The following is a 121,896-nucleotide window of genomic DNA, read 5'->3' as shown; positions in this document are numbered from 1 at the left end:
TGCTATTGCTATTAGTTTTGCATGGAAGTTACTCAGGCCCCAATCCACAAAGGTACTTGGCACCTAACCCTCAGATTTAGGCACTGTGATCCACAAAACTCTCACTGAACTCTGGAAGCACTTAAGTTTCTGCCTCCGAGCTTGTGCACAGCATTTTGTTGTAGTGATTTAGATGAGCCAAAGGCGTTAGCATAAGCCAATCATCATCCAACATTAAACAGTTTTAAACAAGGTTCAGGGTTTAGTATAAAGTGACCTCAGCCTGGCAAACATACCATTAAAAATCCTTTAAACCTTTTATTAAAGATACAGAAAGGAAGGAAAAACAGTCAAGCATTTGAAATGCAAGGTATTAAGTAAGACTTCCTTTTTAACAGCATCCCTTCTGCCCTTTCCCTTTAGCTGGAGAGAGTTTTTAGAAGGAAAAAAACCCCTTTTTGACTGTCTTTTAGATGGTATCAAAGACGTTAATAACCATTCTTTTGGGGAAAAGAGAAATTTGTTGATCTGGGCTGGAGTTGTTGTTACTGCTGTTGTTGTTAAAGTGCTATCCCATTTCCTAAGAAGACAAAGCAAGACACACACAAGAGGGGAGAGGAAAGAACAGCAAGGAGAGAAAATGAAACTTCTGTCTCTAGTGTTGATTCTCAAATGTAGCCTCACTGCTGTCTGGAGAAACACAGGCCCAGCACACAGTCTGATCAGCTACTCCAAGACCTAGTAAACTCATATAAATATGGGCTGTTTAGGGTATTGCATTTAGTTGCCTCTTTCTGGTCACAGGCTTTCAGCAGTGTTACAAAATATGCTAAGCCAGACTCTTATTAGGCAAGTGAAGAAATATGGTAGTAATAAGAAAAAGGACACATGAGAGAGAAAGGGAGACAGACAGTCTCACATCCCAAGTGGTATTCAGGATTTAGCTGGTAGAGGTGGCAATGTCATCTGGCTCCCTCTCTCTGGCCCGGTCCCGTCAGGACATCTCTCAAGATTAGAATGAAGAAGGTCCAGGATCCCAGGAAATGGTAGGAGTGGCAGCCATGACAGTGAAACTTGCCCCAGTAGCCAATCCCCCCCGAAAGTCTCTCTCTTTAAGGACCAAAAAGGGAGTGGTGGGTGAAACAGCCCATCTCCTCTTTATTTTGTCCTTCAATTAGGTCTAATATCTGGGACACCAATTTTGGTTCGTTAATTTCCAGTCCACATTTTCTTGTTTACAAAGCATGATCTTAACACAGTTCTTGAGTTATGTCAGTAAGCCCCTTTGTTTGTACTAATTCAAAGAAGCCTATTGATTCCCTTTCATGCCTTTTCCCATCAACATTTGTTGTTATAGGTGATTGTGACATTTTATGAACATTCACATACTTTTTACAGCTGAGCTCACAATTAGGGTAAATTTGTAAGCCCAATTATTACAACACACCTCACTGTGGGTGTCTGGACACCTATCGCCTTAAGTCCCAGATTCACAAACCAGGGGAAGATGGGCATTCAATTTATCCACCCAAGTCACATGCAAGGCCTGATCTGGTAGGTGGCCTCAGAGGTCACCTACAAAATCAAATCCTAGTCCAAATCCAAGGAGAGCAGTTTTTAGCCTGATGATTAGAATACTTGCCTAGCATGTGGGAGACCCAGGTTCAATCCCTCCTCCCCGCCCCCTCACCTCTTTGCTAGAAGCAAAGAAAGGATTTGAACAGGGGACTCTAACCACTGAGATGTGGGATATTCTGATGTAGGGCTTCCTCAGTCTCTCCTGTTGAAATTGTTTCACTGTGGATAAATGAAAAAGTGATTGTAATAGAGGGACTGGACCCTGGGTTTCCCACCTCCCACATGGATGCCTTAACCAGTGGACTACATTTAAGTGTTTGTTCACAGTAGAATAGTGATCAGGCCAAAAAGACACAGTGAATGAGAATGACTCTGTACTCCAGTGGTTAGGGCACCCCAAATAGTTGGGAGAGACAGGGTCCTCAATCACTCTCTCACTATTTATCCACAGTGGAACAGCTTCAACAGGGGAGATTGAGAGAGCCCTATGTAGGTGCATACACGCAATATGGTGTCATATTGTTCAGCTACAATTAATTTAAATATACATTTATCATTAGGATTGAATTTGTATTTGAGCACAAGACAAGAGATTCTTAATTGTTACAGATTAGGGGATCTGGGGTTCCATTCCTTGGTTTCTTTATTTTTGCTGAATATTACAGAGGTAATTGGTAACTATCCTTATATTTATACTTTCCATTATAAAGGATTATTGGAACTTTTTCTGCTAAGACTTCTAACATGTCCATTGTTTACAGCAGATCTTTGAAATTCAGCAGTGAGGATGGCCTCAAGCTAGAGAAATACCTAGTCTCAGTCCCATGAAATTCAGTTCAGATTTAACTACATTAGAGCATTAAAAGATCATTGCCTTTCTGTTGCTTTCAAACCAGCATCAGCTCTGCACTGGGAACAATTGGGAGCTGCTAGAGCAGTGAGGGAAGAGCCAGACTATCTCACACCAGATCTTGCACATAAACCCACTGTCCTGTCCTATCCCAACCGCTCTGGGGGCAGGGCAGGGATGGGACTCCCAACTCTGGTGGGGGGAAATGAAACCCTAATTTTGCCCCCTTATGTGTATCCATTAGGATACACAGTCTTTAATTACATCATTACATGCTATTTTTACCATAGGAGTCCTCACTCATCCAGTACACAGATGGGACAAACAAGGGGACTGAATAAAAGGTTGCATAGGCAACCATAAATCTGGTCTCTACTTTAGAGAGTTTGACTTTGAAACCTAAATACATTCAAGAAGAAATGTAATGTTATATATTTGGTAATTGTTTATTAATGGCACTCTGGTTTGTCTAACACAGCAGTTCTCACACTGTGGGTCGGGACTCCAAAGTGGGTCGTAACCCCATTTTAATGGGGTCACCAGGACAGGCTTAGACTTACTGGGGACTGTGGCCGAATCATGAGCCCCACTGCCCAGGGCCAAAGCGGAAGCCCAAGGGCTTCAGCCCTGGTCAACAGGGCTCAGTTTACAGGCCCCCTGTCTTGGGCTGAAGCCCTTTGGCCTCCCTACACGCAGGCTTTGGCCCGCCCCACCCGGGACTACGGGGCTCAGGCAGGCTCAGGTTTCAGTCCCCGTCCATCCCCCGCGGGGTCATGTAGTAATTTTTGTTGTCAGAAGCGAGTCGTGGTGCAATGAATTTTGAGAACCCCTGGTCTAACATACAGACAAACCTCTAGTGTACAAAAATACCATAAAACTTTTTTATAATAGCTCTCATGTACCCATCTCAGAGTTGGGGGGGGGGTGGATATCAGTATATAATCTGTAAAACAGGTGAAACGTTGTGAAATATTTCAGCACAAGAGAGGCAATATTATTTGCACTCTGATAGCACTGAGGGACCCTAGTCATGGCTTAGAGCCCCATTGTGCTAGGCACTATACAAATAAATAAATAACAAAAAATTATCTCCGTCTTGAAGAGTTTATACAAGTTAAGAGCCAATGTAAGTTATAATTCAATAAAGCAAAAAATATTCTCTAGCTAGTGACATTGAGGCAGTCACCAGAGTTCTAGAAATAGCAGCAACATCAAATAATAATGGTCAGTTTGGGCTGACTTTGTTTCACTTCTGCATCCAGCTGACCACATGCAGATTCCACAGACATCACTTTCTCCAGACATGTGCATGCAAAATGTCTTTCATGCTACTCAGTCCAAAGGCAGAATTATACTATGGTCCCAACATAATACCTGTCAAAGTCAGCAGAAATAGCCTGATCCAATGCCCATCAAACTCAACAGCAATCTCTAATTAACGCTGTGACAAGCTGTTATATTCCCTACCACCTACCAGTAAGCACCCAAAAAGCTGCAACCTTCTATAAACTTCCAAAGAAATAATTTCTTACATGATCTTTAGGACAAAAGGTCAACTGGGATAGAAAGAAGGGCAAATACAGCACCAGTAGGAAATGTTATTTAAATCAGTATCTGTTCTACATATGGTTTTATAACATTGGTGCAGGTCTCTCTCAGCATTCACAGCACCCTGGTTTCTGCAGGAGACTGGAAATTTTGTGAGACTGAAAAACTAACCTCTTTCTAATTGCATCAAGATGACACTTTAAATCCAAATAAGTATTTTAGCTACCAAAGGATTAAAATAATTTAAATCAATTTGAGTTCTAGTATTTCAAATATGTTTGGGCCTGGTTTTGGCTTTTTCCCCTTCCAGAAACAGCTTAGCTTTAACAAGGAAAAAATTTAAAGTCAGTCTTTGAAGTGAACTAAGGCCTTGTCTACACTACTGGGAAAAGTTGATCTAAACTACGCAATTTGAGTTACGTGAATAGTGTAACTCAAGTCAACATAGCTTAGATCTACTACTGCAGGGTCCACACTATGCGATGTTGACAGGAGATGCTCTCCTGTCAACCCCCATTATTCTTCTCGATCCAGTGGAGTACAGGAGTCGATGGGAGAACGATCTGCAGTCAATTTAGTGGGTCTTCACTAGATGCATCGAGCACCACGTGTCAATCACCCGGTAAGTGTAGACAAGCCCAAACTTTTCTGGTTTGGTTTGGTAGAGTGCATGATCCTCTAGTCATGTTACTTTACACCGAATGTAACTCCTTTGAGTTACAGTACACCTCTTTGTGTTGTCTTGTGGATTCATAAGGAGGCCGCACAGGCTGGACTCTTAGAAGTAAGACTTTATTAGAATTAAAATAGAGTTACCTAAAACAGGGAGAGCCATGCGCTCTTAGCTGTATATCTGGTGAAGCTGATGCTGGACTGCTTCCAGCTAGTTCTCTTTAGCCCCAGTCCAGCTCCCTCTAATGTGTCCTCTGCTCTTAGGGTATGTCTACACTACGGAATAAGGTCAAATTTATAGAAGTCGTTTTTTTAGAAATCGGTTTTATATATTCGAGTGTGTGTGTCCCCACAGAAAATGCTCTAAGTGCATTAAGTGCATTAACTCGGCGGAGCGCTTCCACAGTACCGAGGCTAGAGTCGACTTCCGGAGCGTTGCACTGTGGGTAGCTATCCCACAGTTCCCGCAGTCTCCGCTGCCCATTGGAATTCTGGGTTGAGATCCCAATGCCTGATGGGGCTAAAACATTGTCGCAGGTGGTTCTGGGTACATATCGTCAGGCCCCCGTTCCCTCCCTCCCTCCGTGAAAGCAAGGGCAGACAATCATTTCGCGCCTTTTTTCCTGAGTTACCTGTGCAGACGCCATACCACTGCAAGCATGGAGCCCGCTCAGGTAACCGTCACCCTATGTCTCCTGGGTGCTGGCAGACGTGGTATGGCATTGCTACACAGTAGCAGCAACCCCTTGCCTTGTGGCAGCAGACGGTACAGTACGACTGGTAGCCGTCATCGTCGTGTCCGAGGTGCTCCTGGCCACGTCGGCTGGGAGCACCTGGGCAGACATGGGCGCAGGGACTAAATTTGGAGTGACTTGACCAGGTCATTCTCTTTAGTCCTGCAGTCAGTCCTATTGAACCGTCTTATGGTGAGCGGGCAGGCGATACGGACTGCTAGCAGTCGTACTGTACCATCTTCTGCCAGGCAGGCAAGAGATGAGGATGGCTAGCAGTCGTACTGTACCATCTTCTGCCGAGCAGCCATGAGATGTAGATGGCATGCAGTCCTTCTGCACCGTCTGCTGCCAGCCAAAGATGTAAAAGATAGATGGAGTGGGTCAAAACAAGAAATAGACCAGATTTGTTTTGGACTAATTTGCCTCCTCCCCTGTCTAGGGGACTCATTCCTCTAGGTCACACTGCAGTCACTCACAGAGAAGGTGCAGCGAGGTAAATCTAGACATGTATCAATCAGAGGCCAGGCTAACCTACTTGTTCCAATAAGAACGATAACTTAGGTGCACCATTTCTTATTGGAACCCTCCGTGAAGTCCTGCCTGAAATACTCCTTGATGTACAGGCACCCCCTTTGTTGATTTTAGCTCCCTGAAGCCAACCCTGTAAGCCGTGTCATCAGTCGCCTCTCCCTCCGTCAGAGCAACGGCAGACAATCGTTCCGTGCCTTTTTTCTGTGCGGACGCCACACCAAGGCAAGCATGGAGGCCGCTCAGCTCACTTTGGCAATTAGGAGCACATTAAACACCACACGCATTATCCAGCAGTATATGCAGCACCAGAACATGGCAATGCGATACCGGGCGAGGAGGCGACGTCAGCGCAGTCACGTGAGTGATCAGGACATGGACACAGATTTCTCTGAAAGCATGGGCCCTGCCAATGCATGCATCATGGTGCTAATGGGGCAGGTTCATGCTGTGGAACGCCGATTCTGGGCTCGGGAAACAAGCACAGACTGGTGGGACCGCATAGTGTTGCAGGTCTGGGATGATTCCCAGTGGCTGCGAAACTTTCGCATGCGTAAGGGCACTTTCATGGAACTTTGTGACTTGTTTTCCCCTGCCCTGAGGCGCATGAATACCAAGATGAGAGCAGCCCTCACAGTTGAGAAGCGAGTGGCGATAGCCCTGTGGAAGCTTGCAACGCCAGACAGCTACCGGTCAGTTGGGAATCAATTTGGAGTGGGCAAATCTACTGTTGGGGCTGCTGTGATGCAAGTAGCCCACGCAATCAAAGATCTGCTAATAGTGGATGGCTTTGCTGCAATGGGATTCCCTAACTGTGGTGGGGCTATAGACGGAACCCATATCCCTATCTTGGCACCAGAGCACCAAGCCACCGAGTACATAAACCGCAAGGGGTACTTTTCGATAGTGCTGCAAGCTCTGGTGGATCACAAGGGACGTTTCACCAACATCAACATGGGATGGCCGGGAAAGGTGCATGATGCTCACATCTTCAGGAACTCTGGTCTGTTTCAAAAGCTGCAGGAAGGGACTTTATTCCCAGACCAGAAAATAACTGTTGGGGATGTTGAAATGCCTATATGTATCCTTGGGGACCCAGCCTACCCCTTAATGCCATGGCTCATGAAGCTGTACACAGGCAGCCTGGACAGTAGTCAGGAGCTGTTCAACTACAGGCTGAGCAAGTGCAGAATGGTGGTAGAATGTGCATTTGGACGTTTAAAGGCGCGCTGGCGCAGTTTACTGACTTGCTTAGACCTCAGCGAAACCAATATTCCCACTGTTATTACTGCTTGCTGTGTGCTCCACAATATCTGTGAGAGTAAGGGGGAGACGTTTATGGCGGGGTGGGAGGTTGAGGGAAATCGCCTGGCTGCTGGTTACGCGCAGCCAGACACCAGGGCGGTTAGAAGAGCACAGGACGGCGCGGTACACATCAGAGAAGCTTTGAAAACCAGTTTCATGACTGGCCAGGCTACGGTGTGAAAGTTCTGTTTGTTTCTCCTTGATGAAACCCCCCGCCCCTTGGTTCACTCTACTTCCCTGTAAGCTAACCACCCGCCCCTCCTCCCTTCGATCATCGCTTGCAGAGGCAATAAAGTCATTGTTGCTTCACATTCATGCATTCTTTATTCATTCATCACACAAATAGGGGGATGACTACCAAGGTAGCCCAGGAGGGGTGGTGGAGGAGGGAAGGAAAATGCCACACAGCACTTTAAGCACAGCACTTTAAAAGTTTACAACTTTAAAATTTATAGAATGACAGCCTTCTTTTTTTTGGGCAATCCTCTGTGGTGGAGTGGCTGGTTGGCCGGAGGCCCCCCCACCGCGTTCTTGGGCGTCTGGGTGTGGAGGCTATGGAACTTGGGGAGGAGGGCGGTTGGTTACAGAGGGGCAGCAGTGGCAGTCTGTGCTCCAGCTGCCTTTGCTGCAGCTCAACCATACACTGGAGCATACTGGTTTGGTCCTGCAGCAGCCTCAGCATTGAATCCTGCCTCCTCTCATCACGCTGCCGCCACATTTGAGCTTCAGCCCTGTCTTCAGCCCGCCACTTACTCTCTTCAGCCCGCCACCTCTCCTCCCGGTCATTTTGTGCTTTCCTGCACTCTGACATTATTTGCCTCCACGCATTCGTCTGTGCTCTGTCAGTGTGGGAGGACAGCATGAGCTCGGAGAACATTTCATCGCGAGTGCGTTTTTTTTTCTTTCTAAGCTTCACTAGCCTCTGGGAAGGAGAAGATCCTGTGATCATTGAAACACATGCAGCTGGTGGAGAAAAAAAAAAGGGACAGCGGTATTTAAAAAGACACATTTTATAAAACAGTCGCTACACTCTTTCAAGGTAAACCTTGCTGTTAACATTACATACATAGCACATGTGCTTTCGTTACAAGGTCGCATTTTGCCTCCTCCCACCGCGTGACTACCCCCTCAACCTTCCCCCCTCCCTGTGGCTAACAGCGGGGAACATTTCTGTTTAGCCACAGGCAAACAGCCCAGCAGGAATGGGCTCCTCTGAGTGTCCCCTGAAGAAAAGCACTCTATTTCAACCAGGTGACCATGAATTATATCTCACTCTCCTGAGGATAACACAGAGAGATAAAGAACGGATGTTGTTTGAATGCCAGCAAACATACACTGCAATGCTTTGTTCTACAATGATTCCCGAGTACGTGTTACTGGCCTGGAGTGGTAAAGTGTCCTACCATGAAGGATGCAATAAGGCTGCCCTCCCCAGAAACCTTTTGCAAAGGCTTTAGGACTACATCTAGGAGAACCGCAAATGCCAGGGCAAAGTAATCCTTTCACATGCTTGCTTTTAAACCATGTATAGTATTTTAAAAGATACACTCACCAGAGGTCCCTTCTCCGCCTGCTGGGTCCAGGAGGCAGCCTTGGGTGGGTTCAGGGGGTACTGGCTCCAGGTCTAGGGTGAGAAACAGTTCCTGGCTGTCGGGAAAACCGGTTTCTCCGCTTGCTTGCTGTGAGCTATCTACAACCTCCTCCTCATCATCATCTTCTTCGTCCCCAAAACCTGCTTCCGTATTGCCTCCATCTCCATTGAAGGAGTCAAACAACACGGCTGGGGTAGTGGTGGCTGAACCCCCTAAAATGGCATGCAGCTCATCATAGAAGCGGCATGTTTGGGGCTCTGACCCAGAGCGGCTGTTCGCCTCTCTGGTTTTCTGGTAGGCTTGCCTCAGCTCCTTCAGTTTCATGCGGCACTGCTTCGGGTCCCTGTTATGGCCTCTGTCCTTCATGCCCTGGGAGATTTTGACAAAGGTTTTGGCATTTCGAAAACTGGAACGGAGTTCTGATAGCACGGATTCTTCTCCCCAAACAGCGATCAGATCCCGTACCTCCTGTTCGGTCCATGCTGGAGCTCTTTTGCAATTCTGGGACTCCATCATGGTCACCTCTGCTGATGAGCTCTGCATGGTCACCTGCAGCTTGCCATGCTGGCCAAACAGGAAATGAGATTCAAAAGTTTGCAGTTCTTTTCCTGTCTACCTGGCCAGTGCATCTGAGTTGAGAGTGCTGTCCAGAGCGGTCATAATGGAGCACTCTGGGATAGCTCCCGGAGGCCAATACCATCGAATTGTGTCCACAGTACCCCAAATTCGAGCCGGCAACGTCGATTTAAGCGCTAATCCACTTGTCAGGGGTGGAGTAAGGAAATCGATTTTAAGAGCCCTTTAAGTCGAAATAAAGGGCTTCATTGTGTGGACGGGTGCAGGTTTACATCGATTTAACGCTGCTAAATTCGACCTAAAGTCCTAGTGTAGACCAGGGCTTAAAGGCATAGTACATACGCCTAATTCTCTTATGTTGATGTAAGAGAGTAGGGAATCGAGCCAAATATATTAGAAAGTGAACTTTGAGCAGTTGAGCCTATCCATTAGCCAATTCTATTATATCCATTACAAAACTACTTTCATCTCTTGTGTGATCAATCTTAATTCATATGAGGCTCAATTTCCACTACTTTTATTCATATGAGTAATCTTTCTTCAAGCAAGAACAATGTGAATCTTTATTTCATCAGTGTTGCAGGATTGCACCCCTATTAATGCTTTCAAAAACATACAGCTTGAGTTCTCAGAGAAGAACAAAAAACTAATCTGATTTCTGACCCCCAGATTTTGGCACACTGTTTTGTACGGGTTAGCAGTGATTTGTACAGTTTTATTGAGTATGGATTCTTTCCCTGTTAATGATTGTTATGCTTGCCCTTTGTACACAGCATAGGCCCTGTGTGCAGAATTTCAGTTTTATTTAAGAATTAAAATTTTTAGTCTTCATAGTTGTGAAAGTGAAACAATAAAATTAAAAATAATTTTTAAGTGAAAAATATTAAATTGACATGAATGGAACTGTGATGGCTAAGACATTAACATTTTCTATTCCAAGACTGACATTGGCAGAAACACATTGGGTGGGATCTACAAAGGGACTTAGGCATTGCAACACCAAATGTCACAATGCCTAACTTTTAGGCACCTACAAAATCACATGAACAACACTGCAATCCACAAAGCCTGAGTTAGGCTCCCTATACAATAAATGGGGAAAGACTGAGGCACCTAACAACAGAAACTACAAAAGCCAACATGCTAGGAGGGAAGCCACCTAAACTAGCCAATGCGCTAAGCCCCTCCCCGCTCTCTGAAATAGGTGCCTATGTCCCAGCTGCAGGGAGGTGCCTATGTCATCTTAGTGAGCCATGAACAGGAACCTGTTGCCTGGAGTAAGGCAAGTTAGGCACCTAAACATCTTTGTGAGGGAATGAGTTAGGTGCCTGCCTCACTCCACACAAAACAGCCAGAGAAGGAAGTGCCACTGCCAGCATCCACTTCATACCTTTTAGGCCAGAGTTTAGAGCACTTGCCTGGGATGTGGGAGACCCAGCTTCAATTCCCCCTTCTCTTTCAGAAGGGGAGTACGGATCTGAATAGACAGTCTCTCACCAGCCTGCTCTTACCACTGAGCTATTCTGGCATAGGGCTGTCTCAGTCTCTCCTGGTAAAGCTGGTCTACTGTGGATAAATACTGAAAGGGTTATTGGAGCAGGGGGCCTAGACCCAGGGTCTTCTACTTCCCAGTTGTGTGTCCGAACCACTGAGCTACAGAGTTGTTCTCACACTCACTCTCTAGCCCAATGAGGGGTCTACAGAGGATAAATACTTCCTATTCCGACTGCTGATTTAGGTGCCCAAATCTGTATGTATAGGGTATAAAATTGGACATGTAAGCCCAGATCCACAGAGTTATTGAGGCACTTAACTCCTATTGAAATTAATGGAAGTTAGAAGCCTGAACCCCAGTGTGGCAAGGTACCCCTTCTATCTCACCAGACTTAGTGCTCCCTCCTCTGGCAAGGACTGGGCCTGGGGTAAATCAACCCCTCCACTCTGGAACATGTCTGTACTCCCTCTTTGGGGTTTGTTTCTCAGAGTTTTTCTGGTTGGCCTCAGGGCAGGCCTGAGAAGTGCTCCTCTGCCAAACAAAGGGAATAAGTCTATAACACACCAAAACAAAAGGAAAATACCTTTCCTTAGCCCCCTCACTGGGACAGGTGTGGTCCTGTCACTGGCCCCAGGGTGTCAGTCCTTCCCCAGAACAGGTACTGGGCTTTGGGTGTCTTCCCTATGGGAAGGGGCACAACATCTCACACTAGAAACCAGTCTCCCTGCTACCTCCAGCCTTGCAGGAGAGAGATTTTAACAGGTTTAGGCAGCCCTTAATTGGACTCAGATGTCCCTAATTGACCTGAAGTAAGCCCTTCCCAGCTTGCAGGAAAAAGGGCCTTTAGCATTCTAGGACTAACATATCTGTTTTCCTGCAGCCATCCGGCCTAACTTTGTCACACCCAGTTTTTAAAATGAGGTCTAATTGCCTGATTTTCAGAAGCGCTGAGCATCCATGAAGTTAATGGGAGCAACAAATACTCAGCACCACTGAAAGTCAGGACAGATGTTTGTTAAAACCTGCTAGATTTCCATTTTCTTTTCTGCTTGGAATTTGTCTTTTGAATTTACAAACATTCTTGTTGAGAGGAACAACAACATCGGTGGAGGTGAGACTATTTTGTTAAAAAAAAAGGCAAATGTAACTATTTCTGAGGAAAATCTATTTAAGGAAAAGAAATCATCAAACATGTATTGATGACTAGTTTGTACGTACTAATACCCTCTATTGACTAGAATAAATTTTACTAGGCAGCTTCTGACACAGGACATGAAGAACTGGATTAAATACTGAAGTGTTCTGATTTGTCAGCCCCAAGCATTCCAAAATAATAAATCAAACAAATATTGGCTTAAAAGTTATGAGGGTATTTTGTTTGCTTTTGTCTTTTTAATTGTTTTTTTGTGGGCATTTAGGCTTCATGTTTTCAGGCTTTTCTCTGCAACCATGAAGGCTAGAATCTTATTTTGGGTTTGTTGTTTGTGTGTGTTTTGTGTTTTATGAAAGCTGAAATTCTCTGATAATTCCATGGTTCCAGAAGCTGCATATTTTTTTTAAAGAACACAGCAAACATCACAAGAGTTGGCACCACTGACACTGTTTGGGGTCCAGTTTGTTATTTATACATTTGTACTACAGTAGCATTTAGAAGCCAACTGAGATTGGAACCCCTTTGGGCTAGGCACTAAACAAACTCAAAGTGAGAGACTCACAATACCTGCCCTGAACATCTTACAATATGACTAGACAAGGCAGAGGGAAACAGAGGCACAGAAAGGTGAAGGGACTTGCCCACGGTCACACAGCATGTTAGTGGCAGTTGTGGGCTCAGAATGGAGTTTCCCCTCACTCTCAGTCCAGTGCCTTGTACATTAGACCACACTATCTTCTCAATTAACATGATTTTCCTTGACTGATCAGCAGTTTTTAGACCAGACCCTGTAACCTGTTCTGCATGGGAAGAAGGCATCAGCTTGTGTGGAACATCTTGCAAGACCAGGGCCTTATTTTGATTTCTTCCTTTGTGTCCTTGTGTTCCACAGATGTGCAATCCTGAATGATATCCAGAGGCAAAAGTAAGCTGGTACGGGCCGACATTAAACACCGTACCGGCAGGGTTGCTGATGGGGGGCGAGGCAGAAGGGGTAGATGCCTCGGGGCCTGGCGATTTAAAAGGGCCCGGGGCTCCTGGCAGCAGCCGGAGCCCTGGGCCCTTTAAATCACTGCCGGAGCCTCAGGAGGCGTGAGCCGGACAGCGCTGAAGGGCTGGCTGGGGGAGTCTGGCCCCAGCCATGCCCCTTCTGCCCAAGGCCCTGCTGACCTTGCCCAGGACCCTGGCTGCCCTGCATGCCGGCAAGGCCTTTAAGTTACTTTCACCCCTGACTATATCTTATAGAGTAGTATATTGGGAAAGAGTGTTTTATAGAAGTCTTCCTTTCCTTTATGAAGATTTTGAGCTAATACAGTTCATTTGGCTTGTTCTAAAGCTTAATGTGCCAGGTCTCCTCATTTTAAACTCTTCTTGAAAATTGTTCATGAGCACAGAAATGGCTGTAGTGATTGTGTGGAGGGTTTTCTTCACTCCTTAATGGCCACTATCTCCTGTTACTTCCAACTGTTTTGAAGCAAAAGCTGCCTCATGTATGTGAAGTTGGGTAGGACAGGCAATTGGGGTAGGGGTAAACCAAGAGAGTGAGGAGGCAACAGACAGTGGAGGCTGAGCTGAGAGAAAAATGGGATTGGGAAGAAAAGAAAAACAGATCCTCTACCTTACAGGTTAGAGGAGAATAGAATGAATTACCCCTAGCAGCCTGGACAGGGATCTGTACTTCTGTGGGTCATTCTTAAAAGACAGTAGAGAGACAAGGTGGGTGAGGTAATATATATTTTATTGGACCAACTTCTGCCGGTGAGAGAGACAAGTTTTCAAGACACACAGAGCTCTTCTTCCTTTAGGGATGTCCCTTATCTATTAAGTCCACTTATTGTCAGGGCTGATCTTTAAAATACATGGAGAAGCATTGTCACCAACGTGGGAAGTGAGCTCATACGTGCATATGCTTATACAGTTGATTCCATAGTAGCAGCGGCAAAGTCGTGTCCCACAGAATTATTCCGAACCACAAACTTTGTGATATTCCAGAATGCCTCCACCTAGCATCTGAAATCAACTGCTCTGAGGAATTGTCTCCCTTCTTCATTACATCACCTGTACATGGGATGGTCTGCGCAGACACCAGGAGCAAGCTGAGTGTGTAATCAATAACACAGCATGATCCTGCCAAAGGTTTGGAACAGCATGAAGTCCTGGAAATTCTAACTGAAATAGAAGCCACTAACTACTACTGGCATCTCTGATCCAGCCCTTTTGTGACTAATGAATAAGAAAACAAGAGCTTTTGGAATCTCTATTAAAGGCGATAGGCAGACAACATCAGCTCTGCATTTTGTTAACAAAAAAGCTGACATTACGGTCTCCTAGATACCCCAGTGCCTGGGTGCTGTCAGCACCTGGCTGAAGAATAGTTGGCTGAAAATGAACCAGGACAAATGGAGGCAATGCTGTTGGAAGAGGGATGTGCTTCAAATAACTGGCCATGCCCATAACATCACCTCCATCGAGAGACTCAGCCCTACAATCGTTAAGACAGTCTACAGCCTTGGAGTCTTCCTCGACTCCTCACTAACTCACAATATCCATGGGTGTTAAAAACATCCTCTAGCACCTACTACTGACTGGAATACTGGTTCTGCTCTATCGTATCCCACTTTAATGTAGGAACATAGGACTGGAAGGGACCTCCTGGGCCACTGACTCCAGTCCCCTGCTGTCACAGGCAATCCCGTCACCTAATCCCATTCATAAATTTAACAAGATCTATCTTAAAACTCATTAGGATGTTTGCCCCCATTTTGGCCATAATGATCCATGACTTCTAGGATATTGCAGGTCATTACACCTAGGAGTCTGGGATGGATCTAATCAGAGCATCATAGCCAGCAAATGCCAATTCAGCCACCAGCCCCAAATGTAAACAAAGTGGTTCAGTAGAACAATGCAATTGTCAGGCACAAAGGCGAATGCTTGTGAGCACAATGGACAGTGCGTGCTCACTGGCTGTCCCACAACTCTGGAACTCACTCCCAGAAAATATCAGAAAGACCATGAATTTCTCCCCCTTCAGAACAAAACTCAATTATTTAACTTCGGTTTCTGTAAACAAACAAATATATGGAGAGGGAGGGAAACTTTATATTAATTTTTTTTTAAGTGTAAGGAACAGCCAGATGACAAGTACAATATAAAATCTTTAGGTAGGTTTGGATGGGGGATTAAATCTCTTCTTGTGTAGGTTACTGTGTGCTTTAAGGCTAGTTCTGCTTGCTGTTTTTTTTTGGACACCACAGACTTGTTCCATGGATCAAACATTATTTTACAAATGCTATTTCCTACTGGTGCTGATGGCTTTGTTCCTCGCTTATCCTGATCAGTGGAACATTCAGATGAAAGAACGAATGTTTCAGTGCTTTCAAAGATAGGGAAGAATTTCATGCTTTTTGAAGCAGCACTCAGCTGCATGTAAAAAATTTTGTAGCTTGTGGAAGTGCCAGTTATAACCACACTGAACTGCCTTTGCATTAATGTTCAGTATAACTCTTTGTTTCCGTAAAACAGATTTTGTTTCCATGCCTGTGCCTAATTTGGAAGCTCACTGGTTTACAGACACACATTCATTCACACACAACAGTGAACATGGGATATACTCTTAACGAATCTTTTCAACAGGATTCAGCTGTACAGCCTCCTGAGCATTCATTTGGATAGCAGTCGGGGAAATTCCATATTAATCCAAGTATTAAAATCAAATAAAGACATGATCATTCTTAGCACTTAGGTAGTGCTTCGCATCTATAGGTTTCAAAGCAATTCATCAAAGTGGATAAGCGTCATCTACCTTTTATAAGTGAGAAAAAAATAACGGTACAGAGAGGTTAAGGAACTTGCCCAAGGCAGAGAGTAGGGAACAGAACCCAGTTCTATTCAATCTCAGCCCTGGCCTTAGACCACTAGGATAATGCATGGAATGTTTATTCTTTTAAGCAAATAGAGAAATCTAAACCTATTTTAATGTGTAGAAATATTTCTGGTTCTTTAGACGAAACACGAGATGAATCTCAATGACTGAATCTTCATAAAGTTTTGAAAAGCAGAGTTTATTTAGTAGGCACATCATTGCTTTAGTAGCACTGGATTGTAAAGTTCACAACTTCACCATTTGTGAATGTTTTGTTTGGTTACATTGCATTTTTCAGTGTCTGTTAGGATTCAAGTAAAAAAAGTGATTGCTTTATTTCTCTACAGGTTGTCAAGATGGAAGCATGACTCCGATAAAACAAACTAGCATATGGTAGCAGAACTGCCATTCAACAGAAGTGAAGACAAACTATAATCTGAATTCTGTATGTGACATACAGTTAAAACTGCAACACAACCATACTCAAGCTAGTTCAGATAGGATTTTGCATCACATGGGATGATGCAGGTTGTTCACCAAAAAAACAAAGAACTGGGTTTCACACAGTAGGAAACAAAGAATCTATTCAAAATAGACATGACTGAGAGTTTCAAAATAATACAATTTACATGAATTAGCTTCCTTACTATTTCCTGATTGTGAAAGTTGTGCTCTCTCAGCTGCAAAGTAAAAGGCTTAAAAGGAAAAGTACTGCTTGTTGATTTATTACAAGATATTAAGATAATTATTATTATGAGTTTGCAAGATTATGCTTCTGATGTTACAGCTCTGTGTTAATAGAAAACCACCTTTAAAAGATATAAAAATACAGTTTGGGATTATTTTAGTGGTTAAGTATTTTACTTGATGGGTATTTTTCTTCTCTGAAAAGTTGCATTTTTTATTTTCTTAAACTCCACCAGTAGAAGCATACAAAACCATAAAATCTGTAAAGTAATATTTTTATATGAAAGAAAAAAGTATGACTTCTAACATGTAGCTCTATGAACATAGTAAAAGCATCATATATGGGATGAAGAATGTTTGAAAATGGCAAAATATTTTGTTAGTCTGAATAGTTTTTATTTTCACAAGCTTTAATTTTTTTTTTATCTGAATAGGTCTCAAATTTAATATATTTTTTTAAAATTAGTGATTTACCTTTTCTTTAAAATACATTTTAATAATATATAGGCCAGATAAACTAATACCATCAATGCAGATACCTACTAGTGCTGCACACTGAAATATATGCTAGTTATTTGCATTTCTAATATTTGACACTGAATGTACCTACTATATTTGTAAAAATAATTTTTTAATCATTTTGTCAAAGCTTTCAAGAAGCAAACTGGGAAATCAGGGTAGTTGTTTTTTCCAGCACATACAATGAATACCACCAATTCCTGAATTACAGGTCACTTTCTCCATACAATGCTGATGAAAATGAGGTATAATCCAGAGCTCCAGGAACGGCACCTGGACCAGAGTAGGTAGGCATTCTTCTGATACAATACTGAGCTTGTTCAGAAGGCAGTTCTCGCCGCAGCTCGTCTGCGAGAATATAAGGCTGAAAAAAAAAGTTATTTTTAAAAAACCCAGATACAGAACAGATTATTTAACTAATATTAATAAACTAGGACTTCCTGCCTGTTTTTGCAAGATCAAGAATATTTCTCCTCCTGAGTCGTAACTTCAACCATGAGCTGGTAGGAATAATCCTCTCAGCAAATAGACAGGGTCAAAGTCTAGCCTTAGTTATATACCGTTGACTTCAATATTATAATAAGTTTTTAGATAAACATTTTTATTACAATAATTACTGCTTTCAATTTAGAATGACCTAGGAATGCCACTCTGGATACCTGTGACATTATTTAAAATAACAGCAAAACGTTCAAATCTCACTTTCTTGGGAACTCAGTGTGATCTTCAGCACAAACTCCTATTTGAAATGTGTTTGGAATTCAAAGTCTAGTCCTTCTTAGTCGAGATCACAAAATCAATATCAGGGGCCAGACTGAGTCTGCCTGGTGGCATTGCAGTCCTGTTCTAGTCTGAGCACAGAACAGCTTGCTGGCAGCACTCTCTGGGACACAGTCACAGACTACTCCAAAAGGGGAGTGAGTTATGAAACCACTGTTCGTCTCTATTGCATGTTCCTCAACTCCTACTCCTGCATTGCCTTGGCCAGCAGAGCTGGCTGTGGAGAGGAGAACATGCTCTGCTTTCCTTGGGAGATGTGCAGCAGTTTCATTCCCTGTGTGTGCCCAGCATCTGGAGGAAGGATAATGCTTCCCAAAGCTCTCCTGGGACAGGCAGCTCCATACCACCCCATGGTATTTTGCTCAGCCAAAATTCTCATCTCAGCCACACCCAGGCAAAGCCACAGAAGTCAGAAAAGAGATTATAAAGAGGATTTTACCCCCTTAAACAATACTGTTCCATGGACATGCATGAAAGCAGAGCATGACCACTGTATATGCAGCTGTGTCACTGAGCAAAAACTATTCAGTGCATCTTATCTTATCAGAGAACCATAGAAGTGTAGGACTAGAAGGGACCTCAGTGGGTCATCTAGTCCAGTCCCCTGCACACAAGGCAGGACTACATAATAACTAGACCATCCCTGACAGGTGTTTGTCTAACCTGTTCTTAAAAATCTCCAATGATGGAGATTCTACAATCTCCCCAGGCAATTTGTTCCAGTGCTTAACCACCCTGACAATTAGGAAGTTTTTCCTAATATCCAACCTAAACCTCCTGGCTTCAATTTATGACCATTGCTTCTTGTTCTATCCTCGGAGGTTAATGAAAACAATTTTTATCCCTCCTCCTTGTAACAACCTTTTATGTACTTAAACTGTTATCATGTCCCCTCTCTGTCTTCTCTTTTCCAGACTAAACAAACCCAATTTTTTCAATCTTTCCTCATAGGTCATGTTTTCTAGACTTCTAATCATTTTTGTTGCTCTTCTCTGGACTTTCTCCAATTTGTCCACATCTTTCCTGAAATGTGGCGCCCAGAACTGGACACAGTGCTCCAGCTGAGGCCTTATCAGTGTGAGGTAGAGCAGAAGAATTACTTCTTGTGTCTTCCTTACAATGCTCCTGCTAAGTAATACATCCCTGAATGACGTTCACTTTACTGCAATAGTATTACACTGTTGACTCCTATTTAGCTTTGTGATCTACTATGACCCCCAGATCTCTTTCCATGGTGCTCCTTCCAAGGCAGTCACTAACACGGCTGCTACTCTGAAACCTTCCTAAGTGGAGTACTTTGCATTTGTTCTTATTGAATTTCATCCTATTTCCTTCAGACCATTTCTCCAGTTTGTCCAGATCATTTTGAATTTTAATCCTATTCTCCAAAGCACTTACAACCCCCTTCCAGCTTGGTGGTATCCACAAACTTTATAAGTGTACTCTCTGCGCCATTATCTACATGTTATGTTAGTTCTTTGTGATGTGAAGGAATAAGGACCCAGCTTTGAATTCCACTTGCATTCCTGTTAGATGCTTGGGTCGAAGTACAAACCAGTACCACAAGAATGAACGGTGAGCACTTTAGTCTTCTTAATGAAAACCAGACCCTAGATATACTAGACAGTTTGTTCAAGACTTTCATCAAAGGAAGGTTAAACAACACTGCTGTTGAAATACAGGGAATTCCTTACAGCTAGGAGCAAAAGGACTGACCTTATCTGAAGCTAGGATTCTGAAAGAAGCGATGACTTGCTCAGCCGTGTCTGTGTCTGCAGTCTCTCTGGTCATGAAGTCAATGAAGGACTGGAAAGAGACGGTTCCCTGCCCATTGGGATCAACCAGGGACATAATTCGGGCAAACTCTGCCTCACCCTTTGACGAAATTCAGAAAGAAAAAGATAGTAACTGTAAAACCAAATTTCAACATAATGTATCTTTATGACATACTACTAGAGGCTCTGGGTAAAAATTATAAAAATACTTAAGTGACTCAGAAGCCTAAGTCTCATTGTCAAAAATGACTTAGGAGCCTAAATGTGACTGAAAGTCAATAGGACTTAGGAGCAAAAGTGCCTACATCACTCTTGAAAATGGGATTTAGGCACTTTTGAAAATGTCCTAAAAGCATTGTATGTGCCCTTCAATTAACTTTCTGCTTCCTGAAATATTTTCTACACTAAATCTAAATCATTTATAATGGATCATTAATTTCCATCTTTTTTTAAAATAGTGGCATGATAGAGTTTTGACTTAATCCTTTATTAAAAAATATATTCTCTCTGTTTTTAGCACTCTATCAAGTTTCTCTGCTACCACAGGCTCGGTCCTGAAAAGAGCTGAGCACTCTCGCTTCAGTCCAGCAAAGCACTTAATCAGCATGTGCTGAACTTAAGATGCACTGAGTCCTTGGCCTTGACCAGGGTAAGTGAAGCTGCATGGGTATATGGTACATATTCATACACCAGCGTCTCCCTTGTTACAAATGGAGTGACAAGTTTGTTTATCTTTTCCGTTTCTCTTCCTTTGTACAGTATAACTAGTCTCCAGAGGTTTCACTTGCTCTTTATAATTAGTATCACTTTCTGCACTACCACAACAAAGCTGTTATGTTGTATTTGGGACAACATTGAAGAGGACTGGTTAAACATATTCAAAAGTAATGAAAACATTTTGATTCTTATGAAGCTTGGAAAGTGCCCCCCTCACACATTTTTTTCCAAACAGAATCTAAATTTGGGGCCTAAATTGAGCTGTTACTTTAATGCAAAGCATTCAATGCATGTTCAGTTCTGCTCAATGTCATACTGGTTTCTCTATTCTATTCAAAGATATGTTAAATTCACATGTTCAAAGAATAACTTGATACCATCATCTCTTCTAAATCTGTTCTTGCTCCCATTGAAGTATATGAATAAAAATTAACTCTGCACAGATGGACCCTTGCATCAGTGTGGTACCACAATGACATTAAAGAGGGTTGACCCACACAGAGCAGCTTGCAGGACTGAGGCTTTTCTTAGCAATTAACATACACTTTGTTATTATGGTATCTACATTTGGCAGAAACAATTATTAAAATCTCCCTAATACATGGCAACAATTACATTTATTCCTAAGATTTTTTTTCAGTTACAAGAGAATGAAAAATGTAGAGATTTTAAATAAATAAATCTCAACCCTACAGTTTCCTTTCAAGAATTAGGAGTATTAAAGCCTCAAAATAATTCTTTTTTATGCAGACAAAAAGCTAATTTATAGATCTATAAACTGAAAGAACTTAATTGTATATTTATTTGATACAATGTACATTTCATGGAATATATTTCATAAATCAAAGCTAAATGCAACAAACCATAAAATAGGTGTCTTCAGGGGGTATATTTTTACTTTTAATGTTTTTTTTACATTTTTAAAGTATAGAAAAAAATTGGAATTGATAGCCAAAGTGTAAATATTATTGTTAGTAATATGTTCAAACTATGGTAACCTTTAATGCTGACGTGGTTAGCATGATTACCGATATGCAAAACAAATTTCATTGTATCTTAAAATTCATACCAAATCATAACCCATTGAAATTAAGCAAGCTCTGAAATCATCATGGTCCATCAGCCCATTCTTCTTCTATTGATCCAAGTAGCATAAGGAATATATGAGGAAAGGTTTGAGATATCAAAGACAGGCAGGAGATCATCACCATTTTCGTACAGATGACAAATGTGCATCACCAGAAGATTGGATCCATGGAACAAGAGGATGTTCATTGGAGGTATTGCCAAAGCAGGTCATGAGGAACACCATCAATTTAAAGGAGGAAGAAGTAGCTAACACATAATGCACATGAAACAGACACACCACAGAGAACGATACCAGAAAAGGGGTGGGTTGAGTACAACATATGAACATACAGAGCACAACCAGAAAGGAGAGAGAGTCAAGGAGAAAAGTTTGTCACTGAACTAGCCAAAGTCAGGAAAGGCAGGCTGTTTCATTGTGAGACACCATACTTTTTCGGTTTCAATGTTGGAAGGTTTATTAGAAATTGCAATACTTTTTAGTGACTAGCAGTCTAGAAATCTTTGCTTTTTGAAAATACTGTACTCCAGAGCCAACTGCCTGTGTGCTGCCACATGGGAAGTGAATTCAAGAATTCTCTCTCCTCTGATCTCTAGCTAATGGGACTCTGAGTACAATAGAGATATGAGCCAGTGGGGTTGATGGAGGAAAAGTGTATTGTTTTGTATCCAACAGAAGTTGGTCAATGGCAGATCTCTTATTAAAGGAAGGCGCCTGTTTTTTCAGCAGCAGGGTGAGTGGAACATTCATGGCTAATTGCACAGAGTGGACATTAAAATGGGGTCTTGGTAGAAGAGGTCGGCAAAGGTCTATGTGTACTAAGAACACCCAAATAGCCAGTGCAGAATCCTGGTGTCATGGGTCCTCCTTGAGGGAGAGGGAGGGCTCCTGCTCTTGGAAGTATGAGCAGGGGACAAAGGGCAACATGAGTGTGTGATGGGAAAGGCAGCAGTGACCCACTGCAGCTCATTAGAATCCAAGTAGACTACCTTGGATCACACAAAAGCAGCAAAATGCAAACATTTTTAAAATCAGCTACATTTGAGTTTAAACCCAGGTTTCTTTAGGCTGGTATTATACAAGTCTATTTGAAAATAATAATACGTCAGTTTTCTCTACCTGCAGGTCATTTCCAACCTGTCCTAGACTGATGAGGCAGGCTTTAAATGCATCAGGCTGCAGATCGCCAGATTCATCCTAGTAGCACATCATGGATCATGCATGCAGAACGTGCAAGGAGGAGGGAAAAGTCATAAAGTGGGTTAGTTGGTTATTAAAGAACACTGCAAAGTCATATCAATAATGAGTTGTTAAGATGGAATCTGACTAATATAAATAAGGAGGATCCATTTTCATGTTTACTTTTTTCAGAAGATCTTAGCTGTTGATATTATGTGACTTGATCCATAGCTTATTGAAGTCAATTGAAAGACTCCCATTTGACTTTAATGAACTTTGGATCAGATCCACTGTGTGCTTGTTTATTGGTATATTATTGGTTTCATGAGTTTTGGGATAATTTTTTTGTTTACTCCAACTACAGTGTTGAACTGTTGCTTTTATACAAATACCATTTTTCTTTTTTCTGCATTTTCTCTGAAGAGGGATTTTTGTTCTGTACTCTACCATTTTCATCCTTCATTTTCTGTCGCCATACAATTTGTGAGAGATAGTCAATGGATAACTTGACCTAGACAAAACTATTTTTCCCACTGGATTAGGATTGCTACTTCTCCCTTGATCTGATAATATTCTTAAAAATTTGAGTAAGAATAGCTTGGATAAAAGAGAAAATATTTATATACTCATTAATTCCTGGCCTAGATCAAAAAGAAAACCCTGACCAATGACATAACTTGTTTTAACCATTTGTCTTCTTATGACCCATTAAGATGAGGATCTGCTCTGAAAATTTATTATAAAAGTAGAACCATGGGATCCCACATTTATTGTCTCCCAGTGACGCCAGATCAAATTTGCTCATTTTTTCCCAAGTATGTTTTGTTTCTTTAATTACCAACCCCGCAAACTCACCCAGCATTCTCAAAACCAGACTGTTTTCTTCCCTTCCTGTTCAGACCACACTCATAACCCTGACCCAGTTGAGGCATATTATAGATTTAATTCAGGTGCATGCAATTAAGGTCTGTCCCTAAAATCTGGAAATTTTTTCCCCTACTGGTCTAACAAAGCCAGAGTTTGTACAACTTTAGGTCACAGATCAAGATCCAACTTTTTTCTGTGACTTCTACACGAGAGAGAGGATCTTGGTCAGCTGATGAGTAATTTAAAAGGCAGGAGGCAAGCCTTTTCTTTTTCTGACTCTTGTATAGTTATGTATTTTGTTAATCGTACATGCTATTAAGAGATGTACTGGGTGCATTTTATAAATTAAATAAATAATTTGGTGCCATAATCAGTTCCTGACCACCAACATTTTAAAGGAGATAAATAGGCAATTATGTTGGCTCTCTCTGCTGTCAACCTCCCACAGCTCCACTGTGAGAAGGAGCAGTACAATGCCAATAACCAGAGATAAAGCAGGATGAAAATTTCAAGTGGGGTTTGTTGAAACTAGTAATTACCAGCAAATGCTTCCCTTAATTTCAGTCAGATTTTATGGGCTAGTATTTGCTGGACAGAATCATATTTCAAACAATTTAACAGAGCATTTCTCTTAGCACATCAATCAGTGCTGGCTCATAACTCTCCAGACTCACCCCAGGTCAGCTCCAGGGCCAAGTTATACCAGGGGAGCTGAGCTCATTTATTTATAAGGCCACAAATCACCCTGTTCCTTAAAACAATATGAAAAATAGGAACAAACGGCCAACTCCTGTCCCTCTCTCTGCAAGCATAAAGAATCTGGACAGTGGCGGAACAGGGCCATTCAACCACACGTGGTTTGGTGGGGGACGAAATTTGTGCATGCATTCCTGCATGGTGTACAATCCAGCTGTTGCTGTGCAGCAGCTGTTTGGGGGCAGACTTAGGGAGGGGAAGTGTGAGGCTAGTGGATCCACTGCTACATGTATCTATCAATCATTCCTTCTGCAGAGGACAGGGAGAAGGTTGTATAGGAGCTAGTATCCACTTCATCAACTGAGTGGGATTCCCCAGTGTACGGCCCAGTTGCTTGTGCCATGTATTGGGGCAGGATCTGAGGCTTAGTGAATTTTGTAATATGCATCAGTCCTGGTTCGGGAAAGACATCTCTGCCTCTGCCATACACCAAAGCCCCATAACTGCATGGGATATGAAGATACTTTACAATTAAGTCACAGATTTCTTTATATTGCCTTTTTGTTTTAAAATAAAGTGCAAGGGGTTAGTCACAGAGAAATAGTTCTTTGTATTATTTATACTTTTGTTATGGGACAACATTAAACATTTAATTATGTTTTTAAAAGGATATAAAATAACCTTACTTGTTCATCCTTTTTGGCCAAACCAGAAAAAAACACTGACATTTCCCATCTAGTTTCACTACTAGCCCCCTGAAACTTGTCCTTTTCCCTCTGTAATTTATACACAGCTTTACACAAATACAAACTTCCAAGCCACAGTAATGCATTCTCAAATGTGTGCTTCAGTATCCTGAATAAAGAAAAGGAGGACTTGTGGCACCTTAGAGACTAACCAATTTATTTGAGCATGAGCTTTCGTGAGCTACAGCTCACTTCATCGGATGCATGCCGTGGAAACTGTAGCAGACTTTATATAAATCCGATGAAGTGAGCTGTAGCTCACGAAAGCTCATGCTCAAATAAATTGGTTAGTCTCTAAGGTGCCACAAGTACTCCTTTTCTTTTTGCGAATACAGACTAACACGGCTGTTACTCTGAAAAGTATCCTGAATGTTAGTTTATCTACATAAGCTTGTTGATGCAAATCCTTTTATAGGGAGCTGTTGTTTTTACTGTTAGATAAACATATACAATCATACCTTGCTACTGTTTTCCATGCAGAGCTCCCATTTGAAATCAATGGTTTCGCAAAAATCAAAAGTAGAATATGGCCCACATTTACTGACATTAACGTGGAAAATCAGCCAATTCAATATTTATGATATTGCAGGTGTAGCTGCAGTAGATATTTTATCATATGCTTTGCAATTAGGGTTTATTAAAACATATTGAATCTGAAAAAAGACTGTTCTTAGCATTACATGTGGAAACCATAAAGGGATTGAGAAGCACTGATTGCCAACATACACATGTCACCTGTGTATGATAAATCAATTAGACACCATTTGGAGCATCCCAAAAAATCTTGTTATATTTCAAATAAATTGTACCCCATATCTCCTTTATGCCTTTCTATTGCAGTACAAGGAATATAACAGTTTGGCAGCAGATTCCTATTTATACTTGGAGCTTGATTGTGCCTTTAGTCACAGCCGTGAGCAAGGAGTGGTGCACCTTCTCAGGAGCCCCAGGAGGTACCATGCCACAACAACACCTGTCTGAGACATAATTCCCTCCCTGCTTCCCCCTTGCTACAGGGGAGGTCATAATTTACTCTTGGCCTATAGCTAAGGGAATTTACGACATCAGCTGTTTGGTTCAGCTGTGCTGGTTGATGCACTGGGGAGAGACGGAAACTCTCTCTGCCCCTTTGCTTCAGGTGCATGCAGCACACCTTACTCCAGCACACCCAGACCCAAAGCTCAACTATTCCATGCAGAGGTCTAAAGGGGTAACTCACTCCTCCTAACTCCCCTGTGTGGGCCCGTAGTCCAAGCCAAAATCTCATCCTTTCCATTTTAAATAGTATGGAGTTTTATCTTTCCAACAGTCAAGACATACAGAGGCCGCTTAAAATAACATGAGCCTCATCCTCATGCCCTTCCTCAAACAGATCAAGATTGGAGACTCAGGTTCTGTAACAGTAACGGAGTTTGAATGGTAAGATCATTATGATTTTGAATATTTGCCCTTTTTTTTTTTCTCCTGGAGAAAAAAAGGAGTTCCCCTCTCATATTTATATCTCATTGAAGCCATTCTTGGCAGTTGTCTATAAACTGTTTAGTTTCATGCAGATCAAAATGAACTATTAAAAATGGAGCTTTTAGTGACTCTGCACATTAATACTCTGTAATATTCACACACACATGCAAAGTTCTAAACATTAAGATCTTATTTAAACTGGAAAAGTACCAGGAAACCCAGAACTTAGGCATCCATAACTGACCCTGTTTAAATAGTTAAAGTCTACTGGTCAGGAATGGTTTTCAGTTTTTGGATTCTTGCTGATTGTTCATCACTGAATTGCACTCTTCAATTCTATTTATTTTTCTAAATACCTTATCCATTCAGTACCACGATTAGCAACAATAGTCGATTAGCTATAAAGCTAACAATTCTATACTATATAATCTTCCTTAACGGGAAGGAAAATACTGGCAGTACCTGTTTCAGATATGCATGTGTTTTAAAGATTTAGAAGCTAAAGAAAATATGTCAGCAAACCTCAGAACATAATGTTTATATTGAAAATCTCTACACCCATTTCTGCTCTCTGCTTCATAAGGGAAATGTGATGCCTTTCATGTTACAGAACTACATTTGGATGATCCAATTTCATTCACCCCAATTCCAGATTTCATAGCCGAGTCCACATCTGCCTTACCTCTGTAAACAGCCAGTTTAGAGGACTGATAATTGTGTGTACTTGAAGAAACTCTGAAGCAGAGTTGATACATTTTATCCTTTGACATTGAATGTGTAAGTTTGGGAGGATGAACGGAAAGTGTAAAATTGAAAAAGAAGCTTCAGTCTTTCAAATGTGTTTGTTTAATGAAAAAGATTTGCCTTCTTCTAGTCTGTGTAGATTGAATCACATTTGCCCACTATATTATACCTTAATTAGGACTGGTCTACACTAACATTTAATTCACACCAAGCTGAGGTGTGAATGTAGCCTGAATTAGCCTACTGCACCCTAACTATCTGTGTGGACCCTGCTACTGTGCATTAACAATTCTTTAGGGCATGGCTACACTGGAAACTTCAAAGTGCTGTTGTGGGAGCCCTCCCGCGGCAGCGCTTTGAAGTGTGAGTGTGGTCGTGCGTGAGAGCTCTCTCCCAGCGCTCCTGGTAATTCACCTCCACGAGGGGATTAGCTCCCAGTGCTCGAAGCCTGTTTACACTAGCACGTTAAAGTGCTCTGACTTGCTGCGCTCAGGGGGGTGATTTTTCACTATAAGAGCGCTATAAAATGGAAGTGTAGCCAAGCCCTCAGTGTGCTTTGAAACAGCTTCCCTTTTAGCACTATTTGTTGCACACAGGAAGCCTGGCTTAGTAGCTGTGTTTTCAAATTTTGCCTCCTTTTCTTATATTTGTACACTGCAGAATGTTAACTACTCTCCAGGCCTTCGGCCTTACCCTCTTTCTTAGGGTCATATGCTCTCCACCCTGCCTAAAATTGTGTGGAAGCACCACCTCTCTCCTACACCCTGTTATATAGGCTTTTCTATGCTGCAGCTCTGCTGCACTGTTTCCTCTGGGACCTGGAGGTGTCTCTGCCAGTTCATGGAAAGGCTGCAGGTCCATCAGAACATGGCCAGTTGCCATAGATCTTAACTTGTGCATATCTAGGCCTTCTGCAGCACCAGAAGCTTGACAGTCCATTCTGCTGGGCTGCCACCACCTAGCAACAATACCCCCTCCATGGAAAGTTAAAGGCACAGAGCGGACATTCCTGCTCTGAAGGATTCAATAAAAGTTATGGAAGTGTTGGAAATGGCTACACAGTGTGAGTTGTACTATGGCACAGCCACCTTTATCCCTTACATACCATACCTCTTCCAAACCTTCTCCACGCGGTGTGAGGGAAGCATATGCTCTTTAGGGAGCTCCCAAATCTTTACACAGAGTTCCTGCTTCCCCACAATGGATTCTTCTAAACTGTAAGTTGTAATTTATCTGGGCCTGATGCTCCGTCTGCTTTTAATAGCTCTAATTGCTCAATTATCTGCTCCAGTGCATTGGGAAAGCCTTTCAGCATGTTACTTTTTTCTCACCCTGGGAAATGTATCTCTGTCTCTGTGATATTGTCTTCTCCGTCCTTAGTGAATACAAAGAGGAATTATACACCACTACAATTACACTTAGGGTCTCCATAAAATGAAGTACATCTGTCACTGACTCCTGTGGATCTACCCTCTCCTTGCTTCTATTGTAGATATTTGAAAATTCTACTTTTTGTCTGAAGTGCCAGATACCAAATGTTGACTATCAGGATCCAATACACATCAGCTACAAATCTAGATACATGTAGCCACTTCGGAGCTGGGGAGCTAAGAAATGGAATATCAGGATGGAGATGAAAGGGAGGAGCTAGCATTGGCCATGGGGTGGACAGAGTCAGGCTGCGAGTGGGTGAAGCTCTCTGGAACCAAGGATAGTTTTCAGGGAATCCAGGTGGTAAGAGGGAGAAAGTGAGGAATTCTGTACAGCCTCATGACAGAAAGAAGCCAGAGGAGAAGGAGGAAGGGAGCAGGCTGGTGCTATATTACAGCAGTCATTTTCAGTGTTTGAGATTTGCATTGGATTTTGAAGACAGATTTGTATGAGCATCTACACAGCAAAATTGTGTGTGAATATAGTTTTCCAACTGGGAATGTCACTCACATCCCTATTCTTATGTATGAAAATAACTGTTTGCATTAAATAGTTTTGCTTTGTTACTGCATCCATACCTATCTCTTTATTTACCTCTTACATGTGCATTTTGATTACTTCTTTCATTTCTTTGATTGCACTGAGAATCACCAGTACAGTGTGTTACATTCATCCACAAGGGTATTTTCTTTCCTACTTTATTAATTTCTAACTAAGGAACTGAAACACACAATCCCTGTGCATAAAAGGATTTTCTTTGAAAACAATCGCTGCCCCTGCTGAGTTGCTTCCTTGAACAGAATATTTCTAGGGGGAAAAGTTATTTATTTTTTCCTTTTTTTCTTTTTGTTATAATGCAGGCGAAATCAAGCCTTAATATGTGACAGCAACTACAGGTGAGAGCATGTAACAGGCCCCTGCTTTAAGGTAAGGGACCACATCACTTTGTAGCATATACAAAAATATCCAGTCAGTCCCCTGCATTATTTTAACAGGTTGTTACAAACACTCAATTAGCTGTCAATCTCTCTGAATTTTAATTCCACAGCAAAATTGAAGAGCAGAAATTAATCTTTAAATCATCTGCATAATAAATGCTATAGTTTAAGAGAATATGCCTCCTCTTTTTATTTTGACAGGTTTCAGAGTAGCAGCCGTGTTAGTCTGTATTCGCAAAAAGAAAAGGAGTACTTGTGGTTAGTCTCTAAGGTGCCACAAGTACTCCTTTTCTTTTTCTTTTAGCATTTTTACTTCAGAAAAATTATCCATTTTTTAGTGCATCTTATTTTGTTTTAAAGAGAGACTGATATTTGGAATGCAAGGAAACAATGTTATACTGACTTGCTGTTGGAGAACTGTTAGATGAGAAAGAAGTTGGAGTACTGTACCCTATCAAAGTGATTGAACGATGCTCTGAATTCATTCATTTGTTCTTGGGTGATACCCTTGGCATCTCTTGTAAGGATCTGTGTCTCAATCTCATTGATAGTTCGGGCAATGGTGGTCAGTAAGAGTTCCCATCCAACGCGGACATGCTAAGGAGAGAAAACATGGATTCTTTAGGCTGGTAATGAAAACCTAGCATGATAAAAAAGACAGTGAGAGAGAAACCAACAACACAATCTGAAATTATTTATATAGATTGTTGTTTGGTGCCACTTCCTGCGTGCTACGATTATGGGTACACTAGAAATATAACCGCATGGGCAGTGGGTATTGTAGGCAGGGGAGGCTGTGCCTCCCCAAACTGCCTGGCTTGGCCCCACCCATGCTATGCCTCCAGGTCCCCTTCTGCCTGCTGTTCCCTTCTGTGGCCAAGAGGCTGCAGCAGGCAGGCTGAGGGCCGTGGTGTGCACAAGACTCCCGGACTGGGGCAACGCTGGGGCTGGGGGTGCTCCGGTCACGCCACCTGCACGCCCAGTGCCGGGGCTGGGGGGCACTCTGACCACTCTGCCTGCCTGCACAGAGCTGGAGCTGGGGGTGCTCCAACCGCACCGCCTGCCCGCCCGCCCAGCGCTGGGGTTGGATGCGATATGGCTGTGCCGCCCACCCAGTGTTGGGGCAGAATGCGATACAGCCATGCCGCCTGCCCAGCACTGGGGCTAAGGGCAGGCGGGGGGCCAGTGGCCATGGGGGGAGATGTGCTCCGGGCTCCGGCGGGGGAGGGAGGCAGAAGGGGCTGGGCCTCGGGCAGAGCAGGAGGGGCTGGGGGTTAGCCTCTCCCAAGGGCATGCTCACCCGCTGCCCATGTATAACAGACATGCAAAAAATATTAAATTAGTTCCTAAACTGATACTTGTTCATACCCTCTATTGGTTCTTGATCATAGTGTTCATGTTAGCCATGAAGTCTGATGTTGGCTTAGATGGCAACACTTGGATTCAAGAGCTGTTGTATTTTTGAGCATCAGTTTAATTCTGGACAGTATTTGGCTGACCCAACATGGTTCCCAAGCTTTCCAGTTATAGTCACTTTCCCACCTTGGGCTCCAACTCTTTGAACACTTAAAATCATGAGTTACTTTATACATGTGAGCAGTCTCATTTAGTTCAGTGGGACTACTCCTGTGTGTAAAGTGACTTATATATATGTGTCAACAGGACCAGGGTCTTGGCTGGTAATCTGTCATGGCAAACATGTGGGAAAAGACATGGCTTTATCATGACAAAAATGCTACAACAGACATAAAAAAAGGAAAAATTGTGACAAACTATATTTTAAAGCATACAGTTTTTTGTCATGGGAAATTAAGAGGAAAGTCAAATAAATCTTTTATGTTCCAATTAAAACAATAATATTTAACAGTTCATACCCATATAACAATCCATGTTCCACCCTCCACGAACATATAGAAAGTCCACAATGTAAAATGTATAAAGGAGTCTTATGCTCTGATCTTGCAATCAGCTCCATCCAGGACCGGGGTCTTTCTCAGGAGCAGCTGATCAGGTGACAAAGACCATAGGCTTCATAAAAAAGACCAAAAGTCATGGTTTTGTCACAGGAATTTATGGCCGAGACAAATGGAGCCTTAGTAATGTATATCTTCTGCTGCAAATAAACTAGGAACTCCCTCAGACTAGGGGAAGTGGATACATGAACCTAAGAGCACAGAACTGAATTCATAACTACCTCCATAGTATAACTGGTGTGCTTGTTATCAAACACCAGGGCTTCTTGTATAAGCTGATGGTCTCCTTCCAATTTGTCAATATTGGTTTTGTAGTTGATGATATTGTGTTCATGCTGCTTCAGTTGATTCATCTGGTCCTCCAAGGTCCCTGTCAACTCAATAGAGCTGCGGGCAATTTCCTGTCACACAAAAAGAAACAAAAAATCTAAACTCCAGGTTTGTTAGTTTGCCACACATTTACGTGGAAAATGTAACCTTTTTACACTAAGAATCAGTGGCAATCAAAACTCCCTCCAAACTAGAGAACGTCCTCTGTTGCACACTCATATCTCAGGACAACATTCAGACAATGGTATTTACATAGAAAGAACACAGCCAAACTAATAATCATAATCTAGGAGAGGACTTCGAAGGTCCAGCTCCCATGGACTGTTAATGTGGTTGGGTGCCTATCTGTTCTGTGTGCCTTTGAAAATCACCTCTCTAATGTCCCCATTCACTTCTCAAAAAACTATTCCAAAATGATTTCATCTTCTTAGACCGGTTTTTATTTGCTTTGATAAGCTCTGACTATTTTAGAACCCTTCTTTAAAAGACTTGGTTACATGAATGTTTGAGCGCTGGTGCAGGGCACTGAAAGCCACTGATGTTCTGTGTGTGTGTACAGCAGGGAGTATTCTGAGAAAAATGATGTGTGTTCTATTCAGCAGCGTCCTCTTGATGCCTCAGTGATACTCGCCTCCATCTTGGTCTGGATCCATGGCCCAACGACATTGGCCTGAGCAGCAAATTGGCGGCGCAGACGTTCATTAGCATGCTGATGGGCTAGCTCCTCCTGCAAACATTGATCCCTCCCGGGCACAAGTTGTTTCACCTGCCCATGCACAAAAGAAATGGGGGGTGATGTGAATAGATAAGATTAGATCATACGTGTAAAAATAATGTAGCACATAGATTGATGCTTTCCTCACCTCAGGTTTCCCCCTTCCTCGGTCACCCCCTACAGCTATTTAGCGAGCAGGTTTATTTCATTACCTGAAATGCTTGTTTGCTTTCAATCATGAGCAAACTTTGTGAAGTTTTTGACTGTTTCAGCTAATGTTTACATGTGGCCTATTGTGTATTTCTTACTTGAATTTGTGTACGGTTCTTTAGGTACTAGAACTATTGAAAGGAAGAGATGTGCTGTACAAGGAAACAACAGGTACTGACTTCTCTTTTTTAGTGAATATTAAGCATTATTGACCAATGAGGTAAATACTGACTGAGGTGGACCCATGTGAGGAAACAGAAAATTCACTGCAGTGAAATTAATTTTTTATTTTATTCCTGGACGGAACAGGATGAATCAATAAAGCATGACAGGGAGTTGTCAATTATGGTTTAATAAAGATCTGTGTTGGTGGTTGTTAGCTGTTAACCGGCAAGGCATATCATTAGACCACAACAAACACCCTGGAAGAACTCATTGTAGTTATAAAATATTACAGCACGGTCCTGCAGCCACTTTCTACTGAGCTTAGTGTTTACTCCCTCGAGATGGAAATGAAACTACTGAAGGTAGTAAGCGCTCTGGCCCTAATTCAGGAAAGCATTTAAACATGTGCCTAAGTTGCATCCCTGTTTACAAGAGCATGTAGGCTCATGTGTAAGTGCTGTCCTGAACAGATATGCTCTGTTTAATTGGGGTCTTCGTGGAAGATGGAAAACGAGAAAGAAGAACAAAAACAGTCAGTTTGAGAATGGTTTTTTTTTAAATTATTATTAAGTTTACGAGAAAAACAGACCCAAGTTATTCTAAAGTTTTAATGACAAAACATTAACTTATTTTTCAGATAAACTTTTATAAAACAGAAAAATTACTCATTCTTTCAAGTGGACCTTTGTACCGCTATCAGTAATTTTTTTTAAAATTCAAGGCATTTTATTATATACTTTAATTCAATGACTAAATATAATGCTGAATTTAAAACATTTAATCAAATAATTATTGATTTTTCAAGTTAAATATTTGGCTGGCTCTTGTGATTAATTTAAACCATCTCCCCGGGCAATTTATTCCAATGCTTAACCACTCTGACAGTTAGGAGGTTTTTCCTAATGTCCAACCTAAACCACCCTTGTTTCAATATAAGACCATTGCTTCTTGTCCTATCCTCAGAGATTAAGGAGAATAATTTTTCCCCCTCTCCTTGTAACAACCTTTTGTGTACTTGGAAACTTATCATGTCCCCTCTCACGCTTCTCTTCTCCACACTAAACCCAATTTTTTCAATCTTTCCTCATAGGTCACGTTTTCTAGACCTTTAATCATTTTTGTTTTTCTCCTCTGGACGTTTTCCAATTTATCCCCATCTTTCCTGAAATGTGGCACCCAGAATTGGACACAATACTCTAGTTGAGGCCTTTTCAGTGTAGAGTAGAGAGGAAGAATTACTTCTTGTGTTTTGCTTACAACACTCCTCCAGATACCTCCCAGAATGATTGCTTTTTTTTGCAAGTGTTACACTGCTGACTCACATTTAGCTTGTGATCCACTATAACCCCAAGATCCCTTTCCACGGTGCTCCTTCCTAGGCAGTCATTTCCCATTTTGCATGTGTGCAATTGGTTGTTCCTTCCAAAGTGGAGTACTTTGCATTTGTCCTTATTGAATTTCATCCTATTTCCTTCAGGCTATTTCTCCGGTTTGTCTGGATCATTTTGAATTTTAATCCTATCCTCCAAAGTACTTGCAACCCCTCCCAGTTTGGCATCATCCACAAACTTGATAAGTGTACTCCCTCTGCCATTATCTAAATAATTGACAAAGATATTTAACAGAACTGGACCCAAAACTGATCCCCGTGGGACCCCACTCGATATGCCCTTCCAGCTTGACTGTGAATCACTGATAACTATTCTCTGGGAATGGTTTTCCAACCAGGTATGCACCCACCTTATAGTAGCTCCATCTAGGTTGTATTTTCCTAGTTTATTTATGAGATGGTCATGCAAGACAGTAGCAAAAGTGTAAAGTCAAGATATACCACATCTACTGCTTCCCCTCTTCCACAAGGCTTTTTGCCCTGTTAAAAGCAAGCTATGAGGTTGGTTTGATTGCTCTCTCTAAATATATCAGAGGGATAAAAACTAGGGAGGGAGAGGAATTATTTAAGCTCAGCACCAATGTGGACACAAGAACAAATGGATATAAACTGGTCATTGGGAAGTTTTAGACTTGAAATTAGATGAGGGTTTCTAACCATCCGAGGAGTGACGTTTTGGAATAGCCTTCCAAGGGAAGCCGTGGGGGCAAAAGACCTATCTGGCTTTAAGATTAAACTCAATAAGTTTATGGAGGAGATGGTATGATGGGATAACATAATTTTAGCAATTAATTGATCTTCAACTATTCATGGTAAATAGGCCCAATGGCCTGTGATGGAATGCTAGATGGGGTGGGATCTGAGTTACTACAGAGAATTCTTTCCTGAGTATCTGGCTGGTGAATCTTGCCCATATGCTCAGGGTTCAGCTGATCGCCATATTTGGGGTTGGGAAGGAATTTTCCTCCAGGGCAGATTGGAAGAGGCCCTGGAAGTTTTTCACTTCTTCTGGAAGCATGGAGCACGGGTCACTTGCTGGAGGATTCTCTGCTCCTTGAAGTCTTTAAACCATGATATGAGGACTTCAATAGCTCAGACATAGGCAAGAGGTTTTTCGCAGGAGTGGGTGGGTGAGATTCTGTGGCCTGCATTGTGCAGGAGGTCAGACTAGATGGTCCCTTCTGACCTTAATATCTATGAATCTATGAACTTATGATTTGTTCTTGCTAACTGATTGCTTAATTATTTGCTCCAATATCTTTCTGGGCATTTTGAAACCAGTCAGGCTGGAAGTGTGACCAGAAAGACTGACTTCTAAGGAAAAGAAAATCTAATTTCTGGCTAGATTTAAGTTTAAGACTTTTTAACCCTGGTCTAGTTACTACCCTGTTTTTCCTGTTGGAAAAAAACAGGCTATTTTAAGCATATTCACTTCCCCATTCGTCTCACTTAGCTTTAAACAGTAATTGACACACAACATTACATTCAAGCAAAGCCATGAAGGTAGACTCTTGATACTTGCACTTGATACTTTGCCTACCCTACAAGGTTGTTATGGTGAAACTGTGAGTTTGGTTCTTGTTACTTGTTGGGATCACATTCTTGTGGTTTGCACTATATGTTTGTGTATTTGGTGGTGTGCATTGGTCCTCTGTGTGAATGGGTGTGTTTTTAAAAAGAGAGTTCCACAATGCAGATCTGGATTCTGATCCAACTCCTACTTAACTTCAATGGGAGCAGAACTGGTTCCCTGGCCTGTGTACTTCAGTCATTAATGATATAGTCACGTGACTGGGGAACCCAGTTGCAATTCAGGGAACTGTAATGCTATTGTATAATTAAAATTAATATAATCCCATGTAAAACATTTAAAACGTTTTAAATATATTTTATATAATAAAAACTAATTTTCCTTGCAGTTCTACATCAGTTACCCCACTGACCTACTAAATATTGAGTTGAAACCTGTTTAAAATGTTAAATATGGCTGTAACTCATATTTTTTTTCAATATCCGTCCGTACTACGTTTCTCCATAATACATAGGTAGGCTTCTTTTCTTCAGCAGCCATAATGACAACCAAGCTTCTTCTAGCCAATAGCCTAATTTTATGTTGACATACTTTCTGCTGTCCAAACTAGCCAAGATTTTTAAGGAAGAGCTTTCATTATGGGGCTGTTCCTGTTTTTACCCATTGATTGCAGAGAGAGTTTTGCCTGAGTGAATGCTGTTGGATCAGCCCAGATATTAGACTTTTTTTTTCTTTTTGGTAATTCATGACAACTTCTTGAGAGTTAGTGTAGGTCTCTGTTCTTATTATTCTTACAACCAAAAAAACATTATTCCTGCAATGTCATTTTCACCTTTACCATACAATACCTTATCCCACTTGGCACGGATTTCATCCATAGTGACAGTGCTGTAAGGATTGCTTGCACTTATTCTGATGTTGTAACTCTGAATAACCTTCTCAACTTCATTCTGGATCGACAGGATAGCCTGTCTCTCACCATCTGCCTCTGGCAGAGTGGCTTTAAACTGTTCATGGGCAGTGATTAAACTCTGGAATCAGAAACAAAGGGGGAAAGTATGAGGATTTTTGTTGTAATGTCAGTTCTATGATCTTGAGGGCCTGATATAAATAATTGTATTTCTTCCCCAAATACATTGTACACATGGGATGAAACCCTGACCCTATGGAAGTCAATGGCAAAATTCCAGTGGAGACAAAATTTCACCTATAGGATCACCTCAAAAAAGACAGAACTTGCAATAAGGTGGTCTTTGGGGTAGCAGACCATATTTTGCTGTTTTTTAAGTATTTAAGAGACACTGTGAAGATGAAAATGATGCATTTCTGAAAAATGTTTCTTTACCTGTGTTTCTAAAAACATATGATATTTAGAATGCAAATGAAAAAAACTAATTTCACTGTCATACTTTGTTGCACTTCACGCACTCTGAATAGTAAAGCCAGACAGATAAGTTTCACTTCATTTTTCATGCTACCTTTGATGTTTTGCAATACTGTGCTATTTGGGTTTCCAATACTGCAAGTGACTATTATCCCCTTTCCTTTTCCCCACCAAGTTTAAAAAAACATAACAAGTTTTCTACTCACCCTAACCTTGCCCTGTTTAAAAGAAAAAATTAATTAGAGCCCTGACACTTCTTTGGAATCCTCTCACTTGAAGCCCTGTGTCCATATGGAGTCTCAATGAAATAGTGTGACTCCGCATAGGCAAAGCGGTCTTCCCTAGCAGATCGTGATGCAGCATCTGGGCCTAAATACTTGAGACCATACCTTTAAATACAGCTGCACAAATGTACCACTAATGTTGAGTGCAACTGAATAAATGACAAATTAATGCCTTTAATTACTTTCACAACAAGCCAACTATGCACAATGAACAGCCCAATTCTCATTTATACTAAGAAACTTGTATACTTATCTGGTAATATAAAGTGGTCTTAAAGTGGGTGGAAAGGTAAATTATGCCTTTCCTTTAATGAGACACAGAAGTAAAGCGTTAGGTTCCACAACGTTGCCTTTATTATTAGGTTAACATTAGTGCAGTCAGATATGACTGTTCTGGGCCAAATCCCATATACTGTCCCACATAGCTAGTGTCTTAGAGCCCCAAACAACTGCCAAGGGCCATATAATGAGAAATGCAAAGAGACACCGTGTTCCCAAGTTCTGCTCTCCACATGGTTTGCCTGCCTTCTTATCTCTGGCTAAGGACTCCTTCCAAGGGGAGAAGTACTGCAGCCAGTTGCCTTAAAAGGCCATGTCTGCTTATAGGTTATCACTTTATGCTCACAGATGAGTGGGAAAGGACATTCTCTGTCAGAAAGATAGCTTAAAGGCAGGATATGTTTTCACCTACACATGTTGACAATGTCCATTCAGTGAGAGGGAAAGCTTCCCTTTCTTGACTTCCTGAGGATTGCAAACCAAAAACATACTACCAATTTACCTGGATTTCCTCTATGCTATGAACAATAAACATGTCCTGTAGGTCTTCCATAGCACCTTCCATCCAGTTGTTGAATGGAGCAGCTCTCTTGGCAAACTCCAGGTGAAGCTGATCAATTGTTTCCAGCAATTTCTCTGTCCTCTGTTAAGTCCAATAAATGCACACAAACAAATTCATTGTTACCAAGGTGAAAGCTAATTTTATGTACATACAAGTAGTGTCCAAGTTACCTTGGGCATACATTTTCAAAAGTGACTGATGATTTTGGATGCCTCATTTCCTGGTTCCCCAACCTGAGATATCTTAAAAGATGCCACTGAAGTCAGTGAGACTACTGACATTAAAATTATTTTCATGTTAAACTTATGTAAACTTAAGTATGTGCATAAGACTTTGTAGGATCAGGGCCTAAATGATTTTATTGCCATTTATTGCATTTTAAATATTTTCTGATAATCTGATCTATAAAATGAACAAATTAAATTGCATCAGTTGGAAATGAATGGCCTGCTTTAGTCATTTCTTTCGTGTCTGAAATGGAGCAGTAACATATACATGTCACATTTGAACCCAGAGATGTACGTAGGTGGCTTCCACTGATCTCATGGGAAGCCATGAAGGCTTAGGGCTTTTAGTAAATTGGATCTCACTGTTTTGGAACCTCCATCACCAGAGAGCCTGGACACTGGCCTACTGCTCAAATGGAGTTTTGCTGTAGGGAATATGACAAGAGAGCTGCCTAATTATATCACTGCTATGCATCAAATCCCCAAAGGGTGAAATTACAAGTCACCTGTTGGTGACCAAATTCATTCTGCTGCTGCTTTATAACTTCTAACTGCACCATAAACTTCTAAGAAACAAAGCACCATCAAGTCTATTACTGAGCAATTCAACCTCTATTGCAAATGAACTCATAGCAAACTGAAATGGAGAGCTGAGGAAAGGGTTATTGCAGTCTGGATTCCAGGAATTAACACGCAACAACGTCTTTATAAATCCCGAAGGATTCATTTTTTTAAATGGAGTTGCTTATTGATATCAATTTTACCTCCAGAGCCTCTCTCCTTTTCTGCGTAAGTGTTCCCAGTTTGTCCCATTGGTCACATATCTTCTGGCATCGGTCATTGACACTTGCAGCATCGTAAAAATCCAGTTCGCTAGGAAAGAGTGAAGAGAAAGAGCTATAGCTTTCTAAACAAATAGACAGGAAAACACTGTACATTCTGCACCTGTGAACATGTTGCACTGGCTCTCAGTAACTATGCCTCCTCTTCTTTTTCCTCCTCTTGCTAAAAAAGTCAGCTTGCAATCAGTTAGGCAGTGTAGTGTTATTATGTGTGGGATCTAGGCACTAAGGGCGGGATCCACAGAGGTACCTAGGTGCTTAAACCCCAGATTTAGGTGCCTACATTCCCATTTTGGTTCCACTGTGATCTACAAAACTCCCGCCGAACCTCGTAGTCCTCTAAATTCACTCGGCACATAAGTTTCCAATGTAAAGGTTCCCTCAGCACCTATGTTTCCACTTCTTGGCATGAGCGCTGCAGCCTCCCTCTATGCATCTGTATAGCTATCTCCCAACTAAGACCCAGAGTGATTCATGAACCTCAAGGAAAGACATGTTCAGCTACCTAAGCCACATGTGGGCTTGATCGATAGGCATGCTCAGAGGCTGCCTACTGGATTGGGTCCCATTCAAAATCCGGCCTGAGGTGGTGGTGCTCACCTTGTAAATTTTAGCCCAATGGTTAGAGCACTCGTCTAAGATGTGGGGGGGGGGCGGCAAAAGGATTTGAACAGGAGACTCCCATGTCTCAGGAGAATGTTCTAACCACTGAGTTATGGGATATTCAGATGTGGGGCATCCTCAATCTCTCCTGTTGAAGCTGTTGCACTGTGGATAAATAATGAAAGAGTGACTGGTGTAAGGGGATTGGACCCAGGGTCTCCAACCTACCAGGTAGGTGCCCTAATGACTGGGTCATTTTCACTCTCTCTGTGGCCCAATGACTGTTCCACTGTGGATAAATACTTATAGTCATTGAGACACAGAGAGTGTATGTGTGTAAGAGAATGACTCTTCAGTGGCTCTGCAGCAAGAACCAATGAACTGTTGGAAACTAAGAGCTTTTTTGATAAAAGTTCCCTGATCAGCAAAAGGTTAGAGAGAAACCATATGACATCTAAACACATTATTTATAAAAAGGAGCAAGGCATTCTCCATGAGGGCCCTTTGATTCTGGAACTGCTCCGCACTCTGCTCTAGACCATTCCAGATTTGTTGACCTTCAGAGTATGCAGTAAAAGCTATCTAATTAATAACACTTTTGGGGAGGTCTGAGGGTATGGGGCTGTGGGTGGAGTGAGATGGGACATAATTTTGCTGTTTTGATGTACTGGCTGCAAGTTAATTATTTTTTATGTTATACTCCTACTGATAGATGATGTTCATACATGGATTGTGAGTTTAGTAAATTGTCAGGGCACCAAGAGCTTCTGTATCAGTATCTTTTTGCACCATAAGTCTAAATAAATAAAAAGTGTTTTTGAAGATTTTCAAAGTGGCACCTCTGAGACTATTGCAAATTTTATTTTTAGCCCAATGGATCATTGATCTCCAGTTGTCTCATTTTTTTAGGATAAGGGCACATGTCACTTTTGTGAAAGTGAGGGACTAATTGTCCTGGCTACCCGTCAGTGCTGGGAGATACTGTACTAACTTCGCCAAACAGCTCTGCCAACATACCTCAGTCATGACCTGCAATATCCCTGCTATCCTATTTTATTAAGCATAGATAGTTTGTGTTGCATGTTTGGATGTGGATAAATAGGGAAGAGAATGAGATTATCAATGCTAATTTTAAAAGGGTACCTACAGTTTAAAAATAATAGGCCGGATCCTCAGCTGGTATAACTCAGTGTGACTCCAATGACTTCAGTGGAGCTATGCCAATCTACCTCACATGAGGAGCTGGCACCATAAACTTCTAAGAAACAAATTTCCTTTAAAAAAAAGTCACATTTTACAGGCATTATTAAAAAGGAAAGAAATGTAAATACCTAGTTTACTTTTGCACTACTTGCGCTGTTTACTTTTTGTGATTCTCTCACCATTATAAGTAAAAATAGAGTAGCTTTCACTTTTCTTTTCTTTTTTTTAAAGTGAGTTTCTAGTCAATTTAACTTTTAGCTTTTCATGCACACACAATGCTGCAGCACATGGTTGAGAATTCCACCAGTGAAATGGTTTGGTTTTTTTTAAATCCCATGATCTTTAGAATTTAAAACAGTCATAAAGGTATTTCTTTTTTTCTTAATCCTAATCTGGTTTTAGATTTCATGAAATCTTACTTTCATCGATTTTGGCTCATAGATGGGCCAAATTTGACCTGACAGTAGCTTTGATCCAGCAAAGCATTTAAGCATGTGCTTAACTTTAAGCACGAGTAGTTCCACAGAAGCCAAGTTAAGCATGTACTTAAGTAATTCCTGGATCAGGGCTGGCGTCTTTGTAACTGTGCCCATAAACACAATTTGAACCCAGGTATGCAGAAGCAAAAGGCTTTCTAGTCCATCTATGCTGGAGATTAATATAACTGTTTGCCTGGCTGAATATAAGTTTTTACACAAGGTAAGATAAATATTTTAAAAAATACATTCGGAAATTTTGATCCTGATTAGTGAAAATCTTGGAATTAGTGCATAGGACCATAAATGAGTATACACCTTAGAGCACAATTTTGTCTAATTCTTTTTAGCATTTACAGTGTATTAAATGGGAAATCCCTGATTTTTTTCCCCAGGTTTAAATAGTGCCCCATCCAAGATTTACAATGTCTCACAATCTGGCACACAGTGACAGCATAACAGCTTCCAAACTAGAATGATCCTGCTCACACACACACAAATCCTTTATCCAGACACCATCAATCAACAAGCTTTTAACAACTTTAACCTTTATGCTCTTAGTGGGCTCAGCTGCTGTAGCAGAAAATATCATCGCTGACACTGAACTGTAACCAGTGCAGCTCAAGGTCACACAGCAATTGTTCTCCTTCAAAATAGCAACTGCAGGCAGCCAAGAGATGGCTACCAAAAATATAGGGCATGCTGACCTGAAGCACAGTCAATGATGGTCTTTTTAAGGGCCTGATCTAATGGCCAAAGAAGTCAAGAGAAAGATCCTTATTTATTTCAATGAGCTTTAGTTCAGGCTCCAATTGCACCTTTCTTAGCATGAAAATTTTTACACAATCCTAAAAAATATCACTGTCAAGAGGAACTAGGACTTTTCACCTCTAATTTCTAAAATTTTGTGAGGAACTGTTGGTAAAATTATTGAAATCAATATACAAAGGAAGCTGCCCATTTGCTTGCAGCTACTAATACTTGGCATGTATATATAGCACCCTTCATTCAATGTCCTCCAAGGGTTTTAAGACTAATTGAGCCTCACAACCCCCCTAAGCAACTGGGCAGAGATTTCTCCATTTTACAGGTAAGCACATGGAGGTTAATGCAGAGCACCTCTGAAGTCAGTAGGGTGTTCAAAAATTGTTCTCCTTAGCCTCTCAAGGTCCCTTCCAATCCTACAGTTCTATGATTCATCACCTCTGAAAATCAAGCCACAAGTAGCTTGTCCAACATGACACAGCAAGTCAGTGGCAGAGTTCTCTCTCCCATCCAGCCCCATTCTAACCACCTGGCTATGTTCCCTTCAAGCTGGCAAAACACAGACTTAGAGGATGTAGCACCAACCCTGCCCGCATTAAGAATGTTATTTCAAAAATCTCACTTTCTTGCTAACACCAGTCCAACTTCATTGATGTTAAGTGTTTGGAGCCCTAGTGTAGATGGCCAACCAGCCTTTTAAGCATTGCGTTCATTAGCCTGATCTGAGCAGAGATCAATGACACGTCTAAAACAATGGTGGCAATTGCCAGGCTGTCCGCACTCTGCTCTCAATGCTGCTAATACTGGTGGAGCTGAACCAGTGTTAGACATTTTCAGAAATTATCTCTAGAGAGAGCCATTGAGAGCTTCTCTACAAACAATTACACAATAGAAAGTCATTATTACCATACAGGTTCGGATGAAAAGAAAGGCAAGTGTTTTATCAACTGAAGAATTCACTGATATGTGCATCCTTTTAAGTTTCATGCTTTTTGGCACTAACTAATTACTTCGTCTTTTTTTCCTCCAAATATATACATTCTCTTTTAAATAAACTGGAAAAAAAATAGACCTTTTTCTCTAATCTCTTCCAGTTAAAGTAATCTTAGGTGTCACTGCTAACAATAGTAGGCAAAACATTTTCAGAAGGTGCAATTTCTAACTTGATGATGGATTTGTTTGGATTTGTTTCTAAACAGGGGAGACTTCCACTGGATGAGGTGATAGAACTGGTGCCTGTGCTAGCCACACTCTACCCCCGCACAAGAATGGAAGGCTCATGGCAAAGCTGTAAGGTCCCTCCTCCAGAGACATACGTTAGGGTAGACTCCCAGATGCTCTAGACTGAGGCCAGGCAGTACAGGATCACAGAGACACAACTGGAGCTAGTGGAGAATTAAGACCCAGGTGTTTCTGAGTTGTAGTCCTTTTCAAAAAAGTTTGCACAATATTCTTTTGCAGTAGGTATTTAACCCATCAAAGAAATGAAGAAACTAAAACATGGAAAGGTAATAAAGGGTATGTCTATACAGCAACTAGACACCCAGAGCTGGCCCGTGCCAGCTGACTCAGGCTTTCGGGGCTCAGGCTGGAGCCCAGGCTCTAGGACCCTGCGAGATGGGGGAGTTCTAAAGCCCAGGCTGAAGCCCAAGCCCAGAAGTCTACACAGCAATGAAACAGCCCAGCAAGCATGAGTTGGCTGGCATGGGCCAGTGGTAGGAGTCTGTGGAGACAGAGATTTGCCACAGGTGACACAGAGTCAGAGACAGGGTTGGGAACCGTGCTTTAATGCCCCGACTCCCAGACATACATCTGTTTTAACCACTAGTCCACACTGTCTTCTGTTAGCGTCATAAATTTATACTGCAATTCAGCAATGCACACGCTATTAAGCATGGGAGTAGTACCACTGATTTCCAGTATAACAACATTAAATTCAATGGGACTATCCACACACTCAAAATTAAGGATGTGTTTATGTGTATTGCTGAACTGGACCCTTAAACTAATTTGTATTCTCTCTCTGAGTGTGTGCACACATGCATGTGTGTCTGTGTGTGTGTGCTGGTCCAGTGGTTATGGCATTGATCTTGGTCGACTTGGTTTCAAGTCCCTACCCTGCCACAGATTTCCCGTGTGACCTTGGGCAAGTCTCTGTGTGCCTCAGTTCCCACTCTGTAAAATGAGGCTAACAACACTTCCTCACCTCACAGGGCGGCTTGTGGGGATAAATACATTAAAGATTGTGAGGTCCTCACACACTATGGTAATGGGGGCCTGACAAGCACCTTAGACAAACCGAGACACACATGCTATACAGAGAAGGAATAGGAATTAGTTTTTAAAGTATATAAAGTACTGTGGGATGGGAGACGCGATGCAAATATAAGACATTATTTTAATATCAGCTTGCAATATTTGATCTATATTATACACACGTGGGTAAAATGAAATAAATAATTTTTATGAGAATGGTTTTACATCTCGCTTCTTGTAGCAGAACACATGAACTGGTAAACTAATTCCACATACACCCCCACCACATACACAATTTACCCACCAGCAGATCTACAGAAACAAAAGCTTACTGTTAAGTCAATTTTGAAATGTTTGCCCTCAAACAACTGTATTCAGTTGCATGTCTATATTTAGTTCAATTAAAAAAAAAGGAAAGGAAAGGTGTCAATGACCAGCTCAGATAATATCCTTACGAAGCTATCTGTGGAATTCTTACATTGTACCTATGACACTATTGAATTCATTGGAAAGAGTTTATCAGCTAAATGTCAGCAGCTGCATGCCTCTAAATGGAACATACTTCAGCTCCTGGGCAATGGCTGCGATCTGTTCTACTCTGTCCTGGTGGGCAGCCAAGTCACTCTCAAAAGCTTCATGTTTCCTCAACATAGCGCGGACTTCGGTCAGAGAAGCAGATTCATAATCCTTCTGGAGTAAGATCTGCTCTTTGCCTGAAAATAAAAACAAAAATATCAATAATTCATTACTAATTCATTAATTACCCTCAAGTCAGTCATTTAAATTGGGGCCCAGTTTTGTGGTGCTTTGATCAGTATCATACACCCAGTGTGAAATCTGGCCCCACTGAAATCAATGACAAAACTCCCATTAATTTACTTCAATAGGGCTAAGATTTCACCCCTTGTGTAAAGCCTTTATTAACAACTCACTGGAAAAGTCATATGAAATTTAATAGGGTGAAATAATAAATATTACATATAAATCATTTTATAAACCTGTAAAACATATTAAGATATTTTCTGTAGGTTGCTGAAACAATCCTATAGAATTCTATAACTGGGATGTGATTCTCTATTATGTTCCACGGAATCATTCATGAGCCTGTCTAAAGATTACTTTCTGTTCATTTCTAAAGGATTTTTCCACATGGGAATCAGCCTGTTTCACACAGACACATTGTTGTATAACATGGAATAAGTAGCAAGGTAATTCAGGCTCATTCCAGAATAGGACCAGATTGTCAACTCCCTACCTGCACTGGTGAAGAGTTACTTAACTGAGTAGTTATTAACTTCTGTGGGACTACTTGGGTGAGTGACTCCTTCCCAATCTGTGTAAAAGGATTCTCAAACCTGGCCCTTCGTTAACATGTAATTTATAAACCCAAAGATGTAATAAAGCAGAAACATCCAGGTTGCTGGTACGATTCTTGGCTCAGTGAACCACTATTTGTGATGGTTTAAGACAGGCCTGGTAACTCTGTTTTTTGGTTCTGTATCTTTCAGTTACTGACAAGCACTTCAATGGCCTTTTTCACAGCTAGCACTGAACTGCAATTTATTCTCACTGTCTGTGGAGGTGTATGAATTTTGAAACTTTTGGTCTTGTTGCTGTTGAAAGAGAAGGAGAGTAGAAGGGGGAAAAAAAAGAGTGTAAGGAAAGGACACCAAAGAAGAAAGGAATGGGGGCAAAACACAACCATTCCCCTAAAAAGGCCAATAATTTTGCTTAATTTCTTTTTTAAAAACCACCAAGGGAAAAAAGGGTGGAAATAAAAACTATGAGTATGCCCTCACAAACCTCACACAATTCTGACCCACACTCAGAACTTTTGCCAATATAGCAATGTTGGCTAGGGGTATAATTTTTTGAGCCCTACTATAGATAAGGTATACCAACATAAAAGTCCTTTTGCTGGCATATCTTATTTTGCTCAGGGAAGTGGTATAAATTATATTGCAAAAAGCAATTTTATGCCAGCACTGGGTGGGGTGGCTGGCATAGCTATATTGGCAAACCTTTTCCAGTGAAGACCTGGCTTATGTAGCCAGCAATCAGATCACTATGTTCAGTGTAAGTTATGTTAAAGATATATTATCTTCTTTGAAATTCTGCCTTCAATCCATTATTCACTTTGGCCTCACGCCCAAAACCTCCATAAAGGCTGAGATATGTGGCCGTCTTTTCAAACACTCTTTGTTTTTAAACAGAAAATGCCAAATCCTTATGACCCTTTCCAAATTACAAAAGCAAGCAAATAAAATCGGAAACTGAAAGATTATCTCTCACTCATCAGCAACTCTTATCGTTAGGAGAGACAACTGAATTCAAAGACAGCCACTTCAGCTTCAGTTCACCACATACTATTTCCTAGATTTTAAGGCCACAGGGGACCATTATTTCTCTTGCTATATATTCTCCTGTATCTGTCATGTGTAATTTCCCCATGTCAGAGCTACGACACATGGTCAGAGTAGCACATGCTCAGTAAAGAGGCTTTCAGAATGATCACAGCTTCACTTCTGGCATTCACTTGGCAGCCATTTACTGATTTGGGTGCTTCGAACAAGCTCACTATGGGCTGGACTCTGGTTTGAAATGGCCAGCACAGGGGCTGTGGTGGGAGTGTGAGGGGCATGGTGGGGTAGAGCTGCATTACATAGATTCTCTACTGTGGTAAGGTCCTGAAAGAGACCTTATCGCAGTGCTGTGTGCGAGAGGAGCCCCTCAGCTAGCTGTTCTAACTTATGATGGGGTTGGACTAGCAATAGCACCCCCTCCCCTGTGCTAAAGTTTAATAAAAGCTGTAGCCTGCCACTTAATTCCATGCAAGTGTCTGTCCTCATTTCGCTGCTGTGTCCACATCAAAGAAAGCCAGGTTTTTCATTCCCATCTTCTCCCTGAAATTCTGGGGAGGTAAGCTAAACTGTAGGACGTTGCTTGTTGACCTTGGCTAAAGAAAGCCACCATTTAATATAACTTTAGTTTTGGGACTTGGCTGGAACAAATCCTGGTTGTATTTATGTGTCACCCTTAAAGTGGAAGGATGCTTTTGTCTTTGCTGCTGTTCAGTAAATCACACTCTGCTGATATCTGCCTTTTCCCTAGATTCTTTCCTGGATTTAATGGAGCTCTGACTGGTTGGTCACAAGACCTGGCTATGCAGATAAAACCATGATGCGATCTTCGCAAAAATGCTGGATAGATTTACCTGAAACACTCTAAGCAAGGTCTGCTTACCATATGCCCAGGTTTCATGAGTAGAAGCCTTCTGTCTAAATTTCTCAGCCAGGTGTTCAAGTCGTTCCAGTCTTCGTATTTCATTCAGCAACCACTCTTCATAGCCCTTCTCAGCTTGTTCAAGTCTCTGCCAAGCGCCAGCAATATCCTGTGAGAAATTTGGGGATGAGTAAGGGAATGAGATTTTAATCATTACTCTGTATCTCCTCTGACTTTGCCCAAATTTGTGAACTCTGCAAGAATTTACAATCTTGCTCCAAAAATGGAAATTTAGGTCCAAATTTTTCAGGAATAGTCACCTAAACTACACCAGACAAAATGTGTGTAGGTGAATGCAAAATGGAAACAATGTGTACAAAATGTGATTGTCCATGCAAAGCAGTTATCTATCCACTGCCTCCGTGCATATTTTATATCTTGTAATTTCAGTGAAGGTGATTTATAATATCCTTAAAGGTTTCAGAGTAGCAGCCATGTTAGTCTGTATTCGCAAAAAGAAAAGGAGGACTTGTGGCACCTTAGAGACTAACCCATTTATTTGAGCATAAGCTTTCATGAGCTACAGCCACAGTATGCATCCGATGAAGTGAGCTGTAGCTCACGAAAGCTCATGCTCAAATAAATGGGTTAGTCTCTAAGGTGCCACAAGTCCTCCTTTTCTTTTTGCGAATATCCTTAAAGTGTACTGTTTTGTGCATCCACTATCAAAATAAAAATGTTTTGGTCTTTAGAAGCTGACCATGATGGAACAGCTAATAGCAAAAGCAATCCAATGTGCACTTTCGCTGGTACACAAAGTCACTAAGCTTTCTGGCCTATGTAGAAGGCTGAGAAATAAAAAAAGCTTGATTCCTGTTGTGTGGTCTTTGCAGAATATTTCGAGCTTTTGCAGATGCGCAAATGCACCATTTATAGCCAGGGCTGCCAGTCTCTATGATATTTTGTGAGCCAGATAGATTTTTCAGCTAACAGTACTGCCTGTTTATAAAACCTGAATAGCTTAAACACAAGATTACAGCACAGTAGAGACATTTGTTGGCTATATTCAACACCTAAAACACTCAAAGCTCTCAACTCCAAAACTCTTATCAAGAGCTGAGAGTTAATTTGGAGGAACTATTGTTTGTCTTCACAGATTATAAGGCTCCATTCAATTAAAGCAATCTATTGCAAACTGAGGCTGAAAAGGGTACTGAAACTGTGCCAGGGCCAATCCTGGGCCAAATTCTGAGGTCCTGCATTGAAGAAAACTCCAAATGAAATCAATGGTAGCTTTGCTTCAGACAGAATCACACAATTTAGCTCCTTCAACAAAGCAGTACTGATCATGTTCCAAAAGGGGGATTTGTCTCCCACTCTCATGGCGGGAGAAGAATGACTGAAGTGGAGGCAGCCTTAAAAAGAGACAGGGCCCCCGGTAGGGAGAAATGGTCCTAGAATGAAGTACTGAATAAAATAAGTCTTGTTGATTTAGCACTGCTGGTACTTGAGAACTAGATGTTGCAAGTTGAAATGAGTGAAGATGTTTTGGAATAGTAATTGGATCCCATCTATTCACATATTACTGAGCATTTCAGGTGAAAGGAGAAAAGAGACTGGACCCGTATTTTACTCACTGAAACCATTTTCCCTTCTGATGGCATGAAAGCTGGCCTATTGCTGATCCTCAGTTTTGTCTGCAAGGTATTGAAATTGATCTCCAGTTGACATTTTTCCTGGACTTTGGGAGGCTTGTGCTTGCGGCGGTAGTCTCGGAAGTCCTCTAGCTTCTTCTGCATGGCCTGCATTGTTTTCTCGGGAGTTTTGTCTTCCAGCCAAGGGATTGTGCGACGAATCCATTCTAAAAGCTATCACATACAGACACAAACAATTAAAACTCAAAGCAATGGAAAATGGAACCAAAAAAAAAAGAAACGATAATCCTGAATGTACAGACTCCAGTGTCTTTTCTTTAACAAGAGAGTCATTGCCAAAGTCAATGACTTAGTGACAACTAAGCACAAGATTTTCAAAAATGACTAGTAATTTTGGTTACCTCAATTTATGCCTAATTTGAGACATCCTAAAGGGCCCTGATTTTCTGAAGGTGTTGAGCACTTGGCTTTTTGAAAATCAGGTCCCTTCAAGGTATCTCAAGATGAGTACCCAAAACCTGAGTTATCCCAAATCCCCAGCTACTTTTAAAAATCCAGGCCAATGGGGGCTGCAGGAAGCAGCGTGGGCTGAGGGACGTGCTGGCCGCCCTTTCTGCAGCCCCCATTGGCTTGGAGCAACAAACCACAGCCAGTGGGAGCCGCGATCGGCCGAACCTGCAGACGCGGCAAGTAAACAAACCGGTCCGGCACGCCAGGGGCTTTCCCTGAACAAGCGGCAGACCAGCTTTGAGAACTACTGGTTTATATGATAAAAGTTCATGTTCCAAATTCAGGGCACAGTTTTAATCTGTTTCTCTTTCTAGGTAGGTAATTTCACTGCAGATTCTGAGAGCCTCACAATATTATTGAATTTATCCAGCAAAGGATCATTATCCCCCTTTTCCAAATGGGGAACTGAGGGACTTGTCTCAGATCACACACAAAGCATGTGGCAGAGTTGAAAACACTGTTCTCCTGAGTCTCAGCCCTTCCACAGATGCAGGGATGCATTATGATACACCTTGAAAAATACCTTTTTCTGGCCTACCTGTGAAATATCTCATACCTTATACCCTCATATTTCAATTTGAAATAAAATCCTTATGGACCACTTTATACTTAAACATCTTATTTTTATCACTTAAAGGTATGTTTGTATTTATCTATCATGTTACAATTTTTGGCTGAGGGGAAAGAAGCTTTTTTTAAACTAGAATTATGGAAAACAGTAAGTGAATTTAAGATTCCTTATTTGTGCAAGCAGTTATAACATATAAACCCTCAAAGATCTCTCTCTCCGTTACTTAAATGGCCTCCATTACTGCAATATCTGAGTGCCTCACAATTCCTACTATGTCTATCCTCACAACACCCCTGTGCTATTATCCTCAATTTCCAGATGAGGAACTGAGGCTGAGAGAGTCTATGTGACTTGTTCGTTGTCACTCAGGAAGCCTGTAATGGAGCAGGGAATTGAGCCTGGCTCCTCCAAGTTCTAAGCGAATGCTCCAAACACTGAACCATCCTTCCCCTCTGACAAAGATGACTGTCAGCTGTATGTGACTTTAATTTTGCTCTGTTTTCATTGTAAATAATGCACTGAATTTATCATCATCACTTGCTAGCCTTTACCTCACTTGCTAGCCTTTCATAGTCTTCCATCAACTTTTCATTTTCTTGATTCACAGCAAGCACTTTACATATCCTGTTAGCTGCAGTCTCAGCCTGTAAAATACAGAAAACAAACAGGACATAGCTGTCATCATGTTCACAAGCAGATACAAACTTTAAGTAAGCTGAATGTGACTGCTGAAAATAAAAATTGCTCTTATCACTGTTGGTTAGTGCTCATGACTCATATGTAAGTTCGCCCTTCTCAGAGTTATTGGGACAAATTCTGCAGTGAGTCTCCCTGTAAAACTCTACTAACTTCAGTGTGCTGCATAGCATATAAATCAACATAGAATTCATTCTGTTAAATGTTAAAGCCTTATTATATAGGAGGTAGTTTCACACTAATGTCAGGGTCATTTAATAAATCTTTACTTTGAAAGTGACTTAGACTATTGTTCAGGTTATGGTATTAGGTTAAAAAAATCATACTAGAAATCTATTAGGTTTGTTAGGAACATGCAAAAGAAGACCCAAGCAAATTAAGAGCCCAGTTCACACAGTTTGTACAAGTCATTTGCATTTATAACTGCTAGAATGTGCACAACTGGTCAAAGTCTGCTCTTCTATACAAGTGTAAATCTGGGGTAATTCTAATCGGGTCAATTGAATGTTGCATATTTTTTCTGATTGTGCACCTGAGAGCTGCTCCTGCAAGGAAAGTTGTGCATCAACACAGCCTGAGGTCCATATGCAAAACAAGGTCTCTTTAAACTTACTTTTCCTGAAAATAGCCTTTTATAACCACTAAGGACCCTCAAAATCAGTGGTAATACCTTTTGGAACCAAAAAAAAAAATCCAATTTGCTACAGGGCTTTTAACTGAATCAGGATTAGAAGTTAGTTAAAAAAAGCATTCACATTCAAATAATACCTGGGAACGTTGATTAAAACCTCAAAGATCTATATTCAGGTGAAAAAATCTCATGGAAATGTGAAACAACCAACCAAAAAGCACAGCAACTCAAAGGGACCATTGATTAATACCTGCTCTGCTCCAGCAAAAGCATGGTAGAAGCAGGAAACATAAGTCATGATAGCTCTTTCATCAGGTTTGGGAGTGTTCACAATATCTACAGAAGGAAGCCGGGGAAGGAAAGGAAAGAACAAAAAAACAAAAAAAAAATAGAGGAGTAGAAAACAGGCTGAACAAAGAGAAGCACAAAATGGTTGTTACCCTGCCTTGATTTCTGTATGCTAAGCAGGTGCTGGCCCACAGCTCTGTACTCTGGAGACAAAGCTGGAATAAACTGTGTGTGAGATTTATTGGTGCTGACAGAAAAAAAAAATCAATATGCTGAAACTCAGACTGAGGTCTTGCAGGACAATGAAGTGAAATTATTTTTCTTTGCAGAAGGCTGGATCTTGCACCCTTATTCATGCACTGTAACTCACAGGAGTAAACCCATTAACTTCAGTGAGACCACCTGCATGCATAAGGATTACTCACAACAGTAAAGGCTGCAGGATTGGGCTCAAATTTAACAATTTAAAATCTGTCATCTAGTATAGACGCGATAAATCGACCGCTGAGCGCTCTCCTGTCGACTCTGGTACTCCACCAGAACAGGGAGTGCAAGCGGAGTCGATGGGAGAGCGTCAGCTGTCGACTTACCATAGTGAAGACACTGCAGTAAGTAGATTTAAGTACGTCGACTTCAGCTATGCTATTCAGGTAGCTGAAGTTGCGTATCTTAAATCGACCCCCACGCAGTAGTGTAGACAAGCCCTTAGATATGTAAAAGACAGGCTACATAACTCACGGAATTTTAGCTGTTTTAACCTGGAAAGGACCTCTCTACAGAAGAGTAGCTCAAGCTTGCAAAAGTATCTGTTAGCTATTTAATACTATATATCAGTATCCCTAGAGTGAGCATTTTCCTATTAGTGACACTTGAACTGTGTCCAATTCTGAGTTTCTCTTTACAGTAGAACCTCAGGGTTACGAACACCTTGGGAATGGAGGATGTTCGTAACTCTGAAATAGTCATAACTCTGAACAAATCATTATGGTGGTTCTTTCAAAAGTTTACAACTGAACAGTGACTTAATACAGCTTTGAAACTTTACTATGCAGAAGAAAAATTCTGCTTTTAACCATCTTAATTGGAATGAAACAAACACAGAAATAGTTTCCTTACCTCGTCAAATCTTTTTTTTTTAAATTTCCCTTTATTTTTTAGTAGTTTACATTTAACACAGTACTGTACAGTATTTGATTTTTGATTTTTTTGTTTCTGCTGTCTGATTGCATACTTCCAGTTGCAAATGAGGTGTGTGATTGACCAGTCAGTTTGTAACTCTGGTGTTTGTAACTCAACTGTTTGAAGTGGGCCACCTTGTTCACATTGGCCTCATTTGCACTACAAAACTGATTCCACCCCTTCTTGTCAACTGTTGAGAATAGCCCACTTCCACTTTAATTGAATTAGCTCATTAGCACTGACCCCCCACTTGGTAAGGCAACTCCCATCTTTTCATATGCTGTGTATTTATACCTCCCTAGTGTATGTTCCACTCCATGCATCTGATGAAGTGGATTTTAGGCCATGAAAGCTTATGCCCAAATAAATGTGTTAGTCTCTAAGGTGCCACAAGGCCTCCTCATTGTTTTTGCTGATACAGACTAACACGTCTACTCTGAAATCTGAGATTCTACAGTAATTATTTTTTGCTTATATTTGCTGAGATACAATTCCAGATTTCTACCTAGATGTCTGTATATGATATTTGTGTCTGCATCACATATAATAAATGTCTTATGCTGCTATGCATTTGTACATACATTAAAATGCTAACACTTAAAAAAATCCTGAAAACAAAACTGGTGTATATTTTCTGAGATTGTGCTATATTTTTTACATTTACAGCATGAATAATATCCAGGGTCTCTGGCATGGTGGTGGAGATAATATGACTGCTGTTGGGATCTCTTTTTTCCATGTGAGTTTGTTATTTTCATCTTGCTCTTTAAATGTTGATTCAAGTCAATGCACAGAGGTTTCAAATAGAGGGAAGTATGTCTGCTATCCAGGTCAGTAACCAACTGTTGAGATCTACTTGATATTACTAGTAAAGATACAGAATAGTGAGACAGAAAAATATGTTTCTGGAGAACAAACAAATGGCTAAACTTCTATTGACTATACAGAGACAGGAGTGCAGAGAGAAAATTAGGAAATGAGGTCTTGCCCAGCTCTAGGATGCTCCTCTAGTAACTAGTGGGGGGAAAGATCAGAAGAGAAAAACTGCTAAAAAAAACCCCACAGAAGGTGAAGGGTGAGATCTGATCCATCTTTTACAACCTCACCTTCTGAGCACCCGCAAATGCATGGTAGTAACAGGAAACATAAGTCATAATGGCTCTTTCATCAGGGCTGGCAGTGTTTACTACATCTGTGTAGAAAGAAGAAGGTTAACTGCTCAGATAGTCTAATGGCAATATACTTCCATCTGATGATGATTCCACCTCACATGCTGCAAGGATTTAAAAAAAAAAAACAAAAAAAAAAACCCAAGGTCATTCCTCTTGCTTTCATCCACTCATATCAATGCTGATCAGACTTTAGGAATCAATAAATGAAGGAATTATCAATTGCTCAATTGAAATGTTAAAAATATCCGAATATCTAGGATGTACAGAAATAGCATTGCCACATTGCACTGTTTTGTACAAGACCCAATTTTCAAGAGCTATTGGGGAAGGCTGGCAGATGCAGACCTCCTGGGATCAATTCTGCTTTCATTTACACTTACATAAATCCAGAGTAACTTCATTTAAGTCACTAGACTTACTCCAGAGTTAACTATGTGTGAATGTAAGTAGAGTTTGGCCTAGTAACTTAGTTATGGATGTAGACGTGCATGTGAAGCACGTTAAAACAGTGTCTCTATATTCTGCCTGCCCTGCTCTACGTTCTCACATATCAGAGTATTGATCTGTATCCAAAACCTGCAAAACAGGTATACATGTGCTACTGTGATCCAGAATAAATCTAGCACTCAGAAAAGCTTTGATTTTTAACAGTTTTGCAGCCTTTGAGCCAGATTCTATTTTCAGTTAACCTCAACATAAATCATAACAGAGTTCAGCCCCTTATTTTGGAAGGCTGATGGGTTTTGCATCATTATGGGAGGAAATAACTAAAATGACAGGATATGACTGAAGTTTGGGCACATTGACAGTGATGGTCCCTTTAACACTCTGCAACAGATAAAGACAGAAAGTGACCAAGCACTTCATACTGATTATCAGTGAAGAGGCTTTTTGAATGGCATTAGCACCAATGCAAAAATGCCCATTTCACACGCAGCCGGAGTAGGGTTGGGGAGATGACCAGGGAAAGCAGATAAAATTTCTAAAGTTAGCTGTGGGATTTTATACCATAAGAACCAATATATTTCATAATTCAGCATCAGTTTCTTTTATTTTACAGGGGTTAAGAACGAACTTTTGAAAAGGATACATTAAAAGAATCTGAAAATTGAAATAAAAGCTGACAGCACATATTTGGATGATTTCACATATTAATGATGACTCTAATAAAGCGTCTTTTTTCTTTTAAGGTGTAAAACGCCAGGATATGGAATACAATATTTAAGGAAGCTGACGAAAAAGAAAAATGGTAATGGACGTTCATATCTATGAATAAGGAGATAGTAGATGTGTTAAATAATTACCTTGCATCTTAGTTTACAGTAAGAAGGACAAGGTGTTGCTTAAAACAGGACTCAGATTTCCAGGAACAAAGAGAGAATGAATTCTGAAGCATGAAATCAATGCTAGAAACCACTGAGTTATTTGGGTGGGGTTTTCAAAAGCACCCAGTACTAACTCTACTGCCATTTATTTCAATGGGAGCAGGCAGGCTAAGACTGAGTGCTTGGGAACATTCTACCCTTTGAGACCAGTCAACTGGCAAGAGACCAGATCAGAATTAATATATTTAAAGTAGCAAATGTTCATATTTTGTCTCCATGCATGCCCAAACTACAGAACATTAGTTAGTAAAGAGGTACTTTAACATCATATTATTTATAGAAAGACTCTGAAGTCTTTTTCAAGGGTTCAAATATGGGACTACTCATTAAAACTGATCATTTGGAAAAAATACAAATACAGGTTTTTTTGTTGTTGTTTTTTTAAACAGTAATTCCTCAACTTCAGCTTCCAGCATGGGTGGCACATGTTACTAGCTGTATATTTGGGAAGGACTATATTAGCTATAGGTCTCTTTTTAAAGTCTTGATTTCAGCAGTATACAATGTTCATGTGTTTTTAAACTGTTAACATCTGTGCACCATCTTGTGTTACAGGTAGATTTTAAGCTCTTTGGGGCAAAGACTGTCTTTTTGTTCTGTTTATATAGCTCCTACCACAATGGGGTCCTGATCTATGATTGGGACCCTGTGCTACTGCAATACAAATAATAAATAATATTTAACTAAACAAAAAAGTGTGAAATTATCCAGCACACAAGAAATAAAAAAGGAGGAATAATTTGAAAAGGAACCATAATAAAGAGGCATCATTGTGGTGATTCACGTATAAGCATTCTTAAAAAAAATGTATGTACAAGGTGACAGATTTTACTGCGTACTTCTTATTCAAGGCACATAATAAAATTTTAGCTCCCACCTTCTGCATCCAGCATTTTTGGAATATCCAGATGTTTTTCTGCAATTTCCATTGCCAGATTAATATTTCTTAGAGGATCATCCTGCATGAAAGCAAAAATGAGAACCAGTTAAACACCAGACATTTTTCTCATAGCAAGAAGAAATATACACAGTATGTATATTGAAGGTTATTCCGCCTGATCCAAGACATAGATTTTCCTCACTGGAAATGAGTCATAATTAGTGTTTTCCAAAAAGCTGAGCTCATAGATATAGAGCAGCAGTTCTCAAACTGTAGGTCGGGACCCCAAAGTGGGTCAGGACCCCCTTTTAATGGGGATGCCAGGGCTGGCTTACACTTGCTGGGGACTGGGGCTAAAGCCCGAATCCCACTGCCCAGGGCCAAAGTGTTGGGACTCAGGTTACAGGCCCCCTGCCTTGGGCTGAAGCCCTGCGTCTATGGCTTTCCCACCCCCAATCCCCCGCCCAGGGCGGTGGGACTCGGGCTTTGCCATCACCCACCAGGGGTGGTGGGACACAAGCAGGTTCAGGCTTTGGTCCCTCCTCTTAGGGTCATATAGTAATTTTTCTTGTCAGAAGGGGGTCACAACGCAATGAAGTTTGAGAACCCCTGATACAGAGTGAGTGAGTGAGTCTGTGCGTGTGTACACACGCACGTGTATATATATATAATGCGTTTCTATCTTTTCAAGAGAAAACATTAATAAGCTATGAGATATGATTAGGTATCCATTGTTAATTTGTTCTGTGGGGACACAAACATTATGTATTTAATATACCCATATACTATGATGAAAATCCAACATATATATATGCAGAATAGTACAGAGATGTGAATTCTAGCAAGCTCATAAGCTGACTACTGGTCAAGCTCACATATAATGATGAACAAGCACAGAAAAACAAGAACAACTAGTCTCAGAAATGCACAGAGAAGCCGCTTCAGGCATAGGAACCTACTGAAATCTAAGCTACTGTTCAGAATGAGTAACACCTTTAGATCTTGGTTTGGATGTGACTTGTTTTTATTGTGCATGTACATATAACATGGCTTTCAGAGGTGCTGAGAACCTATAGCTCCTATGGATCAAGCCAATGGTTTCCTTTTTGTTTTTTGAAGAAAAAGGAAGGGGAACAATAAGTGAACCCCAAATCAGAAGTATACGTTCAATGTCTCAAATTATAGAGGATGATTACTGTTGGGCTTAGTGTCTCAAAATTAGGCAAGGGAATATGCTCCTTAGGCTGCCCTGATATCTCATATTGGAGTCTTAGGGTATGCCTACACTGCAAAGAAAAACTGGTGGCACCAAGCCTCAGAACCTGGCTCGGGTTAATGGGGCTCGGACTGCGGGGCTAAAAATAGCAGTCTAGATGTTCCCACATGGGCTGGAGCATGGGCTCTGAGACCCTCCCCCTCACCAGGTTTCAGCCCAAGCAAGAATGTCTATTTTTAGCCCTGCTGCCCAAGCCCTGTGAGACCAAGTCAATTGACCCAGCCTCTGTGACTCAGTGCTGCAGGTTTTACTTTGGAGACATACCCTCAGTGTTTCACATTAGGGTGAAAACACTCTTTGTGAGAGGTCTTGGTTTCTGAAAATGCCACTACTGGTGGAAGACCTTGTCTTTAGAAGAGACACAGGTTCTCCCAGTAGATAGATCTGTTCCTTGCAGGCAGCATCCGGGTCTTGCGCTGGCATAAAAGTGCTATCCTAGAGAGGGGTCCTGATGTCTCAAGTGGGCTTTTTTTTTTTTTTTTGGTTACATCAGTGAAAATAGTGAGATTTAACTCACAGTGATTATTCCAAGTTTCATAGAAGTCTGTACTTCACACATCTTCTGAGTATGAAGTATTTAATTTTCTGCATATTATGCATGTGTTTCCAAAACGTAAGTAATGTTCCCAGTGGTACCTCGAAATATATATCATACTCATCACTCAATTTGAAAAATTATATGTTATGAAGGCTTTTGCCTGGCCTAAAGATTTTGGCTCATTTGTATATTATACACAATAGCTGCATTTTCTAACTTTACTATCAAGTGTATTTCATATAGTAGGTTATATCAGCTGCATCATTTCAATTAAAAGGCATTTAAAATTTGGCCAATATTTAAAATCTATGGAACTTTATTTGTGGATATATATATTTATGTACATGCAACACCATGTATATACAACATGGGTTAATGGCATGTACAAAAACTATGTTACAGATATGAAATATGTATAAAAACTAGACTAAATCTAAGTGAAACCTATTGACTAATTTGAGATACTTTTCTTATAGATGAGTGATAGACACCCCCCACTGGTATGTTCGTTGTATAATCAATGATTGATCAAAGCTCTGAAGATTTGGGAGAAGATTTGTTTAAAATTATAGTGAAGCCTGAGATGCTGGGAGATATCCATCACCCATACCATAAAATAAAGCTACAAACCACAGTAATTAAAAATCTCTGTTGCGGCTACAGAAATACCTCATCTAACTTGTCATAGTCAAGAAGATCAGGCCTGTGTCTATGGATAAGGGCACTGAGAGCAAGGCCATCCTTCCAGCTACGATAAGTCCACACAAGATGCATAGATGAGAAAAGAAAAGAAGGCATGCAGGAGAAACAGATATCATACCAAAAGAAAAAACACCAAGACAGTTGTTAAGACACCCAACAAGTAGCCAGTCAAACACAGCCAGGACAGGAAAAAAGCCCAATGTTACGATCATTCTGCACATGATTGACACGGCAGTCTCATCAAGGCACATTTGTTTGAGTTCTGTTCTATCTTCCCACCGCACACACAAAAATAAAATGGTTTTACTATGGAAGTTTTGTACACTGTGGTCAAGGTTTCAGCAGGCCTTCCAGAAAGTTAGCATCTGTTATGCATAAGTACCTTTAAATGCACAAACAGGTTGTCTGTTTACCTAGTAGGTATGTTTGTGCAGAAAATGGTGTGTGCGTAAAACTGGAGACCATGCTGGTGCTAGCTGACAATTTTGACATTTTGGTTTAGATTTGTAATTGGGATAGAATTGTTTTAGGAGCAGTGTAAAGAACAAATGGGGGGCAAACTGCTGTTGAAAATCATTAACCAAAAGTAAGATGAAATGCTAAATCCTCTTACTCACCTTAAGTAAGAAGAGTAGGACTGAGCTCAAAATTAATACTTTCCAAATGCCTTAGTGTTCAGATTAATACTTTATGAGTTTAAGTTAGCATTATAAATCGATTGACTATTTATTATTATGTGCCTCGCAGGCCCCAGCATAACTTTTTAATACTTATAAAACAGAACCAGCTTTATAAATCATTTCATTTTAGTTCTTTTTTTCTTCAAAGCTTTCCCATAACAGCCAATTCCTTTGTAGAATCTATTTACTATGGGGAGCAGGGAATGAAGAATCCGATCTATGACTTAACAATCTCTTTCACAAATGAGAAGTGTTTGGTAGCATCTAGCAAGTTAAGACAATGATGGGGTATGTTTACACTCCAATAAAGAACCCACTACACCAAGTCTCAGAGCCTGGATGAATTGACTTGGGCTCTCAGGGCTCAGGTTGCGGGGCTAACACTGCAATTTTTAGCCCTGCAGTCCAACCCAGCTGATCCAGGCCAGCCGCAAACATGTCATGGATCTTTTGGAGCACTGCACACATGCCCATGAAGTCTTCTCCCTGGCTGGCACTGAAGGAGACTTTTAGCTGTATTCTCATTTTAGAGCACAGGAAATTAACTGTAAATCCCCAAAACTGGGAGGAAACAACTCTATTCCTCTTTCTTTTCTAGCATTGTTCATCTGTTACAATCTGGCAAATCTGAGGTATGTGCTTGCCCCTCATCCTCACACCCCCTAAAATAGTTATTCATGACCCCGATAGATGAGATTTTTAATGTTTTTTCTTTTGAAGACTTTCTAAACTAGTAAAGCCACCAATTTCAACAGCAACACAGTCAGACCCCATTTGCGCCCTCTGTTCTGCTACGATCAGACCCATTGTGAGAATAACGTACTCCCCTTGTCTGTAACCTAGTGACGTTAGGGCACCATTAGGTTTATGCTTGTAGGGGACATTGGTGGAATTCTGTTAAAAACAAAGTAACAAGAAATTAATATTTTCTTTGTGAACTTTAATTTGTAAGTCTTGTTATTTCCTGCTAGAGGTAATTTATTACCCAGACCCAAGGGCAGAGCAAATTAGCTTTGCAGGACCCCCTGTGGCATGGGGCCCCTGGCAATTGCCCTGCTTGCTACCCCCCTAACGCTGGCCCTGGCTTTTATATGCAGGAAAACAGGTGTTGTGGCACAGGTGGGCCGTGGAATTTTTCTAGCATGTTGGAGGGAGGCTCAGAAAGAAAAAGGTTGAGAACCCCTGCGCTACTGCTTTGCGCTTACATTTACACCTATGCAAAGTGGGTGTAAACACCGCCACCAGCATGAGGGGGGAATTCGGTTCTATTAGGATTTCACACCCACTTTGCACTGGTATAAATGAGTTCCCAAGATGCAAAGCAGTGGAGAATCAGGCCAAGCGTATGTAATGTTAGCTGCTGAAGTGGGGCAGGGGGAGGTGGAAGGGGGGAGGAAAAGGAGGGAGTGTCCTTCTTCCTCAGAATCAGTTTTGTCAGGAGCCTGGCAAACCAGTCAGAGTTAGTAAGCACTTCTCAGCTCATCCTTAAGGAAACATGCTAAGCAAATAGGAAGTGAACCAGATCACTGCAGATCAGCATGCTGTGGCACCCAGACTGATGACCTTATTTAGCTTGGAGTAGTCAATAAGATCAGGTCGGTGTCTGTGGATAAGTGCACAGAGTGCAAGGCCGTCTTTCCAGCTTTACAACAAACAATAGAAAATAAAATGGAAAAATAAGTTAATACAATCATTACATTGGACAGTTTGACCCTCACTTAATGTTTTGCTATATGCATGAAGGCCCATGTTGCATCCAGATAATTAAATCTCATGGGTCCACCCTCACTGTGTGGTTCTGTTAGTAGACTGTGTACTCACTCTTCTATAATCCATATATTCCTGATCGCCCTACAGGGGTCTTTACACAGTGTATGTTATGTAAAATGCGTCCTGAGTAGAAACTGGTTAGCTTCTGTGATGCTCCAGGACACAAAAGGATACAGGTTCTGCTTTCAATGCATGTGCATAACCCTCCAAATATATTTATGGTCACACGCATATCAAGGGCCAAATGAACCCCTGAAGATTCGGCTAACAGAACATGCTTGTCCAAGAGTCTTTTTCAATGTCACTTATATCATGCAATTATAACACCACAACTGGGCTTTTCTCAACGGAACATACAGTGGCAGCAGAAAAAAAAGCTTAATTTATTTAAACACTTTCTATGTATTATGGGTCTCATTCTGAATGTTGCTGAGCACCTGCACTTCCCCCTGTCTTCAGTGGAAGTTTCAGATGCTCAGTACTTCTCAGGATCAGACCTTATAACAATGATCCTGGAGACAATAATGGAGCCATCACTTACATCCATTTAGGGATCATGTCAAAACTAATTTACAGACATAGGCCCTGATCCTGCAAGATACTCCATTCTGATGGACCAATTGGACTCTGCATGGGCACAAGGATCAACTTGTGTACAGCAATTTGTAGGATTGGATACTACACAAGACATTTGTAATACTAAAAGCTTTTAGAGGTTCTGTTAACCTGACTTCAAAATGTACAAGCAAAGACAATTCCCAGATAAAGATTCAATACAAGTGTTACACATTAAAAACTTCTGTCATCCAAAAGGTAAAATTCAAACAATATAAGCATCTATTATTTTAAGAAAACATTTTCCCTAACCAAAGATACATGCAATAATAAAATAGTCTGGAACATACTCCGTAAACCAAGAACTGAAGATAGCATAATCTATACTTTGAATATAAACTTGAACTTATGCCAGGGTTCTGCCGGTAAAAACTTTTTTTCCCATACATTGAATGAGCCAGTATATACCAGTTTAAACATTAAGGGCCAAATAATGCTCTTAGTTACATGTACACAACTGGGAGCAGAATCTGATGCAAAACACTTGTATTTTATCCCTTGAAATAATGTGATCTTACCTAAGATGGAAGTTCTGAATGTTCACATTTCTGTAAGGAGCAGTTTTCCTTTGACACCACAGCAGCAGACCTTCTTTGGCTGAAGTCTCTGTAAAGGACATCAGAGAGAAAAAGAAAGAATGAAAAGGAGCTCAGGTAGACTACTCCCTATTATTTTAAATAACATTCACAAGCTGGAACTTGTTACTATCTGCTGGGGGGGGAGGGGGACTGTGCAATAGATGTTGATGGTCTCAGTTCGTTTCCCCGGGGTTAGCTGTCAATGTCACAAAATTGCCACCACCACCACCACAACTGGCCCCCTTGTTGGCAGTCTCAACACATAAATCAAGGACTAAATAGACCCTAGAGACTGATCTTCATCTCAACACTAGAGGTGGTTCCTCCAGGTCTATCATGACACTCCTGGCAGGGCAGTGTGGGAAGCTTGCACTACCACTGCTTATACATTACATCCTTCCTGTGGAAACTAGAGATTAGTTTCTAGAATTGTCAGTGACACTTTTCACAATTTAAAACTGATTTAAGTAGAGAGGCATTTGACCAACAATACAGTACAGCCAACACGTGAAAATGTCCTTCATACAAACTGCAAGACACCTTCCAGAGTTGAATACAATTACTTAGGGACAGTAAAACAAAACAAAAAAACACTAAAGCAGTAGAAGAAATTAAGAGGTACAGAGAAAGAAAAAAACATATGTACTCAGATCAGATTTGCAAAGAGGTGGAGAAGTGGACAGATACAGGATGCTTGCTCCAGAAAGCAGGAAGTTCAGAGAGCTGGCGAAAGTGTACAGTGAAGAGGCAAAGATTAAGCTATGGCTTGATGTGTGGAAACAGCAGAATTCGATCTAACACTGTAGTGTAGACCAGGCCTGGATTGCATATGGAAGCTAGCAGATCAGCAAGCTCAGGCAGACAATCTTGTAAATCGGATGTTGTACCACTACACAGTGATCCAGTAATCTGACAAAAATAGATTTTTTACTTAATTTTAACGTCAACTCAAATTGACGTGCTTTGCCCTAACTATTTTAAGATAGCCAGGGGTATATTCTTACCTTCTACTGAAATGTCCTGAATAGCAAAGCGAAGGATGATGGTCCATATCATACCCAGGGTCATTTTCACATTGCCATCAACAATTTCTAGGGTAAAAAAGGGAAACCAGAATTCACAAAGTACAGTTTGCAATGTGTCCTCTTACTTTCATCCTGCACATCTGTTATACTGCAAGTTTCGTAATTCTTAACCTATACAGAATTTCTTCTAGTTGGATTTTCAACAAGCTCATGGTTCTGCTCAGGCTAATTAAGCTTGAAAATTACTTACAGCTAAGGTCACCACTTCCATACTAAAGTGCTTTATTCAATTGATTCTGATTTTCTCAAATTTTCACCATTCAGACTGACTTTTCTCTGTTTAGTCGCTACCTAAGGAAAAAATATTTCTCTGAAGGCTTGTCTACACTTAACAATTAATCTGGAATAAATTAGTGTGTGAATTTAAAGAGGATTAACTGTTCCCGAGTAACTCCATGTGTTCACACTCTTAGGCCATGTGTCTACACTTACTCATAGATCGGCGCTGCTGCAAGGGTGTCAATTTAGCGGGTCTAGTGAAGACCCGCTAAATTGATGGCAGAGAGCTCTGTAGTCAACTCCAGTACTCCACCAGAAAGAGTAAGGTAAGTTGACGGGAGAGCGTCTTCCATCAACGCAGCACGGTGCAGACACTGCAGTAAGTTGACCTAAGCTACATCGACTCCAGTTACGTTATTCACGTAACTGGAGTAGCATAACTTGGGTCAACTTACTGCAGTAGTGTAGACAAGGCCTTATTCTGCACTCTTACTCCAGAATAAGAGCATCCACACATGGAGTTAATCAGGAATAGCTATTGCAGAATAGCTATCGAGGTAGATAAGCACTAAAGTTTGAGCAAAATCAGTCTTGCTGTTTTCAAATACAAAGCAAGTGAACAAACAATTTTTTGCAAATTTTTAACAGCTCTCATGCATTAGTGGTGTACAAACTTGAAATCTGATTTAGAGAGGGGGGTAAATTTCTTTAAGTGCCTAAATGACTTAGGAGCCGAAGTTCCATTTTCAAACATGACTTTGGCATTTTGGAGCCTAAGTTCCATAGATGTTTCAATAAGACTTAGGCACCCTAGTGCCTAAGTCCCTTCTGGAAATGGGACTTCAATTCCTAAGCTTTAGACAGGTTTGAAAATTTTACCCATTGTCCTTAGGTAGGGTCAGATTTTCAAAACTGGTCAACAGCCAGCAGCACCCACTGAGGACAATGAAAGCTGTTTGTTGCTGAGCACTTGGCCATAGGTTACATGTGCACCTTTTGGTTGTCTGATGAAAATTCAATTTGATTTGGCCAAGTTACAAGGAATTTTTTTAAAAGTACTTTGTGTATGTACACTGATGTGTTACTAATGATAAACGTTCAGCTATCTTTTAAGTCATATTCTTCTAAATATATACTGACAATGCCCGCATGCACATAAGTAATTTGAATGGCATTTTTTATCCCTGTGGTTTGAAAGTGATTCAAGACACCAATTCTATTTGCAACCCAATCAGGATTTTCTCCCCCTTTCCATGGAGTTTGTGGAAGTAACTCCCAAGGTACTGGAAACCCCAGCACAGTGACATGGTAACAGGAGCAGCAGAAGGTCCTCAATAGTGGGGGGATCACCAGCGCCCGAACCAAGGCCCCAGCCTTGTGCCGTCCCTTCTCCTGGAGGCCCCACCCTCCACTCACTCCTCTCCGACCCCTCCCCCGCATCCCTCGCCCTTGCGGCCAGTAAAAAGTGAAAGAGCACCGCCCTCCCACTTTTAAAAGAGGGGAGGCCGTGGGCCCCTAGATTCCCCTGTTCTGGTGCCCCTTCATTGTAACATTTATTTTTATAGTGCAATAATCAGTGTTAAAAAGATAACTGTTTTTTTATTTTTCCTCTTCACTCTTAGGGGGTTCCAACTAATTTTTCCAAGATTTACATCCCTCTTCTCAGGACTCCATGTGCCACTGCTACCACCGTTGTATAGGCCCTGGAGGATCACGGCCCTCCTGAAGTTTACCATGAATTATACCAAAACTGAACTTTCTTAATCAATCAGAGGCGATTGAATCGTAACTGGTGCATATCTCAGTTGTTTTTTCCTCACATACGCATTTCCTTGCACTTTGATTGGTTGTGGATGTTGATGTACGAATCACTATACAGTCATTTCTCAAACTGTACAATAGCTGGATTGCAATACTCATGGAGCATGCTGACTGTCAGCCAATTAGTGTATTTGCATAATCGCTGCGTCCCAGATCTGCAAAAGTATTTAGGCTCCTAACTTCCATTGAAACCAATGGAAGTCAGGAGCCTATAAACAATTTTGTGGATCTGGGCCTGTGTGATTATTTCATAACAGCTACACGGCAAATATACAAATCTTTCTATTCTGACTGGCTACTACAATCCCGCTGTTCCCAGGGCTCCAGACAGAACTTTCAAATTATTTGTCAGCAATAAAGTAGATGTGTCAGTTCCTCAGTCTCCTTAGCCAAAACATTGTATGAAAGAGCCAAAACATATCTGACATACATAGAAAAAATACCAAAAAGCAAGGAGAACAAAACTGCTAAACTGCTGAAAGTAATTAAAGCATACTTTGATTCATTCCTTTCTCCCTCCTCTACAGGCCATCAGGGATATTATCCCCAGAATAACTCTCATATCTGTAACAAGGAGTCCGGTGGCACCTTAAAGACTAACAGATTTATTTGAGCATAAGCTTTCGTAGGTAAAAACCTCACTTCTTCAGATGCATATCTGTGTTTTCATTGCCTGTTTGCTTTGAGAGAACTGCAGCCCCTACCTTTCAATTCACTCAAAACCCATCATAAGCTAAACTACATCCACAATTATTCTGGGGAGAAGAAGATGGAGAAGGGATAAAAATTTGGGGGGCGGGAGGAGGTTGACTGAAGGCCCAAAATGTTTTTTTGTTGTTTTCCTATTTTACTTAGTTGTTTGTCTTTCAGCAGATTCAGCAGCCCACTTTGTTTTTTGAAATTTTTTTCTTCTCATCTAACAAACAACTCCTTGGAGGTCCTTCCTATTCATGATCTTCTGTACTACCAGTCTCCTCAATTTCTCAGTTTATTCAACCCAGGATACAAAAAAAAGCACCTTCAATTTATTTGATTTTTTTTTTCTTTAAACCCACTGTGACGCATGGCTAGAAAGCGTTAAAACATCCTGCAAAATAAATAACCCTCATAAGACGTGGGGAGAACATGATTGTGTTTTTGTGTATTTACATATGTATGAGTAGGGTGGACCATGCAGTCCCTGTCTATGCTGTATTCTGATAATTCAGAGGTGAAAAGAATATTCTATCACCGCTAAATCCAGGGTTGTGAGTTCAATCCTTGAGGGGGCCATTTAGAGATCTGGGACAAAAAAAAAAAAAAAGAAAGAAAGAAAGAAAGAAATTGGGGACTGGTCCTGCTTTAAGCAGGGGGTTGGACTAGATGACCTCCTGAGGTCCCTTCCAACCCTGATATTCTATGATTCTATGATATCTCGGTATTCATCTCACTTTGAAATATACTGTGAATGGTGGAGGAACAAGCAAATGGCCTTATGTTAATTCGTATAGCGAAGTACCGGTGATGGACCTCTTTCAAAGTCATGCTAATTACCTTTTGAACTCCCAACTTGTCAAAAGACATGAAAATGTATAAAAGATCCTTGGGTCCTGATTCTGTCATCTCGATCTGTGTATGCTTCATCAGGGGACGTTTGAGTTGCAAGACTGAGGTCCCAGTTATGCTGGTATGCCCTGAATATGACATTTGGACATTGGACTATAACCTATGAACTATTTCTGAAAGAACTCTTTGCAGCTACAAAGCTCACCATCTATGCTATGAATCTGCACCTCAGTGAATTGAACTCATGTCTGTATGTATATTGATCTTTTAACCACACTCTCTCTCTCTTTTGTTTTTTAACAAAGTTTAGTTTAGTTTAATAAAAATTGGCTATAGTGTGTATTTGGGTAAGGTCTGAAACTTTCATTAACCTGGGAGGTAATGTGGTAACCTGGGAGGTAAACCTTTGGGATTGGTAGAACCTTTTCTTTTATATGATGAAATAAGATTTACAGAAATTTTCATCATATTTGACATGGGTACCTAGATGGAGGCCTGAGGCTGGATCACTTTAAGGGAACTGTATTGTTTGGACTTCTGAGTAACCAGTAAGGTAATAAAGAAGCTGTTTTATGCTGGCTTGGTAAATCTAAGTATTGGAATATTCACCAGCTTTTTGGGGTTTGGCTGCCCCATTCTTTTCAGGTCACCCTAATTGAGTGACCAGAGCTGGCTCCCCACAAGGACCCTGGTCACACCCACCCAAAAAACAAACAAACAAAAAAAACTAACAAAAACCAGTGATTGGCCATTTCCTGGGCTATGAACACCACACATTTACTGAATAGAGACAACTCATAAATACATTAAATAGAATTTTGCACTAGAGCTGCACAGGACTAGTGGTTTAATCTTTATTCTGGGCCTCTGGTTTAAATCACAGTTGGTGGCACTAGGTTCACTACAGACTCTTCATTGCTCAGTGTCAGAAAATTACACATGATCCTCAACAGATGTAGAGACAATGACTTCACATTTTGGAAATTAAAACATATCCCAAAAATGTTTATGAAAGATTAGGTGATTTACAGCCACCAGTAGCCACAGCTGAAACACCATTTGGCCTGTTTTAATTTATATGTTCCTCTTTGTGTCAAAATAAATATTATTATATTATTATTATTATAATAAATAATAATGATAATGATAATACTTGGCTTTTCTTTTGTACCTTCCACCCAATAATCTAAAAAGCTTCCAAACATTAATGAATCAAGCTTTGTAACTATTATCTCCAATTTTACAGATGAGGAATGTGAAGCACAAAAGTTAAGCGACTTGCCCAACGTTACACAAGAAGTCTGCGACAAAGCTGGGAACGAAACCTAGAACTCTTGACTCCTCAGCCCGGACCTGCTTCTCATTTACATTAAGGCCCAATTAACCTTTCTGTGCTTCAGTTTTCCCATCTGTAAAACAGGGCTGATACTTTACCTCACAGTGGTCTTGTAAGGATAAATTCATTCATTCATTCATTCATGTTTGAGATCTTCATGTGGAAAACAGTATATACAGGGGCCAATATCTTTAAAAATGGGTACTTAGGAGCCTAGCGTTAAGTCCACACTTAGAGACCTCAATAAGTGACCTGATTTTCAGAAGTGTTGTGCACCCAGCAGCTCCCACAAATCAATGAGAGATCCCTGGGGGCTTCTTTAAGTGCCTAATTATGGATTTAGGAGCCTAACATTAAGCACCTAGAAAATCTTGGTCAGTATGTATAAAATATTATCAGGTAGAGTAAGCAACCGTCAGCAGAGCTCTTCACCTCAGCCAGTGAATTTAAGATTCCCATGTGACAGTGAAAAGCACTACTCACCAGACCATTTGTTTAATCCATTTTAATTCTAATTTTGGCCAGTTGGTTCAGTATTTCTATACCAGCTCTGCAAACAGTCTGCCTTACACTTGATTTCTATTTCCACATGTAAATTGGCTCTTCAATGCCCTCTGCTGTCCATAGAATACAATATTGCTCTCAGAATAGCACAAGTATAAAGTATACCGGAGGGGGGAAGGGGGAGCACTTTTTTTTTCTATTTCTGCTACATAGTTTGTCCGCCTTGCTCTCCTTGTTCTATTCAGTAGCTGAAGAACAGCAAAACATTAATTAAAGCAGCACTTTGATATTAGCTTTGATTTTGGGAGAGACTGCGCAAACCACAAATACCCAAAGACGAACAATTAAAATCAATATTTTAAAGACAGCTACACACACACGTAAGCAACCAGGCAGTTCAGTCTAATCTAAGTCAGAGTAGAGTCCACCAAAAACTCAGCTTTGACACATCTGTTCTCTGGTGATGCTGGAAATCTGAACCTAGATCTGGATCTGAATTTGGCAAATGATACCTGTTTATAACGGACTAAATGAACACCCGCAGCTCTGAAACACCAACCCAAACCTTAACTATACCTGTGAACAGTGGCACCAATTCAGATATTTCTTTGGTGGGGGAGGAATTCCAGTGTCCCACACACACATACACACACACACTGGCAGGGACCGCTTTCCAGTCCCTGCTTATCTCCCTTCCCCCCCGACAGGGACCCCAGGTGTCCTTGTCTCTGACCCACATAGTGTATGAGCCAGTGCCACCATGAGTCAAGTTCTTGATGGACTCTCCGGGGCTCTGTCGTACAGGAACAGTTTCCCTATATACCCAGTTGCAATACCATTTGGCCCAGCTGCTCCTCCATATAAATGGAGGGGCGGCTGGACCAAATCTGAATAATGCTCCAGCAGCAGCCATACTGATTTAGTATAGGACCATGGCTTAAAAGTGGTCAGGCCATAGCTCACCCCCCACCAGCTACATGGCCCTATGGAACTTTGAGCAAGTGCAAAAACCTTAGGGGAAACATTTGCCCCCCACGAACTTCACCTAAGTGGCACTATTGCCTCTGAAGCCATGAAGGTTGTTCTCCCACTCACTCCTACCTAAATATCCTTCCTCCCTCTAATCCAGTTACCCTCCCCCTCTCACTCAGCCCCCTGAGGTTAAGGGTTGGAGGCTGGAGTAAGGATAAAAACATGGGGATGGGGCAATTAGATCAAGGGTGGGAACCATGAAACAATCTAATTTAGATAGCACAAATCACTGTAATGTCTAGATGCTGAATGGGAAGCTCCATGGGAAGCTGCATTTGGCAAATCCCATCTGCTGTGAGATCCTGCATATTTCAACCATCAAATTATGTTTCTCAAAATCCAACCAGCCAATCACGTATTTTAATGTAACTACAGTGACTATTTGGAGCAGAACAACAAAATAATCATGTCACATCTAGTTCCACTTCATTTTGGGTTCAGTATCCAACCAGCTCCAGCCACCACTTTTTCCATTGTCCACTCTTTTAACTGCATCTAGAATGTTGAACCTTGGTCTTAAAAATGTAGTAACCGTGTACAGTCACCGTAGTAACAATTGGGAATAGGTCTCAACTCCCAAGCAATTTTATCAAAAGAAGTCCGCTATACATTATACTCACTAAAGAGATAAACAAAGACCCAGGGCTGTATGAGGTACATTCTAGACTCCTATCTGATTTCTAAAGTTACTGGTTTTTAATAGCATGTTGGAATAAAAGAAGGCACTGAAAGAACCAAATGTTGTCCTAATCTTTAAGAAAAGGAATGGGCAAATGCCAAGAAATTATAGACCATTAAACCTAACTATGTAGAGAAGCAAATTCTAGAATCATCAAGCCCTTCCACAACCCACATCTCCCCACACCCAAAATCTTTCCAATTCTTGTCTTCCCACCTCTGCAGAGAAGCCATCAAGATGCATCAGGGGCCTTGGCCTTCCATGGCCAAGGAGGCACCAGGACAAATTTGGCCCCTGATCTCTGCTGTCTAGCTTCTTTGGGATATGTATGCCTATAGACCAAGGCCTATTGTCAAGTGTTTCCACATACCTTCTGCACCAATTGACACAAGTTTCACTCCTTTGCTGGCAATATAATCCAGGGCTTTGTTGACATTAGCAATTTTATGGAAGCGCATTTTTCCTCTGTCTGGTTTTGGTAGTCTTTCCCCTGTAGTACAACAAGTTGAATGCAATTATTCTTACAGGCACCTGGCAACAGACACACCAGTGACTAGAAAACTCAGATAGAATGTATGCAGTACATTTTCTAAAAGCTAACAGTTATTCTGGAGGTATTTTTCTGAAAGAATGTCAAGTGCCTTTGAACAAACCCACAAAAAAGCAAAGAAGTTTCTTACCTTGATCTTCCGGTACAGCAGTGAAACCTGAATAAAATTTGATGTTTGCCCAAACATAAGAGGTATATAAATGGATACACTTTTCATATTTTATTGTGCTGTTAGTGTCTGCTTTATAGTTGAAAGAAAGTAAAAAGGAAGTGAACAGGCCCTTCCTCATAGCTCATCATCCTTTCCTTCCTGATTACAAGGGAAGGAAATCATATAAATCAGACAGCCATGTCATCCCTTTCTGTGTAAAATCTCCCCAAACCCATGGCATTTGAAGAGCTGCTGTCGGACAGTAGGATTGGCAGAGATGCACAAGAGGGAAGAGGAGTATCCTGGAAAAAATGCAGAATCTGAGAATCGGTGTGGTTAAATGGGAACAAATCCCAGACGTCAGGACCCTGTGGGCATCCCTGCCACCTCTGGACTTATCCCAACCTCATCCATCACTGTCAGAGCCATGCTGCCACCGTCTGGTACCAAGGGCTGCATGACTATGTCTTCTCAAATGGTCAAGAGAGTAACTATATGTGAATAAATCCCCCCTACACAAATTCAAAGCGTTCCACAAAAAAACATGACTTAGAAATGCTCCTTCCCTTGATCCTTTCCCTTTATCATCCAATATGCCCCTCATAACCATCCCTCTTCACAGGGGCATCGTCAGGTAATCACAGTCTGCTGGTGACTGCTCCCCACCTTTGAATGGCAGAGGAAATAGATGATTTAGCTGGTTTGCATAAATAAGTCAATAGGAGCTGTTCAGTGCTCAGAAGTTTTGAAGATCAGACCACTAATTATTTAAGGCAGGGGTAGGCAACCTATGGCACGTGTGCCAAAGGTGGCCCACCAGCTGATTTTCAGTGGCACTCACACTGCCTGGGTCCTGGCCACCAGTCCGGCGGGCTCTGCATTTTAATTTAATTTTAAATGAAACTTCTTAAATATTTTAAAAACCTTATTTACTTTACATAGAACAATAGTTTAGTTATATATTATAGACTTATAGAAAGAGACCTTCTAAAAACATTACAATGTATTACTGGCATGCGAAACATGAAATTAGAGTGAATAAAATGAAGACTCGGCACACCACTTCTGAAAGGTTGCCGACCCCTGATTTAAGGTCTCTAAATATGGATTTCTGAGCCTGATTTTAGGCACCAACTTTTGAAAAGCTTGCTTAATAATTAAAAAAAGAAAAGAAAAAGTTTGGAGTACTCATACTAAGGGGTTAAAAACTGAATAAAATGGTTAAAAAATAAATTTGTGACCTCCACATGCAGAGGAAAAGTAAACTCTTAGTTGCAGGGCCTAAGGACCCTGCAGGTTTTATGTCTCTCCAACAGCAGTTTGTGATATCACCCAAAGCCAAATGGTTCAGACAGCTGCAGTCATAGTATGGCTTTGGGACATCATCAGCTCAGAAGCACAGAACCTTTATTTTAAAATGTATTCATCTGTAACTCTTTAAGCTCACTCATGCACTGCCGATCTTTAACAGTTTTCATTCTTTTAAGAGAGTATTTCACTCATTTTTTTCCTACTGATGACACCCTGAGGCAGGCTAAGAAAAAAACTTTTTTTTTTTAATTGCCCAGTCCAAGGATAACCAGGATCTCAGATCTGGTTGTTCAACAAGAAGCTGTGGTTATTTCAAAGGTTTTTATTTATTCATTTTCTGGTTTTGTTCTGTGGGAACTAGGCAGGTACACAATTTCCAGTAGGAATATGCAGGAGGGGGACACAAATGTGCACACAATTCCCAATTGTGTGCAGTGGGATTCAGAACTAGAGGAATGGAGGCAGAAAAGGAATTTAGCAAAGCAGTAAGTGCTTGGTGGACAAATCATCCATTTCCTTTACTATTCAAAAATATTTACAAAGAAACTGAGGTGAGAGACCACTTTTTATTTTCAGCCTCAGATCAGATGCAATGGTCCATCAATTTGCTCAGGATTCTTAAATACAGGTCAGCAGCTCCTCCAATGGACAGTGAACAGATCACTTGTTGGACTGGAGTTTTGCTGTCCCATGCAACTGGAAAACAAGATTGCTCCTAACCCTCCTCAAGGTCGAGGATTAACTTCTGTTATAGTTTTGCACTACAAAATCTCTACGAGGTTCTAAAGTCAGGGGTGGTGTTTACTAAATGCATTAGACATTTTGTTTCTAACAAACCTGAAATGACTTCCAAGAGGAGCATCAGTTTAAGGCCATTCCTGAAGTCATCTTCGATGTTCTCAATCTGTGTGCCTGCTTTCCTGAGGTGGGAATTGCACCAAGCTGTAAAGGTCTATAACAGCAGAAGGAAAACAAAATACTTGTCACCATGGCATCTTTCAAAGCAACTGCTGAACCATCTGAGTGAGCAAACAATGCAGATGAGATTGTCAAGGCTGCCTGGGACTTCTAGTAATATTGATAATCCTGGGGCTTATTAGTAATATTGATAAGAAACAAAATGCCTTTTTAAACACAGACTTTTTGAAAAAGAAATACAGCCCAGTCTCTTGGAAGCTTTACAATGAGCCATGCACAGTCATTACAGAATCTGCACAACGTCTGTATTTCAATATGACCTGATCCTTCATGGATTTTTTTTTAATTTGGTTTCCTCCTTGTATGAACTTCCAGATTGTGACCACAACTTGGTGAAACACCCAAGTGCAGAGATGGAAGTTTTCATGGTTAAATTTATCATGAAAGACAACATACAACAAGAGTATCTTTCTTTTTCTCTTTCTCTCTGTAAAACCACTGAGCCTGATTATTTTGTCCAGTTCTCATTGCTAAGGCAGCGCCAGCCTAGACCAGACCTTACTAACCCCCAGTTTTGAGAAATGCTGTTGAGCCTACCTTCAGCATGGTCTCAGCAGGGGTTTCAGTCCTTGGACAGCTACCAGGGTGGGTTGGGCCAGTGGCTGAAACAATGTTCCTTTCTTTTCCAACATTTCAGCAAGCACCCTCCCTTCCCTCAGCCCCTCCCTCCTGCTCCTCCCTCCTGCTCCAGTCAGAAAGGACTTGAGAGGAAGGAGCACTCTTGGCGGGGGGGGGGAGAAAGGAGGAGGCAGGGACTCAGCCACTGGTGAAGCCATGGCAGCTGCTGAAAAGAAAAGACTCTGAGGTACTTGTGGCATGGCAGGACAGGGTGAGTGAGAGCTGATGAGCGGGTGGAGACAAACCGGTGGCTTCCCTGGGGGAAACAAGTAGGGCCCTACTATATTTACAGTCCATTTTGGTCCATTTCACAGTCATAGGATTTTAAAAATTGTAAATTTTCATGATTTCAGCTATTTAAATTTGAATGAGGTTGTAACTATAGGGGTCCTGACCCAAAAGGAGGTTGTGGGGGGGTGACCAGGTTATTGTAGGGGGGGTTGCGGTACTGCCACCCTTACTTCTGCGCTGCTGCTGGCAGCGGTGCTTCCTTCACAGCTGGGTGGCCGGAGAGCGGTGGCCTCTGGCCAAGCACCCAGCTCTGAAGGCAGAGCCGCTGCCAGCAGCAGCGCAGAAGTAAGGGTGGCATGGTATGGTATTGCCACCCTTACTTCTGCGCTGCTCCCTTCAGAGCTGGGCCCTTGGTCAGCAGCTGCCACTCTCTGGCCATCCAGCTCTGAAGGGAGCAGTGCAGAAGTAAGGATAGCAATACTGAGACCCCCCCTACAATTACTTTCTGACCCCCTTTTTGGCTGGGACCTCCAGTTTGAGAGCCACTGGTCTCCTCCGCGAAATCGGTATAGCACAGGGTAGAAGTACACAAAAGACTAGATTTCACAGTCCATGACGCAATTTTCACGGCCGCAAATTTGGTAGGGCCCTAGAAATGAGGGAGTGTATGGAAACAGATGTGTCCGGAGTTAAAGTAAGGGGGAGAGGAGAACATGTGGGAGCGCAGCTCTCTGCCTCCTGTGGTAAAAGCAGACCGGAGCGCTCCTCCTCCCCCGGCTTGAGGAAGCAGTGATTCTCTGAAGCTCCTACTCCATGGCTAATTAAATGGGCACTCTGCTCCCCTTCTGTGTCCAGCTACTGAAATCACTGGCGATGGCTATGGGGCAGAGGTGATGGATTTGGGGGATCTGTGCAATCAAATGCCCACTTTAGAAATATGTAAATTTTATGTAAATTATGCACAAACAAAAATACCTCTTCAGACTTTTCATTCAGCCCATGGAGGCAGATCTAGCCTTTTGCATTTTGGGCCTGTGGGCGCAGAATTGACTCATAATTAATGTTTGTTCTTGTATTTTCAGGGGACTCTCTGTGAGACCAAAAAAAAGCCTATTTGAATGTTTAAAATTGTTTAATAAAATCTGAGTTGCGGTTCTATTTTTACATCCTAGAATGCTACTGTGGCCCTTGAGGTGTCAGGATGAGTGGGGTGACTGGGATGAGCCAAGAGCAGCCAAGAATTGCCTCTGCTGCTTTCAGCCCTGCATGCAGCCAACAGGTAAGTGGCTTGTGAGGTGACAAAACCAGGGCTGTGGGCTGTGTGCAGTTCTGGTCTCCCATGTTTAGGAAGGATGAATTCAAACTGGAACAGGTACAGAGAAGGGCTACTAGGATGATCTGAGGAATGGAAAACCTGTCTTCTGAAAGGAGGCTCAAAGAGCTTGGCTTGTGTAGCCTAACCAAAAGAAGGCTGAGGGGAGATAGGATTGCTCTCTGTAAATATATCAGAGGGATAATACCAGCGAGGGAGAGGAATTATTTAAGTTCAGTACCAATGTGGACACAAGGACAAATGGATATAAACTGGCCACCAGGAAGTTTAGACTTGAAATTAGACGAAGGTTTCTAACCATCAGAGGAGTGAAGTTCTGGAACAGCCTTCCAAGGGGAGCAGTGGGGGCAAAAGACCTGTCTGGCTTCAAGACTGAGCTTGATAAGTTTATGGAGGGGATGGTATGATGGGATAGCCTAATTTTGGCAATTAATTGGTCTTTGACTATTAGCAGTAAATATTCCCAATGGCCTGTGATGGGATGTTAGATGGAGTGGGATCTGAGTTACTACAGAGAATTCTTTCCTGGCTGTCTGGCTGGTGAGTCTTGCCCACATGCTCAGGGTTTAGCTGATTGCCATATTTGGGGTCGGGAAGGAATTTTCCTCCAGGGCAGATTGGCAGAGGCCCTGGAGGTTTTTCGCCTTTCTCTGCAGCATGGGGCACGGGTCACTTGCTGGAGGATTCTCTGCACCTTGAAGTCTTTAAACTGTGATTTGAGGACTTCAATAGCTCAGACATAGGTTAGGGTTTGTTACAGGAGTGGGTGGGTGAGATTCTGTGACCTGCCTTGTGCAGGAGGTCAGACTATATGATCATAATGGTCCCTTCTGACCTTGAAGTCTATGACTCTATCTATGAATTGCACTGCAGGGACTAACTTTACCATTGCAGCTGCAGCATTTGCAGTTCCTACACACAGTGGCACGGCAGCAGTGCAGAAAAACATGACTGTGGATGCAACTGTGCCTAGACTGGCACTGAGCAAGTGCAGACGGGACTGTGGTGTGCGTGCCTGTGCATTGTTGGAAAAATGTGTCGGGTTGGGGGGGGAACATTGTAGCAACTTGTATGGACTTGGAGGAAGGAGCCCAGGTTGCAGAGAAGAGTCTGGAGAAAGCACCAGGAAGTCAGTCTATATGCATATGGCTAGAATGTTAGCTGTAGCATCTATGCACATAGTTCTCTTAATAAAGAGCCAGTTGAATTTTACAAGCATGGAATCTTGGGTGTTATTACCCAGCATATGAAAGAGACACAAGGTGTTTTACAGGCCTGGTAGGGTGCTGCAACACCCAAATGCTAGTGTTGACAAGCCTTAAGAGCTATATTATGGCTTTCAGGCAGAGCTCTGCACTGGGAGCAGTGTACTACACTACACAAACGAGGGCTGTCAAAGGCTGTCCTATCAGATTCAGACACAGTGCCCCCCGCCCCACCCCACCCCCGATCGCCACTGCTTCACCTTCCACAAAAGTGCTGTGTGCTCTCCATGTTATGTGAAGCCCTATATGCTGCTTGTGAGGGAGCAAGGCCACGGTCCCATACCCACCTGGGCCCTCTCACTTTGGCTTGCTTTGCTTTTTGGTACTAGCCTCACCGAGTCCTTGAGCCCACAGGAGTGCAAGGACCAGATTGTACCAGGCCCCAACCCCAGGATAAAAAGCACCCTCTCTGCACATGTGAACCTGCACAGGGTTGCACACAATGAAGCCCTATGATGGTACCTGGCATAATCAAATACTGCCAGAATCTAGCTTGTTACAGCTTTTGTCTGCCTCTAGCATCTCTGAGCATGTGTAATCAGTATTCGTGGGTCAGTAGCGCACATTTGCAAATACCAGAAATTATAGTACTCCTCCTATGACAGAGAGATATTAGAGTAATGTAGAAGACACAGCTTAAAGCACCCAAAGATAAAATGCACAAAAACTTGTTACATGGAAACCCGGCACACCCATTAGAAAAGCTAACCAATAAATGTCTGAGCCTTTCACACTCACCAAAATGATGGCTATCCATTTACTTTCAGATGCTATTGTATTTTGCAGAACTGTTTTGGGGACACAGGACTAGGCTAGGTCTGAACAGCCAAGCAGATGGTAAAAATAGATCCATCAAAACTGGGAACAGACAGGTCACAGTGCTATTTTCGTGATCTCACCCATCTCAACACAGGACTGTATTGAGGGTTATGTTGATTTCTTTTTTGCTGTTGAGCAAAGATTAATCTGATACTTGGGTTCATCAACCAAGCAAATTAAAATATTTCCCACCTCTAATTTCTCTGTTGGCCTCTCTACTTTGTACTTACATAGTGTTTAAATACCACAATGATCAGCACAGTATAAGAACCTCAACAGAATATTCTAAAATATGGTTGCATCGGAGGGTCCCAAAGAGGTTTGAAAACTAACTTATTCAAACATCCCTTAGAGATAAAAGGAAAGGAGTACTTGCGGCACCTTAGAGACTAACCAATTTATTTGACCATAAACTTTTGTGAGCTACAGCTCACTTCATCAGATGCGTTCAGTGGAAAATACAGTGAGGAGATTTATATACACACAGAACATGAAAAAATGGGTGTTTTTTTCATGTTCTGTGTGTATATAAATCTCCTCACTGTATTTTCCACTGAATGCATCTGATTAAGTGAGCTGTAGTTCATGAAAGCTTATGCTCAAATAAATTGGTTAGTCTCTAAGGTGCCACAAGTACTCCTTTCCTTTTTGCGAATACAGACTAACACGGCTGCTACTCTGAAACCTGCCCTTAGAGATAGGTACTTTTTATTATACTAAGTTTACAGATGGATAAACTGAGCTATAGAGCTGTTATATGACTTGCTCACAGTAACTCGGTGGCAAAGCTAGACATAGAAGCTAGATGTTCTAGCACGCAGCCCTGTGATCTAACCACTAGATCACACTTCCTCTTCATTCCCTCTCATCTCTTCTGCTCTACCTACCTTCTCTTTTTGCTGATGTTATTGTTCATTTTATAAAGATTTTGAAGATACTGAGCAGCTGATGTTGCTACTCCATAAAGAAATCAAAGATGCTACTTTGGCCCAATCAAACTGTTTTAGATGAGCAGACTGACAAGGGATCAGTTCATCTTCACTTTTATAGACTGTCCCACAAAGCCTTTTCTGTGCTGATTTTTGCTGTCCTTTTTATTACATTTTTACATGTCTGAACATTAAATCAAAATTGATCCACAAACTGAAAATTACCAACATAAGACATGGACTCACACCTGTAGTCTCTCAAAAATGGTAAACTTAAAAAAATGATCTGATTACAACCCACAAAACCTACACAGTGGGCTAAACGAAGTTCTGTTGAAGCACGATTCCTTTTTATGGTATGACACCCGCTTACACCAGGTCTCAGTTTGTTCTGATTGGTCAAATGCAGCAAGAGACAACTGCAGCTTCTCATCGCAGCGTTTTTTTCCAGTGCGAGTCCTTTGTTCATGAAATGCCGTTATCTGTATTTCGGTTGCCTTGTGCCTCCTTGAAAGCACAGCTCATGTACATTCCAGCAGACTATCTGCATGTGACTGTATAATCCAGTGGCTGCAAAAACCTGTCTTGTTTGCCTAGAACTAAACACAGCTATATAGACATCATTTAATGTCAAAAGAGAGACTATTACTGACTTCAGTAATGCCACAGATAAGAAGTTGCCGAACAAAACTCACTACACACCTAGCCTTGCGACGCCTTCCACAGTTCACATCTTGTTTAATCCTCATTCTTTCACTCTCTCATTGTGATCCCATTTGTTGAGAGCATAAATTGGCATTACTCCGGCTCTGACAAATAGCTCTATAAAAAGTCAGTAAGCAGCAATTCAAAAAAGCTCAGGTCCTGGAGATCAAAACACAACCAGCATATAACACTATATTCCGCAAATCTTAAATCCTCTGGGATTGAAAGGAAGAATTAGGAAAAGCAAATTATTTTCACTGCTGACCTGTTGGGAGCATATAAGAGTAGCAGACTGCCATGATGAGCAGGGTGGAACTGACATCACAGAGCAATAGTATATGCTAAAATAGGTGCAATTAAATGCCTGGAGCATTGGCCTTTGAGGTTTGAATTTATTTGCAAAAAGCAAACTCTAAATTTTTTTTTTAAATGCCCATCACAAAAGCTACCAGTAGAAGAAAACCTGTGTTATCACTCTAAGCAGAGAGAGCCATGAACGAAAGGGCAAGGAATTTGGACTACTCTCTGACCCCTGTAGGAAACTTTCCCAAAACACACCACCAATCGTGTCAATCCTGATTTGGAAAGCCTATGTTGAGGGATGACAGAGTAATTCAGGTTTTATGCAGGCAGTGCTTGGCCTCTCTGCAATCACCACCAAAAGGATTGTCTGTGTCATTTGTGATGTAAAAATATGTTCACTGAAAACTGGACTGAGAAGACCAAATTGATTTCACGTAGGCAACTGAATCACCGTGAACATGTGAATTTGCAGTCACTGGGGTAACTCCAACTTGCAGTCCTAGTGCAAGTAACTCCCCAAAACTATGTGTACCTTTGTAAGGATGCAAATTGAAGGACATAGTATTTCTGATTGAATAAACAACATGTATGAAGGCAGAAAGGGTCCTACAGTAATAGGAAAGCCCACATATGTTGCATATGTTAGAGTACTGATAAAAATTTAACTTTCTTTTGATGCTGCCCCAGAATTATAAAAGGAGAACACTACTGTAATTATGAGCCTTTGATCCTGATGTAACGTTTGAGATATTTAATTGAGAAATTCCAATGGTTTCCCACTAGCTAGTACTCACATTTCACAAAAAGGCTAATGCTCTCTTTGACTGATTCAATGGAACCAAAGAAAGATGGGTCGCAATAACTTTTTTATGTTTCCTATACTAATTACACCACCTATTTAAAATTCAAACTGATTTTAAAAGAGTTCTTGTTTTCTCTCTCAAAACAGCTACTGGCCTTCCTGAATCATTTCTTTTTGTTTCTAACCCTACCCATGATTATTCCATAAGATAAAAATATACAGTGCTCAATGGCAATCGAGCAATGATAGATCAAAATACACATACATATACACAGTGCAACACGAGTAAAAAACTTAATACTTTAGATTTCTGTTTTGTGACGCAGCACAACTGCCTTGTGGACCTTGCAGTGTACTGAACTGGGGACAGGGGAGCAAGCTCAGATAAAGTGATCTTTATAACTAGATCTTCAGGTCTTCAGAGAAGTGGAAAATATAAGCTGGCAGTGTTTCCTAAAAGGATGTGCATTTATGTGTTAATACACACACTTGGGTGACTCCTGCTATTTACTTCAAAGGGACAACTGCTTAAAACTGACAATTATTTTGCTTCACAGCACTGATCCTGATATATCCCCGCTCTCTCAAATGGTGGCAATTGGGATTGTTCATTACTTCAAGCCTAAATGGGATGCAATGACTCGCTCTGTAGCTATATGTGGTATTTTACTGTGCTCTGAGTACATGGCAAGAGTGCTGCAGAGAGAAAGCCAGAACATTCCTACTAGAGGAGACTGAAGTCTCTCTTTGAAGCACAGCCAGCTTCTGCCTATTATCCATATTTCAAAATGTAAGCCCTGATCCTGCAATGCGACCTGCTAGCATGGACTCCTGTGTCCATGGGACTTCAGCATCAGGGCCTTTCTCTCCGCTTGGAACACAATCTGCATGCTAGCTGTATGCATGTAACAAAGAAACTTTACCATTATTTTTAGTTTAAAAGAGAGAGAGAGACAGAGCAAGAGTGAGAGAACAGTTTCCCCATTGGCACAACTTACACTTGTTGCATAGATGTGATACAACACACCCATTGGGCCAAATTCAGAGGTATTGTAGGCAGGTCAATGAAGCTGCACTATTATCCCAGGGATGAATCTAGCCCATTACTGTTATCATATCTGAGTAAGAATGTAGAAATCAGAGATAGAAAACACAAACAATTAGGTCACTTGATTCATCCACCTGCCAGTGCAGAAAGACTCCCTACACAGTATCTGCTAAACCCATTCTAGCTGTGACAAAAGATGGTGTTCCTGTCACTCTCCCTGGAGGACAATTGAACAGTCTAAGAAATCTCACTTTTAGGAAATTCCTCCTTCCCCCCTAATATTTAACTTAAATTCTCATTTTCTCTCTCTGGTCCTGTTACTCCTAGTTATAAGCCTCTTACATGGCTCTAAACAAAACCTCATTACTAAAGTATAAATTCAAAAAAACATACACGTACACTCAGCAAACTACGTGATCTGGTCTTCCTTTAACAAATGTATATGGGAATTAATAGGATTCTTATCAATTAGGATGGAATAAGAAATTAAAGTGTTGATTCATTTCAGTTTACAGTCAGACATACCGTACTGTGGAGTCTGTTTTTTTTAATGTAGTGGTGATTGCTTGCCACAATAATTTGTAATAATAATTTTATTTATCAATGAAGTCTTGACCCCCACCAAGGGGCACAAGATGATGGAAAAAACACAAATGGGGTAGAATGGTCTTATGGCTTAGAGTGAGGAGATCATTAAGAGCTCAGAAACAACTCTCAGCAATTTTTGCAGCACTGTATAATATTTTGCAAATTCTAAGCTGTCTTTTAAAAAAAAATCAAAAGTAAGTGTTTTTCACTGCTAAGATTTATCCCTCGTAACAGAGCAGTTACCCTGTTAAACTGTCTTGCAGAAAATTGTCTCAAGCCAGACAATAGCCCAGGCCAAGTGTATATGTGGGATGAGGAGGAAGGAAAAATGGGTTAAAAAGGAACACACTGTGGAGGAAATCCTGTTCCCACTCAAGTCAATGGCAAAACTACCATTGAATTTAATGAGGTCAGGTTTTCACTGTTTTTTATCAGGTTATTCCATAATTTTCCACCCTGGGGTTTCTTCCATCTTGCTCTGAAGCATCTGGTATTCACCCTTGTCAGAGACAGTATACTGGATTGGAATGATCATTGATATACTCTGCTATCGCAATTCACTCTTATGTATAGCAAGATTAACTCAGCCACATGGCATATATATTACTATTTTCTATTTTGTTTTCCCAGGTAAGTATGCAGTAATATTATTTAATAGCTTACTATTTATGTTGTAAAATGAATACCATGCAAACATATAGGAGATGAAACACAGACAAGTTGATATCATTGAACGCTGACGTCTGCATTTTTCGCCTTTTTGATTTTAACTGTGGAAGTGTAAAACAGTAGGAAAAATGCTGAAAAGCCAAAGTGACAATATTTAAACTAGCAAGAGAGTTCCACAGTGTAGGGGCCACTGGAACAAACGCTTTGTCACCCACTGACTTAAAGTGTGATAGTGGAACTGTAGAAGGGCGACTGATTTCCAGAGGTGCTGAACACCTATGCTACTTCCAGCTGAAGCCAGTGGGAGCTGCAAGCCCTCAGAATGCAAATACCCACCAGAACAAGACTTAAGGAGCAGGTCTCAATATATCCAGGCTCCTCTCCATTAAGAGCCCAAAAAGCCAAAAAGACCAGCCTCTTTATAGGCAGTCATTGCTAAGTTGGAATAATATGATCATATTACTCCTCCCTGTGAACAGGCACTCTACTGACTTCTGTACAAGTCGCAAACAGCAAAGAGACCCAGCTGGAAGCCCTGCACAGAGGAAGCTACAATAACTGAGGAATTTATTGCCATAAATTGACACAATTTTCTCCATTGTGGGAAGGAAACCTTTCAAATTGGAACTTCCTTTACTGTGACTTCTCATTTTCCTCTTGGCAGTTGCTGAAGTGACCTATCTACACTGTTTTTACCATTTGATACGAAGTACAGCTTGTACCATCATTGGACATAATATCTTGCTTCTGCTGCTCTGTCGTTTGCTGCTGGGTAAAACAACAGCAGCTATTACTGTTGGCTGCTTGTACTACAGTAGCACCTAGAGGCCCTAGTGTGCCAGGCACCGTACAAACACATAGTGAGAGAAGGTCCTTGCCTCAGAAAAAGAGTTTGCAGGCTACCTGAACAAGACACACGAAGGGTGAAAGGGACAACAGAGGTGAAGATATTTGCCCGAAGACACACAGCAGGTCAGTGGCAGAGCCAGGAATAAATGACAGAAAATAAACCAACCCTTTTCAACCATGTGGTAATATGCTGCAAGTGCAGTGGAACTGCCTGGCACCATTTTATTTAAGTTTCAGTTTTAAATGTACCCTTATGGCTATTAATTGACGTGTGGGGGAGTTTCTACAAATGTGTAGAAATGGCTGCACCATTAACTGAGTTGGTATGAACTAGAAATAATAAATAAAGGATTCGATTTTTTTTTTCAGTTGTTTGAACTCGAGTTTGGATTTTACCCCTTTTCCTTTTTTCCACCCCAAAACAAAAGCCAAAATGCACCTGGTACAATTTCATAAAATAACTAGGGTGACCTACAGTTCTGGAGCCTTAAATGCTACCTCTTCTGGAAGTGTCATTTTTACAGGAACGTAATGTTATTCAATCACTGAGTGACAGGAAGTCTTCTACTGGCCAAGTGAAATGTTAATGTTTAGCACAGCAACTTGCTAACTGAATTTGGTTATGTAAAGGATGTAAATATTTGAAGTGGGTGAACTATCTGGGATGGTTCAAGGGATTATGTACCATACGTAGGAGTCATTCAAAGAAATCAAGAAAAGGAAAATCTAGGCTAAATATCACGGAAAAATTCCTGACAGTGAGGTCATTTAAACTGCAGAACCAGAAAAACTAGAAAAGGCACTAGAAAATAAAGAATCACAAGGTCTTAGAATTCAGAGATGGAAAAGCCCTACTAAGCTCTTCTGTCTGAAAGTGCAGTAGTGATCATATCAGAGATTAAATTGATACCACACTGGATCATAGTAGTAAACAGGTTTCAGAGTAACAGCCATGTTAGTCTGTATTCGCAAAAAGAAAAGGAGTACTTGTGGCACCTTAGAGACTAACCGATTTATTTCAGCATAAGCTTTTGTGAGCTACAGCTCACTTCATCGGATATGAAGTGAGCTGTAGCTCACAAAAGCTTATGCTCAAATATGAAGTGAGCTGTAGCTCACAAAAGCTCATGCTCAAATAAATCGGTTAGTCTCTAAGGTGCCACAAGTACTCCTTTTCTAGTAGTGAACAGTCCACCCTACTAGGAGATCAACTCCATAAACTGAAAGGTCTTTTTCATCACTGATTCCCACAACCCTATTATTCATGAGGTGTATAATTAAAGAGGCACATTCCCCACTCAGTAAACATAATGTAAGCTCCAATAGCATTAATGGGAATTCTACGCACACAGAACAGCCAGGGAAGGCTTTAGCTCTTACAAAGCAGGTGGTCTAATCCTATGTGAGGATAAGGTTTCCTGGAAAATACGCAACTCCCATCACTGTGTGACTACATGTCCATTTCACAGGCCTGATTATTGCCAAAAAAAAAAGCTGAAGATTCTAAAGCATTTAAATATCACTTTAAGAATAACTTTAGGAGATCACCACCAAGGCTGGACACTGGCAAATGTCAAGAAGATCATCAAGCATTTTGTTACAGTTCCATTAGTGATTTCTTTTAGTGGAGTCAACAGAAAAAGGGTTGCATTGTAAAAACCCATCAGGCAGAGACGTTCCAGGGGAAATTGCATGTGGATCACTGCATACACTGTTCCCAACTCATTGTCATCTTGTGAGGGAAGGGTCTCAGGACTATTACAGGAATGGGTGGGTGAGGTTCTGTGGCGTGCAATGTGCAGGAAGTCAGACTAGATGATCATGATAGTCCCTTCTGACCTTAAAGTCTATGAGACTGTAGAAGGGATAAGACTACCATTAAAATGTGGATATTCCAATAGATCCACGGGGAAATCCTGCAAAGAGCCTGCACGATTCATTCTGAACTCTGGAAGCCGCACTGATACTGGCTCCCCTCCTAGATCTCCAAACTATCCCTACTCCAAGCCCTGATCCAAAGCCAATTGAAAGCAATAGGTGTTTTTCCATTGACTTAATGGGCTTTGGATCAGGCCTCAGATTTGGAAGAAGGCAGGAGCAAGAGTTAATACTGCAACTGTCAGCATTAACTCCTAATATAAACTCCACTGCGATGACAAGGGCGATACCATCCAGTTAGAGCACTATTAAACATTTTAAATAATATAGATACTACAACTTGAAATATAAAATAATGAAAAACAAGGAAGCCATATGGTCAGCCTGGTTACCTGTAGCAAGACGAGACGATTGGTGCTGCAGCCAGAGACAAAGGATGCTGCAGCTAGAGACACAAGGGAACAAACCCAGAAATGACACAGCTGCCTAAATTCCTACTGTAACGTGCAGTCTCGTGTTTGTGTACAGTATTACCCTCTACTGGATGGAACTGCTTAGTGGCATTTCATAGGTCCTACTATTGTAAAAATCAACAACCTAAACGTGTGAATTTGCACGTAAGGCCACAGAATACAGTTCAACATACTGTCAACGTAGCTTGAAAAAGATGACCAGTGTACAGAATTTCATTCCTTTCACCAATTTCTACAGGGGCTTTTGCTGTGAGAGCCAAAGCAATGTGCCAACTCCATTATAGTTCATTAGCTCTCGCTCTCTCACACCAACAAGCCCTGTTCTAGCAAACAAAAATAATAGATTTACATGGTCTCAGAGTTAGTAAATAAAGCTGCAGCAGCGCAGGACTGCTTGTCACCTCAGGATGGACAGCAGCAGTTTAGACATGGTCATCTGGAAATCCTGGCTCCATCAACCATACCTGGTGCTCAGAGATGGTCCATTGGCTGCTCACATTCCTATGGCACTGCATCCTTCACAAGTTAATCTGACTCTCTGATTACACCATAGAGACCTACAACTTCAGATGAACAGCAGGTATAATATTCCAAGTGCCCTCTCTCATGCAGAAAGTTTCATTACCACTGATGGCACAGGCCTTGTTACAAGACAAGTTTGATTGCAGCAGGCAACGAGGCAACCCATCACAACCAGTGGAGTTCTCAACTTTTATGCAATATCAAAAAAATCTGCCTGGGGCAGAGCAGGGGCGGGGTGGGGTGGGGGCGGGGCTGGGGGCCATGGGAAAGAGGCGAAGCAGGGGCTGGAGCAGCAGGCAGGCAGCAGGCGGCTGCGTAGGGCACCAGGAAACTGTGTTCTAAAACTGAAAGGCTTCATATCTCCAGTATCCTGAGCTATCCAATCCCCAGTATACAAATTAATCTCCAGGCTTTTGTTAATATTGAAATAGGGAGTTCAGTTCCTTAATATGGTCACTACCCTGCTGATTGGTAGTAGATTTCTGGGTCTTGCAGGTTGGTTTCCTGTTGGAGAAGACATCAGTCTGGGTATTTTCATAGTATAGCTTGTTTACATATACTATACACAATCATCTTTGAACAGAGTTGGTCATAAATGGCATACAGGTAATTCCCGCTTTCAGAAACCTCAATCCAACACCAATGCCCTGCCTCAGGAAGCAACTCTGCACAAAGAATTGACTCTAGCTAGACAAGGTAAAGCTGAGAGCAAACTCTCCAGCTGTTGGCAACAGCTCTCCCAAAAGGACTATACATCACAAAACTTACAACAATATGTATATCTTCAAAGACCGAACACTGTTTGCGTGCCAAGAAAACAAACTGGTAATACTTTGTGTAACAACATCCTCCAATGACTCCCACCATAACAATATTAAGATCTTTATTTTTTTTTAGTATTGAAGACTGTTCTTTTAATCTGTGTTAACTGCTTAGGGTATAACATTAGCACTATAACAGTTAAATAAATATTATCTCTTATGCCAATATACAGTATCTATAATACTAACAAATTTCCCACATACATTAGCCCCCAAATTACATTGCTATACCGATCAGAAAGGAAGCATGATCCAGTGGTTAGGGTGCTAACTTGAGACTTGGGAGCCATGGTTTCGAGTCCCTACTACACTACAGACTTCTTGTAGGATCGGGCAAGTTCCTGAGGATACATCTACACAGCAAAGAAAAACCCAAAACTGGTCTGTGCCAGCTGACGCGGGCTCATGGGGCTCAAGCTGCAGACCTGTTTCATTGCTGTGTAGACTTCTGGGGTCAGGTTGGAGCCTGGATGGAAGGGTCCCAGAACTCTGACTCCAGCCTGAGCCTGGAAGTCTACATAGCAATGAAACAGCCCCACAGCTTGAGTCAGCTGGCATGGGCCAGATGCGGGTTTTTCTTTGTTATGCAGACATACTCTTAGTCTCTCTATACCTCAGTTCCCATCCATAGACTACTTCCTTACCTCACTGGAGTGCTGTGAGGATAAATATATTAAAGATTGTGATATCCTCAGATACCATGGTGATAGAGGCCACTTAAGTATCTAAAATAGGTAAATTAAGGACCCTTTTGTGCCACTTAAAAATGTTGGTTCTGTAAATATAAAATATGTTACAAAAAGTGAATGAAACTGGATAATTTATTAAATTTACAAGTGTTCTCATGCTGAAAGTACTATTGAGTGAAAAACGACCGCTTGACACACATAACTTGTGAGAAGAGCAGATCCAGACCTAAAGTTGCTAAATTAGGTTAAAATTTTGGGCAGGGGGGGAGAGAGGGAGGAGAGAAATAGGAAAAAAGGACTGATGGAACAGAACTATAATACCTAGGCTTGAATGCTGTGTTTTTGACACTACGGCCTTTGATGTCTTTTATTCTTACAAAGGTTAATTTTGTATTTCCCCTTGGACCAAAGGTTCATTAACACACTGATCTCTTCCAGTAAGCCACATTGTTCTAGCATTTAATAATTTAACAATTAAGACATTACAGTGCTTTGTTTTACATATAGTACAATGCCAAATTCTGACTGTATATGTGAATCCCATTTAAGTAAATGGAAACCATGCATGCATCTGGGGGCCCAAACCTGCAAGGTGTTGTACCCTTAACTCCCAATGATATAAATAGGATTGATGGTACTCAGCAGTTCTCAGTCAATACTCACCACCTTGCAGGATCAAGGACAGAATCTGGCATTTGTGCTGCTGAAGAAAACATTTCCTTCTATCAGGGTCACCTAGCTTTGTGTCAGATATATTTTAGCAAGCACAGTGTACTGGTGCTTTTTGGATCACCGTAGAGCATGGTGATGTCTGAGGTATCTCTATGCCCCCAAACAGATTTACGCCGCACTGGAGTAAACAGCAGGATGTGGGGAAGCCTTTGAGGTTCAACTCCTGCAAAACTGTGAAATAGCGAGGTAGACCAAAAAATAGTATGTACTATGAGAGCAAACAAATCCAGTGAGATTTTGAGTTGCTATGCAAAGGCATCAAGTCACAAAGGAGGGAAGTAATCGGTCCTCTATACAGTTCAAGTGAAATCATGTCTGGAATATTATATTCAGGTCTGGCCACCTTCATAACAGAAGGATATCAACAAGCTGGAGGCTATTCCAAGAAAAGGAACTACACAGTGTTAAAGGGGCTAGGGGCAATTGAAGATGTGTAGCTTGGCAGAGTGATGATGAAGGGTGTGAACGTAGAGATCTAACTGAAAGGAGATGTCATTCCGTTTTCTGTGTACTGCACCTTACATGTAGGGTCTATTCCAGCTGCATGGCCAGTCTCCTATGGCAAGCCACTTGTAGAAAAAACTGCATAAGCTCTGCTATGTCTGTCACTGCCTCTAGAATTGAGAAAAGGGAGAATTGAGACAGGATGAAAGAGGAGGTGCCAGAGGAAGCTTCTCCTTAGCTATTCTGATGGTTCGGCAGAGGCACTTCTACACCTGTATTACACACGTGGACTCTGAGGTGGAGCACATGCCCTCTGCACTGGATAAAGTTCTCCACCAAGTCAGTTCAGCAGAGGGAATCAACATGACCAATGCCCCATCATCAGCACATGAACATTCATATCACTGAATTTTATTTCTGGTTCCCTTTTCCAGTCTCAGGGCCCACTCACTGCTCTTCCATCATCAACAGCGGCATCTGATCCCCAACACCCTCCTTCCGGCATCTCATTGCCTCCTGAACCATCAGTGTAGGTGCTGGTTGACTTTTTTCCCTACAAAAAGAACAGGAGTACTTGTGGCACCTTAGAGACTAACAAATTTATTAGAGCATAAGCTTTCGTGGGCTACAGCTCACTTCATCGGATGCATAGAATGGAACATATAGTAAGAAGATGTGTATATATATATATATATATTATATATATACAGATAAGTTGGAAGATGCCATACAGACATATTTTTAAATGATCCTTGGCTATTTAAGGTTATGTGATGGAAACAATTACATCCAAATGATAGTGTGGGTGAAACGGAGGGTATACCCTCCAGATAGTAGGATTAATTGAAGTAGGCTAATCCAAGATTTAGTAGACTGGATTTCCAACTGTCTCCCCTGCTTTCTCTGAGGCTTTTTCTTCACAGTGCTATCTTTTCTTGTTAATTATATGTGACATTGCCACGCCCCTGCTCCCCCCTCCCCCAGTGTATGATTCAGCCACTAATAGGGTAGATAGAAAAGTTTTCATAATTTAGTTTATCAACATGCTTTTAAAATGTTCACGAGTGTAAGATCATGTCCTCCACACCAATAAAGTGAGAAGAGACTCAGAAGAGACAATGCAATCTGAAGACCATTTGGTGTTTTAATATCCTTTTACTAGTAAGTGATCATAAGAAGATATATTTATGGTCAGACATCAGAGTATTTTTGAACAGTGAATTAATGCATATGTACTCTGTTAGATAACAGATTTCAAGCCTACCTAATTCAGTTTCTCTAAACCAAGATTTCAACTGAGGTCCCTTTCTCAGAAGTAAAAGCCTTCTGCATTAGCTCACTGTGTAACCTAACCCGCTTGTGTGTATTAAATGCAGTATTTCTCAGCACACAAAGCATATACTTCAGCTAGTGAAAGTTAATTTCTCTGCCGAGTCACAGTTGCTGACTGAGAAATAAAAAAAAATATTCGTTTTAGATTTAATACTTTAAAGGTTTTGTCTTTTTTATTATTATTAGAATACAACGGCATAAATATAGGAGGTGCATTTAAAATGTATTGTGCTTGGTTATTTTTTAACCTCAGTAACACAATTGCTCTGTGACAAAGTAGACAGAGAGTAAAATTTTCAAAAGCACCAATGTATTTCGGCCACCAAGTCCCATTGACTTTCAATAGGACTAAAATACCTAAGTCATTTTTGAAAATGGGACTTGTGTGCCAAAGCCACGAAGGTGCTTTTAAATATCTTACTCAGAGACTATAAATAGATATCATCATTATATATGCACACAAAATGGTATTAACTAACTTGTTTTTGCTTAAGAACCTAACCAGAATCAATAGAAAAAAAATAATAAACAGCGACAGCTCAAATGCAGGGAGCAGGAACATCTGTTTTTAGAGCGAGCGCTGAATTTGTAATGAGCAAATCCTTTGTCAAGTAAACATAGAAGTTCTTTGTTAAAGTGCATGTTTTCTGGTCATAAAACATTTTGACTATGGGGCCGCTTTGCGTCATGGAAACACAGGCCACAAGGCAAAGGCAGGAAGTACAATCTTCAGACTATTTGTATGGTGTTTTGTTTGTTTGTTTTTAATAATTCTAGTAGCTTGCCAAAACCCTGGTGACAGATGTATAATACACTATATGTGTAGATAAAGACATTAAATAGAATAGATAGGGCCAAACTGATTCCTGACGTAACTCCACTGAAGTTTATCTAGCTACAGATGGGATTGAAATTTGACCCTACAGGTTTTCCACAGCCTGAAGAAAGACCCATAGCTTAAAAAATCCCTCAAAGCTGCACCAGCATTTATGTTTTCTTTGCTCACGCCATGCAGGTGATTATTGGTTTTCTACAAACAGTAAGTTCCTTGTCGTCTCACATACAAATGTGCAAATTATTAGCCTTTCCAGCACCAGAAAGCTATGCTGGGACCAAGATTTTCAAAAAAGTTTGCCCAAAGATAGGCTCCTAAACCCTTGTTTAGGTTCCTAAATAAGTGCCCTGATTTTCAGAAGTGCTGCATAGCCTGCAGTTCCTATTGAATTCAGTGGGAACTGATGAGTCTGGGTGTTCAATACTTTTGAAAAATCAGGGCACTTATTTAGGTACCAGTTTAGGAAAGCATCCTCATCCAGGGCAGCACTTAAACACATACTTAACTGTAGGCATGTGCTTGGCCCATGTAGGGATGGATTTAAGCACATGTGGAAGTCTTTTCCTGAACCGAGACCCTAAACAAGAACTGAGAGCCTAATTTTTAGGCAGCTATTTCTGAAAATGGGGTTGAAATTTGGCCTGGTTTTCTGGATAACTGTTCATTTGTCCTCTAATGTATCCTCAGCTTACATTGACTTAAGCATATTGTACTACTCTTTAAAAAAACAAATAAAAACACACCACTGTGGGACATTTACTATGTCAAGTATCATATTTTAACACAGTTGTCATCTAATCATGTCAGAGTAATAGATTTTTAAGGCCCAAGAGACCATTAGATCCCTTCTCACCTATGCAACACAAGCCATCAAATTACATCCAGTTGCCCCTGTTGTGTTAGAATGCATTAGTGATAGGACTGTAACACGATTCAGTAATGTGGCTAAAATATGGTTTGGTTCCATCTACACAGGCAGAACCAAAACGGGTAAAATCTTTGGGACAGGTACTGTCTTTTTGTTCTGTGTTTATATAGCACCGAGCACAATGGGATCCTAGGCCATGCCTAGGGCTTCTAGTTGCTACAGTAATACAAATAATAAACAACAACATAATCCCACAACAAGGTCAAATTGCCTATGTAGACAGCCCCAAATCAGAGGTATTAGTAAGTGTGACTCCAAAAACAATAGCAAGGATTTATCATAGAGCTATGAAAAATATTGTCAGTCTTTAACTCCTATTGTAATTTTCTAAAATTCTACTTACCCACTCACCCTCGAGAAAAAAATTTTAAAGTAAAATATTATTCTTTTAATGATTATCAATTATCATGGTAAAATGGGCAAGCAAGTAGATTTTGTTGTGAAATTTTCATGACAGTGTTCTGCCTACTACGTAACTTTGCAATTTGAAGTATTAAAAAGTTTGGGTTTTTGGAAGAACTGCTTGAGTTAGCCAATGGAGGGTGAACTATTCACACTCCACCTTCTCTTTTCATGATAAACACTGAAGAATGTTTCTCACCACTAATTCAAGCTTTATCATCTTTGATCTTTTTCTGTAATGTGGTATGGTAGCTAAAAAGGTTGGAAGGAAAAATCTGATGGAAAAGGAAGCATGAATTTGCATTATAGGGCAAGGGCAATACCATGGAGTTGTTGGCACAGTGGTTTTTATCTTTAAAGACCTAGATTTAATGTTTGGTCTTTCTAGCGCCAGTTGTTTTTCAGTTATGTGCGTGCAAAATATTTGATCAAAAGTATGAAAGTGCTAGGTATTTTTCAAACAGAAAAACGATAAATGACAAAAAACATATCACCTGTGGGTGAACACATCACAAAATGATCTATCAGTCATCATCCTCAAAGGAAACCTGCACAAAACCTTCAAAAGACGAGCCTGGGTGCTTAAATTCATAACTTTGCTAGACACTAAAAATCATGGTCTTAATAAAGACGCTGGCTTTATGTCTTTTATTACAGCAATTTGTAATCCACTAATCCCACTTTTTTGTCCTATGACTGGAGAGGCGTTAACAGGTCACTTTACCTTGAATGGTCTCTTAAAATATGTGTTAGCTACTTATACTAAACAATCTGTTCTACCTTGTATTTGGCTGTGACACTCTGAGTGCCTTTCCCTGACCTGCTGAAGAGCTCTGTGTAGCTCTAAAGCTTGTCTCTTTCACCAACAGAGAAGTTGGTTCAATAAAAGATATTGCCCTATCCACCATGTCTCTTATTATATCCCTACATTTCTTTCTTACACTTCTCAGGTTGTGTGTGTTTCTAGCAGAGGTGACCCATGGGGAGTGGGGCGCATGCAGGGTCACATGCCCCTCCAGATTTGGTACTTGGCTTGTATTGAGCATGGTCATACAGACTGAGCACGATCAGTAAAACTGCTGAAGCCGGCTCCTCCCCCCCTCCCCACACACACTATCAGCAGGCATGGCTGGTCTCTGGTTTCTAATCTCCCTTCAGCTGTTTGGTATCTGTCCTTAGTTTCAATCTCCCTCCCTCTCAATTCTCTCTCTTTTCATTTTGCTCTCCTTCCCTCTCCTTCACCTGATTATTCAGGCTCTCTCTCCTGTTCCAACATCCCCAGCAACAGAGGAAAATCACCACTGACAGCAACTGAACCTCGGGTCCTACACAGTAATTCTTTCCCACCAGTAGTTTGAGAATTATTAGAATCACGCCACCCTAGTTAGTTTAAAAAACAGTTGCTTCCAGTACCACAGGGAAAAGTTACTGTATAGGAACAGAAGCACAGTCACAGAAGGTGATCATTCAGTTGTATTTTCCTGTTAAATAATGTGGAATAGGTAATCTTCTTAAATTCATGCCTGATTTTATAAACTGAAAAGGGACCATTGCACAGTGCCTGATGACATTGTGAATGGCTCTGCCCAATGGTCTCAGTTCGATGTATACTAAAATCCATCAATGCTTTTTCTTTTAGAGAGCTCCAGTGCATTAACAACAACCTTGGTTGGCCCAAGCTGGTATACATGCAAGTCTGTTTGCAAATGCAAATATTACCAGTGTCTTATTACAACAGCCTGAGGTGCATATACTTCCTAGAAACCAACTATGATGAAAAAGGTATATTTTTCAATATATTTAAATTAACTTAAAAAAACCAGAAAATTAATTTTTGAACAATATTAACTTGACTGTGATGTCCACAAAGTTATGTTCCTTATCAGGAAGCATTTTAGGCAATTCTACTTCATATAAATTCTTCTCTCTGGAGTGTATCATATATACATGCCAGAGAAATTAATAATCTAACATATTCCTCTGTAACCAAGTTCAGTTCTAGAATGCTTAAATCTAGCCAGCTGTGTTATAAAGGACACTGAGTATTTTTAAAATCCAGTTGTTCCGTCCCACTGTAATGAATTCAGTAGAACTGCATAGTGTAATACAGAATTTGCCCATTAGAAAGCAAAAGTGCTACATTCAGATTAGAGGATGACTATAAATTGAAAGGAATAAAATAAATGAATAAATATTGGTACTGCACCGATGCACTTATTTCTTAAAATAAAATGGTGTTTTGTTTGGGTTTTTTAAAAGGATTTCCCAATAGAACTATAAACTTCTGCCACCATGAAATATTGCTGGTTGAGATAGTTTCATAAAAGCTCTGTTTAATTTTCTTTTATATTCTGGGTACATATGGCCACAATTTTCATTTATTTCTCCCTCAGAGTAGAGTTTATTGATAATATTTAGATAAAATATCAAACACGCTAACAAAATATGGTCACTCTGCCACTGCTTCAGTGTCCTCCTCTCAGACACAATTCCACACAAGTCACATTAGCAAAAGGAATTCAGCATGTTACGATTTTAACTTAAAACCAATCTCTAAGGGCCTAATCCTGCAAAACAATCCACGTACACAGCCCTGACTCCTACATGGAGCCCTACTACTTTCCGCAGGATGCTGCACAAGAGTAGGGCTCTCTGTTTGTGGGTCCCTTTGTAGGATCAGAATCTACAATATAAGGCATAATACTAGAAAATAGTTAATATATAATAACTTCTCAACAATCAACATTCTCTTCTGTTTAAAAGAGGAAAACCCTGACCAACCTGAGAAAAACACTTAGCCTCGGGGTGCGGAAAGTTTGCGATGCTAAGATCCATGTTGGATGCTTGCCCCGAGCCCAGCGGCTGCACCTAATTTTCATATTATAGGCACATCATTCCTTTTTTTAAATGCACACAACCATGATATTCACTTGAACCTGTTGATAAATAAACCTGATAAATATAAATTGTTTGCTTTTTGCTGCTTTAATCACCAGTAATTAAAAACTTGGCAGTTTATCAACTGTGTTCTCACCCAGAGGATACAGGGAGAGGATGGCTGGGAGTTGCATTTTAGGACTCTGCAGGTCACATGAGATATGATCTCCCACAACTGTCTTTGTACTTCCCTCCATGGCACTCCTTACAAACGGAATCCCTTCCCTAAGTTAGTCTGTAAAGCCACTTATCTAGAGACACACATCTACTGTAATGCCGACAAAAAATTGCCAATTAATATTGGCTAGGTAGTGAAGTAGCGGGAATGTTGATATTTATTTATTTTTAAAGACTGTGTTTTCATCCCTCTCCCTTACCCTTCAAACACTACTTGTTTACTTAGGCCCTGCCCTACAGGTGCCTGTATAGAGCCCCATTAAATTCAATGGGATTCCATGTGGGCATAAGGAGACCCTGCTGTCTGTATCACATTGCTAGAAACTCTTCGGGGCAGAGATTGTCTTCATATACTATATGTCCGTGAATCTTCATGAGCAGACCTCTGCAGATACATAGAGCCATTTATTTCAATGGGGCTCTGCACAGGCACAGGTCTGCCTACCCATCTCTCAATGCAAAGTCGACCTGCAATTGGAAGGTGCCTATCACAATCTGTGGATACTATTATACTCCAAATAACAACAGTGGTGTCCTGGGGCACCCTTAAGTATAACAGTAATATTTCTACATTTCCTAATTTTCCTAGTGATCTCCAACCAGTCCTGGCACCCATTTAATTTCTTTTTCCTATTTTATCCACAGTGTGTGCAACCCAGGCTTGATCACCTCTTTTATCCCAGAGGTGAGGAATGGGGCTGCTGCCTTCCATCACTTTAAACTTCTCCTCACCCTGTCAGACTTTTCAAGAAGGAGGGGTATTTCTACTGAGGCTACACTGATGGAAGCCAGCATGGACTCTGGAGTGAAATTTACTGTAACTATTTACAGATGTTGCCTACAGATTTATAGAGTCAATTTCTCTTAATTCCTGTTCATCAGTGCAATGCCACTGAACTCAATTAAGTTGCACACGTTTAACTAGATGGATAATTTGGTCCATAATGGTGACTAGTCTTTCCTAAGAGAGTCTTCTGTGCCTATACTTCTAAAATGCAAACTTTTCTTATTTTCTAGTATGATGGAGGCTGTAATTACAGGATTTACATGCCAAATTAATACATCATAAAGGAAAAATTAATCTGTATATTGCCAAAGATTGGATATTTAGTAGGATACAAAACAATGTGTTTTTTTCCTGACAAGCCTGTTCTGTTCTGGCAGTCTTCACACGTGCATACTTCCCAGTGAAATCAAAAGGAGTTTTTCATGCAAGAGGAGTACAGGATTTAGCCTAAATAAATACTTTGAGATTTTATTCTTGTTTACATTAAGGCCCTTTGGTGCTACTCTAGCAGTGTAAAAAGGCCTTAAATTAAGCAGAAATTAAAAGAACCCACCTTAAAAGAACCCTTTATACCACCAGTGTAAATAAGATTAAGACTTCTTGTGCTGGCTTTGTCTATAATAGTATAACTAAGGCCAGAAATCTTGTTCCAGTACACTTTCTATTAATTTATAGGACAACGATAGACAATCATGCCTGAAGTACTCCAAAGGATGGTATGAGACAAAGATTTCTAGCATACACACTGCCCTAGTCTGCAAATTCCCTTTTAGTTCAGATATCCTGAAGAGTGAATTGCACCTGTCCACAACCTTCAGATCTTTTCTTTATCCCAAAGGCTTATGATTTCCTTTAATAACAAACAAGAATGTTTTATGTCAAGGTTTAAAAAAACCCATAGCAATAAATCATTATATGACAAAAGCTGTCTAAAAATAAAACTTAGGCATCAGATAAATCTTTCTGTCCTTTACTTAAAAGGTGGCAATGTTTCTACTCAAAAGAATCATGAGCTTCCATGCATCTATCTGCCTAGGTAGCCACTAGATCAGGAGCACAAAGATTTCTAGATGGGCTCCCAGCACGCAACTTCTCCCTCTTCCCTATATTTCAGGTCCTCTTGTTTATCTGTCACTGCCAAAACAGACATCCCACTCTCAGCCCTGCACTCCCACTAGGGGCACTGATGTAAAGGTGGCTCTGCATACGAGCCCCCCAGAGTCACACACTTATCACCCACGTCTGAGATAGTCTCTAGAATGCAGCATTCTGTTCTCCTTGACACAGACAATACAGTAAAAACAGGCTTGAGGTTATAACTCATTGTATTTTAATATCACATTGAACAGGTTAACATAATAAAAATTCCAATACATAAAGTATCAATAACAGCTTATTACCCCATGAACTATTATAATTCTGTAAACACAGGATAAGAATATTCAATAAAACAGTCTGTTTTCTTACTTAAATGTATCTGAAGTCAATATATACTTTCTGCCAGGTTTGGCGTTTTAACCAAATACATCTTTATATCTGGTTAATAAAAGCAGAAAAGACCAGCATTTCTCCTATTAATACACAATATGAAAAATCATCAGTGTGACCAAAGCAGTGTCCATTATGGTCATTCCATTTTTCTACTCTCATAACTTTTCCAAAACATTCATCCTTTAAGAAGTTATCTATTCTTGGTCTCTGGTCAAAGATAATTTGTTTTTAAGTTTGAGCAAAATCCCTTCTGACATATTGTCTTTATAGTGAGAATACAGGGAAGAAAAAGAAACTTTTCCCAATGGAAAACAATTACAACCACATATTTTAAAAGCAGGGTTACAGCAAACGGGGCTGTAGGATTACCTTTTGGATCTCCTGACTTGCTAATGTTGAATATCTTAACTCATAGTATTTAATACATATCCATATATTCCTTTAAATAAACAATGTCTCTGGGGCCCAGAAATCAGCTGTAATACAAGCAATGTTTAACTATATGAAATTAAGTATTTAAATTCCATGTATGTTAAAGGTTAAAATAATATGGATGAACCTAATTATTCAATAGAGGTTTGCATACTTGGAATTACAGTCTGCTCTCAATTCATATGTATAACTCCCATTAATATTAAATAGGAGTTACAGGGGCATCGCAGGACAAAAATGTATGCCCTCAGTATTTTAAAAAGCCAGCTTAATATACCTCCCTGAGTGGCAACCCCCCCGATTTAGAATTGCAAATACTATTCTCAACAGCATACTCTTGCTTTGTTAAGATAAAAGGTAAGCATTGAATTTTCCATAACATTTGAAGCTGTTATTCGTAAGAGCACCCCTCCTTCACTCTGATCTGTGTGGGTGAACTGCTGCATCCGTGCAGAAACACACTGACTCCAATGGGACTCTGCACAGATGTAAGGGTCTTGCCCAAATGGACTGTACAGCACAGCTGGGTCAATGACAGCCATGCACCCATTTTTACCATTGATTTCAAGGGGAGTAAAAGTTAAGTCAAAAAGTGTGCTTTTGAAAATCCCACTTTATGTGAAATATTTTAACTGGGATTAAACAAATGAAAAATAGACGACTGCAAGCACAGTGTTAAGTAGTTGGCATTAGAGAGCGCTAGTGGGAAACAAACAAGCAAGTTAGCTAAAAAAGGAATAAATGAAGAAATAGTGATATAGCTTCGTACAAGTGAAAACAAATTTACTAGAGTAACAAAATACTTCCCCTGTAAATTACTACCCCTGGAACCCTCAGCACCAAGACACAGCCCCATCAGTGTTAGGACTGTAGGTTTCTTGAGGCAGGAATCTTATTAATAATTATTATTTACATTGTGATAGTGCCTATGAGCCCTGGTCAAGGACCAGAACTCCCCTGGGCTAGGCACTGTACAAACACAGAACCGAAAGATTGACCTTTGTCTTCCTACCTATGTCTAAAAATTCGAGAGCACTTGTTTCTATATATGACACAAATAATAAAAGGCAACAGAATTTATTTGAAAAAGCCACCTATAATTTTAATCCAATTGATGACCCTGAAATATCAATGTCATGCCCTTTGTGGGGAAACCTGGGCTCAAGGGATGTAATGCCTTTCACGTCAATGTCTTCAACATACATGCTGATACTCAGTCTTTTCACCCAAGCCTCAGCCTGAGAATACTCCAAAAGCCTTTGAGACTGACTCCAGAATCTCAAGACATTTGGTAATGCCACAGCCATCGGTGTCACAGGATCAGATGCCAGTTGTAAAGATGACATTCATTAAAACCGAAGGGGCAGGCAGCAAAGAATACAGGACTTCAGTTCTTGAGTTTACCATTGCCCCAATTTGCCTAAAGTAAATTGATAGTCTTTTCCCTATTGAATTATTACTGAAATATTTTATTGAAATGTATTAGATATCAGGTTTTTGTTTTGAAACAGCAGAAATCAGAAGGGAAATCTTAGGCTTTTAAATTTTCCATTGTCAGCAAGTATGGCTTTCAGTTCATATCCAGCCCAGCTTGGCAGTGACTGAAAGGTATTATCTCCCATGACTAGTAAGTGGCCCAATATAAACTGTGCTTGATGGCTTCCTTTTAGGTTCAAATGAACAAGTGTCTACATCCACATCACTTGCAGAATATTTTTTAAACAACCAAGCAAGCAAAGTGCATATTGACAATGGCAAAGCACTGTGTTTTTATTAAGCAGTAAACTTCCAAAGTACTAATTTACTCTGTTCACTTTCTCCCGAAGATGAAAACAAGACACAAAAATTGAACTTTTCTGATCAGCATGTATTGGAAGCATCTCTACACACGGCATAATGAAGACATACTAATAATCTCATAATTTAATCCTTTCAAACCTCTGTTTGAAATTCAAACCCTACAATCCCCAATTATGTTTTGCACCATTAGCATCTAATATTGTATACTGCCAACTGCTGCACTTTAGTGGTGTCCTTTTACACAGGTTAAACTGTTACTCTGAAACTTTGCGCCAACTGAAGCTTTCAATTTGCAGTTCACGTTCACAACAGATACAGCAAAGCTACTCCCCAGCTTCCTTTTGTACAATGTACATCATATTTAACTGAGACTTCTGCAACAAAGAATTCCACAGCAAGAGCCTGGATTACTGCAGACTCAATACCCTATGAGCTGTGGTTATAATTAGCGTCATATCCATTGTAATCCTATGGACGTCATCATGTGTTACCAGCATCTGTTGACAGATCTCATACCATGCATATCAGTGAAATGGCAAGTCTGGAGAGGGCAGCCAACAATAGAAACAGTGGCATTTATTTTTGTCCTCTTCCAAGATTGTCTCATAGAACATATATGCTGCCAACTGCCAGGGTTGCACTGAGATCACTATTCATTATTATATTTGAACAAAGCGTTGTGCCCACCCAAGCATATACAGCCTTCTCCAGTAAATATGGGAATGGGGAATGTACTTTCCGGAACTTATTTTAGCACCCTGAAAAAATGATTTTGACACCCTTAGATCACTTCAGATCCATCAGGCCATCTACTGAGATATTATTAATCCAGGGGAAAATATACTATCAGACTCCTTTCTAAACCAAGGAATAAGAATGCCCTCTCTTAGTCATTTTTAAATGTATGCATCACTTTGGCATTTGTTTTAAATGCACATGGCAGAAAAGAAACAAAACCACAATATAGCTAATCTATTGATGTGCTCTAAACTGCTAACTTTCCACGGAAGCATTGTCGAACTGGAGTGAAAAATCAAACTGGTATAGAACAAGAGATAGAAATGCTGAGTCCACAGTTTGTGATTCACATGAGCGTTTCCCTGTCCTACTCCCTCCACCACCCCAAACAAATGTTAAAAATGTGCAACAGATTAACTGCTAACAAAAATAAACCCAGATTCTCTGCATATCTGGTTTTCACTGTAGGAAAACTCTTCTGGACTGTCCAAGAGTTATTCAACTGCCACACTATTAAAAACCCCTCAGTACTTTGTCTTCTTTACCACAGCATTCTGTGCATCTGCCCACTCTGCCAAGAACATAGACTCAAATGGGACACAGGATCAATTTTATCCTGGATGCTGCAGTCTTATGAATTCAATATTTTCAAGAAAAGTAAATCTACCTGATGCTACTTGGAAATACAAAACTGTTGTACAAAACTGCAGTTGTTATACAATGTGGTTTTTTGCTGCATAAGAAACTGTATTAGGTCCTTAGAGAAACTATAAGTACCATACTTTACAAAATGAACAACGTCAATTTTCTAATCCTGAAAAGCCTTCCATACTTTAATTGCCACATAGGTTACAGTGCATCAGAATCACTTGCTCACCAGATAAAAAAATAAAGTCCAACTAAAATAAATCTAAGTGATGACTGCTGTAGTTTTATTACTGGTCCAGAGGATACAATTGAAATAACAGATATAAAGACCAGTATTCAAGACATCAAACAGAGTGCACATTACCTACACACAGTAGTATCTGAACAGATGCTACCATGCCAGGTCCTGAAAACTAAACACACAAAAACAAAAAATAAAGGGAGGAGAAAGGTTTGCAATTTTGCTAGAAGTAGAAATTTAGGGTGAAATCCTTGCCCTATTGAATTTAATGGGGAAAAAAGACTCATTGACCTATGGTCAGGATTTCACCCTTAGTTTCCTGCTAAAAGCAACTAATTGCTCTTACATTGAGAAAGAGGTTATATACAGAGGGTAGGTGTTCAATAGGCTGAATTCTACCTTCAGATACACATATGCAACTTCCACTGAAATTTTCAATGGGAGCTCTTCACACATAGCAAAGGACAGAATTTGGCCCAATTGCCTGATGGATACCACATATTTTATTTCTGCAATTAGCAGATGACCTCATAACTCCAGATCTTACAGCTATAAATTTCAACATTATCTGTTACTTTAGGAAATAACAGAAATATTTCACAGGTTTCAGAGTAGCAGCCTTGTTAGTCTGTATTTGCAAAAAGAAAAGGAGGACTTGTGGCACCTTAGAGACTAACAAATTTATTTGGCATAAGCTTTCGTGAGCTACAGCTCACTTCATCGGATGTGATCATCCCTTTCCCATGTGCTGCTTATGCAACAGCTTAGGTGATTTCTACTTTGTCATGTTTTAATGAAGCCGTATTAGTGATTATCTAGTGGAGTATCAAAACTGTTAATCAAGTTGCTGATAAGATTATAAATACCACCTGTACTCAGCAACCGAGCATCATCAGCCTCTATGCTGGTACAACTGTTTTTCAAAATTCAGAAGGTAAGAAGCATTTCCTCCACAGTAGGATGCTCAGGGCGTTTACAGAGTTGTCTCTGTAAGTTGGTAGGACGACAGCTGGGTACCTTTCAGTCCCTAACTCAGTAAATAAAGAGACTTTTTAAACCTCAGCCTGAACATTTCCCAAGACTATAGTTTCTTAACAAGACTGTTCCACTGGATTTGACAGTAAATTCTAATACGAGTCAACTCAGAGGACCTTAATTTCAAAAGTGGTCTCTCAGTTTGTTCCTGGAAATATGCAGTTGCAAGTGCATTTTGGGTAATTGCAGGCATAGCTTCTCATTTACACTTTCAATTATCTTATTTTTACAGGCAATCAGGTGAATTTACACAAATTCAGAGGCCACTTTTTGAAAATATGGCCCAGAAAGTGATTTTAGGAATGGTTAAAATCTCTGCCAACAGCCAATGTGAGCATGAAAAATATTGAATCAAAGTGTATCAAAAAACTTTCATGATATTCATTTAATTTCATATACAGTCTCCATTTATATATAAGAATTCTAAAAGTGAAAGTGAAGGACTATTTCATAAGCTATATATAACAACATAGCTAAAAATGTTTATATAAAAAGTAAAACTGATCATAGATTCCTTTGCAAAAATTATAGCACTTGAATTCACTAGTGCACATTCATTTACAGCTACAAGATAAAGTGTTATAATAAGGCGGTGATTATTATTCCACAGACACACATCGACAGACACACAGTTTATTTTCTTTCCTGACCTTCCTTTGCTGTTTCTCCCATGCTGGGTCCAGGAGCATGTCCCTATCCCATTCTTCCTCTTGGATCATATACTCATCATCTTCATATTCATAGCTGTACTGCATACTTGTTTCTATCTGGTTCATATTGCTCAAGGACCAGATTCAACTCTACACTTGCTGTGGCTTTTATTACTTGATTTTTATTTTTTACTTTTTTCTTTGATTTCAGGCAGTGGTGTTTTTTCCCTGCTTCCTTCTTTCTTTTTTTCTTTTTTCAAGGTGAGAGGGTGTTAATATTGATGAGTCTTGCTGGCAGGACAGGTTGAAGCTGTCAGGATACAGGTATGAGCTGAACTGTGATGACCTTCACTTCACTTCCCTCCCTCCCACTCTGCTGCTGCTGCTGCTGCTGCAGGTCCCTGTGGCTGAATCTCCAGAGAAGCCCCAGCTCCAGCTCACTGCTGCTGCTTATTATCCCCACTGTGTCACGTGGCTCAGCAGCCTGGACTAGCCCCCACCTTTTTCAGTCTCTCGTTTACAAGTTGCAAGGCAGACCTTCAGCCTGATCAGCAGAAGCAGAATGATCTGTTGGTATATAGAAGACTATGCAATTTTGCATTTGCTATTAAGTGTTATTAAACTGTTACACAAATACATGTAGGTATTTACTGTGCAGAGAAGAGCAATGATTTATCTGCAGGAGGGAAGTCTAATCAAGGAAATTCACCTCTGTATACATTCTCTGTTCAGTGGCTCTGAACATTTTCTGTGATTTGCATTACTGTCTTTTTTCTTTTAATAGCACTCAGAAACTGTTGAAGTTTCATCTTTTTATGTTTGGTGCATGCATCTGTAGTTTGGAGAGCTGATTACAATTTATAAATTAAAAAACAGAATCAAGATATATTATATACACACACACACACACATATAAAACCAACATGTTACTTACTGTTGGTCCAAAGCTTCAAGGCCCTTGACTCACTTCACCCCATCTCCCTTTTTGAAAAGGTTCTCATGAGTCACTATAGAAAAGCATTTACCAAGAGAAAACAAAATGACTAAATATATCAGAACTGGAATATAAACCAGAGAGAAAAAAAGCCAGATCTAGCAAAGTTCTGAGCACTCTCAGCTCCCACTGAAATCAATGGGATGCAGAGGATGTTCAGCAGTTTGCAGAATCTGCCCCCCTGGTTAGAATGAGAGAATTATAAATTAATGACTGCTAAGGCAATAATTTAGGAAAAGTTTTTTGGAAAATTCAGTGGGGAAACTTTTTGTTCTCTTTATGGTGCCTTGTGAACAATGAAAACACAATTCAGACAAGCACATCCCATGCTTCCCATGTCATAACATTTTAATTTTCCTAGGGAGAACATTTCTCTTGGGAACTGGCAGGCAGGTTTACTTTGTTCTTCATCTAGTCTATTATTAAACACTCACCCAAGCATTGCCAGGGAAGGTCATCCCTGTGCTAGTGCTTGTATTGGACACAAACCTCTCCTCATCTACAAACCACAGGATCACAGAAGATCAGGGCTGGAAGGGACCTCAGGAGTCATCTAGTCCCACCCCCTGCTCAAAGCAGGACCCATCCCCAACTAACTCATCCCAGCCAGGGCTTTGTCAAAGCCTTTTGTCAAAGACAGAATGCTCAGCAAAATTGACCCCCAAACAAACAAGGTCAGATTTGCGGCCACTGTATTAAGTGGTAGGTGTCCCTTGAGATGCTAGGAGTGAACTACAAGGGTGAATGTAACATTAGGACAGCCTATAGGCAGTCATCCCAAAGGAACACAGTTTAGAAATATGCACATTATTACTATGCTGACATATTTTGTGATGGTTTTATTCATCAATTATACACACACACACACAATGTGTATAGTCATCTGGGTTTGGGTATTTACATGATAACTTTAAATATTTCAAAACCCAAATGAAAAGTCTTTTTCTAGTCATTAAACGCTACAGGAGAAGGTTGATGTTTATAGATGAAAACTAGGCAAAAATTCCATAGGAAATTCTTTTTAATAAGCAAATTATGGGAAATGTTGACACCCTGTGTTTCTAAAACTTCTCAGTAATTTGTATCAATCTTTCCAGAAAAAGTCTTCCCTTGGATAAAATGTAGCAAGTCAAATATCTGGTGAAGTTAGGGGGTGAGTTTTTAACATCAGGCTAATGGCTCTGATTCAAAGTACTTAGTGTTTGTTTAATAAGTTGCTGTCTTAGGGCCTTCATCAGGAAGCTAGCTTCAGTCTTCATTACGGTGAGTCTGGTAAATGCCCCTTAATAATTCTACAATTAAAATATTTTTAAAAATATTTTAAATAACTTTATATGACATACAATAAAAGTAGGTGAATAAATGGCAAAAAATAAACAAAAATTTGTATTGAGAATATTAGGTATAGTCATTAACTATATTCAATTGCTCACTTGTATATGGAAATCATTAGAATACTGTATACTCAAAAGTAACAGACAAACTGCATTACAAGAGAAATGAGGAGTCATCCATCAAGAAATAAACTAGGGTCTCCGAAGGCCCTTGCATGTTGGTGGTATAGTCAGCTGTGTTCTACAGTCTCGACTGGAGCGGACGGAAAATTTCCTGTCTAAACTTTTACAACAGAAAATTGGAGTTTTCGACAAAACAGGTTTTTTTTCCCCACAAAAAGTACCTGCTTTCTCTGGATATTTTTGATTTTTCATAGAAAAAGCAAATACCCAAAAAACAAAATATTTTTATTCCGATATCCTACTGTGGTGTTTCATGGGATTGCAGATCTATTTCTTCATGTCCCCATATGCCTCTATGGGCCAGGCTACCCAGGCAGACTACATCTCCCATGATGTACTATGGCCAGTGACTCCCAGTGCAACTATTTCCCTTACGTGAAAGGAGACTATGGTGCTTCATAGGAGATGTTGTCTGAGCAGGGACAACAGCCTATAGAGGAGAATAGGAACATAACGTACCCGAACTACAACTTCCATGAGGCAGCATGGGAGCATTTCCTAATCAAAATATTTCCGGTTTTGATTTTTTGCCAAAAATGGAATTTTCAGCTAAAAAAGCCTATTTTGTGACCAGTTCTAGTCTCCATTCATAGAATCATTGCCCACCGGAATGAACAGATATCATGACTTAGAATAATGTGACCTAAAAATCTAATAAGCTGGATCTGGGAATTATATTTGATATCTAATGACAGAAGGCAACTGTTTTGTGTTTAATGTAACTGAAAAAGTAGAATTACCATATCCCTTTCTTTTTAATCTTTGTAACAATCACCCATTATCATCATTTATAAAGCACCCTCTGCAAAGGCACTCAGGGTGCTGAACAACAATCTCAAAAACAATTTCTCATTAATAAAAAGAGGGTTACATCAGATCATGATTCTCCTGGCTGCTTGATATGGAAGAAATGAAAAGAATGGAATGTGCTTACAGTACTATTGCAGGCAGAGAGTGGAACCAACACACCAGTGTCTATGCTGTATCTGAATTTGCAGAAGCCCTCCTCGTAAAAATGGCTGCTTAGCAGAGACCAGCACTGATCCCTCATGCTGCATGAAGGCTCCTGGTGAAAGCCAGTCTCTGGAAGCCTGAACCCTGAAAAGTTTGATGCTGGCAGCAAGAAAACACTTTAAAGTTAGTTACTGGAGCGCGAGAACAATGTTTCTTGCAGATCTTGCAGATCATGAGGGAGATGGACAACTAATTCTAGACTCGACATTCTGGGACATCAGTAAAAACACATATTTGGGGCATGTACTCTGGATGCCAACATACAGATTCCCACATGAAGCTGTCAAGTGGGAACCAACTGGTCTGAGGAAATGAGGGTGGCCCAAGAGAAACCTTACAAAGAACCCCTAGCGGGGAGGGCAGAACAGTCAGTCAATCTCAACAATGTGGAGCAGATGGAAGCAGCAGCAAATGACAGAGAAAAATGGAAGAGACTAGTGTGGTGGGTTCTCCATGGGGTGCCACCTGGAACTGGGGTATTACTGAGCCCTCTGACCCACCAGCCTGAGCTCCCTCTCACATTGTGTTGCCATGACAAGTTGCAGCCCTCCAAGCTTGCACTTTCACCAGCATTCACACAGGTAGGAATACACCCAGCTGCAGTCACATGCAGGCTCTCTAACCACCAGCCTCCCAGCCTAGGACCCCAGGGCAGTACCGTCCTGCCCTGGTCAAATCTGGCCAGTCTATGGGTTTAACACCTGGTCTGCCTCTCCCTCAATGTGAGGAGGACCATACACACTTGTGGTTACCAAACTGAGATTTTCCCCAGACACCTTAGTCAAACGTACACTGGTTTGGATTAAAACATAAAATAAGTTTATTAACTACAAAAGGATAGATTTTAAGTGATTATAAATGATAGCAAACAGATCAAAGCAGATTACCTAGTGAATAAACAAAACCACGAACTGAGCTTAACACACTAGATAGGGTGAGAATTTGCTAATTCATATCCTACCTGAGTGATAAACAGGCTGGCAGATTCTTAAGGCACAAGCTGCCTTGGCTTTGCAGCTTGGATTATCCAGGTTTTCATACACAGGCTAGAAAACCCTTTAACCTGGAGTCCCAGGCTTCCCCCCATTCAGTCTTTATTCTTCAGATGTTTCCAGGCGTGTTGTTGTTGTAGAGAGAGTGAGGTCCCATCATGATATCACTTTCCCCCTTTTATATCTTCTTCTCACTTGCTGGAAAGTAGTTTTGCTGTGACCTAGGTCAAACAGTTTCCATGGTGTAGGGCTATCTCTGAGAGGTTTCTACTGTACACAGTTCCTGGGGTAAACCTAGTGCTTGTGTGCATTTCCTCCACAAGCCATTAACATTGTTTGGCCTTTTTACTGTCATACCTGAAAGGCTGATTGTGGGCATTTTCAACCTCACAACAAGTTTCAGTAACACACACAGTGCCAGACTTCATAACTTCACATACGACGGCAGCACATACAATCCAATGAGATCTTACTGTCTATCCGATCAAGACTTTTAGAACGATACCTCAGAAGGCATACTTTGTACAAAACATTTCCTAATTACATAACAGTGGTGAATATTGGAGTGCCCGGGTGTCACAGCTAGTTTCCACCCTGAGATCTAACACGGTTGTGGAAAGGATGTAATGTAATGATGTAATGTAAAATGAACTATTATTATTTAATGTATATATAGTGCCAGAGGCAAGCAAAAAGACAAGGTTATTATTCCAAGGAACTTACAGTCTAATATTCAGCTAGCACAAAGAGTAAAGCCAACATCAATGGGAGGTTGGGCTGGGTATCAACAGTGAAGGAGAAAGAGCTCTTGGGGGCAGCATTTGATGTTTATTTTGTATTGCACACAGATTTTTTGATTGTAAATAAAGAAAATCGTATTATGTTACAAAACTTTATTTTTATAAATAAATTGTGCAGATGGTAATGGGAAGTACCTGAGAAGTTAGTGATAGAATGTTAGCCAAAAATGTGAGTTTTAAGGCAGAATTTGATGGAGACAAGGGAGCCCTCTCAGTGTTTTATGAGACAAGGGGAGCTGTGGCCGGCAAATGAAATGGCATGAAAGAAGGTGGGGTCATGAGTGGGAGATCATAAGCTTGATTGTGCTTTTAACTTGTGCTAGGGTAGGTCAGCAGTGGCTCCACTAAAGTTGGGGGAGTCACACAGCCAGAAAGCTGGTGTCAGTGAGGGAAGAGTCAGGCCAAAAGTGAGCATCGAAGCAAGTGAAACTAGAGAGAAAGACATGTGGAACAGGAAACAAGAACCCTGCTACAGGTAGGCTCAATCACAATGAACCTTGACAGGGGGAATGAGGAATTTGAATATGATGTGGAAAGGGACTTAAAGCCAGTAGACAGACTTAAAGTGGAAGTGACATACTTTAGCCATAATGTGAGGAGATGATGATTTTCAGAGTGGTGTTTTGGACAAATTGGATGAAATGAGATGCGTGTCAGGGAGGTCAGAGATGGAGAACGTAGCAGTAAATTGTCAGAGCCTAGACAGAAGACAGCCCCTCCCCCTCCAATCATAATCCCCTCCCAGGGAGGCGCTGCAATGGTAGAATGTGACTGTCACCTCCCTTGCTCCAGTGGGGTAGAGGAAACCAACACGTTCTAAATAAGTAAGTAAAATGTAACGCCTGGGTATAAACTCAGTCAGCATGTCCTCACAGTACTTCCTACCCATGGAGCACCTATGAAATTCATGTTATCAAAGGGAAGACACCGGTCACACTGCTTGCTCTCCCTTGCATTGAACCTCCTGTGATGGAATGCATCCTGTATTCACACCCTACACACTACTGTAATAATCTTTGTACCAAATATGCCTTGTGAGGTATCATTTGAAAACTCATAGCTTGCTTGTCAGTGTGGTCATAGTGAAATATACGTAGCAACATTGTAAGGGAAGTTTCCCCCTATTTTCATTCCTTTTGCAGTGAAATGGAGATGAATTTGCAGACTCAGTAAGACAGGCCTGCAATGAGTCACATAAGGAAAGACAGCTTTGCGACCAGAAGGGCTGGAAACTGCTTTTTTAAAAAAAATTGAAAACCTCAATTCCACAGAAAACTTTGGAAATACTAAAAATCCTAGAGAGAGGGAGAATCCATGCCATGTGTTAAAATCCTAAATGTTAATTCCATTTGCTTCACATTTCATTCACCAAAGTGTAAGAGAAAAAAATAAGAGAAAAAAACCTCAAAGTTAAAGGGTCAACGCCTTGGGTCAACTACCAACATAAGCCTGAGCCAGTGATCAAAAACAAAAAGCCATTTTCCTTTCAACATTGATTATTGGTGTGGTTTCCAGTAGCCTTTCACTTGTTACAAATACTAGCTCTAAATTTGTTTGTTTTTTTTAAAGTTTAAATTAAAAAATTTAAGATGATTTTAAATGAATTTAAAGCAGACATTGTCAAGGTACGTTAGGCCAATATTCTGGATTCTGTTAAAAATGGTGAGTGGCTGAAAAAAGGAAATATAAATAGAAAGAAGTTGCATGTTATATACGTAATTTAATTTAAAATTAAATAAGTGAACGAAGTTTTGTGGAATATTTAGACTCTCTCCTTCAGGGCTGATCTACACTACAAAGTCAGGTCAGCTTAACGATATTGTGCAATATTGTGAAAAATGTCATGGACTGGAATGATGTAATTAAGCTGACCTAAGCCCCAGTGTAGACACTGCTGTGTCGATGGAAGAATTCTTCCATTGATCTTGCTACCACCTCTTGGAGAAGAGGATTTACTACCTTCTGTCACTGTAATAACCCCTTCTGTCACTGTAATAAGTGTCTACACTACAGTGCCACAGCTGTAGCTGTAGTGTTTCCAGTGTAGACATACTCTCATTTCTGTGAAGCCAAACGCAACCCATTTTGCTAGTGCAGAACCACCAAGAGGTGAAGTAGAATACACAACAGTAAATACATGTTAAATTGGCTTCACTGACTTAGTTGAGCAAAATAATAATTAAAAAGAGCATATATTCTGAAAAGTTAGGCCCAGATCCTGCACTAACCTCGATTCAGGTGGACACTTCTGTCTGCATACACAGGCCCAGGGGCTCTCTTTTACAGAGCTCACTGCAGAGTCTGGCCCTGTTTGATTTCTGAAATCAGTTTTAATCAGCTAAGGTATTATTAGCTATGTAAAAGCCAAGTGTTATTATAATTAGGGACAGTGTGTCTTTAAAAAGTGAAAAATAAACAGAGCATGATTATAAAGAGAGTTTAACAGAAAAACTTTTGAAGTCAAGAAAATGATTTTTGAAGGAAGAGTAGGTAATTTCTCAACACAATAGGGATATATATGAATGATACTATTCTTATGAAGAAAAGTTATAATACTTAAAACATGTTTCAAAGTAAAGAAAAAGAAAAAAGAAATATAGAGTATTGAAAGACGTCTGGTTTCATAACAACTGATATTGTCAAAGGATCCCGAAGTGTTTCACAATCTATATATAGGAATAACTTTGTCTGCCACTGAAACACAACCATGGATGAAATGCAGCAGGAAACATTTATAGAATATACAAATATTGCCAAAGCATGGCAGCTTTATGAGTACATAGAAGATGCTGACGAGACTGCAACCATCAAGTTTTGCCAAGTTTTTTGACAGAGAGGAAGGAAGGTTGTGTGGTTAAGGCTCTGGACTGGGACTCAGGAAATCTGGCTCTCCTTGACACTAACGTGACATTGAGTAGGTGAGAAATGTGGGGCAGAGACTTTCTTTCACTGCATATTTGTAACTTGTCTATGCACAACTCCAATTCATAATAATAAATAATAATAAACAAACTGCACTGTGAATGTTGAAAGATTTAATATAATGGAGGACATACCCCTTAACAGTGACTGGACGTGTTGCCAATTTAGAACCCAGATTAGACAAATATTGCTACTTTCATGAATCAGAGGAACTCTCAGGTCCTAAATTTCTCTCTGCTCCCTTCTAAAATTCCACCCAAGAGAGGCCATGACACCTGCATCCCTAGCTCCACTGGGAGACTGCTTCCTTGGTTCCATGTATCCTACCACAGTGACTATAGAGGTATCTCATAATAATGATGTGAATTAGTGAAGTGATAGTCCAAGTATCTTTGTGATTATTGGAACTATAATACCAAAGGAAAAGCTGGGAAATGTATATGGTAATTTATACACAGCATACCTAGTCTGTTAAAGTGCTAGAACTGCAGTAGCACTGGATAGACGTTACAATGTAATACACATGATGACAGGTGGGAAACTACAAATAGTGCTGGCATAGGATTGGAAAAAATGGTCAGACAGATCCAGGATTTAAAAAATGATTCAGTGATGAGAATGCATGGGGCAGGAGTAGGGGTATAGAATAGCCTATTACAAACTTTCAGAAGAACAGATATGTGTTCTCAGAACTTTGGCTGTGTTCCTGTATCATGCTGGCTTAGTCCCATCTCAGATAGATATTAAGGAAGAAATTACAGTTCTAGTGCAATGCTAAAACCTGTAATAGGCCCTTAGAACATGGATTTCAGGAATGTCAGCAGCTAAAAAATCTATCTATGAGCTATATTATGGGCTGTACCTGATTTAACCAGAATAGTTTCAAAGATGTGCTATATTGTTTCATAATGGTTTGGGTATTGCTGAACAAAGAGAACAGGCATGTGTATCGGGTAACAAGGACATGAACAATTCCATAAACTTTGCTGTACCTAGAATAAATTGGCAACAAACACTGACTAAACAGGAGTCCCAGGCAATAACTAACTATGATGATAAGTACAGGGAGGGCTGGCCTTGAAATTATTGCAGTGTGATCTAGAGGTTAGAAGTGGGTGTGGGGGGAGATGCTGGAAATTAGACACTGCTGAGTTCTAAACACAGCTCTTATACTGAATCCCTCTGTGACCTTAGCCAAGCTGTGACATCTCTGATCTAAATTCTCTCAGATAGTGTTTGCAACCCCACTGAAGTAAATGAGAAGACAACTTGCCTTGTGAATCCAAAATGGATATAACTACTTCTTACATATTCCACAGGAATGATGTGAGGATCAGTTAATGGGTCAGATTCACCTTGGGTAAATGCCACCAAAGTCAACTGAGTTACAGAGGCTTGCATTTGAATCATTATCAAGCATTTGGAAGCATGAGGTTTTATTTTCTCTTTGGAACATGTATGTAGTACAAGATGGTATTGTCCAAAGATGTTGTTCTTACATTCTGCCTAGGAGAACTTTACTTGGACACTCAGCTGTATCCTTTTAATAGTCAGTGGAGAGAACTAAGCAATATTACTGTGATGTGGGGGATAAAATTACTTGGGGCTAGAGTTCTCCAATTCCTATTTTGATAAGCAAGGGAAGATGAGTCAGGAGGTGGCTGTCTTCTCCAGTAATTATCAGACCCACTAGTCTTATTCATGTTCCCATCTCAGGAGCAGTGGGCATCAGCTGACACCTCATATTGCCCTTCATGCTGTCCAGTGCAAGTGTGGTAGCTAATATGTTCACTATCCCCAACTATAATCCATTCATGCAGGAGGCCCTTGACTTTGCTTGTAAAACCAAGCCCTGTCTGCAAGAGTCACCTTGTCCTTTATTGGCTTTACTGGGGAGACTATGTTATTTGTATATAATTTCAGCTGTAGGAAGTGGTTTGTTCACTTTGGATCAAATTCATCCTGAGTGTAAATGCACTGACTTCTTTCAGAGTAACAGCCGTGTTAGTCTGTATTCGCAAAAAGAAAAGGAAAATTTTGGCACCTTAGAGACTAACCAGTCTCTAAGGTGCCACAAGTTCTCCTTTTCTTTTTGCACTGACTTCTATGAGGTTACACCAATCATGAATCTGGTCTCTTATCTGTGAGATATGACATAGGGTTACATTGGGAATAGCAGTGGTATGCAGGTCTCCTCAGATTTCAATCTGAGCTGCCTGAGGCTTTTTGCTGACCAGATTCTTTGTTTTAGGTGATTTTAATGCCCAGATGGACAATAGTTCCTATAGGTTGACCCAACGTCTGATACCTAACATGACAATTGTGAGCCTATCCCTGGGGCTTTCAGGCTCTTCACATATATGTGAGCAAACTGCAGAACTCATTTCTGAACTGAGATGGGGAATTATGATCATACCATAGTCTCTTTACTCACTGAAGTAAAGGGGTCATTTTTGCTCCCACCAAGAAATGTTGTAAGGGCTAATATTTGTAAATCATTTTGGAAGTGCAAAGCACTGAGTATATTTGTTTAAAGTTTACTTGAATAACGCATGGGTTAAGGCCAAGTACAGATTATTCATGAATGCAAATCTCACAGTGGGAATTAATACCCTAGCTCTCAGAAGAATTTTAATCCTAAGAAAGGTATTAACTTTAAATGTAGTCTTCTGTTGGCCTTCCCGTGGTTTTTTGTTTGTTTAAATAGTCTTTTCAAAAGTGAGCAAATGTGTGAGGAGTGGAAAAGGAATCGTAATATCTCCTGCAATATAGGAGGGAATGCATATATTGGATACAATCTATCACAGAATATAGACTTTGTTTCTATGTTCTTAGATGTCTTACTGCTAATATCTAAAAATTAATCAGGGGAAATTGCACAAATAGGGCATAAACTAATATAAAAGTATCTTTTATTTTATTTACTATGTACTACATATTAAATTGGGTTACTGTGTTTGTGATTAATCTCTTATATTTGCATTGTGGATGATACCTAAATAATAAAAACTTAGGCAAAGATATTAAAAAATAACTAGTGATTCTGGGTGTGCAATCTGAGACATCTTAAAGGAGCTTGATTTTCACAGGGTCGGTACTCTATACTTTCTGAAAAATCAGACTTATTTTAGGAGTCAAGCTGAGCACCCAAAATTTGGGGCACACAGAATCCAGTCATTTATGAAAATCTTGGCCTTAAAATCTGAATCTGCAACCCTGAATCTGCAACACATGGATAATCCTTATTGACACTCACAGTCAATGGGACTACTCGTGTAAACAAAGGTTGCAGGACTGACACCTTAATTTGTATTTGTTCTGCTCTCCATGATAGGACAGAGCTAGGACAAACAGCTTCAGCTTCTTGTTCTATGTTTTCAAAATCTGAGTGACTAAATTTCTCCATCCCCTGTCACCTTTTTCCAGACCATGGTGGGGACATGCTCGAAGAATAGCTGGTTTATTCCATGAAGTTTGTCTGCCAACATGTTTACACATTAGTCAGGCAAAGCTGAAGATACCAGCCAATATTTTGGAAAGATTGTTTCAGCAAATGAATCTAGAGAGGGTATCTGTAACCACTGCTTTCCCCACAGCACATTGCTTGAAATTAGATGAACACCTTGATTAAGGTAGCACCACCTATTATGAAATTGCCCAACATTTACCATTAAAAAGCCCTGTTTTCAGTTGCTTATGACTTTGCTAAACTTTAAGCACATGGGCTGAAATTTTACATGCTGGGTGTCTCCCTCAGTTTCAATTTTTTTTTCCAAAAAATTTCCGCTAAAACAGTTTAGCCATTTCCAAGAATGAGGCTAGCGAAAGATATGCTGTTTTGCCCATGTTAAAAAAAAATTCTAATAAGCTTCTCTTTGAAAAGCTCTAGAGTTCCATTCTTTGGAGCAGGGACATGAAATTTGGCCGGGGTGGCCTTTGTATCAGGAATGTGCCTTTTGCTGCCTCTATGAAAACCAGTCTAAATTTGGCCAAGTTATGAGTCTTGCGGAATGAGGGGAGGAGGGGGATGACAGTTTGCACATGCTCAGTAGAGACTTGCTGGAGCTTCACCTCTAAATTCTGTTTGCATTGAGTATGTTCCAGCCCAGGGCTGAACTGAACTTTCCCTACAATTGCAGCTCTGGGCTACTGCAGGCCGTGGTGAATCCAGGCACCTAAAATTTGGGCAAAGAATTTCTCTCTCCTGTGTTCTTAATGACACCCCTTCTAGACCCAAACATTAATTGGGAAGCTGCCTGATTCAAAAGCAGAGAGCCAGATTTACTGGGACAAGGAGCCTGGGACTGACTGGGCAGAAACTGGGACATGGTCAGACTGTTATAACTCTTCAATGGCGCAAGCACTGGATACCTTCCTCTCTCCTTAGCTACTCAAAATGAACCATAGGACCTTCAAGAATGAAAGACGTTGGAACAGGTAGTATCACCTATACTGCACTTCTAGCTCAATCTCTCTGCTAACCAGTTATGGAAAAGTCTGAGGAATCAGACAGAGACTACAGCAATTGAAGGAATGAGAGAGGGTAATGACTTGAACAACCAGTTGGACAAGAAGGACCATTATTTATATTTAGCATCTATAGATATGGAGAACACTATTTCTCTTTCATGGAAAGAACTGTGGTTCATCCTAACCCTTCAAAATATCTGGCAACTGGCTGGCTGAATGGTAAATAGAAGCTCAAACAGCTGTGCCCTAGGAATGGACAGCTGTACCACATGAGATCTGCTGCTGAGCCATATGTTGTGAACACGTGACCTACTGTTTGCTTGGATTACTGGTGGGGTGAAATGTGGTTTTGGGTACAGAGGGCAGAAAAAATTAGAAACCTGAGATGTTATATTATAGAAGACCTAAACTACATTGTAAAGTTACATTCTTCACCTCTTTCCCTTTAATTGCTATAATTTATATATTGTTTTAGTGACTGCAAGTGGAATCTTCTACTTGACTAGTGTCCAGGAGATAACAGATGTGTGCCAACTAAGAACAATAAATCTGCCATTCAGAGCTAATCTAGATACTTATACATAGCACAATCAGTGGCAAAACAAAATATATTCTTCAGCCAGATGTTTACCTTATTTTGCAAGAAATTTACCTGTTCAATCCATTACTCGAGAACATGATGTGATGGTGCCCCCCCAAAAGGCTTTATGAAAATATGCTTATGAATGTATATATGACATAACTAGAATATGTTTTATGCTACATATGCCATGTAACAATCTCTGTAAAGGTTATGATCTACTGAATCTATTAATCCTATTTTATGCATGTATCATTTTTGTATTTGAAGTTAAGAATATTGGCTTGATTTTTAAGTAACCTTTATAAAGCATTTGGTCAGTTTCTTGAGAAAGAAATGTGCAAATTAAGTGCCCAATCAAGAAGCACTTAATGAACAATGGATCTTGGAATGCTCTAATCCACATAAGAAAGTCTACTTGAGGACGTTCAAGGAAGCATGTGAACCATGTTCTGAGTCATGCATGGACATGTGACTTGCCCATGTGACTCCAAAACTCCATCTTGTAGCTGGACTTCCACACAAAGGGAGGGAGGATTGTTCACCCACAAGAGAAAGTCTATTTAAACCCTGGGGAGATCCCTCCATTTGGTCTTCAGCTGCCTAAAGAGAGAGCCTCTCCACCCCCAAGGATACCTGAAAGAAACTGGAACAAAGGACAGTAACTACAGGGGGTGAGTAATTGCTGGACCCAGACTAGAAGGAGAATAGTCTTTAAAAGGAAGCTTACTGGAAATCCTCTAAGGGTGAGGTTCCCGGCCAATGGGAGCTGCAGGAAGTGGTGGCCTGGCCTGCGCTGCTTCTCGCATCTCCCATTGGCCTGGGACGACGAACTGCAGTCACTGGGAGCTGTGAGCAGCCATACCTGCAGACGCTCAGGTAAACAAAGTGTCTCACAACCCGCCAGGGGCTTACCCTGAACAAGCCACAAGTTTGGGAAACCCTGCTCTAAAGTTTTACATTCTTTTGTTTTTGAATGCAGTTATTTTTTTACATAATTCTAAATTTATAAGTTCAATTTTCATGATAAAGAGATTACAATACAGTACTTGTAATGGGGGAATTGAAAAATACTATTTCTTTTGTTTTTTTACAGTGCAAATATTTGTAATAAAAATAAATATAAAGTGAGCACTGTACACTTTGTATTCTGTGTGGTAATTGAAATCAATATATTTGAAAATTTAGAAAACATCCAAAAATATTTAAATATATGGTATGCTATTATTGTTTAATTGTGCGATTAATCTTTTTTAATTGCTTGACAGCCCTAGTTTCCAGCTTTTGTATCTCTTAACCAAATCTTTTCAGACATGACCTGTGCGCTAATTCTCACAGGGGATTAAGTTAGTCACAAATGTAGATACTTAAAGCAAGCTATTTTCTAACTATGAATTCACAAAAATCACAAAGATTTTAAAACATAAAAAGTTGTTTTCCCCCCCAAACACAGAATTCAAAAATGGCTTATCTGATTTACTTCAATCTTCAAAAGCGATTACCAGTAACTAGTTACAGGATTAATCTGAGCTATGATACCTTTACCATAACGCAATAACCATTATCAGGGCTATGTACTAGCACCAGAGTCTGAACAACTTGAAGTGACGGCTCAGGCTTAAACATAAAAAAAAGCGTCTGAAGTTCAAAGTTTATCTCAGGAGTCCTAGTTTAACACAAATAACACAAACTTGAGAAATGTCTCTGCCTTTATTAAGCTTTACTGTTAGGGAATTAAAAAACCAACCAACCAACCACCTTTCCCCATAATCCCTATATTTATATATTTTACCAGAATTCCCGATGCTAATGTTTGATCAAAAACACCTCTGTCTTCCCACAGGGGAAACGGCTCAGTCAGCTCCCCTTTAAGTGCACCTAATTAACTCCATATGGGAGCTCTTGAGACGATTCTGAACCCTTGCTGCTTTGCGTTTAACAAAACAAAACAGCAGACACTCCAGCCTTAATGAGGCGTTTTTCTAGAGGTGCATGAAAAACCTGTACAACTTTCAGAATTTATAACAGAGCACTTCCTGTTTGCCTTTTCTGAACAAGAGTATTTGAAATAATCATATTGCTAATAAATACTGATTTTAATGACCTGTCTATGGTAACCTGGTAAACACTTTTTTAATAGCTCTGTCTTTTGCAAAAATATACTCTTCAGTAATGTGTGGGGTTTTAAAACATGGAAGTGTGCTTTATTAAGCACACAGAGGGTTAAACTGTGCTTAATAAAAGAGGAGGAGGACTTGTGGCACCTTAGAGACTAACCAATTTATTAAATAATGACTTAGCCACTCCAAGTCTCTATTTAAGCCTAAATTAATAGTATCCAATTTGCAAATGAATTCCAATTCAGCAGTTTCTCGCTGGAGTCTGGATTTGAAGTTTTTTTGTTTTAAGATAGCGACCTTCATGTCTGTGATAGCGTGACCAGAGAGATTGAAGTGTTCTCCGACTGGTTTATGAATGTTATAATTCTTGACATCTGATTTGTGTCCATTTATTCTTTTACGTAGAGACTGTCCAGTTTGACCAATGTACATGGCAGAGGGGCATTGCTGGCACATGATGGCATATATCACATTGGTGGATGTGCAGGTGAACGAGCCTCTGATAGTGTGGCTGATGTTATTAGGCCCTGTGATGGTGTCCCCTGAATAGATATGTGGGCACAGTTGGCAACGGGCTTTGTTGCAAGGATAAGTTCCTGGGTTAGTGGTTCTGTTGTGTGGTATGTGGTTGTTGGTGAGTATTTGCTTCAGGTTGCGGGGCTGTCTGTAGGCAAGGACTGGCCTGTCTCCCAAGATTTGTGAGAGTGTTGGGTCATCCTTTAGGATAGGTTGTAGATCCTTAATAATGCGTTATTAACGTTATTACGTTATTAACGTTATTATAACGTTATTAACGCATTATTAAGGATCTACAAGCTATCCTAAAGGATGACCCAACACTCTCACAAATCTTGGGAGACAGGCCAGTCCTTGCCTACAGACAGCCCCGCAACCTGAAGCAAATACTCACCAACAACCACATACCACACAACAGAACCACTAACCCAGGAACTTATCCTTGCAACAAAGCCCGTTGCCAACTGTGCCCACATATCTATTCAGGGGACACCATCACAGGGCCTAATAACATCAGCCACACTATCAGAGGCTCGTTCACCTGCACATCCACCAATGTGATATATGCCATCATGTGCCAGCAATGCCCCTCTGCCATGTACATTGGTCAAACTGGACAGTCTCTACGTAAAAGAATAAATGGACACAAATCAGATGTCAAGAATTATAACATTCATAAACCAGTTGGAGAACACTTCAATCTCTCTGGTCACGCAATCACAGACATGAAGGTCGCTATCTTAAAACAAAAAAACTTCAAATCCAGACTCCAGCGAGAAACTGCTGAATTGGAATTCATTTGCAAATTGGATACTATTAATTTAGGCTTAAATAGAGACTTGGAGTGGCTAAGTCATTATGCAAGGTAGCCTGTTTCCTCTTGTTTTTTCCTACCCCCCTCCCCCCAGATGTTCTGGTTTAACTTGGATTTAAACTTGAAGAGTGGTCAGTTTGGATGAGCTATTACCAGCAGGAGAGTGAGTTTGTGTGTGTATGGGGGTGGGGGGGATGTGAGAACCTGGATTTGTGCAGGAAATAGCCCAGCTTGATTGTCATGCACATTGTGTAAAGAGTTGTCACTTTGGATGGGCTATCACCAGCAGGAGAGTGAATTTGTGGGGGGGGGGTGGAGGGTGAGAAAACCTGGATTTGTGCTGGAAATCACTTTAGATAAGCTATTACCAGCAGGACAGTGGGGTGGGAATAGGTATTGTTTCATATTCTCTGTGTATATATAAAGCCTGCTGCAGTTTCCACGATATGCATCTGAGGAAGTGAGCTGTAGCTCACGAAAGCTTATGCTCTAATAAATTGGTTAGTCTCTAAGGTGCCACAAGTCCTCCTATTCTCAGGAATGAGATCAGCCTTCAGTTGCTCTTTGTGGCCTAAGTCCTATAAAGATTTACACACATGGTTGACTTTACACTGTGCATAGTCCCACTGAAGTCAATGGAACTACTTCTAGTATTAAAATTAAGCACGTGCATAAATCTTTCCAAGATATAGGATTATACTTGTATTGGTTGTTTGCATTTACATTGCATGGCAAGTTATTGCTGCCTAA

General features: G+C 40.6%; 1 protein-coding gene and 1 long non-coding RNA gene across 6 annotated transcripts; one reads left to right on the top strand and one right to left on the bottom strand.

Annotated features, from left to right (window-relative positions):
- Nucleotides 1–17,042: 17,042 nt before the first annotated feature.
- On the bottom strand, nt 17,043–104,734 carry ACTN2 (actinin alpha 2). Of its 4 annotated transcripts, XM_084622201.1 has the most exons (22): nt 104,408–104,734; nt 74,116–74,230; nt 71,637–71,756; nt 64,050–64,136; nt 62,986–63,073; nt 61,646–61,724; nt 56,884–56,965; nt 52,233–52,318; nt 51,207–51,299; nt 49,557–49,787; nt 47,941–48,088; nt 45,260–45,410; nt 39,317–39,425; nt 38,266–38,406; nt 36,665–36,847; nt 32,437–32,571; nt 31,697–31,876; nt 29,953–30,099; nt 22,560–22,637; nt 21,423–21,488; nt 19,578–19,736; nt 17,043–17,445 (listed from the first exon to the last, which is right to left on the bottom strand). In XM_084622201.1, exons 1-22 carry the CDS (start codon nt 104,531–104,533, stop codon nt 17,287–17,289), a joined length of 2,763 nt encoding a protein of 920 aa, XP_084478327.1. In that variant the 5' UTR covers nt 104,534–104,734; the 3' UTR covers nt 17,043–17,286. The 4 variants fall into 4 exon arrangements, with proteins under 4 accessions (XP_084478327.1, XP_084478326.1, XP_084478324.1 ...); XM_084622200.1 differs by lacking the exon at nt 21,423–21,488; XM_084622198.1 differs by lacking the exon at nt 22,560–22,637.
- Nucleotides 17,290–29,477, top strand: LOC311517396. Of its 2 annotated transcripts, XR_014710681.1 has the most exons (4): nt 17,290–17,368; nt 20,154–20,285; nt 22,566–22,701; nt 29,425–29,477. It is a non-coding gene; the product is annotated as an uncharacterized lncRNA (long non-coding RNA). The 2 variants fall into 2 exon arrangements; XR_014710682.1 differs by lacking the exon at nt 29,425–29,477 and having other exon boundaries at nt 22,566–22,747.
- Nucleotides 104,735–121,896: the final 17,162 nt, after the last annotated feature.

The sequence above is a fragment of the Lepidochelys olivacea genome, assembly GCF_965140295.1.
Source record: "Lepidochelys olivacea isolate rLepOli2 genome assembly, chromosome: 3".
In the NCBI taxonomy this organism is placed as follows: domain Eukaryota; kingdom Metazoa; phylum Chordata; order Testudines; family Cheloniidae; genus Lepidochelys; species Lepidochelys olivacea.
Note: the sequence above shows the minus strand (reverse complement) of the source record. Positions and strands in the feature narration are given on the sequence as shown.

Bases quoted from the DNA above. Each gene is read 5' to 3' on its own strand.
- ACTN2 (XM_084622201.1), bottom strand. From the start codon at position 104,533: ATGAACCAGATAGAAACAAGTATGCAGTACAGCTATGAATATGAAGAT. The intron at 64,137-71,636 runs GTATGTGGAAAC...TTTTTACCCTAG, and splicing joins TGTGTCAATTGGTGCAGAAG to AAATTGTTGATGGCAATGTG. The intron at 19,737-21,422 runs GTATGAATTTTA...ATTTCGTCAAAG, and splicing joins TTTCAATGGGTTATGATTTG to GGTGAGGCAGAGTTTGCCCG.